Raw genomic sequence first — 144,179 nt, 5'->3', positions numbered from 1 at the left:
TTTATTGAACAACATATTTACCACTTTGTTCCACTGCCTTCTGCCATTTTTCAGGCAACTTCATAATTACATCTTCCCAAAACTTTTGACCTTTCTGAACAAAGACGTGTTCCAAGTGCCTATTACAGTCTTCCAGGAAATTGAAATTTTTTCCATTAAGAAATTTTGTAAAGACTGAAATAAATGGACATCCAAAGGTGCAATGTCTGGTGAATAAAGAGCTTCCCAGTCAGAAGCATGTGCTCTTGCATTACCCTAATGGAAGATTATGCTTTTTATGTTTAATTCTGGATGCTTTTTGTCAAGTGCTGCTTTCAGTTGGTTTAATTGGGAGCAGTACTTGCTGGAATGAATCACTTGGTTTTCTGAAAGGAGCTCATATAATAGAGAACTCCCTTCCAATCCTACCATAAACACAGCATCACCTTCTTTGGCTGAGGACTGGTCTTTGGGTGGTTGGTGGTGGTTCATTGCAGGTGCTCCACAATCTCCTCCATTCCACATTAGTGGACAGTATCTTCTTTTCATCACCCATCACAATTTGTTTTAAAGAGGGGATTTTTTTTTTACACTTCTGTAGAGAATTGCATGCAGAAATACAGTCAAGCAGCTTTTGTTTTACTTATGTGGAACCCAAACATCAAAGCAATGAACATAATCAAATTGGTGCAAATGATTAAGCACTTTATTTGGATACTTTGAGTACATTGACTATCTCCTGCATGGTTTGAGATTGATTGTTCTCAATCAATGTCTCGATTTGATCCCTATCAACCTCAACTGGTCTGAGGTTGACCATGGGGTATCATCCAGTGAGAAATCTCCAGCATGAAACTTCACAAACGACTTTTAATCTGTAAGACCAGTCACAGCACCTTCTCCTTACACTGCACAAATCTGTTTCTGCATTTCAGTTGTGTTTTTACCTTTCTTGAAATAGTAAAGCCAAAATATTGATTTTTTCTTCTATCTTTACTATTACAGTGGCCATACAAAAATTCACCAATATTAAGCTTTTTTTTTAAATGCATGCTGAGATGACAGCTCTCCCAATACAGTCTAACAAAATTATTTCAAATGAAGTTAAGGACAACTAAGCACTGCTAGGGCCGTTTTACAGAAAAAATCAAATGAACATTTTGACCAACACAGTATTTGGGGAAGGAGGCAAATGGGGTAGGGATAGCAGCTGGGATGTTGCCTTTCATTAAAGAGTGGGCTGCTGCTGCTGCTGCTGCTGCTAAGTCGCTTCAATCGTGTCCTACTCTCTGCGACCCCATAGACGGCAGCCCACCAGGCTCCCCTGTCCCTGGGATTCTCCAGGCAAGAACACTGGAGTGGGTTGCCATTTCCTTCTCCGATGCATGAAAGTGAAAAGTGAAAGTGAAGTCGCTCAGTCGTGTCGGACTCTTCACGACCCCATGGACTGCAGCCTACCAGGCTCCTCCATCCATGGGATTTTCCAGGCAAGAGTACTGGAGTGGGGTGCCATTGCCTTCTCCAAAGAGTGGGCACTAACACTTAAATTGTAAAGTGGGGCTTCCTGCAACAAGCAAGAGGCACCCAGTATTTAAAACTTACAATGGCCTGCATGGGGATAAATGTCAAGAAGCAGAGAGTCTCTCCCATTGTTCTGCTTCCTCCTCCACCACATACCCAAAGCACTGCCCAAGAACATGCAGCTGATACATGAGTGCCTCCAGAGCAGAACACTGCTCATGGCCAGTGGAGGAAAGTCTTTGGCCAAGAGGCAGAATTCTGCCCAACAGAAGTGATCTGAAGGAACATCGCAAAAATCTTGTCAAGATAGTTAACATGTCAAGCAAACAAAGAAGCAAAACTATAGAGTAGAAGTAAACTCTCCATTTGCTTGAATTCCCTGCTCTTGTCCCTACTTTTGACCTCATAACACAGTGATGGGGCCCTTAGATGAACTTTCAAGAGAGGTTAGGCAAATGGCTCAGTTAGACAGTCCTGAGATTCTGCTCTCTCCCTCCAATAGGTCTCTCTGTGGATGAATCATCTGAGGCAGGACCACCAAGGGAATAGGTCTGCAAGTCTCCTCTGGAGTTTGGCACTAGATTCACTCTACAGGTGAAGGTAAAAGTAGGGTGGGGTATCATGAAGGATGTGTTTGCTTAGGGGAATCTGTGTAGGAAATGAATCGCACTTTGGGTATGCCATGAACTAGGAATAGCATCTGTGTGTATCTTCTTGCCTGGATAATTTCCCTTTTGTCCTCTGCTTCACTTGCTGTGCCTTCTTCTCCCCTTCTCATTCCTCAGTACCCTTTACTTATTCTTCAAGAAGCCATTTTCTGTTTCCAAGTCACCCTACATCATCTTTTTCCACACCCAAACTGCTTGGACTATGTTGTCTACACTGACCATCTCTTTTTAATATCCAGATTTTCAGACACTCTGCAAGGCAATATCTAGATCACTGCATTTAGTCCTCTCAACAATCCAGCAATACCTCAGTGAGCTAGCTATTATTTACCTCATGTTAGGAAGCTCAGAGTTGTTGAGCTTTCTCATGGTCCAAACAGCAAGGTGGTAATAGCTGGCATTCAAACCTAGGAGTGTCTACTGTTAGCCTCTATTCTTGTGTTTCCTAAAGTATGTCATTTAGAAAATAAGTATCCAGTGACATTTAAATAGGGATGCTACAAAGGCATTTGAAAATTTTGGGCTTTGAAAATGAACATTATGTACTGTGCCTTGTTATCATGAAAAAAAAAAATCTGCCTCTAAAAATGGTGTCATATTTAACACTACTAGTATTTCCTGATGGGGGTGCTTTTGATGTGGAGTTAGAGAGCGTACAATGGCCAGTGGGGTCCTTAGTATGCAACTAAGAGTGCTCCCCTAAGTCCAGGTGTCCCCTGGGGATATGAATGCTACTGCCTCCAGTAGAGGATAACTGATCCTGGGCTATAATTACCAAGAAGGCAGGGTCTGTGTCTTTTTACTCATCACTGCATCCCTAGCATTTGGCTCATTGTAGGCCTTTAGTAGACACCAGGAAGTGGGCTAATACATGAATGAATAATAGATGGGCAGCATTTAGCCATGATGTTGGATGTTATCTAATCTGATCTCGCTGGATATCTGGTTTAAATAACCTGAGTATGCCTATGATATTATTTGATGTTTGTTATGTATGCTATGTATGAATCAAGTCTTAAATTGTTTCTTGCAGCAATTAAATCATATGACTACTCTAATTAAGTGTTGACATTTTCTATCATGTGAGTTTTTGTTGTTGGCCCATCCATATACCTTAAAGAACACTGTTTCATTTTAGCCATTTTTTGTTTTTTAATTATGAAAGTATGACAACACATTTGTGGGAGACTTGGAAAACACAGAACAAAGTTACATATAGTTCTACTCTGCTGTTGTTCAGTTGCTAAATCTTGTCCAACTCTTTGCGACCCATGGACTGCAGCATGCCAGGCTCACCTGTCTTTCACTATCTCCTGGAGTTTTCTCAAATTCATGTCTGTTGATTGGCGATGCTAATCTAACCATCTCATCCTCTGCCACCCCCTTCTTTTGCCTTCAATCTTTCCCAGCACCAGGGTCTTTTCCAATAAGTCAGCTATTCTCATCAGCTGGCCAAAGTATTGGAGCTTCAACAACAGTTCTTCCAATGAATATTCAGGGTTGATTTCCTTTAAGATTGACTGGTATGATCTCCTTGCAGTCCAAAGGACTCTCAAGTTCTACTATATATTACAATTATTTTTTAAGTAGACAAATTAAAATTTTTAGTTGGAGCTTTAATACCAAACTCTAAAAAATTAATAGAATAAATAGGCAGAAAGAAGGATACAGAAGACCTGAAAAGCACTATGAACCAATTCAACATAATTAAGATTTATTTATTTTCATACAACAGCAGGATACAAATTCTATTCAAGTTCCTATAGACTATAAACCTGGAGACACTGGAACATATCCAAGGACATAAAGTGAGATGTAAAAGTTTCATGGACTAAGGGTACTGAAATCAAAAGAATCTGTTCTCTTATCACTGTGGAATTATGTTAAAAATCAATATCAAAAGGTAATTGAAAATATTCCACATATTTTCAAGTGCAATGTGACATTTGCCAAAAGAGATCTTTGATTTAGCCATTGAAAGTCTCAATAAAGTTAAAAGACTGAAAAAACCACAGAGGGTGATCGCAGAGAAGAAAGTAATTAAATGAGAAATTAATATCAAGAATACTTAAAAAAAAACCTATATATTAGAAAGTTAAATGTCCACTTTTAAATGATGGGTGTATCTAAGAAGCCATAGCAAGGAGAATTAGAAAATATTTGTAACAAAACAAAAATGAAAAGTGTATTTATCAGAATTTGTTGCATGCAGCTGAAGCTGCTCAATGCAACTAAATCCAAAGTGGAATCTTGACTAAGGTATGAAAACAAATAATGTACACTAGCATAAATTTTTGTGAAATTTGAGCAAAATCTTACTTTAGTTAATGATACTGTAGCACATATTAATTTCCTGGGGTTGTTGTTATTGTTGTTGTTTATCCCTTATTTGCTGCTTTGTTTTCCAGGTTTCCTGCTTTATTTTCTTACAGTGTATTATTTCTTTATAATCTCAGAATTGGATTAGAAGTTTCAAGACTCATTCAAAAAATTTTTTTAAAAATCACTAAGATAATAAGCTTTTGAGATTTTTAAGTTATACTAGATCCCAGAAAAAAGGGAACTATATCAAAGTTTTGAGTGAATATGAATTAGAAATCTAGTATTTTATTCTACTTAAACAAGTGAAACCAAAATGTCACAGTTTTTAGCTAAGCAAAAATTCATAAGTTTTTGAAAAAAAAATATGTACATATATATGTGTGTGTGTGTGTGTGTGTGTGTATGATAGGCATACAGGCAACTTCACTGTAGCTCAAACGTTAAAGAATCTGCCTGTGATTCTTGACCAGGGTTTGATCCCTGGGTCATAAAGATCTTCTGGAGAAGGGAATGGCAATCCATTCCAGTATTCTTGCCTGGAGAATTCCATGGCCAGAGAAGCCTGGCGGGATACAGTCCGTGGGGTTGCAAAGAGTCGGACAGGACTGAGCGATTAACGCAGTTCAGTTCACTTGCTCAGTCCTGTCCTACTCTTTGTGATCTCATGGACTGTAGCACAGCAGGCCTCCCTGTCCATCACCAGCTCCCAGAGTTTACCCAAACTCATGTCCATTGACTCGGTGATGCTATCCAACCATCTCATCCTTTGTCCCCTTCTTCTCCTGCCTGAGTCCTTCCCAGCATCACGGTCTTTTCCAGTGAATCGGCTCTTCACATCAGGTGGCCAAAGTATTGGAATTTTAGCTTCAACATCAGTCCTTCCAATGAACACCCAGGACTGATCTCCTTTAGGATGGACTGGTTGGATCACCTTGCAGTCCAAGGGACTCTCAAGAGTCTTCTCCAACACCACAGTTCAAAAGCATCAATTTTTCGGTGCTCAGCTTTCTTCACAGTCCAACTCTCACATCCATACATGACTACTGGAAAAACCATAGCTTTGACTATATAGACCTTTGTTGGCAAAATAATGTCTCTGCTTTTTAATAGGTTGTCTAGATTGTACTTATCTCACATGCTAGTAAATTAATGCTCAAAATTCTCCAAGTCAGGCTTCAGCAATACATGAACCGTGAACTTCCAGATGTTCAAGCTGGTTTTAGAAAAGGCAGAGGAACCAGAGATCAAATTGCCAACATTCACTGGATAATTGAAAAAGCAAGAGAGTTCCAGAAAAACATCTATTTCCACTTTATTGACTATGCCAAAGCCTTTGATTGTGTGGATCACAATAAACTGTGGAAAATTCTGAAAGAGATGGGAATGCCAGACCATCTGACCTGCCTCTTGAGAAACCTGCATACAGATCAGGAAGCAACAGCTAGAACTGGACATGGAACAACAGACTGGTTCCAAATAGGGAAAGGAGTATGTCAAGGCTGTATATTGTCACCCTGCTTATTTAACTTCTATGCAGAGTACATCATGAGAAACGCTGGGCTGGAAGAAGCACAAGCTGGAATCAAGATTACCAGGAGAAATATCAATAACCTCAGATATGCAGATGATACCACCCTTATGGCAGAAAGTGAAGAGGAACTAAAGAGCCCCTTGATGAAAGTGAAAGAGGAGAGTGGAAAAGTTGGCCTAAAGCTCAACATTCAGAAAACGAAGATCATGGCATGCAGTCCCATCACTTCCTGGAAAATAGATGGGGAAACAATGGAAAGTGTCAGGCTTTATTTTTGTGGGCTCCAAAATCACTGCAGATGGTGATTGCAGCCCTGAAATTAAAAGACGCTTATTCCTTGGAAGGAAAGTTATGACCAACCTAGACAGCATATTAAAAAGCAGAGACTATTTTGTCAACAAAGGTCCGCCTAGTCAAGGCTATGGTTTTTCCAGTAGTCATGTATGGAAGTGAGAGTTGGACTATAAAGAGGGCTGAGCGCAGAAGAATTGATGCTTTTGAATTGTGGTGTTGGAGAAGACTCTTGAGAGTTCCTTGGACTGCAAGGAGATCCAACCAGTCCATCCTAAGGGAAATCAGTCCTGGGTGTTCATTGGAAGGACTGATGTTAAAGCTGAAACTCCAGTATTTTGGCGACCTGATGTGAAGGGCTGATTCACTGTAAAAGAGCCTGATGTTGGGAAAGATTGAAGGCAGGAGGAGAAGGGGACGACAGAGGATGAGATAGTTAGACGGCATCACCGAGTAAATGGACATGAGTTTGGGTATACTCTGGGAGTTGGTGATGGACAAGGAGGCCTGGCATACTGCAGTTCATGAGGTCACAATGAGTTGGACATGACTGAGCAACTGAACTGAACTGAACTGAACTAGGTTGGTCATGACTTTCCCTTCAAGCAGTAAACGTCTTTTAATTTCATAGCTGCAGTCACCATCTGCAGTGATTTTGGAGCCCAAAGAAATAAAGTCTGCCACTGTTTCCACTGTTTTCCCATCTATTTGCTATGAAGTGATGGGACCAGATGCCATGATCTTTGTTTTCTGAATGTTGAGCTTTAAGCCAACTTTTCCACTCTCCTCTTTCACTTTCATCAAGAGGCTCTTTAGTTCTTCTTCATTTTCTGCCATAAGGGTGGTATCATCTGCATATCTGAGGTTATTGATATTTCTTCTTGCAATCTTGATTCCAGTTTGTGCTTCTTCCAGCCCAGCGTTTCTCATGATGTACTCTGCATAGAAGTTAAATAAGCAGGGTGACAATATACAGCCTTGACATACTCCTTTTCCTATCTGCAACCAGTCTGTTGTTCCATGTCCAGTTCTAACTGTTGCTTCCTGACCTGCATACAGATTTCTCAAGAGGCAGGTCAGGTGGTCTGGTATTCCCATCTCTTTCAGAATTTTCCACAGTTTGTTGTGATCCACACGGTCAAAAATATATATTTTTCTGGAACTCTCTTGCTTTTTCGATGATCCAGCAGATGTTGCAATTTGATTTCTGATTCCTCTGCCTTTTCTAAAACCAGCTTGAACAACAGGAAGTTCATGGTTCACATACTGTTGAAGCGTGGCTTGGAGAATTTTGAGCATTACTTTGCTAGCGTGCAAGATGAGTGCAATTGTGAGGTAGTTTGAGCATTCTTTGGCATTGCCTTTCTTTGCGATTGGGATGAACACTGACCTTTCCCAGTCCTGTGGCCACTGCTGCCTTTTCTAAATTTGCTGGCATATTGAGTGCAGCACTTTCACAGCATCATCTTTTAGGATTTGAAATAGTTCAACTGGAATTCCATCACCTTCACCAGCTTTGTTCATAGTGAGGTTTCCTAAGGACCACTTGACTTCACTTTCCAGGATGTCTGGCTCTAGGTGAGTGATCACACTATTATGAATATCTGGGTCGTGAAGATCTTTTTTGTACAGTTCTGTGTATTCTTGCCACCTCTTCTTAATATCTTCTGCTTCTGTTAGGTCCATACGATTTCTGTCCTTTATTGAGCCCATGTTTGCATGAAATATTCCCTTGATATCTCTAATTTTCTTGAAGAGATCTCTAGTCTTTCCCATTCTGTTGTTTTCCTCTATTTCTTTGCATTGATCACTTAGGAAGGCTTTCTTATCTCTCCTTGCTATTCTTTGGAACTCTGCATTCAAATGGGTATATCTTTCCTCTTCTCCTTTGCTTTTCACTTCTCTTCTTTTCACAGCTATTTGTAAGACCTCCCCAGACAGCCATTTTGCTTTTTTGCATTTCTTTTTCTTGGAGATGGTCTTGATCCTTGCCCCCTGTACAATGTCATGAACCTCCGTCCATAGTTCATCAGGCACTCTGTTTATCAGATCTAGTCCCTTAAATCTATTTCTCACTTCCACAGTAGAGCATTCAGGTACGACCTAAATCAAATCCCTTACAATTATAGATTGAAAGTGAGAAATTTCTCACTTTCAATGTATAATTGTAAGGGATTTGATTTAGGTCATGCCTTAATGGTCTAGTGGTTTTCCCTACTTTCTTCAATGTAAGCCTGAATTTGGCAATAAGGAGTCCATGATCTGAGCCACAGTCAGCTCCCGGTCTTGTTTTTGCTGACTGTATAGAGCTTCTTCTTCTTTCACTGCAAAGAGTATAATCAATCTGATTTTGGTATTGACCACCTGGTGATGTTCATGTGTAGAGTCTTCTCTTGTGTTGTTGGAAGAGGGTGTTTGCTATGACCAGTGCATTTTCTTGGCAAAACTCTATTAGCCTTTGCCCTGCTTCATTCTGTACTCCAAGGTCAAATTTGCCTGTTACCCCAGGTGTTTTCTTGACTTCCTACTTTTGCATTTCAGTCCCCTATAATGAAAAGGATGTTTTTTTGGGGGTGTTACCTCTAGAAGATCTTGTAGCTCTTCACAGAGCCATTCAATTTCAGCTTCTTCAGCATTACTGGTCAGGGCATAGACTTGGATTACTGTAGTATTGAATGGTTTGCCTTGGAAACGAACAGAGATCATTCTGTCATTTTTGAGATTGCATCCAAGTACTGCATTTTGGACTGTTTCATTGACTATGATGTCTACTCCATTTGTTCTAAGGGATTCTTGCCCGCAGAAGTAGATGCAATGGCCATCTGAATTAAATTCACCCTATCCAGTCCATTTTAGTTCGCTGATTCCTATAATGTCAATGCTTATTCTTGCCATCTCCTGTTTGACCACTTCCAATTTGCCTTGATTCATGGATCCCACATTCCAGATTCCTATGCAATATTGCTCTTTAATGCATTGAACTTTACTTCCATCTCCAGTCACATCCACAACTGGGTGTTGTTTTTGCTTTGGCTCCATCTCTTTATTGTTTCTAGAGTTATTTCTCCACTGATCTCCAGTAGCATACTGGGCACCTACTGACCTGGGGAGTTCATTTTTCAGTGTATCTTTTTGCCTTTTCATGATGTTCATGGGGTTCTCAAGGCAAGAATACTGAAGTGGTTTGCCATTCCCTTCTCTAGTGGACCACATTTTGTCAGAACTCCCCACCATGACCTGTCTTGGGTGACCTATGTGTCTACACGGCATTGCTCATAGTTTCATTGAGTTAGACAAGGCTGTGGTCCATGTGATCAGATTGGTTAGTTTTCTGTGATTGTGGTTATCATTCTGTCTGCCCTCTGATGGAGAAGGATAAGAGGCTTATGGAAGCTTCCTGATGGCACAGACTGACTCAGGGGGAAACTGGGTCTTGTTCTGATGGGCGGGGCCATGCTCAGTAAATCTTTAATCCAATTTTCTGTTGATGGGTGGAGCTGTGTTCCCTCCCTGCTGTTTACCTGGGGCCAAACTGTGGTGGAGGTAATGAAGATAATGGTGACCTCCTTCAGAAGGTCCCATGCATGCACTGCTACGCTCAGTGCCCCCAACCCTGCAGCAGGCCACCACTGACCCACGCCTTCGCTGGAGACTCCTGGACACTCACAGGCAAGTCCGGGTCAGTCTCTTGTGGGGTCACTGCTCCTTTTTCCTGGGTCCTTGTGCACAACGATTAACACACACATAGGCATATATATGTATATAGGCTTCCCTGGTGACTCATATGGTAAAGAATTCTGCCTGCAATGTGGGAGACCTTTGTTCAATCCCTGGGTTGGGACGTTACCCTGGGCAAGGCCACCCACTCCAGTATTCTTGGTTGGAGAATCCCCATGGAGAGGAGCCTGGTGGGCTACAGTCCATGGGGTCACAGAGAGTCAGACAGGACTGAGGAACTTTCACTTTCACTTTCAAGGGACAAAAGAACACAGAAATTGTTATGGCAAGCAAGAGAACTAAAGATAGCAAAGATAACATATCAGTTCTAAAGACTCCCAGTTCTGTTTCAATGATAAAGATTAGCCTAAAGTTCTCAACCACCAGAGCAACTGGAACCCAAGGAATAATGATGTTGACCTTCTCTGACCCAGTGGCTTCCATCAACTAAAGCTTAGACTGTCCTGCCCAAGTCCCTTCATGACTATGCATGTCTCCATAAACTTTCCTCAAAGGGAAAAAAATAAATTAAAAAACAAGCAAGAAAACTTCCTCAATTTGCTGTGCAGGTAGACACTGCTTTGGGAAAGATCCATGGTGTTCTCCTTATTTGCTGCAACTAATAAATCCTTCTCCTGATATTAGGCTTGGTTGTATCTTTTGCTCTGACATCCATTAAGAGGCAAATCCAGTTTTTAGGTAACATAACCCTGGCTAATATGTTGGTGTATTTTTTTCTCTACTTAATGTATACTGATTTTTATCTGGTTAAGTTAACTTTATATTCTCTTTTCACTGAAACTGAACTCTTTAAGTCTGACTTTTAATGATTAGGGATTCCCTGGTGGCTCAGACAGAAAAAGTGTCTGCCCATAATGCAGGAGACCTGGGTTCAATCCCTGGGTCGGGAAGATCCCCTGGAGAAGGGAATGGCAACCCACTCCAGTACTCTTGCCTGGAAAATCCCATGGACGGAGGAGCCTGGTAGGCTGCAGTCCATGGGGTCGCAAAGAGTCGGACACGACTGAGCGACGTCACTGTCACTTTGTAATGATTATGCAACATTACATAATATCTGTGTTGGCCCTGCATGTGTTCATTTGTTGAACTGAAACAAATAATAACAGTGTTAACAGTGCCCTAGCAGAACTTCTCTGGTGGTTCAGTAACTAAGATTCCCTGTTTCCAATACACAGAGCCTGGAATCAATTCCTATTAAGAGTTCATGTGCTGCAACTAAGAGTCTGTATCTCACAACTAAAGATCCCATGTGCTGTAACTAAGTCTGGGTGCAGCCAAATAAATATATAAACATTTTTTTTAAAAAAGTTTTTAAAAGTGGCATATTGATATGGTAGTTTACTAAGGCCTAGATATTTTTCTAAGTGCTTTAAATTTATGAACTTTTGAAATCCTCAAAGCAACTCTATTATTATTATCCCCATTTTATAGCTGAAGAAAATGAGGCAGAGAGCATTTCATTTGCCCCAAATCACCCAAATATTAATTGGTGGGAGCAGGAATTTCTCTCTTTTTTGAAGTCAGTTTTGATAGTTCATATTTATTAAATGGTATTGGAATAACTGAATAATCATTTGGAAAAAATGAGGTTGGCTTTCACATCAAACTTCACCTTAAAATTATGTATAAACCAAAGGCGTAAACATAGAAGATGAAATTGTAAACATGCAAAAACAGTAGTTCTCAATCTTGGCTGAGCTTTAGAATCACGTTATTGGAAAAGACCCTGATACTGGGAAAGATTAAGGGCAGGAGGAGAAGAGGGGCTATAGGGGATGAGATGGTTGGATGGCATCACCAACTCAATGGACATGAGTTTGAGCAAACTCTGGGAGATAGTGAAGGACAGGGAAGCAGTTCATGAAGTCACAAACAATTGGCCACAACTTAGCAAATGAATAACAACAACTGGAATTTAAGAAAAACCATAAAGAGAATACAATTTTGCCATTTTCAAAATGAATAGATTTGGAGGGCATTATGTAAATGAGGGCTTCCCTGGTAGTTTAGCTGGTAAAGAATCCGCCTGCAATTCAATTCTTGGGTCAGGAAGATCCCCTGGAGAAGGGATAGGCTACCCACTTCAGTATTCGTGAGCTTCCTTGGTGGCTCATATGGTAAAGAATCCGCCTGCAATGTGGGAGACCTGGGTTTGATCCTTGAGTTGGGAAGATCCCCTGGAGGAGGACTTGGCAACCCACTCCAGTATCCTTGCCTGGAGAATCCCCATGGACAAAGGAGCCTGGTGGGCTACAGTCCATGGGGTTGAAAAGAGTCAGACACGACTGAGTGACTAAGCACAGCACAGCATGCCAAATGAAATTAGTCAAAGAAAGACAAATACTGTATGATATCACTTATATGTGGAATTTAAAAATACAACAAACTAGTGAATCTAACCAAAAAAGAAGCAGACTCACAGATATGGAGAACCTATAGTAGTTACCAGTGGAGAGAGGGAAGGGGGAAAGGCAGAAAAGGGGCAGGGGACTAAGAGGGACAAGCCAGTAGTATAAAATACGTTACAAGGCCAGGCTTTATTGTACAATATGGGAATATAGCCAGTATTTTATAATAACTATAAATGAAGTATAACCTTGAAAAATTGTGAATCACTGTATTGTACATCTGTAACTTACACAACATTTTACATTAACTATACTTAAAACAAACAAAAAAAAGAATTATAACTGTTTGGGTCTCATCCCAAGCTATTTAAATCAAAATCTCTAGAGGTGAAGCCTAGGCACTTGTATTTTTCAAAAGTTCCCCTGGTAATTGGAATGCAGTCAGGACTAAGAAGCACTGACCAAGAGAAAAAAATATGTAGATTAAAACATATATATCTGGGAAAAGAGAAATCTTTTCTATGTGTTATATAAAATTCAAAAGTTCAAAAGCAAAGGTGATCAGCACAGTAGAGGGGAGTTACTGTTTAATGGATGCGGAGTTTCAGGTTGGGGAGATGCGAAGTTTTGGAGATGGATGGTGACGATGGTCACACAACAACGTGAACGCATCTAATGCCATTGAATTGTGCACTTAAACGTAGTTAAAATGACAAACTGCATGTTGTATATACATTTCCACAATAAAAATTGCATTACAAAACATCATAGGCACAGTCAAGATACAAACAACAAATTGGAAAAAATAAGGTAACTCATGCTAAAAAGGGACTTACAAAGAACTTCCACAAACCAATAAGAGCAACCCAATGTAAAAACTGGTAAAAGAGATGAACAGGCAATTTACAGAAAAGGAAATACAAAATATTCTTAAACACATGAAAAAAAAAGATTATTTTCACTAATTGTAAGAGAAAATAAAATTAATCCTACACTGAAATATCATTTTCACTTAGACTGAGAAAGGTAAAAAAATGTTGGGCAACTCGTTTGTTGGTAAGGACCTTAGGAAACAGTCATTCTTATTCCTTGCTGGGAATACTCCTTGGTGGGAGTGTAAATTGGTATATTTTCTAGAGTGGGCTTATTTGGCAACATCTATTGAAATCCCCAATGTGCCTACAATTTGATCCCATAATTTCACTTCTAGGAATTTATGCTATAGAAACATTCATATTCAAAATAACATACATAAAACTGCAATATTATTTGAAATAGCAAAAGACACATCCAAACATCTAGCGATGGAAGACATGTCAAATAAACGTTGATACGTCTGTTTTGTGTACTTTGAAGTACTCCGTGGGATGTTAGGAAAAATAAGACAGCTCTATACACACTAATACGGAATGACTGTCATGTGAAAACAGCAAGAAAAAAGGTAAAGATAGATGTAAATCTATGCTTGTAGGGCAATGGTTTAAAAAAAAAATAGCCTCTGGGAAGAGGACTGGGATATAAAGAAGACATTTTGTACTTTAAAAAAAATTGATTTAAATTTTATTTTATTTTTAAACTTTACATAATTGTATTAGTTTTGCCAAATATCAAAAAAAATAAAAATAAAAAAAAAAGAAAAAGAAAACCAAAACAAACAAAAAAAATAAAAGCATTCTAAGTCAAAACAAATAAATAAAATAAAAAAAATTTTTAAAATTGATTAAAAAAATGCTTATAAATATTTAATCTTTTTTCTTTAAAATTTTTTTAAAATTTAATTATTTATTATTTTTGGCTGTGGTGGATCTTTGTTGCTGTGAGGGCTTTTCTCTAGTTGCGGCGTGTGGAGGCTGCTCTCCAGTTGCAGCATGCAGCCTCCCGCTGCGTGGCTTCTCTTGCTGCGGCGCTCAGGCTCCAGGGCGTGCGGGCTTCTGCAGCTGTGGCACGTGGCCTCAGTAGCGCAGCTCCTGGTCTCTAAGGCACAGGCTCAATAGTTGTGGCACACGGACTTAGTTGCTCCCCAGCATGTGGGATCTTCCAGACCAGGGATCAAACCCACGTCTCTTGCGTGGGCAGGCAGATTCTTTAACACTGAGCCACCAGGGAGGCCCCTAACTTTTTTTTCTTTAAATAAAACTTCACTGGGGAGCGAAAGTGCAATATACAACAGCATCTAGAAATGACAAAGGGTCAGGGGTCTGTCTTTGCCCATTGTTTTTAAACAGCTGGGAAGACGGCGGCGTGTTCATGTGATGCAGGGATAACACCAATCAACAGGAAAAGTCTCCTGGAGCCAGTTATTGGAGGAGTGAAATTAAGATCAGGCAGGAGGCCTTAGCTTTGGGCAGGAGCAGACACACCTCCTTCCCTGGGCCAAGTGAGATAGGGAAGGACTGGTACTTAAAAAGATGAAACTGGGTGCATGGAGTGGGGTTGAAGGAGCTCCAGCCTCAAGGTCTCTATTTTCTCTGAAAAATATAAGATATGTGTTGCTAGTGAGGGAGGAGATGGTGGCCCCAAGGGGCATGAGGAGAGTGGAGAAACTTTACAGCAGTTTGTGAAAGCTAGCAAGCATTGAGGAGGCTCAGAAGGTAGCAGTGGGCATAGTGGACCGCTTTGAGGGCCTCATAAACCGTCAGTGATGGCAGTCTGAGTGGCTAAGTTTCCTCTAGCAGTTTTGAACAGCCTGGGACACCGGGCAGAGGGCCAGCAGAGTGAAGAGCAAAGGAGATGGTAGTTTTGGGGTGTCAGAATGGATGAGGTCTGAGGCCAAGGAGGGGAGCCGATGAGTTAGGTGCTTCTCGTCTGTTCTGTGGACTGGGACCCCATTTATCCTCAGGGCAGTGAGCCTCATCCTATCCCAGGCCTATTTTTCATTGTCCCCAGGGTCTGATAGGGTGCCGGATCACGGGACACATCTACAGAATGTTTCCTGCATTATTCATTGACTTTGCAAAAATAAAAACAAACAAAATCCAAGGCTCACTTTATTAAACCTGTAAAGAGGCTTTTATCCCAAATGGCATTATCCCATTTATTCACCTACTTTATGCACCAGAGTTTGCTGTCTTCAAATATGAAAACCACTCTCAAAGATATTGAAGATCTATGTTTTTACATATGCTCCACTGAACAACAGGCTACAATAATGATGACAAATAATGTGTGGGATTCCAAACGTCCCCTCGCCTTTGCTAAAAACATTTTCATCATTGAGTTTAATATTTCACTCTGATGATTCATTGCTGCCTACCTCTCTCCCAAAGTGTGTGTGTATGATTTTAGGGGGCAGAAGGGGCTGGTATGGAAGGAGGGTTCTGCAGAGGGAGGGGAGCCCATACCCCTGGGAGGGGGAACACTTTGGTACTGACTCTGTATTGGTGGGTTGCAGCTCATAGGGGTCAACAGGCACTCGATTTGTGAGAACTGAAGCGGGGAGGTCCTTAGAGATAATTTGGAGACCAAAATGTGTCTTCTGTAATTGGAGAGGGCCAAGCTTCCTCTCCTCCTGCCTTTGGTTTTCTCTCACTTCTATAAGCAGAAGAGCTTAGACTCAGAGAAACTGATTTGTTCAGCCCTTCATTCAACAGTTTTTTTTTTTTTTAATGGAATCTTGTTTATTAAAAATTGAAATTGCCTTGTATAAACAGTTCTACATCCTGCCTTTTCCACTTAACATTATATCATGGACATTTAAAAATACAGTAATATGCTTCAATACTATGATTCTTAAAATAAAATGAGTCATGGTATTTTGTTACTGGATACATTGTAATTTATTTAACCATTCTTCTCCAGTTGGTTATTTAGATGTTTTCTGGATTCATATTAAATGTAGCAGGGCCATAAAAATTTTTGTACATTAATCTTGGGTGCATCTCTGATTATTTCTCTGTGTACATTCCTAGAAGTGGAGTCTCAGGTCACATTTTTAAAGCTTTTGTTTTGTACTGTGATATAACACCCCAAAGAGTGATTTATATGTTGCATTATATCAAATAATACTTATTTTGCTGATCTTTTGTCAACATTGGACAAGAGTAACACAAATCCCAAACTGAAAAGTAAAATAACCTCATAGAAATGGAGCAAGACCTCTGGGGCCAGGGTGCAAAACCTTTCCATGTTCCCCATTTCTTGTTTGTAGGAAATAGGCTTCCTTCAGCTTCCTTGGCCTTCCCTGAGTACAAAAGAAAGTGAAAGTGAAAGTGAAGTCTCTCAGTCATGTTCAACTCTTTGTGACCCCATGGACTGTAGCCTACCAAGCTCCTCTGTCCATGGGATTTTCCAGGCAATAGTACTGGAGTGGATTGCCATTTCCTTCTCCCATTCAACAGTTTTTAAGCAGCTGCTACATGCCAGCTCTGTGGTAGGAGTAGAAAGGGAGAGGTGCCCACGTCCTGGACACTACAGAGATGGCCTGCAGACACATGCGTCCAGCTCCAGATGGTTCAAGGGCCCACAAATACCTTTAGAATACCAGTATTAGAAACTCACTGCTGAACCGTGAGCAAGTGAGAGGCAGCAGTGCCCTCCAGGGGCCGGCAAAGTGCACGTGCCAGGCAGCACGTAGCTGCTAGGGCACAATGGAGGCGTTGCTACGGAAACGGCCCTGGCAGCCTTTCCTTTCCAGCACCTCTAGGTTCAGTTCTTCGAAACCCTTTATTCCAAAGAGATACTTGCACAGCTGTCTCTCCTCCTTTTTCTCATCTCTGGGAAGCAACAAAGTTGAGGAGGAGTTGTTGGCAAGAGGCCTGGGGAGAGGTTGAACACAGCCTGGGTAGGAAAACAGCTGTGGGGCGGGGGCGGGGACCGGGGCGGTGCTCCCAGCAGCCCAGTGGGATGGTGGCTGGCTCCAGGTTTACAGCTCTGCCACAGAGGCTGGAGAAGCCCCTCAGAGCTGATCACATTACATCACACCCACTGCCCGCCCCTCTCCTTGCCCCCACAGGCTGCACGGCGTTTGGGAACAAGGCCAGGCAAAGCAGGACTGCTGTGATTAAGCCTCGCGCAGCTTCCCACAAGCCAAGCACAAGGGTCCGGGAGCCTCTGAGGCAGAGCACTATAGTTGAGAGAACACTGGGATTGGAGTCGGGAGGCCTGTATTCTGGCCCTAATCCTGGCACAGTGTGACAATGTCTTAACTTTTCCACCCTCCCTGGCTGTTTGCTCATTTGGAAAATGAGAGGACTGGAGTACAGCAATGATTCTGGAGTGTGATACCAGATCCCTCCAAGAATCTTTATGAAGAAATGCTTATTTCTAGGCTCCAGGAATTCGTATTAAATACGTCTGGGGGTGGGCCCTGGGAATCTGTCTTAAGATAAACATAAATTCAAATCATTTGGAGAATCTGTTAATATACTTAAGACACGACATCTTGAGAGCAATCATATCAGGACTGTGAGTCAGATAGATGTCAAGGATACTCAGATAACTGCAGAGAGTATATACACTAAGAGTATGTTATTTGATTAGTCCCAGGCTTTTATGGCAGTGATTCCACCTACCTCATTATGTAGTATCTTTTGGTACAAGAGAAAAAGACCAAACCTGAAACCCTCTTAGGCAGGAGGAACTTCAAGGGTGTACTTTGCCTCAGGAATGATGACCTTCACTCACCAACTGGCACACCAGAGCTTCAAGAAGGGAGGGGCAAAGAATAGAATTACTAATAATTTCTTGAAACTTTCCTTATTTCACTTTAGTAAGTCAGTTTCCTCTGAGTCTTTCCTGAGGAAAGGACTTTTTCATTTATTTATTCAACAAATATTGATTGAATGCCTATATGCAGTTAGACTCTGTGCTGAGAACTGGAGAGACAAAGAAAGACAGGGCTATAGGTCAAATATGATGTCATGAGTGCTATGAAGGTACCTACAGGGGTTCTCAACCCAGGCGGACCCCAAATATCTTTTTGCCCTTCTCCTGCCTCTGAGTATGAACATTCTCCAAAGCTCAGCTTTACTCAGACATTATGGCATTTATTGGCAGAGAGATGGAGCAGAACAAGGATGGCCATGACCAGTACACTGGATAGACTGAGGAAAAGAAGGTGGCCCTGGCAGGAAAAATCTCAGAGTTGGTGGCAAGAAGTTCAGATTGGAGGGCAATCAGCATCCAGATACTCCAAAGAGCTTGAAACAGATGGATTATCCTGATATGCAGATAAAAACTAGAGAGGTAGGTATGTATTCCATGAATCCAGTAGTGGTCATGTGGATAGTATCAGGGTCCTAGGGCATAAACTAGAATGGTGTCTTGGGCAGGGAAACTGGGAGACTGAATAGGACATCAGGCACGAACAGAGACATGGATTGTCAACAAAAGAAGTAGCACAGACTTTCCTAGCCCCAAGGCCTAAGAGAAATACCTCCTGGGGTGCTCAGAAATAGTTTTGTAGAATGACTTAAAACTGCTCAGTGAAAGCTGTAATAGAAGCGGTTAAAACAATGTACTTACCTTGAACTCCAGGATCTCTTGGTAATTTCCAAACTCTCCTGCCAGAGTACCATTATATCTAGATGAATTGGTGATTTGCATACCTTCAAGCCAGGGTCTGACAAACTTCTGTAAAGGGCAAGATAGTAAATATTTTAGACTTTAGGGCCATTAGGTCTCTATTGTGTGTTAGTCACTTTGCAACCCCATGGACTGTAGCCCGCCAGTCTCCCCTGTCCATGGGATTCTCCAGACAAGAATACTGGAGTGGGTAGCCATCCCCTTCTCCAGTGGATCTTCCCGACCCAGGGATGGAACCCGGGTCTCCTGCATTTCAGGCAGATTCTTTACTGTCTGAGCCACCAGGGAAGCCCTAGATCTCTATTACAACTACTCAATACTGTCATAGGGTAAAAGCAGCCGTAGAGAATCTGTGAACAAATGAGTGTGGTTGGATTGTAATAAGACTTTATTATGTTATGGAACATTGAAATTTGCATTTCTTATAATTTCCATATGTCACAAAATATTATTTGGAAGTTTTTAATTTTTTTCCACAGCCATTTAAATGTGTAAAAGCCATTCTTAGCTTGTGGACTGTAGGTATACAAAAACAGGCAGAAGGCTGATTCGGTTCATGTGCTGTTGTTTGCTGACCTTTGCTTCAGGTGTTCTTCCATAAAGAGTATTTTTTTTAATTAAAAAATGTTAATTAATTATTTTTGGCTGTGCTGGGTCTTTGTTGCTGTGTGAGGGCTTTCTCTCATTTCACTGAGCAAGGGCTACTCTTTGTTGTGGAGAATGGGCTTCTCATTGTGGTGGCTTCTCTTGTTGCAGAGCACTGGTTCTAGGTGCTGGCTTAAGTAGTTGTGGCCCACAGGTTTAGTCGTCCCTCAGCATGTAGGATTTTCCTGGACCAGGAATCAAACCCAGGTCCCCTGAATTGGTAGGTAGATTCTTTACCACTGGACCACCAGTGAAGGCCAAAGAGTAATTCTTATATCTGATTAAGAAATCAGGTGGTGAAGAGTTTGGATAACATTAGCTACTGTTACAGACAAACTTCAGAATCTCAGTGGCTTACCATGAGTGTATTTCTGCTTACGTAGAGTCCAAACAGGTATTCCTAAAGGGTAGGCAGCTTTCCTCCAAAGGGTGACTCAGAGACTTGGGCTCCATACACTTTCTGGCTCTCCTCCCAGTCAGCAGATGGGGAAAAACAAGTTGAAGATGGGGCTGCTTCTCAATCATTTCAGCCCAGAAGTGGCACACACAACCAGGCCATGTGTAGGTGCAAAAGGGTGGATGGTGGAAATGCTGAGAAAGACAGTCGCTGGCCATGTCTGGTAATGATGCTCCCCTATGGAAGACAGTGTAAATTTGTTGGGTTACTAGCTGCCCTACCACAGTGACGTTCTTGGGTAAGAACTTGAGTGTTGATTGTGATGCTGATTAAAGTTGGTTCTGTGTCCAGCAGACGAATGGGTAAGAAAGCTGTGGTACATATACACAATGGAGTATTAGCCATTAAAAAGAATACATTTGAATCAGTTCTAATGAGGTGGATGAAACTGGAGCCTATTATACAGAGTGAAGTAAGCCAGAAAGAAAAACACCAATACAGTATAATAACACATATATATGGAATTTAGAAAGATGGTAACGATGATCCTACCTGTGAGACAGCAAAAGAGACACAGATGTATAGAACAGTCTTTTGGACTCTGTGGGAGAGGGCAAGGGTGGGATGATTTGGGTGAATGGCATTGAAACATGTATATTATCATATGTGAAACGAATTGCCAGTCCAGGTTTGATGCATGATACAGGATGCTCGGGGCTGGTGCACTGGGATGACCCAGAGGGATGGTATGGGGAGGGAGGTGGGAGAGGGGTTCAGGATGGGGAACACATGTACACCCATGGAGGATTCATGTCAATGCATGGCAAAACCAATACAACATTGTAAAGTAATTAGCATCCAATTAAAATAAATAAATTTATATTAAAAAAATAAAGGTGGTTCTGTGAACCAAGTTGAGTATAAAGAGCACATTCTTTTATGAAAGTTAAAGCTATTGACCAGGCCACAGCGTGCCTGAAGTACATGGAGGGCCAAGATTTTTCTCTGAAAACCACTCTGGGTGTGCCCAATACAAATTCTAACATGCAGATGGTGGAAGTCTCAACATTCTTCACACAGAATCATGACTATAACATATTTTGTCTGGAAAAGCTTCAAAGAGTGGTAACCTATTATCAAATATGGCCATAAAAAATCATCAACAAAGAATTCAGAGAACCTATAATATTAAGCAATATAACCTCCTGTTGAACCTTCCAAAATGCAGTCATCTTAAAATGCATTTCCAGGTAACTCAAGGATTCTCAGCTTTGGTATTCTTTACCTTTTGGACTAGATAATTCTTTGTTGTGGGCTTACCTGTGCAGTATAGGATATTAACTAGATGCCAATGGCATCCTCTGCCACCCTTCCTCAGTTGTGAGAACCAAAAATGTCCTTGGACATTGCCAAGTGTCCCTGAAGGCAAAACTGTCCTGAGTTGAGAACCACTGTGTAACTAAATGATAGAACTTATTGAATGAAATTATTTAAAATGAGCCAACTAAATATCAGAGGTGTAAATATAAATAAAAATGTTAATTCTAGAATGGTTGGTCTTGTGTCATGCTTTCTGACAATGATTAGGACTTAGGCTAAGACCTCTCTTGGTAAGAGATGGCACTCCATCAGCAGCATAGACAAGAATAGCTGCCTTCAATATGTCACGCGAGTGTATGTTCCTCGGTTCTTTGTCTCGTCACAACAAAGATTTGGAGCAACGGACATTAAAGCCTTCGGCGCGTCACGGCTCTTGGGTCTTGGACAAACTGTGCTACAGCTCTTAGGCAAATCAGTGTTACAGCTCTATTTTATTTAGAAGATAGCAGGAGAGAGAGAGAAAGAAAAGAGCGCACACACGCGGGAGAGAGAGTCCGAGAGAAAGCGCTTTGGCTCCTCCTTTTATATGTTTTTTCCTCCACCTGGGCCTGCCCTATGCAAATTGGGCTTAGCCAGGAGTGCTGTTTGTTCTGCCTGAAATCTTCACTCTAGTCCTCGGACCTTCCTTTGACCTTCCTTGTCTTTTAGCCACTGCCATTTTGGACTCCTTTTCCCTATTCTACCTACCTAACAAATACATTCCTTATTCTCAGTAGCAAGAGGGTATTTAGCTACACTTCTCAAAATGGTTTCATGTCAAGGATATGGACTGGGGCTAAAACGTGCCAGAATTAACTTATTTAACTTAAGAGTTTTAAACTATTCTCTGATCTTCCAGGTTGTTCCTACCAACTCTGACCCTGGAGATGGTTCTAAATCACAGATTTCAAATACATGAAAATTGCTCAGAGCCCTGAGCTTTACTATTTTCTGGCTGCAGTATCCAAGGTCAAGATATAATCAATAAAGGCTGAAAACTGAATCCATTTCTGAGCATGTGCTCCACAGTGTGATGGAGAATGCATTTAGCCTTAAGGCTGAAACAAAACAAACGACAAATTGTTAGTTCTGTCATTATTAATGGTAGGCACTGGGGTGGTGGCTGTGTGGTGCTGGAGCAGCGGCTGCATGGCGCTGGAGCAACTTTGAGGTGATAGCCCATGTCCAAGGGCAAAGGGGAAGCCCCAATAAGATGGTAGGAGAGGTGAAATTATGTTTAGAATCAAACCCCATATCTGCCAGAGACGCTCAGAGGGCTCAAACAAACCCTGTGTGCACCAAGACCCAAAGATCCCATAGAGACTGAGCTAGAACTGTGTTTGAGTGTCTCCTATGGAGGTATGAGTCAGCAGTGGAGTGCTGCAGGGACAGGGCTCTGGGTACAGGACACTTGCGTATGGCATAAGCCCTCTTGGAGGAGGTTGCCATTAACCCCAACATAGAGCTACCAGAACTTACACAGGACTGGGAAACAGACACATGAAGGGCACAAACAAAACTTTGTATACACCAGGACCCAGGAGAAAGGAGCAGTGACCCCACAAGAGCCTGACCCAGAATTGCCTGTGAGTGTCCTGTGTCTCTGGTGGAGGCGTGGGTCGATGGTGGCCTGCTGCAGGGTGGGGGGCACTGAGAGCAGCAGTGCCTGCATGGGACCTTCTGAAGGAGGTCACCATTATCTTCATTACCTCCACCATAGTTTGGCCTCAGGTCAAATAACAGGGAGGGAACACAGCCCCATCCATCAACATAACATTCCATTAAAGATTTACTGAGCACGGCCCCGCCTATCAGAACAAGACCTAGTTTTCCCCTGAGTCAGTCTGTCCCATTAGGAAGCTTCCATAAGCCTCTTATCCTTTTCCATCAGTGGGCAGACAGAATGAAAACCACAATCACAGAAAATTATCCAATCTGATCACATGGACCACAGCCTTGTCTAACTCAATGAAACTATGAGCCATGCCATGTAGGGGCACTCAAGACAAGTGGGTCATGGTGGAGAGTTCTGACAAAACGTGGTCCACTGGAGAAGGGAATGGCAAACCACTTCACTATTCTTGCCTCGAGACCCCATGAACAGTATGAAAAGGCAAAAAGATAGGAAACTGAAAGATGAACTCCCCAGGTCGGTAGGTGCCCAATATGCTACTGGGGATTAGTGGAGAAATAACTCCAGAAAGAATGAAGAGATGGAGCCAAAACAAAAACAACACCTAGTTGTGGATGTGACTGGTGATGGAAGTAAAGTTCGACACTGTAAAGAGTGATATTGCATAGGAATCTGGAATGTTAGTTCCATGAATCAAGGCAATTTGGAAGTGGTCAAACAGAAGATGGCAAGAGTGAACATCAACGTTCTAGGAATCAGTGAACTAAGATGGACTGGAATGGGTGAATTTAATTCAGATGACCATTGCATCTACTTCTGTGGGCAAGAAGCCCTTAGAAGAAATGGAGGAGCCATCATAGTCAACGAGAGTCTGAAATGCAGTACTTGGATGCAATCTCAAAAATGACAAAATGATCTCTGTTCATTTCCAAGGCAAACCATTCAATATCATGGTAATCCAAGTCTATGCCCTGACCAGTAATGCTGAAGAAGCTGAAGTTGAATGGTTCTATGAAGACATAGGAGACCTTCTAGAGGTAACAGCCCCAAAAAGATGTCCTTTTCATTATAGGGGACTGGAATGCAAAAGTAGGAAGTCAGGAAACACCTGGAGTAATAGGCAAATTTGGAGTACAGAATGAAGCAGGGCAAACGCTAATAGAGTTTTGCTAAGAGAACGCATTGGTCATAGCAAACATCCTCTTCCAACAACACAAGAGAAGACTCTACACATGGACATCACCAGATGGTCAACACCGAAATCAGATTGATTATATTCTTTACAGCCAAAGATGGAGAAGCTCTATACAGTCAGCAAAAACAAGACCAGGAGATGACTGTGGCTCAGATCATGAACTCTTTATTGCCAAATTCAGGCTTAAATTGAAGAAAGTAGGGAAAACCAGTAGACCATTCAGGTATGACCTAAATCAAATCCCTTACAATTATACATTGAAAGTGAGAAATAAATTTAAGGGACTATATCTGATAGAGTGCCTGATGGACTATGGATGGAGGTTCATGACATTGTACAGGGGGCGGTCATCAAGACCACCCCCAAGAAAAAGAAATGCAAAAAAGCAAAATGGCTGTCTGAGGAGATCTTACAAATAGCTGTGAAAAGAAGAGAAGCAAAAAGCAAAGGAGAAAAGGAAAGATATAAGCATCTGAATGCAGAGTTCCAAAGAATAGCAAGGAGAGATAAGAAAGCCTTCCCGAGTGATCAATGCAAAGAAATAGAGGAAAACAATAGAATGGGAAAGACTAGAGATCTTTTCAAGAAAATTAGCGATACGAAGGGAACATTTCATGCAAAGACGGGCTCAATAAAGGACAGAATGGTATGGACCTAACAGAAGCAGAAGATATTAAGAAAAGGTGGCAAGAATACACAGAAGAACTGTAGAAAAAGATCATCACAATCCAGATAATCATGATGGTGTGATCACTCACCTAGAGCCAGACATCCTGGAATGTGAAGTCAAGTGGGCCTTAGGAAGCATCACTATGAACAAAGCTAGTGGAGGTGATGGAATGCCAGTTGAGCTATTTCAAATCCTAACAGATGATGCTGTGAAAGTGCTGCACTCAGTATGTCAACAAATTTGGAAAACTCAGCAGTGACCACAGGAAAAAGTTGGTTTTCATCCCAAAGAAAGGCAATGCCAAAGAATGCTCAAACTACTGCACAATTGCACTCATCTCACACGCTAGAAAAGTAATGCTCAAAATTCTCCAAGACACGCTTCAACAGTACTTGAACTGTGAATTTCCAGATGTTCAAGTTGGATTTAGAAAAGGCAGAGGAACCAGAGATCAAATTGCCAACATCCTCTGGATCATGGAAAAAGTAAGAGAGTTCCAGAAAAACATCTACTTTTGCTTTATTGACTATACCAAAGCCTTTGACTGTGTGGATCACAATAAACTACAAAATTCTGAAAGAGATTGGAATACCAGGCCACCTTACCCACCTCTTGAGAAATCTGTGTGCAGCTCAAGAAGCAACTGTTAGAAGTGGACATGGAACAATAGACTGGTTCCAAATCAGGAAAGGAGTGAGTCAACGCTGTATTTTGTCACCCTGCTTATTTAACTTCTATGCAGAGTACGTCATGCGAAATGCTTGGCAGGATGAAGCACAAGCTGGAATCAAGATTGCCGGGAGAAATATCAATAACCTCAGATATGCAGATGACACCACCCTTATGGCAGAAAGTGAAGAGGAACTAAAGAGCCTCTTGATGAAAGTGAAAGTGGAGAGTGAAAAAGTTGACTTAAAGCTCAACATTCAGAAAACGAAGATCATGGCATCTGGTCCCATCACTTCCTGGCAAATAGATGGGGAAACAGTGGAAACAGTGGCAGACTTTATTTTTTTGGGGTTCCAAAATCACTGCAGATGGTGACTGCAGCCATCAAATTAAAAGACGCTTGCTCCTTGGAAGAAAAGCTATGACCAACCTAGACGTCTAGCATATTAAAAAAGCAGAGACATTGCTTGGTCAACAAAGGTCCATTCAGTAAAGCTATGGTTTTTCCAGTAGTAATGTATGGATGTGAGAGTTGGACAATAAAGAAAGCTGAGTGCCGAAGAATTGATGCTTTTGAACTGTGGTGTTGGAGAAGTCTCTTGTGAGTCCTTTGGACAGCAAGGAGATCCAACCAGTTCATCCTAAAGGAAATCAATCCTGAATATTCATTGGAAAGACTGATGCTGAAATTGAAACTCCCACACTTTCGCCACCTGATGTGAAGAACTGACTCATTGAAAATTACTCTGATGCTGGGAAAGATTGAAGGCAGAAGGAGAAGGGGATGACAGAGGATGAGATGGTTGGATGGCATCACCAACTCAGTGGACATGAGTTTGAGTAGGCTCTGGGAGTTGGTGATGGACAAGGAAGCCTAGCTTGCTGTAGTCCATGGGGTCGCAAAGAGTTGGACATGACTGAGCAACTGAATTGAACTGCTTATTACTATGTTTTAGTCACTCAGTCATGTCCAACTCTTTGTGACCCCATGGACTGTAGCCCATCAGGCTCCTCTGTTCATGGGGATTTTCCAGGCAAGAATACTGGGGTAGGTTGCCATGCCCTCCTATAACAATGGGCAATGATAGAGTGGTTTGCCTTAAAGATATGCAAGCTGCTAAGTATAGAATATCTTGGTACCTTGTAGTTCATTAAAGAGGAAAGTAGAGCAGAATGCAATCCAGGCTCTTTAATGCTGACTTCAAGACCCTGAGTGATCCAGCCCCTAACTTTCTAAGCTTATCTTGTCCCACCCTTCCCAGGGCTCACCCTCTTGGCTTTTAAAAGTTCCCCTCTACCCTGGCGATTTGGCTTCCGTAGGTCCGGGAAGGGGTACTTTTTTAGAGTCTTCCAGTGGTTCTGACAGACTTGTGGCCTGTCAGTTGTGACAATTGTGGCCATGAGTGGTATGTGGCGCAAACTTGCATCAGCTCCAAAGTAGACAGTTGACCAGTGAAGTGAAAAGCAGGGACTCCGTGAAGTGAGGACTTCCTATCCATGGATGGGAAGGTTGTTGTTTTAGTAGCAATGTAGGCTGAGATTGCCAGATGCCTGTGACTGTTTGAGGGTCTCCTGCAGAGGCACGGGTAAGCAGTGGCCTGCCATGTGGACAGGGGCTCTGGCTGCAGCAGACCTGGGTGGTGCAGCATGTGGCATAAGTCGTCTTGGAGGAGGTTGCCATTAGCTCCACTGTAGAGTCACTGAGCAGGAAACTCACAAACTGGAGAACAATTATACCAAAGAAATTCTCATTGCAAAAGTTCTAGGGCCCACAACAGATTTCCCAACCTGGGGATTTGGCAAAGGGACTGAGAACCCCCAGGGAATTTGACTTTGGCCACCTGATGCAAAGAGCTGACTCATTGTAAAAGACCTTGATGCTGGGAAAGATTGAAGGTGGGAGGAGAAGGGGACGACAGAGGATGAGATGGTTGGATGGCATCACTGACTCAAAGGACATGAGTTTGAGCATACTTTGGGAGATGGTGAAGGACAGGGAAGCCTGGCATGCCACAGTCCATGGGGTTGCAAAGTCGAACATGACTGAGCGACTGAACAACAACAACCTCCCATCAAGAAGCTTACAGAAGCCTCTTAGCCTCATCCACCAGGGGGCAGACAGAAGACTCAGGAAGAACCACAATCCAACAGTGGAGGCTAGAACAAAAATTACATTACAGAAAGTTAGTCAGGATGAAAAAGCAGAGAGTTATGTCCCATACGAAGGGACGAGATAAAACCGCAGGACAACAACTAAATGAAGTAGAGATAGGCAACCTTCCAGAAAAAAGAATTCAGAATAATGATAGTGAAGATCCAGGATCTCTGAAACAGAATGGAGAAGATGCAAGAAATGTTTACCAAAGACCTAGAAGAACTAAAGAACAAACAAAGATGAACAATATACTAGGAGGAATCAGTAGAAAAGAATAACTGAGGCAAAAAAATGGATAAATGACCTGGAGGATAGAATGGTGGCAATCACTGCTGCAAAACAGAATATAGAAAAATGAATGAAAAAAAAAATGCTGCTGCTGCTAAGTTGCTTCAGTCGTGTCCAACTCTGTGTGACCCCATAGATGGCAGCCCACCAGGCGCTCCCATTCCTGGGATTCTCCAGGCAAGAACACTGGAGTGGGTTGCCATTTCCTTCTCCAATGCATGAAAGTGAAAAGTGAAAGTGAGGTCGCTCAGTTGTGTCCGACTCTTCTCGACCCTGTGGACAGCAGCCCACCAGGCTCCTCTGTCCATGGGATTTTCCAGGCAATAGTACAGGAGTGGGGTGTCATCGCCTTCTCCGGAAAAAAAATGAAGACAGCCTAAAAAACCTCTGAGACAACATTAAATTCACCAACATTTGCCTTATAGGGGTCCCAGAAGGAGAAGAGAGAGAGAAAGGACTCGAGAAAATATTTGAAGAGATAGTAGCTGAAAACTCCTCTAACATGGGAAAGAAAATAGTCAACTAAGTCCAGGAAACAGAGAGTCTCAGACAGGATAAACCCAAGGAGGAACACACCAAGACACATGGTAATCAAACTGACAAAAATAAAGACAAATATAAAATATTAAAAGCAATAAGGGAAAAACAACAGATAACATACAAGGGAATACCCATCAGATTATCAGCTGATTTCTCAACAGAAACTCTACAAGCTAGAAGGGAATGGCACAATATATTTAAAGTGATGAAAGAGAAGAACCTATAATCAAGAATATTTTATCCAGTGAGAGAGTCAATTTCTAGGTAGGTTGATAAGATGTACAGGGTGCCCAAGGAGGAGAAAGGGGTCCGGAGCCCTTGAGAAGGAGAAAGGGGTCTGGGGCTCTCAAGGAGAAAAGGACAAACATTTTTTTCTACATTGCTTTGTCTTAGTCAACATAACAAGTTATCTTGCTGGAGGACACGTTTCACCTTAACAAGAACCTTCTGGCTAATCTTGTTATCTTAAGATATATTGTGGGAGTGGGTCTGGTAAGACCTTTATATTGTTAACTCTAATCTTGTTAATTTAAGATGTATGTTGTGGGAATGGGTCTGGTAAAAGTACATAGTCAGTTCAGTCACTCAGTCATGTCTGACTCTTAGCGATCCCATGGACTACAGCACGCCAGGCCTCCTTGTCCATCAACAACTCCTGGAGTTTACTCAAACTCATGTCCATTGAGTCAGTGATGCCATTTAACCATCTCATCCTCTGTTGTCCCCTTCTCCTCCCACCTTCAATCTTTCCCAGCATCAGGGTCTTTTACAATGAGTCAGCTCTTTGCATCAGCTTCAGCTTCAGCATCAGTCCTTCCAATGAATATTCAGGGCTGATTTCCCTTAGGATTGACTAGTTGGATCTCCTTGCAGTTCAAGGGACTCTCAAGAGTCTTCTCCAACACCATAGTTCAAAAGTATCAATTCTTTGGCACTCATTTTCTTTCTTTATAATCCAACTCTCATATCCATACATGACTATTGGGAAACCCATAGCCTTGACTAGATGGACCTTGGTTGGCAAAGTAATGTCTCTGTTTTTCAATATGCTGTCTAGGTTGGTCATAATTTTTCTCCCAAGGGAGTAAGTGTCTTTTAATGTCATGGCTGCAGTCACCATCTGCAGTGATTTTGGAGCCCAAAGAAATAAAGTCTGTCACTGTTTCCACTGTTTTTCCATCTATTTTCCATGAAGTGATGGGACCGGATGCCATGATCTTTGTTTTCTGAATGTTGAGCTTTAAGCCAACTTCTCACTCTCCTCTTTCACTTTCATCAAGAGGCTCTTTAGTTCTTCTTCACTTTCTGCCATAAGAGTGGCGTTATCTGCATATCTGAGGTTATTGATATTTCTCCCAGCAATCTTGATTCCAGCTTGTGCTTCATCGAGCACAGCATTTCACATGAGGTACTCTGCATATAAGTTAAATAAGCAGGGTGACAATATACAGCCTTGACATACTCCTTTCCCGATTTGGAACCGGTCTATTGTTCCATGTCCAGTTCTAACAGTTGCTTCTTGAGCTGCACACAGAGTTCTCAAGAGGTGGGTAAGGTGGTTTGGTATACCCATCTCTTTCAGAATTTTGCAGTTTGTTGTGATCCACACAGTCAAAGGCTTTGGTATAGTCAATAAAGCAAAAGTAGATGTTTTTTTCTGGAACTTTCTTGCTTTTTCGATGACCCAATGGATGTTGCATTGATCACTGAGGAAGGCTTTCTTATCTCTCCTTGCTATTCTTTGGAAGTCTGCATTCAAATGGATATATCTTTCCTCTTCTCCTTTGCTTTTCGCTTCTCTTCTTTTCACAGCTATTTGTAAGGCCACCTCAGACAGCCATTTTGCTTTTTTGCATTTCTTTTTCTTGGGAATGGTCTTGATCCCTGCCTCACGAACTTCCATCCATAGTTCATCAGGCACTCTGCCTATCAGATCTAGTCCCTGAAATCTATTTCTCACTTCCACTGTATAGTCATAAGGGATTTGATTTAGGCTATACCTGAATGGTCTAATGGTTTTCCCCACTTTCTTCAATTTAAGTCTGAATTTGGCAATAAGGAGCTCATGATCTGAGCCACAGTCAGATCCCAGTCTTATTTTTGCTGACTGTATAGAGCTTCTTTATCTTTGGCTGCAAAGAATATAATCAGTCTGATTTTGCTGTTGACCATCTGGTGATGTCCATGTGTAGAGTCTTCTCTTGTGTTGTTGGAAGAGGGTGTTTGCTATGACCAGTGCATTCTCTTGGCAAAACTCTGTTAGCCTTTGCCCTGCTTCATTCTGCACTCCAAGGTCAAATTTGCCTATTACTCCAGGTGTTTCTTGACTTCCTACTTTTTTATTTGCTGTTTTTATTTTTTTTGTTTCTTTTGTTATTTTTTTTGACTTCCTACTTTTGCATTCCAGTCCCCTATAACAAAAAGGACATCTTTTTTGGGTGTTAGTTCTAATAGGTCTTGTAGGTCTTCATAGAACCATTCAACTTCAGTTTCTTCAGTGTTACTGGTCAGGGCATAGACTTGGATTACCGTGATATTGGATGGTTTGCCTTGGAAATGAACAGAGATCATTTTGTCATTTTTGAGATTGCATCCAAGTACGGCATTTCAGACTCTTTTGTTGACTATGATGGCTACTCCATTTCTTCTAAGGGATTCCTGTCCACAGTAGTAGATATCTGAGTTAAATTCACCCATTCCAGTCCATCTTAGTTCGCTGATTCCTAGAACATTGATGTTCACTCTTGTCATCTCCTGTTTGACCACTTCCAATTTGCCTTGATTCATGGACCTGACATTCCAGGTTCCTATGCAATATTGCTCTTTACAGCATCGGACCTTGCTTCTATCACCAGTCCCATCCACAACTGGGTGTTGTTTTCACTTTGACTCCATCCCTTCATTCTTTCTGGAGTTATTTCTCCACTGATCTCCAGTAGCATATTGGGCACCTACAGACTTGGGGAGTTCATCTTTCAGTGTCCTGTCTTTTTGCCTTTTCATACTGTTCATGTGGTTCTCAAGGCAAGAATACTTAAGTGGTTTGCCATTCCTTTCTCCAGCGGACCACCTGTTTGTCTTGGGTGGCCCAGCTGCTGCTGCTGCTAAGTCGCTTCAGTCGTGTCTGACTCTGTGCGACCCCATAGACGGCAGCCCACCAGGCTCCCCCGTCCCTGGGATTCTCCAGGCAAGAACACTGGAGTGGGTTGCCATTTCCTTCTCCAATGCATGAAAGTGAAAAGTGAAAGTGAAGTCGCTCAGTCGTGTCCGACTCCTAGCAACCCCATGGACTGCAGCCCACCAGGCCCCTCGGTCCATGGGATTTTCCAGGCAAGAGTACTGGAGTGGGTTGCCATTGCCTTACACAGCATCAAAAGTATATACAGCCTTGATAAGACTAGTGAGGGGGGCACTCTCCATCCTCCTTTTGATGTCTATGTCAGAATCTTTCTCTGTCCCTTTTTCACTTTAATAAAACTGTGCTACACAACAGTTCTTGAGTGATCCACACTGGTCCCTTGTCCCAAAGCTAAATCTTCTTTGGAGATCATGAATCCGACATCATTCAGTGTAAGCTATCACCAGCAAGACTCTCATTTAGATTTGATGGAGAAATAAAAAACTTTCCAGACAAGTAAAAGTTAAGAGAATTCAGCACCACCAAACAAGCTTTACAACAAATGCTGAAGGAACTTGTCTGGAACTTGTCTTTTACAAGGAAGTAAAAGACTTACAGAAAGTAAACCCAAAACAATTAAGAAAATGGTAATAGGATCATACATATTGATAATTACCTTAAATGTAAGTAGATTTAATGCACCAACAAAAACACATAGACTGGCTCGGCAGATGAAAACATGTGCATGAACACATTTCCACTTACCGCATCACTCCGCTTGACAACCCCCCTCCCCCCCCATATTATGTGTACTTATTCATATTGTAGGAATTGGGAAGGGGTTTTCCCTAGTGGCTCAGTTGGCAAAGAATCCACCTGCAATGCAGGAGACCCAGGTTCAATCCCTTGGAGGAGACGATCCCCTGGAGAAGGAAAATGGCAACCCACTCCAGTATTCTTGCCTGGAAAATTCCATGGACAGAGTAGCCTGGTGGGCTACTGTCCATGGGGTCACAAAGAGTCGGACACAACTTAGTGACTAAACCAGCACCGTTTTGTGCTGTTAGGTTAATCGTGTTCCCATCGTGGCTTGCAACTGTAATTATCCATTTATTTTTTGTCTGGCCATTGACTGTGAAAACTGGTAAACATCTTTTACTTTTTGATTATGTAATTATTACTCATTTAATACCATGTATCATGATTCGTCAGCAGAAAAATAATAGAATTCTATATCACCAAAACTACCATTTAATAGAAAAACCTGTAATCACTTTTTAAAATCCAGATGCATTTCAGAATTATCTTGGAATTTTTGAAAAATACCAATGCTCAGGTATTGCTTTGTTTCTCCAAAGCTCCAGATATGTTTCTAATGATCAGCCATGTTTAAAAACTACTGGGCTATATGGTGATCTTTTACTTTTATCTAGTTTTTTTTCACTTTTTCTATTTCATATTCAGTGCTCCCATTTCATTTAGTTTATGTTTTCCAATTTCTCCATCTCTTTTTTTGTTGTTGTTCTTTCTCAAGACTTTATCAAGTGTAGTGGAAAAGCTTTTGTATACATACATATAAATAGTATCTATAATATGACATTTGATTCCACTTGTTTGACTTAGTATGAATAGAATGCTACACTTCTAATTAAAACAATAGATATGCAACAAGCAACAAAGGTTTACTGTATAGCACAGGGAACTACAGTCAATATCTTGTAATAACATAATGGAAAATAATCTCAAAAATAATATATGGTATGTGTATAACTGAATCACCTTGCTGTGTACCTGAAATATTGTAAGTCAACTGTACTTCAATAAAATATATATACTGAGAAAAAAATTCCTTTCAATGGCTTGGATCTGCCTGTGAAGTCCAACACCCAGGATAGGCATATCTCACTCTGCTTAGGAATTCACTTGTACACTAATGTTTAACACTTAAGAGCCACTAATGATGGTGGTACAATCGTAGAAATGTAATGAATGCCACTGAATAGTACACTTAAAAATGATACATTTTGTGTTATATGTATTTTACCACCTCCTGCTCCTCCCAAAAAGAACCACTCAACTGGACTAGAGTATGTGATAAAAGGCAAATCTATATGTGGATGTGGGACATTTAAATAATTCCCTTTAACCTCCAGAAGGAGGATGGGTGGTCAATTTCAAAGAGTTCTTGGCTTGTCTGCAGGATTTATTACATTGTGATCTTTTTCTTATTGAACTTTTTATTACAAAAATTTTAAAACACATTTAAAAAGTGGAGAGCATTGAACAATGAACCCCCTTTGAATCTGGGTCCCAGCTTAAACAACCATCAACTTTTCCTGTTCTTAATTATGTAGCCCTCTAGCGTTCCTCTCTTTCTCTCTTTCTTTCTTTTGGAGTATTTTAAAGCATTTCACAGGCATATTAATAGTTCATCCATAAACACGTCAATTTTCCTATTCTATTTTACCATTAAGTTTCATAGCTTAAATCTCATTAAAGGATTCACTTGCTGCTGTAAGGATTAAACAAAATAAGATTAGGTTCAAAGTCAGCTCAGTTTCTAAATTAGTATTCGACTTATTCCATGTGATAGGTGGTCCGACCTTGGAAAACTTTACCTTCTACCTGAAAAAATGAACCATGGATATAAAATAAAATTGTGAAAAATTAAAGGCTACAATCATCGAGCCATAAATGTCAAAGGGCAGCCAGCACAAATTCTGTAATAAGACTTGAATCTTTTGCATGTCAGCAGTGCAAGAATTCAGGAGAGTGGGCTGGCTCTCTGAGCCAAGCAGTTGGAGAGGTCAAGATAAGAAGATACCAGGAATGGGTCTGGAATCTGTTGCCTTGGCACTCAACATTTGGTGTTCCTCACAAGGCCATTTGTTAACTGTAAGGTTTACAAATCTAGATTGCTGGTCTTTTGCTTTCAAATCCTTTGCTAAATACATTCTGTTCATTTCTCCTATAAACCTCTCATGCCACTGGTCCCCACAACAAACTCTATTTGGTTCTCTCCTTGCTTCTTCTACCCCAGACCTTTAAGACTCTGCTCACATTGAGCATCAGCTTTTCTCCAGCTTCCTGGTTCTTTAGTGAGGCTGTGGTGGAGCCCACCACTGCTGTTTGAAACCGGTGAACTTTACTTGTGTTTTGGACTTGACCTAGACCATGGACCCAGAGAGAGAACATGATGGGCAAATCCATGAAGGTCAGTTCAGTTCAGTTCAGTCACTCAGTCGTGTTTGACTCTTTGTGACCCCATGAATTGCAGCACGCCAGGCCTCCCTGTCCATCACCAACTCCCTGAGTTCACCCAGACTCATGTCCATCGAGTCAGTGATGCCATCCAGCCATCTCATCCTCTGTCGTCCCCTTCTCCTCCTGCCCCAAATCCCTCCCAGCATCAGAGTCTTTTCCAATGAGTCAACTCTTAGTATGAGGTGGCCAAAGTACTGGAGTTTCAGCTTTAGCATCATTCCTTCCAAAGAAATCCCAGGGCTGATCTCCTTCAGAATGGACTGGTTGGATCTCCTTGCAGTCCAAGGGACTCTCAAGAGTCTTCTCCAACACCACAGTTCAAAAGCATCAATTCTTTGGTGCTCAGCCTCCTTCACAGTCCAACTCTCACATCCATACATGATCACAGGAAAAACCATAGCCTTGACTAGATGGACCTTTGTTGGCAAAGTAATATCTCTGCTTTTGAATATGCTATCTAGGTTGGTCATAACTTTCCTTCCAAGGAGTAAGCGTCTTTTAATTTCATGGCTGAAGTCACCATCTGCAGTGATTTTGGAGCCCACAAAAATAAAGTCTGACACTGTTTCCCCATCTATTTCCCATGAAGTGATGGGACCAGATGCCATGATCTTCATTTTCTGAATGTTGAGCTTTAAGCCAACTTTTTCACTCTCCTCTTTCACTTTCATCAAGAGGCTTTTTAGTTCCTCTTCACTTTCTGCCATAAGGGTGGTGTCATCTGCATATCTGAGGTTACTGACATTTCTCCTGGCAATCTTGATTCCAGCTTGTGCTTCTTCCAGTCCAGCGTTTCTCATGATGTACTCTGCATATAAGTTAAATAAGCAGGGTGACAATATACAGCCTTGACGTACTCCTTTTCCTATTTGGAACCAGTCTGTTGCTCCATGTCCAGTTCTAACTGTTGCTTCCTGACCTGCATACAGATTTCTCAAGAGGCAGGTCAGGTGGTCTGGTATTCCCATCTCTTTCAGAATTTTCCACAGTTTATTGTGATCCACACAGTCAAAGGCTTTGGCATAGTCAATAAAGCAGAAATAGATGTTTTTCTGGAACTCTCTTGCTTTTTCCATGAAGGTGGTGAGGGCTTTTTAGTGACTAAAAAGCAGTGGCAGGGGAAGGGAGAAAAGAAGGACCGGAGGAAAGGATGAATTTGGAGTCTAGCAGAGGGTGTAGAAGAGACTGCTGGCAGGAATCCAGTGCTCTGGGGGCCTGGGGCCCAGCTCAGCTAGAACTAAAGCAGGACCTCATCATTACCACTTGATGGCCTCCTGGTCTGCCCAGGGCCTATCAGGGAACATTCAAGCTGAAATTTAAGGCAAGGCAGGGTGAACCGATTCTGGAGGGAGACTGATGAAAGGTGAACTGAGTTGGCAACAGGCTGATATCAGGTAGGAACTGTGCTGTGGGATTTAGGACCCCAGCACTTTGTAACATCTAGCTTCCTGTTCTAAACACTTGCTATTTACAGTATGATTTGGGGATTGAGAGCATCTGTATCACTCGGAGGTTGTTAGCAGTGCAGAACCTCAGTCCTGCTCAGACATACTGAATCAGACACTTTGGGGTGGGAATTCCCTGGCAGTCCAGTGATTTCACGTTTCTGCTGCAGGGGGGCCTGGTAGAATCCCTAATTGGGTAGCTAAGATACTGCAAGCTGCATAGCATGGCCAGAAGAAAAAAAAAGAAATTCTGGGGGTGGCATTCCTTGGCTTATGGCTACATCACTCTAAACTTTGCTTCTATTGTCATCATATCTTTCTCTGAATCTGACACTCCTGCCTCCTGCCTCTAAGAACACTTGTGATTACACTGGGTCCACCCAGATAATCCAAGATAATTTATCCATCTCAAGATTCTGAACTGCGCACATCTACAACATTCCTTTTACCATGTAGGGTAATTTATTTGCAGGTTCTGGGAATTAGGATGTGACATTTTTGGGGGCCCACTATTCAGCCAACTTCACTTTCACTTTCATGCATTGGAGAAGGAAATGGCAACCCACTCCAGTGTTCTTGTCTGGAGAATCCCAGGGATGGGGGAGCCTGGTGGGCTGCCGTCTATGGGGTCGCACAGAGTCGGACACGACTGAAGTGACTTAGCAGCAGCAGCATTCAGCCAACTATAGGAAGCCATTAGAGCTTTTGACACCCATTTGACACCCATTGGTGTCACAATTGACACCCATTAAAAAAATAATTTTATTTGTTTATTTTTGGCTATGCTGGGCCTTCGTTGCTGCTCAGGCTTTTCTCTAGTTGGGGCAAGTGCTGGCTTCTCTTGCTGTGAAACATGGGTTTCAGGGCACATGGACTTCAGTAGTTGTGGCATGCGGGCTCTAGATCACAAGCTCAATAATTGTGGCTCACGGGCTTAGCTGCTCCTTGGTATGTGGGATCTTCCCAGATCAGGGATTGAACCCATGTTTCTTGCATTGGCAGACAGATTCTTTATTGCTGAGCCACCAGGGAAGCTCTTGACAAACATTTTAAGGGTAATTATGGCTGCTGCTTTAAAAAAATGTTTGTAATTTTTGGCTGTTCTGGGTCGTCATTGCTGTGTTTAGGCTTTCCCTAGTTACAGAGGAGAGGAGCTGCTCTCTACTGGAGGCGTGCAGGCTTCCCATTACCGTGGCTTCTCTTGTGAAGCACAGGCTGCGGGCACACAGGCTTCCGCAGTTGTGGTGCCCGGGCTTTGGTGCTCTGCAGCATGTGGAACCTTTCTGAACAGGGATCAAACCCATGTCTAATGCATTGGCGGATGGATTCTTAACCACGGGATCACCAGGGAAATCCTGGCTGCTGTTTTGAAAACAGTTTTGTGGTGGCAAGAATGGGAACAGGAAAATTAGTTATTGTGTCAGAGTCAATGTTTAACTTCTAAGGACCTTGTTGTCTGTTTCCATGAAAATGAGCATATAATTCTATTATGGGCTGAATTTTGGCCCCTTAAATTTCTATGTTGAAGCCTAATCCCCGATACCTCAGAATGTGGCCATATTTGCATATAGGGCCTTCAAAAACGTGATTAAGTTACAATGAGCCTGTTAGACTGGACCCTAACCCTTGTGACTGGTTTCTTTATGAGAAGTGGAAGCTTGGTTGAATGGAGAGACATCAGGGATGGATATGCACAGAGAAAAGACCCTGTGAGGACACAGTGAGAAGGCGGCCACCCGTAACCCGAGGATAGAGGCCTCAGGAGAAGCCAGCCGTGCCAAAACCAGGATCCTGAATTCCAGCTTCCAGAACTTAAAGAAATACATTGTTAAGCCACCCAGTCTATGGTATTTGGTTGTGGCAGCCCTAGCGAACTGATACAAATCCAAGTTGTCTTCCTGAAACCAAGATACAGACCTCCTCCTAACCCCTCAGTTTATGATTCTTGTCAGAAAAGGAAATCATGTCAGAAAAGTAGTTGGCAGGTCCTTTCTGAAGTAACGCTACCTATATACCAGGGGTGAACATTTAAAACAATCTTTGTTATTTAAAATATGCTGTTCAAAAAAGGAAAAGAAAAGCCAAAGACTTGGAGAAACAGTTTGTAAAACACTTATCTGATAGAGGCTTGTATCCAGAATACATAAACCATCTAAGGAAGACAGAGGCAAACTATTTGAAGAGATACTTCACATTAGACAAGGTACAGATGACAAACAAGCACACAAAAGAATGTTCAACACCATTAGTAACTAAGAACGCAAATTAAAACCATAATGAGCTATCACTGTATACTTACCTACTAGACTGGCTTTTAAAAAACTGACAATACCAAGTGTGTGCAGGAATTCAGAGCAATAGAAATCTCATACATTGCTGGTTGGAATGGCCACCTGGGACAACAGTTTGATAGATATTTATAAGGTTTAAGCATACTCTTATCATATGATCCAGCAATCTTATTCTTAACTATTAAACCAAGAAAAGTAAAAATGCTTTACTGAAGGACCTGGGTAGGGATGTTTATAGAGGCTCTATTCATACTGTCTCAAGCTGGAAACAACCCAGTGTCTCTCAGTTGGTGAGCAGATGAACAAGCTATGGCATATCCACTCAGTGGACTACTACTCAGAAAAGAGAAGGGATTATCATTATATGAAACAAAATGGATGACTCTCAAAAGCATTATGCTAGTGAAAGAAACCAGAAAACAAAAACTACACACTGTATACCCCATGACTTTTTGAAAAAGCAAAACTATAAGGATGTAAATAGATTGGTGGTTGCCAAGGGCAACCCAGATACCTGGGTGAATTTTGGAGGGGTGATATATAATTCCATATGATTGTAGTAGTCCTTACATGACTGTATACTTTTGTCAAAATTCTTTAAATTGTACACTTAAAATTGGTAAATTTAACTTAATAGGAGAATCCCACAGACAGAGGAGACTGGCGGGCTCTGGGCCATAGGGTTGCAAAGAGTCAGACATGACTGAAGTGACTTAGCATGCGCACACACACAGGACTGCTGGATCATATGGTAAGAGACTGTTTAAACCTTAAATCAGTAAAGCTGTTTTGATTTAAACCTTAAATCACTAAAGCTGGACATGGGGAGAGGATAACTAAGCTATGACTTGGGATAGACACGGTCCTTGTGTCTTGAGTTCTCATGGCTACTTCTGTGCAGGTCACTCTACCACAGTGGTGGAGCACTGAGCCCACAGCTGTCCTGGTCAGTGGAGGAGACACTGGGGTCACACACAGGCAGCTGCGACAGTATCTTTTTCCACGAGGTGGCTGAAGAGCAGAGGAGTGATTTTCATGTATAAAAGAGTTTGAGAATCATTGGTTTAAAAGAGGGGTCTTTAGCAGTAATGTATGTGTGCACTCAGGAGGCGCTATCTCTGTGTGTATGTGTGTGTATCTGTCTGTCTCTTCTGTTTGCAGGAAGGAGGCTGAGGGCGAAGGAGTGGGGACAAATGCAAGTAGGGAGGAAATCTATGAGATTTTAATATCCTTAGATAATCTGGGCCCAAACAACTTTGGGAGAATTTAGAATTTGTGGACAACTGTTACCTTCGGCTTCAACTACCTTCTCTATCGTTTTTTCCCCTGTGACTCCAAAGCCTCTCCCCCATTAGAGGCTTATCCTTTCACCTTGGGCTTTAGAGACCTTGCTGTTTTCATCGGCTGTTAATGAGAGTTGCTGAAATCTGCTGCTCAATTTCTCAGTGTTGTACCCTATTATCATCCACCTTGAATGGATACAAGAACCTACGAAGAAATAGGAGTCTTGTCCCAGTTTACCGAGTAAGTGGGTAGCTTTGAGGCCTCCAGCTCCAGCATCTCCTGGGCCAGATGGCTTCCATAATTTCCCACTACCCTTCACCATCCAAGAGTCTATTTCCTTTGTGACCACCATTCAGAATAAGGAGGGAAAAGGGTGGCGGGGTGAGGAGGACTGGGCAACAGGGCACAGAGGTGACCAGGAGAGAGTGACTTGGAGGGGAGGGTTGTGAGCTCCCTGCAGTTTCTGCCTTGGGGTATTTGGCTGGGGACTGTGAGGGGCAGAGCTGGGGAAGTTATACCCATGTAAGAGAAAAAGCTGCTAGAAGTGGCAGACGGGGTGACTGTAATTGTCAGGAGACCACCTCAGGAAATGGACAACACACGGTGGTCACAGATATGAGACCTTGGTAGAAAACCTCTGCATGTGGGAAGAGGAGAGCCCGGAGCTGGGAGACCAGGATTTCTGTCTGGACTTACACTTATTAAACCTTGAACAAGTTACAGACCCCCTTTCAGCAAGCAACACAAATAAAGCAACATATTCCAATGTGTTTTATAAAATGCTACACAGGAATGAGATATGATTCCTAAAATTGGCAAACCTTCATCAGAAGAGCAGTCCTTGTGAAATGAAAGAAATGAATGAAAGAAAGTCTTGTACCACCTTTCCTGAGGCAACGTGCTGCTGCTCTACACCTGAGCATTTAAAAACAGGCACTTGAAAGATTTATTTGTGATCTTTGATCCAAAGTAACTTGCTGCCAACTCAATGATTCTAACCAGGCCACACCCAGATGTCAGTGTCAGTCATCTCTTGGGTAGCAGAATTACAGCAGAATTCTTATTTTACTTTTTATAGTTTTGCGTTTAAGAAAACAAAGACACAGACATGTGAAACAGTGGGGAGGTTTGGGGGAACTACAAGAGGTCAGGTGTGTCTGGAAGTTGGGGTATTTGCAGGAGACAGGGCGGGAGCTTGATGACAGCCCCGCTAGGGACTGTGCTTATGACGGCCTCGTGTCAAAAGCCCTTAGCCTACTGCTCTGGGTTTAAAGCTGTGGCCCTCAAAATGTGATCTCTAGACCAGCAGCATTTGCCTTGCCTGGGAACTTGTTAGAAACGCAAATTCTTAGGCCCCAGCTCAGGTGTATTGCAGCTGAAACACTGGGGCTAGAGCCCAGCTCTGTTTTAATAACCCTGCAAGTTGAAGCCTGAAAACCACTGGTTTAAAGTGAAAAAAGCTGACTTAAACACACCATTCAAAAAACCAAATATTATGGCCTCTGGTCCCATCACCTCATAGCAAATAGATGGGGAAACAATGGAAACAGTGACAGACTTTATTTTCTTGAGCTCCAAAATCACTGCAGATGGTGACTGCAGCCATGCAATTAAAAGACACTTGCTCCTTGGAAGGAAAGCTATGACAAACCTAGACAGCATATTGAAAAGCAGAGACATCACTTTGCTGACAAAGGTCTATACAGTCAAAGCTATAGTTTTTCCAGTAGTCATGTATAGATGTGAGAGTTGGACCATAAAGAAGGTCCAACTGATGCTCTGAACTGATGCTTTCAAATTGTGGTGCTGGAGAAGACTCTTGAGTCTCTTGGACAGTAAAGAGATCAAACCAGTTAATCCTAAAGGAAATCAACCCTGAATATTCATTGGAGGGACTGATGCTTAAAGCTGAAGCTCCAATACTTTGGCTACCTGATGGGAAGAGACAATACATTGGAAAAGACCCTGATGCTTGGAAAGATTGAGGGCAGGATGAAAAGGGGGTGAGAGAGGATGAGATGGTTGGATGGCACCACCGACTCAATGGACATAAGTTTGAGCAAACTCTGGGAGTTAGTGAAAGAAGGGAAGCCAGGCGTGCAGCAGTCCATGGCATCACAAAGGTTCGGACATGACTGAGCGACTGAACAAGAGCAACAAAACTAGGCCAGTGCTCCTTGCTCTTGGTGAACTGGTAAGAAAAAGTCAGTTGCCTCAATCATCTATTAGCCCACCCTATTGTGTGGGGTCCCTTGGATTGTTTTTCCAAGCCCTAGATAGATCCTCTTCTCTGACATAATGGCAGTGTAGGTGAAACCTTGTTGTTGAATAATCAGCCGGGATTTTATTTACAGTCAGAGAAGTGTCTGGGAGGGACAGACTTCACAGTGCTTGCTCAAATTTAGTTGCTTCTCACTCTGGGTTAAGGAAGGTCTGGAAGGAACCCAAAGGAGGTCCTCAGAGGCACTGGGTCAATTAGTTCTAGGGTGTTACAATATGTTCCTTGCTGGTTTTTCAGCTGTTGTTCCCTACTTGTTCTAATTATCCAAGGACAGAGCCTCCCACCTGGGCCTCCTGGTTGAGAACAAAGAGGCCAGGGTGCATTGAATTTGCTATAAATCCCTCAGGGCCAACAGCTCCAACACCTTTGACTCTCAGATCCCTCCGCTGGAAACAATCTATGCTTTACCTGCACTTACTTCACTCTGAAACTCTTACCTAGAAATACAATTATCCCTGTGGATCTTATCTTCCTTACAGTCTAAAGTGCCTAGTATATAGTAAAGAGTTCAGTAAATAATAGCTACAATTATTGTTATTATTTTGTGTTAAACAGGGAGAGAAGAGGTGGAAGGCATCCCAGTCAGAGGAAATAGCAGGGTCGGCTGCATAATTTGTAGGCCTAGTGCAAAGTAGGAAGTCAAGAAACACCTGGAGTAACAGGCAAATTTGGCCTTGGACTACGGAATGAAGCAGGGCAAAGGCTAATAGAGTTTTGCCAAGAAAATGCACTGGTCATAACAAACACCCTCTTCCAACAACACAAGAGAAGACTCTACACATGGACATCACCAGATGGTCAACACCGAAATAAGATTGATTATAATCTTTGCAGCCAAAGATGGAGAAGCTCTATACAGTCACCAAAAACAAGACCGGGAGCTGACTGTGGCTCAGATCATGAACTCCTTATTACCAAATTCAGACTTAAATTGAAGAAAGTAGGGAAAACCACTAGACCATTCAGGTATGACCTAAATCAAATCCCTTATAATTATACAGTGTAAGTGAGAAATAGATTTCAGGGCCTAGATCTGATAGATAGAATGCCTGATGAACTATGGAATGAGGTTCGTGACATTGTACAGGAGACAGGGATCAAGACCATCCCTGTGGAAAAGAAATGCAAAAAAGAAAAATGACTGTCTGGGGAGGCCTTACAAATAGCTGTGAAAAGAAGAGAAGCAAAAAGCAAGGGAGAAAAGGAAAGATATAAGCATCTGAACGCAGAGTTCCAAAGAATAGCAAGAAGAGATAAGAAAGACTTCCTCAGCAATCAATGCAAAGAAATAGAGAAAAACAATAGAATGGGAAAGACTAGAGATCTCTTCAAGAAAATTAGAGATACCAAGGGAACATTTCATGCAAAGATGGGCTCGATAAAGGACAGAAATGGTATGGACCTAACAGAAGCAGAAGATATTAAGAAGAGGTGGCAAGAATACACAGAAGAACTGTACAAAAAAGATCTTCATGACCCAGATAATCACAATGATGTGATCACTGACCTAGAGCCAGACATCCTGGAATGTGAAGTCAAGTGGGCCTTAGAAAGCATCACTACGAACAAAGCTAGTGGGGGTGATGGAATTCCAGTTGAGCTATTTCAAATCCTAAAAGATGATGCTGTGAAAGTGCTGCACTCAATATGCCAGCAAATTTGGAAAACTCAGCAGTGGCCACAGGACTGGAAAAGGTCAGTTTTCATTCCAATCCCAAAGACAGGCAATGCCAAAGAATGCTCAAACTACCGCACATGTGCACTCATCTCACATGCTAGTAAAGTAATGCTCAAAATTCTCCAAGCCAGGCTTCAGCAATACGTGAACCGTGAACTTCCTGATGTTCAAGCTGGTTTTAGAAAAGGCAGAGGAACCAGAGATCAAATTGCCAACATCCACTAGATCATGGAAAAAGCAAGAGAGTTCCAAAAAAAACATGTATTTCTGCTTTATTGACTATGCCAAAGCCTTTGACTGTGTGGATCACAATAAACTGTGGAAAATTCTGAAGGAGATTGGAATACCAGACCACCTGATCTGCCTCTTGAGAAATCTGTATGCAGGTCAGGAAGCAACAGTTAGAACTGGACATGGAATAACAGACTGGTTCCAAATAGGAAAAGGAGTACGTCAAGGCAGTATATTGTCACCCTGCTTATTTAACTCATATGCAGAGTACATCATGAGAAACGCTGGACTGGAAGAAACACAAGCTGGAATCAAGATTGCCAGGGGAAATATCAATAACCTCAGATATGCAGATGACACCACCCTTGTGGCAGAAAGTGAAGAGCGACTAAAAAGCCTCTTGATGAAAGTGAAAGAGAAGAGTGAAAAAGTTGGCTTAAAGCTCAACATTCAGAAAACAAAGATCATGGCATCCGGTCCAATCACTTCATGGGAAATAGATGGGGAAACAGTGGAAACAGTGTCAGACTTTATTTTTGTGGGCTCCAAAATCACTGCAAATGGTGACTGCAGCCATGAAATTAAAAGACACTTACTTCTTGGAAGGAAAGTTATGACTTTGTCAACAAAGGTCCGTCTAGTCAAGGCTATGGTTTTTCCTGTGGTCGTGTATGGATGTGAGAGTTGGACTGTGAAGAAGGCTGAGCGCCGAAGAATTGATGCTTTTGAACTGTGGTGTTGGAGAAGACTCTTGAGAGTCCCTTGGACTGCAAGGAGATCCAACCAGTCCATTCTGAAGGAGATCAGCCCTGGGATTTCTTTGGAAGGAATGATGCTGAATCTGAAACTCCAGTACTTTGGCCACCTCATGCGAAGAGTTGACTCACTGGAAAAGACTCTGATGCTGGGAGGGATTGGGGGCAGGAGGAGAAGGGAACGACAGAGGATGAGATGGCTGGATGGCATCACTGACTTGATGGACGTGAGTCTGAGTGAACTCCGGGAGTTGGTGATGGACAGAGAGGCCTGGCGTGCTGTGATTCATGGGGTCGCAAAGAGTCGGACATGACTGAGGGACTGAACTGAACTGAGTGCAAAGTGAAAATGTAAGCCCTAGCCAGAGCTGAGAAATCATCCTACAGGAGGAGTAGGGGATGACAGAGGATGAGGTGGTTGGGTGGCATCACCGACTCAGTGGACATGAATTTTTAGAAAACTCCAGGAGACAATGAAGGACAGAGGAGCCTGGTGTGCTGCAGTCCATGAGGTCACAAAGAGTCAGACACAACTTAGCCACTGAACAAGAACAATTGAGAGGAGCATTGTGAGCCAGGCAAAAGTATTGGCAGTTGAATTTTAGAAAGATAATAACTTTAGAAATATAAGACTTCCTTTTGGACCCAAGCCTAGCTAGTCGGTACAAGCTTCAGATGTCTTTCACGCTCAGAATTCAAGACCCATTCCAACATGTCTTTGAAACCACTGGTTGTGGTAAACAAACCTCCTTATAGCCTGGTTTTCTTTAAAAATTAACAAAGAACAAACAACAAAACCTTCCCCCGCCTTTTGGAAATCTGATTCTCTCCGGAGAGCACTGGACTGTTCATTCACCAGCTGCCATCTGAGGAGCAGGGGCACCTTGTCAAAAGTCTTCTGGCATTATGTTGCTCCCCAGCCCCCCAGTTTTTCATCTTCTTCTAAAACCCTTTCTCCTTAGGAACAGTACCTGCCTGTCTTAGCAGTGTGCTCCGTGGTTCCTATTCCTAGCCCTTGAGGTTCTAGAGACCCAGATCATTGTGTTCCTGCCGAGCTCAAGTTCTGTGCCATCTTGCACTGCCCTAACTGTAAAGTCGACAGAACTATATCTGGATTCAAAGTTTCCTGATCTAATGATAGAGTCAATAGATATATTAATGTGTTAAATTTTGTACCCTATAAACAGAGAATACACTCTGTTTTCCAGAATTGCTGTTTTTTAAAAAAAATTATACAGGAAGCAAAACTTACCATTGTTCTCCAAAGTTTTTCCTAGTATCTTACTCCTCTGCCATCTTCTTTGTTGTTCAGAAACCAGCTCTTTTGAGAACCATGTCTTTTTGTCCCTTCGCTGACACCGATGGTTTGGACACTGGACCCGGATGGCCCCAACAGGGTGCCTTGCTCAGAGAGGCCCCATACTTGGCTTAATGATCTGCTGTTGCCATCTTGAGATTCCTAATAATTTTATCTTTGAACTTGTGTTTAGTAAGTGATGGCCAATGAGACGATGGAGCAGGAACATGAACAGAGAAGATACTCACAACGTGTGTCCACCATTCCTTGCTGCCCATTCATATGGCATTCATGATGCACGATGGGCACATAATTTTATTTTATAGCCCCAGAGGCCATATTTTCCATTTCAACTAGAACTTGCTTCAAATGCAGAAAAGAAGGCATTTTAAGAAACAGAAACACCTGAGGAAACCTTTCATATCCTTTCTTACTGCCCGCCACTTACTCTGAAAATGATGACATAGAAAGCAAAGATTGGTCAACCCATAGTTCCCTCTTCCAGTCCTCTTTTACTCATCAGAAAGCCTAAGGTAAGTGGAATTTTATACATTAAGAAGTGAAGTTAAAACAGGTGAGTTAGTTTTGTTCTGATAAGATGAGATATACATTCTGTAGCATGTACCAACTACAAAATACAGATTCTGTCATTTTAGTGATTCTGCATATGACTTACATGAATTAAATGCTCTTTTGTTCACATTTAAATTGGCATTGCACGTAAAGATGAACAGTAAAATTCATACTAATAAGTTAAATTTTTTATTTTTTATTTAGAGTGACATTAAATAGCAAATGAAAAACATCATGGCAAGTCAAGAGAGAACGTAGGGGGAAAGATAGCTTTATCAATTTAGGATCATGGCCCATATGATTCCTCTTCACCTAGCATCAAGCTCTGCAATTTCAACATTCATTTGGTTGAGTCACAGTCCAGAGATATATGTTTTAGAAAAAGACAGTGTGTTGTCTTAAGATATAAAGTTGTTTATTCATGAAAGAGTTAGAAAAATTGACCTATTTTAGATAAGAATGTTTATTCCAATACTTCTTACTATAGTAAACATTTGAAACAATGTATATGGAATATAATATATATGGAATGGAACATCAACTCTTCCCTGGGTCTCTGTCCTACAGATCTCAAATTTGCCAGTCCTAACAACCACATGAGCTGATTCCTTAAAATAAATCCTTCTTTTTATCCACAGACATCCTTTTGGTTCTGCTTCCCTGGAGAACCCTTACTAACAGAAGTTTCTATGCTTTTATTTGCTTGTGCATGTCTGTGACTAAATCTAGACCATGCCATGATCAGCAGCAGCATGCTTGCCCCCTACCCATTCAGCACCTCGGGTGCCGCTCTTCTCTTACTCATAGACCTGCGTCTGCACACCTGCTTCTTCAGTCGCATTGACATCTCTAGTCCTGTCATCCTTGCATTTTCTCACCATCCATCTACCCCATTCTGATTGACTCCTTTGTCCTTCCCACCTAGCTTGAGCTTCCACAGCCCATTATTTCAGTCACTCTCATGCCCCAAATTTCAATTCCCTTACCATTGCCCTTTTGCTCCAACTGCCCTTGCTGTTGTTGTTGTTCAGTCACTCAGTTGTGTCTGACTCTTTGTGACCCCATGGACTGCAGCACTCCAGGTTTCCCTGTCCTTCACTATCTCCTGGGGTTTGCTCAAAATCATGTTGGTGATGGACAGGGAGGCCTGGCGTGGTGCAGTTCATGGAGTCGCAAAGGGTTGGAGACTGAGCGACTGAACTGAACTGAACGAAAGTATATGTCTTCTGAGGGTGGATTAGGAGACAAGGGCTTTGAATGAAAAGCTAAAGGTTTGAAGTTTATCTTTCAGGCTAGCGCTTTTCAAGAATTTTGAAGCAGTGAAACTCTTTCATTTTTTCCCCTGAAAATAATCTTAGCAGAGGTCCAATATATCAAATGGATACAATATATCAAATATATCAGGTTTGCCTGGTTTGAAAGCCCCTGATGAAGGTGATGAAGATCTGAGGAGTTGTAAACTCTGATGTCCATATAGAACCATGTTGGAAGGGAAGAGGGTGAAAGCTGAGAGGAAGGTTAGAAAGAGGGGAGAGTGTGGACTATGGAGGAGGCAATAGAGATGAAAGGAGCAGGCAGATTTGAAGCATGTCAGAGGAATAAGCAATGAGTGGTTGAGGAGAGAGTCCAGTTTCATTCAGGAGGGGGGAAATAGAGCCTTAGTGTGGTGGTGGGCTGAGGTTCTTGGCTGCCATCAGGGAGGAGAACTTAAAAACATCTGGTCCAGCTGTATGGCCACTGTTCCACGTGGTCATTATTTCTTGTCCCCCAAACTTTGTTCAGTGGTGGGACGTTTTGGAAGAACTTTTGAAAGAAGTTTTTGAATTTAGTCTCATGAAAAGTGCAGGACTATGTATTTGTTCATGGAGTTTGACAACCTGAAGAAGTAAAAGAACTACATCTGGGCTGTCAGGAAAGTTTTATTTGAAAGACCCAATGTAGTTCATGATATCGCTAACACTGCTGTTAAGTCCTGTGCTAAAATTGCCCTTACAGGTGCCCAATAGGCAAGAATACTTAAGGGTTTGAGATTTTACCTGACTTGAAAGCTATAAGACTTCCTCATGGATGCTGGCAGAAGACACAAGATTCCTGGGTCAGAGACAAAGGACAGCTTATTACTCACAGCAACAGTAGTAGCTACAATTATATCCTTTTTGGGTTGGTTAATCAAAACTCAATTTCCACAGGATGACATGAAAAAGCCAAGCAATGTCTGCAAAGCAATGCCTGCACATGTAGTGGGTACATTTTAACAGAGGAACCCCGAGTTTGGGGAACTTGGATCTCTTATTGGGCTTTCCCGGTGGTTCAGCAGTAAAGCACCTGCCTACAATGCAAGAGATGTGGGTTCAATCCATGGGTGAGGAGATCCCCTGGAAGAGAAAATGGCAACCCACTTCAGTGTTCTTGCCAAGAGAATTGCATGGAAAGAGGAGCTTGGCAGGATATAGTCCATGAGGTTACAAATAGTCAGACACAATGATCTTTTGTAATGAATAGCAAGCCTACCTGAACTTTGTCCTGAAGGGAGACAATATCTTTTTTATTTTTTAAATAAAAAAAAAATGTATCTGAAGTTGTCTCCTAAAGGGACGTTCAAATGATCCTTCACTGTTCAGTTTCTCAAGCCCCTTTGCTTCGTCTTACTTCAAAGCTCTCAGGTCCTTTGCTAGCCTGAAATATGGTAAAACTTGATCAGTTTTATTTGCTTAGACTCAAATCCTGAGCTTATAATTAAGAGATGTATACAGACTGTTCAAAAACACTTATAAAGGTTTTTTTCAAGTTGGAGAGAAATAAAATGCATATAGAACTTGGCAGAAGAAGAGTTGTAAAACAGAGCAATACACCCTGATGAAAGATTTTATGAGGTAGTTGGAGAGAGTAAGCTTCACACCCAGAATGTCTTTCTAAGTCACTGGTCTGGACACTTTACAATCTCACTGGAATGGAGGTTCTCACTCTGTCACCTTCAGATGAGGGTGAGTTACAGCAACAGCCCAGACCAGTGCTCCAAAGGAAGGTATATCTTCAGCCTCTTTTGAGGCTAGAGGGCTAAAGCGGAGGCTGCATCCAGAATTGGTCAACAGCAAATGCACAATCTTCCATCAGGATAATGCAGGACTACATATTTGTTTGATGACCACGCAAAAGCTGTTACAGCTTGGCTGGGGAGTTCTGATTCCTCTGCCATTGCACCTTCAGGTTTCCCTTTGTTTCTGTCTTTACAAATTTCTCTTGATGGAAAAAATTTCAATTCCCTGGAAGACTAAAAGATACCTGGAATAGTTCTTTGCTCAAAAAGAAAAAGTTATGGGAAGATGGAATTATGAAGTTGCTTGAAGATGGCAGAAGGTAGTGGAACAAAATAGTGAACTTGTTGTTTAATAAAGTTCCTAGTGAAAATGAAAAATTTGTCTTTCATTATTACTTAAAAACTGAAGAAACCTTTTGGCCAACCCCATATGTTGAATCATGTTACTCACTTGCTTAGTACCCTGTAGAACTCGGACAAAATTTCCTCTGTAGCCCTCCAGAGCCTCATCTCACACTCCGTCCTTCATGCTGCCCCTACTTTGTACTTCCCACAGGGACTTGTCATTGCCAAACTGTTTCCTATTCTGTTGCCTTTGAGCACACTGTTCCCTCTCCTGGAAGGCTCTTTGGCTCCACTCTGCCTGGTGGCATCTGAGATGCCATGCACGTTATGCAATGTCTGCTGAGGCTGTGCACCCAGGCAGCCCTCTTTCATTATCACACAATTCAGAATGGGCTGTCGGCTTCTCAGTCCCAGAGCACCACACTCTTCCCTCATAGCATGTATCATCATTTGAATTATATACATATTTCAGTTTTTACTTTTTCTCTGTCTGGAGAAGGGGGTAAGTTCCATGAAGGTAGAAATCATATTTGACATGTTAACCACTGTCTCTGTGGGCTTAATACAGTGCTTGGTATAGCAGGTACTCAATAAATTCCTGTCGAAGGGATGGATGAAAGCCGGCAGGGTAAGGGGAACAGGGTCTTACAGTCTGGGTAATGAAGAATTCAGTGGCAGCATGGAACCAATACTGAGAGAACCTGAAGCATGAGGATGTGACATACTGGGTCCTTCTCTGAGAGTCCCATCTGTCAAAGCTCTTAGAATGTGTACTGATCATTCTCTAAATGGGGATAAGCATTAACACACCATTATTACGCTGAATGTGAACTCAACCTGCACAATACTAGGCCTTGTCTCTTGAGATGATCACCAGATACAAATGAAGAGAGATGGGTATATCCCTGTTCTCTGTTTTTTAGCTGAGACAGTTATTTATCCAGTATCTCTTTGGCCTGAAAACAAAACCATTAATTACAAAGACTAACCTTTTAGGACACAGAGCAGGGTTGATATACCATCCTGGAAACTGTGTGTGTCTGTGTAGATTTCTAATTACTAAACCTCTGGAAATATATTGAGAACTAGCTCATGCCTCCAGAATGGGCACAAGCTTCCGGTGTCATCAGGACTCAGCCACCACCAGTGGATGGAGGCTGTTTTGCATGGCAACACGACTCTCTCCCAGAGCTCTGTTCTATAACTTACTTTTATTAAACCTAAAACTTCATCCACCTCATGGCTCACATCCCCACAAATTATAGTCACTCTCTGTGGCAGTCATTAGTTCTAGTCACAAAATAGTTCTAGTTCTCCAAGTTCATGGTAGGATTGCATAACCTCATCTCTTTAAATTTAGATGTGATCATGTGACTTGCTTTGGTCAATGAAAAAATTCAGCAAGTGTACACCAAAAATTGAACATTGGCTATATCATGGAAACACAGAGACAGCTTCTGTCAACCTGGATGCCTAAGTGAAGATGACATGAAACAGAGGTAATGTCAACCTGTAATGTAGGAATTAAACACAAAGATAAAATTATTAAGAATTTCAAGATGACAATAGCCGATCATTCAGCCATGCAGAATCTGCCTTTTCTCTTCCTCTTACACCTCCATTCTGTACCCTGATATCTTTGTCCCTTCAAGCTGCTGTGTTCTGCCTTTACTATTTATTTATCTTTTTGGTATGCTCCATACCCAGAAGGCTGCCCTCTCTTTTAGGGCCCTGCATTGCAGGAACATTTTGGCCCTTTCCTTGAGGATGACTGCTGAGTCAGCTCTGTGCTGAGACCTTCCCTCAGGGCTTGCTGACAGTCTTGGCTGGAGAGCCCCCACCTCTTGCCTGCCCTCACTGGCCAACACTACTCTCACCAACAGTATGTCAGCTTTGTGACCTGACACCCACTCTCTAAGGCTACATTGTAGCTGTCTCTGATCAGGGAGAGAGCTATTCCTTATGCTCTTGTGGATTAAAAAAAGCAGGTATTACTTTATCACTAAATGCCTAGAGAAACCAAATCCCAGAATAAAAACAGAACCCTCTCTATAGTCTCTTTCTACTTTCTTAAAAAAAAATTTTTTTTTTAAATTTCTATTTCTTTTTTCCTACTTCCTTTTTAAACTTCCTTTTCTGTTTCTTTGTATCTACAGTCAGTGGACATCAAAGTTTCTGCTGAAAAAACTGATAGCATTTGATAATTTATCATCATTTAAAATTTTAATTACATTTTATAATGATGTGCATGATATAAAATTCAGTGGGTGTGAAAAGGTAAACACAAAATGTTAAGTCTCCCTCTCCTGCTCACACTGCCCCCACTTCCTCTCTGTGAGGTTCTGGCATAACCTTCTGCAGATCTCTGCTGCTGCTAAGTCACTTCAGTCGTGTCCGACTCTGTGAGACCCCATAGACGGCAGCCCACCAGGCTCCCCTGTCCCTGGGATTCTCAAGACAAGAACACTGGAGTGGGTTGCCATTTCCTTCTCCAATGCATGAAAGTGAAAAGTGAAAGTGAAGTTGCTCAGTCGTATCCGACTCTTAGCGACCCCATGGACTGCAGCCCTCCAGGCTCCTCCATCCATGGGATTTTCCAGGCAAGAGTACTGGAGTGGGGTGCCATTGCAGATCCTCTATGTGCTTACAAATATACATGTATTTTCACTCTCCTTCCCCTCCCTCCACTCTTGCATTGTTCTGCAGCTTTTTCTTTACTCTGAACATGTTCTGTAAATAATCCAAAATCTTTACAACTTTATAGTATTCCCTTATTTAGGCAAATCATAATTTGCACTAATAAAATGATGTATAATTTCATACATATTCAAACATATTAGTGAATACTTTCCTAGAAGTCAAAGGGTATGTTCATTTTTAATTTGATATAATGTCAAATTGCTATCTGCAGTAATTTACAAGAGTGCCTGTCCCCATACGTCTTTGTTAGTATAGTCTCTTAAATCTTTCAAAGTTGTCAATTGATGTGAGCTGAAAAATGTATCATCATTGTAACTCTAATTTGCATTTTTTATTATAAGTGATCTCAACTATGTTTCCATATATTTAGAGCGTTTATGTTTTCTTTTCTATGAACTCTTTGTATTCTTTCCCATTTTTCAAATAGGATAATGCTCTTCTTACTGATTTTTAAAGAAGTTTGTTTATAGAAGGTTTGACTTGAGGAATTAAAAAATTTTTAATGTAGCTAAGTTCATCTTTCTTTTAAGGTATCTGGGTTTTGTGTGATGCTTAGAAAAGTTTTAATTGGAGGTTACTGCAAAATTTTTCCCACAATTTTTTCTAATAATTTTTTTAAATATAAATCTGTGTTTTATCTGGAATTAATTTTGTTGTAAGCACTAAGCTAAGAATCCAAATTAATTTTTCTACACTGATCATCACCCTGATGTTCCAACACCATTTATATATTAGTTAATCCACTTTTTCCTCACCGACTTGAAAAACCACCTTTAACATATTAGTCTGTGGATCTGTTTCTGGATCTATCTCTGGTCTGTCTAATCATGATTTAAACTCTATAACTTCTATTATTGTGTCAAAGGGGTTAAACAGTATTTTAGGCTAGTGTTAGGGGTGCTGCTAGTATATAGCAAAGCTAACTAGGCCATATGGAGACAATTCTTAATCCTGGCCTAAATCATTCATCATTTAGCTCTTTGCCAACTACAACAAGAGAGGGTCTGACACTTAAGGAGCAATGGGTTAGGGATGTCTAGACCCCACATCCTGCTTTCCGTTAAGCTCACAACCACCCTGTGAGGTAGGGTGCTCCTTGAGTTATTTTGGTCACAAGAAATAGAGATTCTCTGGAGCTGATTCAAATAATAAGGGGGTCATTCTTTTCCTATATAAATAAGGGGGACATGACTCTCAGCCACCTCATCAGGAAAAGCCCACAACAAGATTTCCCAGGAAGATCTCGAACTTTTTTCTTTGTAAAGTGCACATCGTTTATGTAGTTTAAAAACATAAGCATGCACAACACACCTTCCAAGGTTGAATGCATGCATACGTAATGACCTACAGCAAACATACTAGAGTGCTGGCCTATGACAAAAGCTGGGGAGGAAAAAGGTGCAAGTATCAAGATGGAAGGGTTAAAAAAATGAAAATGAAAAGAAATAAACTGCAAGTAATGGGACTTTTATGAGCTGATGTGAGTATGCTACGCATTGAAGAATTGTGAATCAATTGAGATTTAAAAAAAAATTACAAGTCATAAGTCTGTTCTCTATATCTGCATCTCCATTGCTGCTCTGCACATAAATTCATCAGTATCATCCTTCTAGATTCACATATATGAGTTAATATATGATATCTCTTTTTCTCTTTCTGACTTACTTCACTCTGTATAATAGGCTCCAGGTTCATCCACCCCACTAGAACTGACTCAAATGCATTCCTTTTCCCTTATGATTATACAGTGGAAGTGAGAAATAGATTTAAGGGCCTAGATCTGATAGATAGAGCGCCTGATGAACTATGGAATGAGATTCGTGGCATTGTACAGGAGACAGGGATCAAGACCATCCCCATGGAAAAGAAATGCAAAAAAGCAAGATGGCTGTCTGGGGAGGCCTTACAAATAGCTGTGAAAAGAAGAGAAGCAAAAAGCAAAGGAGAAAAGGAAAGATATAAGCATCTGAATGCAGAGTTCCAAAGAATAGCAAGAAGAGATAAAGCCTTCTTCAGTGATCAATGCAAAGAAATAGAGGAAAACAACAGAATGGGAAAGACTAGAGATCTCTTCAAGAAAATTAGAGATACCAAGGGAACATTTCATGCAAAGATGGGCTCGATAAAGGACAGAAATTGTATGGACCTAACAGAAGCAGAAGATACTAAGAAGAGGTGGCAAGAATACACAGAAGAACTGTACAAAAAAGATCCACATGACCCAGATAATCACGATGGTGTGATCACTGACCTAGAGCCAGACATCCTGGAATGTGAAGTCAAGTGGGCCTTAGAAAGCATCACTACGAACAAAGCTAGTGGAGGTGATGGAAGTCCTGTTGAGCTATTTCAAATCCTGAAAGATGATGCTGTGAAAGTGCTGCACTCAATATGCCAGCACATTTGGAAAACTCAGCAGTGGCCACAGGACTGGAAAAGGTCAGTTTTCATTCCAATCCCAAAGAAAGGCAATGCCAAAGAATGCTCAAACTACTGCACAATTGCACTCATCTCACATGCTAGTAAAGTAATACTCAAAATTCTCCAAGCCAGGCTTCAGCAATATGTGAACCGTGAACTTCCTGATGTTCAAGCTGGTTTTAGAAAAGGCAGAGGAACCAGAGATCAAATTGCCAACATCAACTGGATCATCAAAAAAGCAAGAGAGTTCCAGAAAAACATCTATTTCTGCCTTCTTGACTATGCCAAAGCCTTTGACTGTGTGGATCACAATAAACTGTGGAGAATTCTGAAAGAGATGGGAATACCAGACCACCTGATCTGCCTCTTGAGAAATTTGTATGGAGGTCAGGAGGCAACAGTTAGAACTGGACATGGAACAACAGACTGGTTCCAAATAGGAAAAGGAGTACGTCAAGGCTGTATATTGTCACCCTGCTTATTTAACTTATGTGCAGAGTACATCATGAGAAAGGCTGGACTGGAAGAAGCACAGGCTGGAATCAAGATTGCTGGGAGAAATATCAAAAACCTTAGATATGCAGATGACACCACCCTTATGGCAGAAAGTGAAGAGGAACTCAAAAGCCTCTTGATGAAAGTGAAAGAGGAGAGTGAAAAAGTTGGCTTAAAGCTCAACATTCAGAAAACGAAGATCATGGCATCCAGTCCCATCACTTCATGGGAAATAGATGGGGAAACAGTGGAAACAGTGTCAGACTTTATTTTTTTGGGCTTCAAAATCACTGCAGATGGTGACTGCAGCCATGAAATTAAAAGACGCTTACTCCTTGGAAGGAAAGTTATGACCAACCTAGATAGCATATTCAAAAGCAGAGGCATTACTTTGCCAACAAAGGTCCGTCTAGTCAAGGCTATGGTTTTTCCAGTGGTCATGTATGGATGTGAGAGTTGGACTGTGAAGAAGGCTGAGCACCGAAGAATTGATGCTTTTGAACTGTGGTGTTGGAGAAGACTCTTGAGAGTCCCTTGGACTGCAAGGAGATCCAACCAGTCCATTCTGAAGGAGATCAGCCCTGGGATTTCTTTGGAAAGAATGATGCTAAAGCTGAAACTCCAGTACTTTGGCCACCTCATGTGAAGAGTTGACTCATTGGAAAAGACTCTGATACTGGGAGGGATTGGGGGCAGGAGGAGAAGGGGATGACAGAGGATGAGATGGCTGGATGGCACCACTGACTCTATGGACGTGAGTCTGAGTGAACTCCTGGAGTTGGTGATGGACAGGGAGGCTTGGCGTGCTGCGATTCATGGGGTCGCAAAGAGTCGGACACGACTGAGTGACTGAACTGAACTGAGTATTCCATTGTATATATGTACCACAGCTTCTTTATCCATTCATCAGTTGATGGACATCTAGTTTGGCTCCATGTCTTGCTGCAATGAACATTGGGGTAAGAGTTGGGGAGAAGAAGGATAGGGTGAGATAAATGGAGAGAGTAGCATGGATGCATATACACTAACATATGTAAATAGATAGCCAGTGGGAATTTGCTGTATGACTCAGGGAACTCAAACCCAGGCTCTATAATAACCTAGGGGTAGGGGAAAGGGTGGAAGATAGGAGGGAGATTCAAGAGGGAAGGGACATATGTACACCTATGATTAATCTATGCTGATGTATGACAGAAATCAAACCAACATTGTAAACCAATCAGCAATTAAAAATAAATAAATATTAAAACAACAACAACAAATTAAAAGTCAAAATGTGAAACTCCAGGCAGTTCACTGGAGCGCTTAAGACAGGGCTGCATTCTGGGGGGCAGGTTATACAGGGATTGATTAGAACTCAAAGAAGCAGTGGTAAGCTCTTCTCATAGGAAGAATAGAAAGAACAGGGCAACCAGGTCTCATGGACACTTAGCTCCTTGTGACTCAAAATAAGGTCCATGAACCAGAGGCATGGCTATCACCTGGGAGCTTGTTAGAAATGCAGAATCTCAGGTCTCATGCCAGACCTGCTTAATCAGAGTCTGCCTTTTAACAAGATATACAGGTAATGGGAAGAAATCACTAAAATTTGAGAACCTCTGCTCTAGGATATAGTTTGGGAAGAGGAATGTTGCTTAGGATCCAGTACAACTCAACCTACTGAGCCATTGCCTTGTCCATCTGTGGTGGTCCTCACAGCTTTTACTGCAGAAGGGAAATAAGTTTGAGAGGGTTCAGGATGTGGCCTCAGAGAAAGTGATCAGAATACAAAGAAGATAGAGATCACTGGATTTGGTAAGGACTGGAAACTATGAGGCCTGGAAGCTATGAGGCCAGGGTGTTTGGTAGTTGTCCTTAGGGCCGTTGAAGTCTCTCAGGAATTTGCAGGACTTGGAGAAGATAAGACTATATTCTAGGAGCCTAAAAGGGAAGGATGTCAATAAAATGAGACCGGGGGTGACCCAGCAGGAGGCCATGACTCTTAATGGTGTGGGACTTCTACTCAAGGATAGAGCCATCACCGGCCATGGGAATTCCAATGTCACTTACCCACCCTCAGGTCTGAAGTGTGTGGGAAGAGAAGCCTCTAGAGGAGAGCTAGGATTCAGGTAAGGTCCAGCGGTAAAGGACACATTCTGTGGGGAAGTTGAGGATGCAGGAGAATCTCCTGGTACAAAATGGGGCTCCACAAGGCACACTGTAGATACTGAGATATGAAAAGAGAGGTGGAAAATTAGATGGAGGACAGCAAACTGGGAGTAATCCATGGAAAAGATGTAGGAGGAAACGGCTGGAGGGAACCCAATATTTGGGGAACAGTGTCAGTCAGGATAAAGTGGGCTACACTCCTTAACCCCAACGTTACAGCCTGACATTACCTTTGTTTCATGTCATCTTCACTTAGGGATCCGGGTTGACAGAAGCTGTCTCTGTGTTTCCATGATAAAGCCAAAGTTCAATTTTTGGTGTACACTTGCTGAATTTTTCATTGACCAAAGCAAGTCACATGATCACATCTAAATTTAAAGGGATGAGGTTATGCAATCCTACCATGAACTTGGAGAACTAGAACTATTTTGTGACTAGAACTAATGACTGCCACAGAGAGTGACTATAATTTGTGGGGGTGTGAGCCATGGGGTGGATGAAGTTTTAGGTTTAATAAAAGTAAGTTATAGAACAGAGCTCTGGGAGAGAGTCGTGTTGCCATGGAAAACAGCCGCCATCCACTGGTGGTGGCTGAGTCCTGATGACACCGGAAGCTTGTGCCCATTCTGGAGGCATGAGCTAGTTCTCAATATATTTCCAGAGGTTTAGTAATTAGAAATCTACACAGACACACACAGTTTCCAGGATGGTATATCAACCCTGCTCTGTGTCCTAAAAAGTTGGTCTTTGTAATTAATGGTTTTGTTTTCAGGCCAAAGAGATACTGGATAAATAACTGTCTCAGAGAAAAAACAAAGAACAGTGATGTATTGTTCTGGATGTTTTAGCTGATACTTTAATCTCGACTCCCTGAACTCCCGTGTCTTCTTGAGACACCAACCAGTGTTGCAAGTGGGAGCAGCCAGCCACACATGTTCTCTAATGGCTAAAATCCTATCGAGTGATGTCACACTGACTTCTTTCATATGATTTCGAGAAGCAAAGTTTTAATGTTCTTGGATTGACCAATGAGCAAGGGTCCTGTGGCTATTTTGAGTGCCAGCCTACTAGTTCTGCAAAAATATAAATATTAAATCACAAATGTTATCCTTTCTGGGTTCTGGGACCACAGATCTATATAATCTGTTGTGATTAGGCCATCAGTTTATAAATTTCCTGTTTGGATTACTTTGAAGGAAGCAGATGCTGGACCCCAAGACCTTTGAAGCAGTCACATAGGGGACATTGTTGTCTGCCTATCCCTAAAAAACCTGATATTGTTGGGATCCACCAAATGACTAGGGCGAGGTAACCCTGTCATCAGCTCCAGGGACGGGCCCTGATTGATCTAAGCCAGGTGTCTCAGTCTTGGTACTCTTGACGTATTGGATTGGATAATTCTTTGTTGTGGGGACTTTTGTGTGATTACAGGATGTGGGCAGCATCTTTGCTAGTAGTATTTCCAATCCTAGTTGAAACAACCCAAAATGTCTTCTGCCGCTGCTGCTGCTGCTAAGTCGCTTCAGTCGTGTCTGACTCTTCATGACCCCATGGACTACATACAGCCTACCAGGCTCGTCCATCCATGGGATTCTCCAGGCAAGAGTACTGGAGTGGGCTGCCATTGCCTTCTCCGAAATGTCTTCAGATGTTGTCAAATGTCTGGTAGGAGGCAAAATCACCCCCCTAGTAGAGAACCACTATGTAAATCAGCCATGATAATCTTACTCTTCTTTCAAGATAACTGAGTTTAGAATGGGCATATGGCAATTTGACTAATAAAATTAAGGGAAAAGAAGGCTACTGGGGAGTTTCAGGATATGTTTTATTCCCTTATAAGAAAGAGACCCAGGAGGAGACAAGTCCTTTCTCTTCCTCTGGATTTTATAGTTTGTGGATGAAATCTGGATACATTGCATCATGAAGATGAAACAAACTCAGAGAGAAAGATAAACCAAGAAATTCTCCAAGAAGTGGGGCAAGAGCCTGATACACCCAGCCTGGAGCCCAGCCCACCACCAGGCAGATTTTTATTAGAAACAAGTATTTTTATTGTTTGAGCCAGAGCGTTTTGTTCCTTGCACCTGAAATCATCTGAACTGAAGTCATCAGGGGAGAGTGGCACAGAGAGAGGTAGGGCCCTCTCTCATTCCTGCTGGGACAGTTGCCTTCTTAATTAAAAGTAATAGATTTCCCATAATGGCAACCCACTTCAGTATTCTTGCCTGGGAAATCCCGTGGACAGAGGAGCCTGGCAAGCTACAGTCCATGGGGTGGCAAAGAATCAGACACGACTTAGTGACTAAACCACCACCACATTTCCCATCATTGAAGCGATAGGATGTTAGGAAGTTTACTTGGATTTTTGGCAAGTTTATAAATAAACTGAGCTTCTGCTGTCTAGAGGACAGGGATAAGGCAGCTACAAAGATAAGGACTAGATGACGCTGGACCAGGAACAGATACAAAGATCAGAGAAGCGCAAACGGGTCAAGCTGTGCTTAGTGGGTGGAGGAGTCAGATTTCAATGCCAAGACTGACGCAGGCTCAGCGGATCCTGCAGCACTGAAGCCAAAACACCCAGGTTTGCTTATACCGTGCTTTTTTTTTTTTTTTTTTTTTTTTTTTTTTTACCATTGGCTGCACATTGGAATCACACATGGAACTTTAAAAAATGTTGATGCCTGGGTTCCCTCCACCGTCCCTGCAAGCTTCTTATATAATTGGACAGCTGTGTGGGCTGAGCATCATTTTTTTAAAACCTGAAACTTCACAGTTGGTGGATTCAGGTGTCTAACCCCGAGTGCTTTCCATTCTATTGTGTTGCCTTTGCACTCGTAGGTACGTTTCTTATTTCTATCTTTGTGTGTTTGTGTGAATAGATAATTTTTGCACCTGGTGCAAAAGAATACACAAACACACACAAAAAGACTACACAATATAGTTTCTCTCCCATGCCTGTCTCCCAATTACCTAGGTCCTCTACCTAGAGGAAAGTTTATGACTGTTCTACACAGGTATATGTTTATTTTTGGTTCTTTTTTATACACTAATGATAATTTTGCATGTATACTGCTCTATATCTTGAGTTTTTGACTTAACTGTATCTCATAGATTCGATATTAATACCTAACCTCTTTGTTTTTTATTATGTGATGACTAAGTAGTTCCATTGTATGGATGTGCTTTAATTTACCTAGTGAAAGTGAAAGTGAAGTTGCTCAGTCGTGTCCGACTCTTTGTGACCCCATGGACTATAGCCTACCAGGCTCCTCAGTCCATGGAATTTTCCAGGCAAGAGTCCTGGAGTGGGGTGCCATTTCCTTCTCCATTAATTTACCTAACCAGTCCACAACTGATAGGGCTCGGTTGGTCCCGGCCTTACTATGATAAATTATGCCCGAGTGTATAAACTTATATGCATATGTAGGTATGTCTGTAAGAAAAATGGGATCTCAAGATCAATGGGTAGGAGTGCTTGTAATTGAGGGACTGTGTTAAACTGACCTCATGGAGGCTGTGTTCCCCTGTCAGCAAATGTGCTGGAAGAAAGAGCACCTCCTAGACTTCCCTGCTGCTCCACATGCTTCGGTCCATGCCACTCACTCCCCCCAAAAAAGAAAGAGTACCTCTGTCCCTGTGGTAAGGGGTGTTATCATTATTTGATTTCTACTGAACTGATGGGTGAAAAAATGGTATAACGATATATTTAAAATTTGCATTTCACTACTCTGAGTGATGTTAATCATCTTTTCATATGCCAAATAGTCATTTGTTCCTTTCCTATGAACTTCTGTTTGTATCCTTTACCTAAGAGTTCTTGATTTCATTTTCTTATTAATTTGAAGAAGCTCTTTACATAGTCACCACTGTTTCCAAGAGCAGTCCAAGGGTGAGAATCACTGTCTTAAGAGTTTTTCCTGTCTCCATCCCTCACATTCAATCACTGATCATGTCCTGTTTGGGCTACTTCATGCTTTTCTCACTAATTTCACATCTTCGTCTTCTGTCCTAAGCCTAGTAGTGGCAGTCAGCATCTTTCCCCAGGACTCTGGTCTTACTTCCCACCAATCTGTCCTCCACATTGCTTCTAGCCTTGGCGCTATGCTTTTGAGTGCTGACGGGATTCTATTCCTTCCCTTTTGTCTGAGCCTTCCTTGCCTACCTGCCCAGCTTCCCTCCTGCCAATCCCCACTGAAATCTGCCCTCTAGACCAGAGTACTGCATGCCATTCTGAACAAACCAGTCCTTTCCATGACTCCAAGACTTGCCATTTGCTGTTTCTGACATGTCAAATTTTCTTTAATCACTGAGTTCTTATTAGATAGAAAACTTGATATTATGAGTGATGTGCTTAGGTAACTGGTATTCAAGATCCACCACGAATGAGGCTCTGAACTAAAGTCTTTGCATATTGTGTCTCATGATCTCTACTTTGCAGATAAGAAAAGCAGAGCTCAGAAAGGCTTGAGACCACACAGTGTTCCCATGTCAGTTTCAGCATGCTGCCATGCTCTTCTCAGGCAAACTGTTTGGGGGATAAAAGCCCTGTGGCCTTCAGGATAAAAGGATTAAGACACAATAGCCCTCACATTTAGAATGGCACTGCAGGAGGGCTTTCTGGCAATATTTTATAGTGGCCTTTTCCCCATTTACTGTTGACATGGACTATATCTGTGGACCTTGGATGAAGGGTATCTCCTCATGGCCGCCCCTTCTGACCTTGAACGTGGAGTAGATCCTCTCGGCCGCCGCCCCTGACCTCGGGCGTGCGGTAGCTCCTCTAGGCCGCTCCTGTGCCGTCGCAGCCTGGCACTCTTGGTTGCTGCCCCTGACCTTGGGTGAGGGGTAGCTCCTCTCGGCCACGCTTCTGCTCGGTTTGTTGCAGCTGGCGCGCCAGCAAATTTGGAAAACTCAGCAGAGGCCACAGGACTGGAAAAGGTCAGTTTTCATTCCAATCCCAAAGAAAGACAATGCCAAAGAATGCTCAAACTACCACACAATTGCACTCATCTCACAGGCTAGTAATGCTCAAAATTCTCCAAGCCAGACTCCAGCAATACGTGAACCGTGAACTTCCTGATGTTCAAGCTGGTTTTAGAAAAGGCAGAGGAACCAGAGATCAAATTGCCAACATCAACTGGATCATCAAAAAAGCAAGAGAGTTCCAGAAAAACATCTATTTCTGCCTTCTTGACTATGCCAAAGCCTTTGACTATGTGGATCACAATAAACTGTGGAGAATTCTGAAAGAGATGGGAATACCAGACCACCTGACCTGCCTCTTGAGAAACCTATATGCAGGTCAGGAAGCAACAGTTAGAATTGGACATGGAACAGCAGACTGGTTCCAAATAGGAAAAGGAATACGTCAAGGCTGTATATTGTCACCCTGCTTATTTAACTTATATGCAAAGTACATCATGCGAAACGCTGGGCTGGAAGAAGCACAAGCTGGAATCAAGATTGCTGGGAGAAATATCAAGAACCTCAGATATGCAGATGACACCACCCTTGTGGCAGAAAGTGAAGAGCAACCTAAAAGCCTCTTGATGAAAGTGAAAGAGGAGAGTGAAAAAGTTGGCTTAAAGCTCAACATTCAGAAAACGAAGATCATGGCATCTGGTCCCATCACTTCATGGGAAATAGATGGGGAAACAGTGGAAACAGTGTCAGACTTTATTTTTCTGGGCTTCAAAATCACTGCAGATGGTGACTGCAGCCATGAAATTAAAAGACGCTTACTCCTTGGAAGGAAAGTTATGACCAACCTAGACAGCATATTAAAAAGCAGAGACATTACTTTGCCAACAAATGTCCATCTAGTCAAGGCTATGGTTTTTCCTGTGGTCATGTATGGATGTGAGAGTTGGATTATAAAGAAGGCTTAGTGCCAAAGAATTGATGCTTTTGAACTGTGGTGCTAGAGAAGACTCTTAAGAGTCCCTTGGATTGCAAGGAGATCCAACCAGTCCATCCTAAAGGAGATCAGTCCTGGGTGTTCACTGGAAGGACTGATGCTAAAGCTGAAACTCCAATATTTTGGCCACCTCATGAATTTATGTCTGGGCTCTCTATTCTATTCCATTGATCTGTGTTGTATTTCTGTTCCAGTACCATACTATTTTGAGGACTGATGTAGCTTGTGGTACAGTTTGAAATCAGGGAGTGTGATATCTCCAGTTTTGTTCTTTCTCAGGATCACTTTGGTTACTTAAGGTCTTTTGCGTTTCCATAGTTTTAGAATTTTAGAAAATTTTAGAATTTTTCATTCTATTTCTGTGAAAAATGCCATTGGTGTTTGATAGGGATTGCACTGAATCTGTAGATTGCTTTAAACTTTGGAATGCTGCACATTTAGTGGCTATTGGGTGTGGTGAATGTGTTGCCAAGCTTTGGGCCTGCCCAGCCCCTTTGAACACCCTTCTTAATTTAGGACTTCTCCAAGTTGTGACTCCTGACCCTGTGGGCCTGTTTCCCCAGCTTCCCTTGAATCTAGGGCATTAGTATGTGGCTCAGGTTCTGGCAATCAGTTGTAAGATGTCAGTTCAGAGGCAAATACCATAAAGAAAGCGGTGCCATGCAGAATTCCTTCTAGCAAGGATGCTGACAGATAGATAGCTAATCATCAAACGTGGCTGTGGCATATACCAGCTATAAAACCCTATGCTTAACATCAGGTGTTGGGCAAAGAGGCCTGAGCCCGGTAGCCACAGTAATAGCATATTCACCAGCAGAGTTTGATGGTGTAATTTGCACATTATGCTTAGCTGGCTAGTCTCTGAATTTGATTCTCTGGTCCTCCTGAAGATCCTGAAAGGGACCACAGATTCTTCAATAAACTCTTTTTCTGCTTAAGTTAGCTTGATCGTGTTCAGTTTGCAACTGTGACAGATAAAATTAGATTATTGTGTACCCTGTGACTTTAATTTTTAAATTGTAACTGCTTTTAAATGACTCTTTTCCTCGATCTCTCAAATTCATATGTTACAATTGAACTATGAAACATAAGACATTTATGCATATCACTAGGGCCCAACATTAAAGACAACACAATGCAAGTGGTCCTAAACATTTACATTCAGGGCAGGCCCGCTCTCAGTCTTAAAATTCTCTAAGTAATCCCATCACTTTGTTGCAAACTTGATAAATCCCAACTAGTAAAAGGAATATTTGGCAAATAGAGTAGCCTCTTGCCAAAGTGGCCTCTTCCCAGGGCAGCTCCCTGAAGCCTAATGGTCAGGCTCAGGTCAGCCCTGTGTGAGGCAAGAGGCAGCCTTGTGTAAAAGCTGGCATTGAATCTATCAGATATGCCTTGGCTGACTTTGGCCTGTGGCTTTGTCTCTTCCTCCTCCAAAACTCCATCACATATAAACACACACATGTTTTGCTCTTGAAAGTGAAAGTGAAGGTCACTCAGTCATGTCCGACTCTTTGCGACCCCATGTACCATACAGTCCATTAAATTCTCCAAGCCAGAATACTGGAGTGGGTAGCCTTTCCCTTCTCCAGGGTAATCTTCCCGAAACAGGGATTGAATCCAGGTCTCCTGCATTGCAGGCAGATTCTTTACCAGCTGAGCCACAAGGGAAGCCCAAGAATACTGGAGTAGGTAGCCTATCCCTTCTCCAGGGGATCTTCCCAATCCAGGAATCAAACCGGGGTCTCCTGCATTGCAGGTGTATTCTTTACCAACTGAGCTATGAGGGAAGCCCATTTTGCTCTTAGTGATAGACTTTTCCATTCTGTAATAATGCTTTTATATCTTTGATTGAACAGTTAATCCCTCAGAGGTAAGAAACACATTTTGTGTTTCTTTTGTATTTCTCACAGCACTGAACAGACTGTCCTGAACAAAGCAAGAAAGTGAAAGTGAAGTCGCTCAGTCATGTCCGACTCTTTGCCATCCCATGGACTGTTGTCTACCAGGCTTCTCTGTCCATGGGATTTTCCATGGGAACAAAGCAAGGCTTTGTTTACAATGTATTTGCTGATTGATTTCTCTTTGGGTTATGGAATGTAAATTACATGGATGTGTCATGACTCCTCAACGTTTGTGTGTGTTTGTGTGTGTGTGTGTGGGATCTGAGGATCAATAAATAATAAATCCCAGGTGTAGAGTTTGGAGCCAGAAAAGTTGAAGATGTAAGTCCTGGCCTTGAGTGAGCAATACTCTTTATTTTGTCATGTACGTGTGGGGGCTTGTACCAATACCCACTTCAACCACCTCCCAGGATTGGGAGCTTTGTGAGATAACAGGCACTTGAAGTACCTTGTGACTGTTATCTGGTCCACATAAAATGGGACCAAAGAGGGGAGTGGGGAAGAGGCTCTACAATTACCATGTGGAGAAAGAATCATAGATGACATGACCTACTGGGCAGACGGTGACTGCAGCCATGAAATTAAAGACGCTTGCTCCTTGGAAGAAAAGCTATGACCAACCTAGACAGCATATTAAAAAGCAGAGACATTACTTTGTCAACAAAGGTCTGTCTAGTCAAAGTGATGGTTTTTCCAGTGGTTATGTATGGATGTGAGAGTTGGACTATAAAGAAAGCTGAGTGCCAAAGAATTGATGCTTTTGAACTGTGGTGTTGGAGAAGACTCTTGAGAGTCCCTTGGACAGCAAGGAGATCCAACCAGTCCATCATAAAGGAAATCAGCCCTAATATTCTTTGGAAGGACTTATACTGAAGCTGAAACTCCAATACTTTGGCCACCCGATGGGAAGAACTGACTCACTGGAAAAGACCCTGATGCTGGGAAAGATTGAAGGCAGGAGGAGAAGGGGACGACAGAAGATGAGATGGTTGGATGGCATCACCGACTCGATGGACATGAGTTTGAGCAAGCTCCGGGAGTTGTTGATGGACAGGGAAGCCTGGCGTGCTGCAGTCCATGGGGTTGCAAAGAGTCGGACAGGACTGAGCAACTGAACTGACTGACTGACTGACTGACTGGGTGTGGTCCCACCTGCCTGGGGCCAAAAGGTTTTGTAACACTGTACTACTGGACAGTATTTCTAGACAGTATTTCTAGGCAGCAGGCATCCTACTCTTCATCTCCCACTCCTAGCCAAAGCCATCAATACCACCTCAGACTTTAAAACACCTAACCGTATTGCCTGACTCCCTAACCTAACTTTACCTTGGTTCAGGTCCTGATGCTATCTTATAGCTTCAGCCTCTTTCTGCCTCTGGTCTCTGACCTCCTTCCCCTGTATCCACATGGAGGGCAATTATTGCTCTAAAAAAGCAAATAAGATCACATCACGTCTCTAAGAATCTCTGTTGGATAGCTAAACCTATTTATCTGTGGCGTTTCTATATCTAAAGAGGGAAACCCAGTTATGAGACTATTGCAGTCTGGTGAGAGATGTTTGGTGTGTGAATTGTTATACAAAATGTGGACAATGGTTATCTCTAAATTTTGTGTATTCATCTATCAAACAAATATTTATTACATGCCTACCATGTGACAGGCACCATTCTAGGCCCTGTGGACATGAGGAAACAACACAGGTACAGATCTTGCCTTCTTGTGGTTCACAGTACATAGAATGGTTTGTATTTTATAGGTCACTTTGGCCCCTGAGTGAAGAACTGACTATAGGGGTTGGGTGGAGATAGGCATGAATGGGAGCAGGGAGCAAGGCAGGAAAGCGTGATATTGGCTCTGGCTGAGTTGTTGGTGGCTTGGCTCTGGGTCAGATTGACTGCTCGCTGACAGACTGGCTGGAGATGAAGGTGAGTAGTAGGAAGGAATCAAGGGTGGATGATGATGCAATATGCTGAGACAACTGGGAAAGGAAGAGATTTGAAAAGACAAGTTGAGTTTGGCTTTGGACATGTTAGATGAGAGATGCTAGTCACTTCAGTGAGAGATGACAAATGGCAGTTGGAGAAATTAGTCTGGAACTCCGGGAGAGGTCCTTGCTGCGGATCTACATTTGTGAGTCATCAGCACGTAAATGATATAATAGTCATGGGGCTGGCAGGGAACACCAGGGAGAGAGTGTAACTAGATCAGAGAAGAGGGTGAAGGACAGCCCTTGAATATGCCAGCATTTACCAGTAGAGAAAACAGGGGCTAAGGAACCTGGAGTGAGGTTTGAGGGAAACCAGAAAGGTAGAGCTTCCCTGGCTCAGCAGAAGAAGGTGTGTCCAGATGAGGGATTTGGTCAGTTGTGCCCAACATCCCTGAGAGATGGAGTAAGACAAGGGTATAAAAGAGATAGGAATGGATAACCAACAAGGACCTACTGTATGGCACAGTATTCCAAATACTCCATATTTTGGGATAACCTATCAAAGAATCTGAAAAATATACATATATATATATAGAATTGAATATATACACAGTTTTATAGATATATATGTATATCTATATACATATAGGGAGAAGGCAATGGCAACCCACTCCAGTACTCTTGCCTGGAAAATCTCATGGACGGAGGAGTCTGGTAGGCTGCAGTCCATGGGGTTGCTAAGAGTCGGACACAACTGAGCGACTTCACTTTCACTTTTCACTTTCATGCATTGGAGAAGGAAATGGCAACCCACTCCAGTGTTCTTGCCCGGAGAATCCCAGGAACGGGGGAGCCTAGTGGGCTGCTGTCTGCAGGGTCGCACAGAGTCGGACATGACTGAAGCGACTTAGCAGCAGCAGCAGCAGCAGCATATACATATACATATAGAGCCACTGTGCTGTACATTGGAAACGAACATGACACTGTAAATCTATTGTGCTGTTGTTGTTTAGTTGCTAAGTCATAGCCAGCTCTTTGTGACCCCATGGACCCACCAGGCTCAACTGTCCATGGGACTTCCCAGGCAAGAATACTGGAGAGGGTTGCCATTTCCTTCTCCAGAGGATCTTCCTGACCCAGGGATTGAACCCATGTCTCCTGCATTGGCAGGCAGATTCTTTACCATAGAGCCACCAGGGAAGCCCATAAATCACATACATGTCAATAAAACATTTTAAATGATAAAAAAAGAGATAGGAACAGAGGATTTGACAATATGTACATCATTGTGGTGACTATGACCAAAACAGTTTTGGACCTAAGCCTGACTGGAGTATAGGGAGGGAAGGTGAGAATGTGTAGTTGGCAAGAGTACATAGCTTCTGAGAAGTTTTGCTGAGGGGCTAGATCATCGATGGTTTTTTTTTTTTTTCCTGTATATTTGCATACAGAAATTTGTATATTTGTATATAAGTTTGTTTATTTCCCAAGAATGAGCATTTAATACTTCTGTTTTATTATTATTATAGATTGCAGATAGTACTCCCCTGTTTATAAGAGAAGGACAAACGCCTTAGCAGAACACTGCAAACCCTCATCTTCCCTCCTCTGTGATCTTTCCAACCTCAGGCTTGCTGTTCTCCACAATCACGGATCTCCCATAGGCTGCAGTCACTCTTGCCGGCTTCCATCGTGAATCAAAGTCTGGTGCCAGCATATGAGCCAGCAGTCCCACTCCTGGGCACATACCCAGACAAAACTGTGGTTCGAAAAGATACAAGCACCCCTATTTACAATAGCCCAAACATGGAAACAATTTAAACACACATCTACAAATGAATGGGTAAAGAGGACATGGTATGTATATATAATGGATTACTCAGCCATAAAAAGAATGAAATAATGCCATTTGCAGTAACATGAATAGACCTAGAGATTATCATACTAAGTGAAATAAGTCAGAAAGAGAAAGAGAGAGAGAGAGGGAAAGATCAGTACCATATAATATCACAAATACCATATAATATCACTTATATGTGGAAGCTAAAATATGACACAAATAAAACAGAGACAGACTCACAGATACAAAGAATAGACTTGTGATTGCTAAGCAGGAGGGCAAGGGGAGGGAAGTATTGGGAGTTCAGGATTAGCAGATGCAGACTGTTATATATAGTATGGATAAACAATGAAGTCCAACTGTATAACACAGGGAACTGTATTCACTATCTTGTGATAAAGCATAATGGAAAAGAACAGGAAAAAGAATATACATGTATAACAGCATCACTGCCATACAGCAGAAATCTACACAACATGGTAAATCAAATATATTTCAATAAAATTTCCAGAAAAAGGAAAAAAAAAGGTTGATGCTGGACATTAGCTGTGGCTCCTATTTGTCTCAGAATCCCTAAGCCACCCCACTCCACACATGGCCAGGGTCATTTGGTTACACACTTACCACCCGCCCAGTTTCACTCACGCGTCAGTCCCACAGTTGCAGACAAAAGTTCTTTTCTGCTTTCCACTTCCCGGCTGTTAGAATGGCAGGATGGGATAACTAATAGGGAAAAGAATAGGGCCTCAAAGTCAGAGAGGGAAGTGGGTTCCTTCCCTTATCTGCCACTCACTAACTGTGTGATCTTGGGCAAGTTTCTTAAGGGCTCTGTATCCTCATCTGTAAAACCAAGTTAGTAAAACTCACATTCATTCAGTTTTCTGAAGCTTGGCATAAAGTAAAGCAGTTGTGGCGGCTAACTTTGCGTCAGCACTGCGCGGACGCCTGGAGCCACAATAGGTGAGAACTAAGATGCTTCAGAAATGTGACCCTGTAGCAGGGGCCCCTCACATGACCCCGAGATGCCAGACAATGTCTCTCTCCCCGCCCAGGGCGTGTGCAGGTCCGCTGACCCGTCTTTCCAGTCACCCCACACTCCGGGTCTGTGATCATGCACACACCCCCACACCCCACTCCCCCCCCCCCCCCCCCCCCCCCATAGCTGAGCCTGACGCGGCGTTGGCTCATGCGCCTTTCCGCCGCAGCCTCTTGCCACGGACCACACGTCTCATCCTCGGCTCCTGGCCCCGCCCCCCGCCCCAGGCGCGCCCCTTCAGCTTGCCCACTCCGTGTCTGAGCGGCCGCGCCCGCGGGCCGTAAGCTCCGACTGGCTGCGCCGCGGCGGCGGGCGGCCGGTAGGCGCACACACCCTCCTCGCGCAGCCAATGGGCGTGCGCGCGTCACTGACCCGGCGGCCCGCGAGCCGGCAATCCCTCAATAAGCCACATTGTTGCACGAACTCCAGCACAGGAGTCCCAGGCCGCCGCTAGCACCGCCGTGACACCTAGCCGAGAAGATCCGCGGGCGAGCGCAGCCCACGTATGAGCCGGAGAGGTCGGGTCGCCCTAGTGAAGTCGGACTTCGATTCTTTCTCAAGTTGAGCCTTAGTGATCTTGTGGCTGAAGTTAGTACTTTGACAGTGGGACATCCCAACACGTCGCCGGGAGTGACTCTTGGTCTCCGTTCAGCAGTTGCGACTACCAAAACCTGTTTTTAGAGACCGAAACCCTCCAGCCGGGCGCGCCATCGTGTGCTTTCTTTGTGTGCCTCCCGGACTCACCAATCCCGGCCGGGCCGCCAAGCCCAGGTACAAAGCGGTCCGACCGCGCGGCTCTCCTAACCCCGCACGCGCTCCGGCCTCGGTTTCCCAACTCTGTTCCGTCGGGAGTTGGCAGGATGATTGCCTCACATCTGCTCGCCTACTTCTTTACGGAGCTCAACCACGACCAAGTGCAGAAGGTAAGTAAGCGCGGGAGGGGCGGCTGGCTCGCCTCTGAGAACCTTACTTTGTCCGCGGCTCTCTCTCCGGGGTCCCGGCCGACTAGGAATCCTTCTCTTAGACCGTACGGGGACCCGCTTTCTCCCCATTCTGGGCCGCGGACGCGGAAAATATCAGGACCGCGGGGAAAAACCCTGGGCTGGAGGAGCCACGTCCGCTAGGCACCGGCAGGCGTGTGCGCGCCTGCGAGGCTCCGGGGCTCGTGCACCGCGCGCCTCTCCCTCTCTGCTATCCCGAGCGCACTCGCGCTCCCGCTTCCCCCCAACCCCCGCCCCTGGAGGGGCGGGCCACCCTGCACGTAGTCTGTGACTGCTGGTTCCACGTGGGAGGAACCCCCCTTTCGCAGTCTGTGTTCCGGCCGGAGCACGTGGGGAGAATCGTGGCGGGGTTGGGGGAGAAGACTCGGCTGCCTGGGCTCCTCCAGCGCTAAAGATGGCATTTCGGGGACCTACGATTCCCTCTAGCGTTCCTCACGGCCTCGTGGGAAAAGACCACACGGGAAAAAGCTGGGAAACGGGCAGAGGAACTTCGCCCGCTGCGCCCCTTTTCCGGAACTGAGGCGCCCGGAACCGAGGCTCCGCTAGGGACGTACGCCCCCTCCTCCCCTCATACCCAGCATCGGGCTCCGGACTGCCCCTCCTAGAGTACCCCACCCCCGGTCCCGCCTCGAAATGGGGGGTGGACTTTGGATATTACTTTTGGTGTTCCCAAAAGTTTCTCCAAGAGGACCAACTCCACAACCCCCTCGTTCCTTTGCTGTCTTCCTGGGGATTTTTGTCGTTCTGGAAACGAGCCTGTTTCAGTTGTAGGCCTCGACCAGTCTGCCCACTTTCTCTCCCAGCAGTGCCCCCAAATCCGAGCTCTTTTTCGGGCCAGGTCTTTTACGTAAGACAAGCCTCCTGCCTCGTCGGGGAGCCTCGCTCTCTGTGCCTCTGGGTATGGAGTTGGGGTGGGGCTAGCCAGGGCCCCAGGCGCTCTCTGGGGGAGAATTGAGTTTCTGAAATGCTCGAGATTGCGGGATTGGCTCCTGCCCTGGGCCTCAGCTAGGATTTGAGACGAAGGGGTGGGCGGGGGTGGAGGGTGTCCAGATCTGTGAGTCAAAGACGGAACGTTGCTCAATTACATACTTGAAATTTCTGTCTTAGTGGGAACACATTTTGGGGAAAATGTTTTGACATTATCTTTCTGCGGGACGACCTGCTCATACTCTCTTTCTGGTTGATCCTGAGAGCGAAGGAGAGGATGGTGGGTTGCCATCACAGTGTTTTCAGAGCCGTGGCAGATGAATTTCAATATAACATGAAGTTTCCTAGCCTCACTGGAATAGGGAGCAGACGGCAACTGGTTTAGTTGAGTACCTGTCTGTCAGAGGCAGGAGCTTAGCTTTGGGCTTATTTGCACAAGAAGTGAGTTAACCCTTGTGGAAGACTGTCATTTCTTGGCAAGTCCTAGAATTCAAAGCTTGCTGTTGTTCAGTTACCCAAGTCATGTCCAACTCTGCAACTGCAGGATGCCAGGCTCCTCTGTCCTTCACTGTCTCCCGGAGTTTGCTGAAATTCATGTCCATTAAGTTGGTGATGCTGGGGCTTCCCAGGTGGCTCAGTGGTAAAGAATCTGCCTGCCAATGTGGGAGATGCAGAAGATGTGTGATTTCTCTAAATTTAGGTAATTCCTCTAAATTACCTGAGTCAGGAAGACACCCTGGAGGAGGAAATGGTAACCTGCTCCAGTATTCTTGCCTGGAAAATTCCATGGACAGAGGAGCCTTGTTGTAACCTCATGGGCTACAGTCCATGGGGTAGCAGAGTTGGACACGACTGAACAACTAAGTATGTATGAATTGGTGATGCTATCTTACCGTCTCATTCTCTGCCACCGCTTCTTTTGCCTTTAGACTTTCCCAGCATCAGGGTCTTTCTGATGAGTTGACTCTGCATCAGGTGGCCAAAGGTGTTGGAACTTCAGGTTCAGCAGCCCGCCTTTTGATGAATATTCAGGGTTGATTTCCTTTAAGCTGGAGGGTTATTAATTCAGGGGTGGTCTTCTCAGTTGGGTGAAGTATTGCCCCAGGACTTCTAAATTTACTCACTTCTTGTTCAGAGGATGGAACCTAGGTCCACAAATTTACCCTCCCCCAAGCCACAGGATGAAAGCTAGGACTGGAAACTTAGTGGCCTGGAATGGGGAGTGTCCCTTTAGTCCCAGATTGTAAAGAGAATTACCTAGGATATGTAGAAATGAGTTCTAATCTCTGTTTTGTGGTTTATTAACCACAGGACCCTGAGCAAGTCACTGTGTTTCTTTGGACCGCCAACCTTTTTTTTTACTTGTAAAACAAGAATGATAAACCTCAAATTTCTCCACTTTAGGAAGTTGTGATGATTAAGCACAACAATGTAAAACGTTCTTTATTGTGAGATTCTCTGCACTTTGCAGCTACCTTTCAGCGAGTGAAGTGCCTCAGGGACACTTGGGTGTATTTCCTCTAAATTACCAGTGGGGGCAGAATTGAGTCAGGCCTTAACCCAGCAGTTGCGGAAGCTGGAATTTCAGTTCAGTTCAGTTCAGTCGCTCAGTTGTGTCCAACTCTTGGCGATCCCGTGAATCGCAGCACGCCAGGCCTCCCTGACCATCACCAACTCCCGGAGTTTACCCAAACTCATGTCCATCGAGTCGGTGATGCCATCCAGTCATCTCATCCTCTGTCGTCCCCTTCTCCTCCTGTCCCCAATCCCTCCCAGCATCAGGGTCTTTTCCAATGAGTCAACTCTTCGCATGAGATGGCCAAAGTACTGGAGTTTCAGCTTTAGCATCAGTCCTTCCAAAGAACACCCAGGACTGATCTCCTTTAGAATGGACTGGTTGGATCTCCTTGCAGTCCAAGGGACTCTCAAGAGTCTTCTCCAACACCACAGTTCAAAAGCATCAGTTCTTCGGCGCTCAGCTTTCTTCACAGTCCAACTCTCACATCCATACATGACCACAGGAAAAACCATAGCCTTGACTAGACGGACCTTTGTTGGCAAAGTAATGTCTCTGCTTTTGAATATGCTATCTAGGTTGGTCATAACTTTCCTTCCAAGGAGTAAGTGTCTTTTAATTTCATGGCTGCAGTCACCATCTGCAGTGATTTTGGAGCCCAGAAAAATAAAGTCTGACACTGTTTCCACTGTTTCCCCATCTATCTCCCATGAAGTGATGGGACCAGATGCCATGGTCTTCGTTTTCTGAATGTTGAGCTTTAAGCCAACTTTTTCTCTCTCCACTTTCACTTTCATCAAGAGGCTTTTTAGTTCTTCTTCACTTTCTGCCATAAGGGTGGTGTCATCTGTATATCTGAGGTTATTGATATTTCTCCTGGCAATCTTGATTCCAGCTTGTGTTTCTTCCAGTCCAGCGTTTCTCATGATGTACTCTGCATATAAGTTAAATAAGCAGGGTGACAATATACAGCCTTGACGTACTTGTTTTCCTGTTTGGAACCAGTCTGTTGTTCAGTCTCCCAGTTTAGGTGAGCAGTAAAAAAGTTGGAGAAAAAAGATGAGAGTGAAAAAGTTGGCTTAAAACTCAACATTCAGAAAACTAAGATCATGGCATCCAGTCCCATCACTTCATGGCAAATAGATGGGGAAACGATGGAAACAGTGAGAAACTTTATTTTCTTGGGTTCCAAAATCACTGCAGATGGTGACTGCAGCCATCAAATTAAAAGATGCTTGCTCCTTGGAAAAAAAGCTATGACCAACCTAGACAGCATATTAAAAAGCAGAGACATTACTTTGCCAACAAAGGTCTGTCTAGTCAAAGCTATGATTTTTCCAGTAGTCGTGTATGGATGTGAGAGTTGGGCTATAAAGAAAGCTGAGCGCTGAAGAATTGATGCTTTTGAATTGTGGTGTTGGAGAAGACTCTTGCGAGTCCCTTGGACTGCAAGGAGATCCAACCAGTCAATCCTAAAGGAAATCAGTCCTGAATATTCATTGGAAGAACTGATGCTGAAGCTGAAACTGCAATACTTTGGCCACCTGATTCAAAGAACTGACTCATTGGAAAAGACCCTGATGCTGGGAAAGATTGAAGGCAGGAGGAGAAGGGGATGACAGAGGATGAGATAGTTGGATGGCATCACCAACTCGATGGACATGAGTTTGAGAGAGCTCTGGAAGTTGGTGATGGACAGGGAAGCCTAGCATGCTATAGTTCATGGCATCGCAAAGAGTTGAACACGACTGAGCAACCTAACTGAACTGAACTTAGGTGAGCAAAGCTGTTTGATTCGAGCTGCATTTGGGAAATAGGAAGAGAATCAGAAAGAATATTTTGGAAACATCTTATAAACCATGTCTCTTACATCTCCAGTATTGGCAGGACGGTTCTTTATCACTAGTGCCACCTGGGAACATAGAACAGTGACTCTTAAACTCTTAAAAATTGATCCTTGAAGGAAGAATTAGGAGAGAAGGTTGAAGCTTGAATTTTAGAGTTTTTTGAAAAGCCCTTGATTTGAACTCTTCTGAAATCTCTATCATTTTATATATTCTGGGTTGTAGTCTGAGGCAGGGGAAGTTTAGGTTCATATGCCCAAAACTAGTTCCATTGGAATCACTTGTCTCCTGATAGACAAGTCCAGTGTTTTGTGCTGTTAGGAGAGTAAGGGTTATTTGCTCACTTTTGCTAATTTGACAGTTTGAAACTCAAGAGCAAACACATATAGCATCTACTGTGTACCACGCAGTTTTAAGCTCTTTACACCTGTTATTAGCATTTACTGTTTACAGCTGCTCATTAACATTCACAGCAACACCATGAAGTAGATACTATTATCAGCATCACTGTTTTACTGGTAAGCAATTGAGGCACAGATGACTTGTCACTAACTTTTTTGTGAGAGCAGGGAATTGAAGCCAAGCCAGTTGGGTTCCAGAGGCCCTTGCTCATGACCACACTCCCTGCCTCTGGGACCATTAGAAGACTCCATCCTGGTCTATGTCTGTGTTCACTTTTGGATGCTGGCGGCATCTGCATCCAGCATGTCCAGGAATGTAGCTAACTCTCCTCTTGGTCAGATTAATGGCAGCAGTACTCTCTGACTTTTCTGGTTGGGATCCCTGGACTCATTTAATTGAATTTCCTTTCTTATTGCTATACCTTTGTCAGCTGGTCTCTGGGTTACTTCAGAGGCCTCGTGGGGTTTGTTTCAAGTCTCTTTCTAGAGTTGGACTAGATCATTTCAGAAGCCTTTTAAGCTCTTGTACTATCACTTTATATGTGGAATCTAAAATATGACACAAATGGACTTATGAAACAGACTCACAAACAGAAAACAAACTTATGGTTACCAAAGGGGAAAAGGGGTGAGGAAGAGTAAATTAGGAGTTTGTGGTTAGCAAATACAAACTATATATAAAATAGATAAGGTCCCATTGCATAGCACAGGAACTATATTCAATATTCTATAATAGGGCTTCTCTGGTGGCTCAGTGGTAAAGAATCCACCTGCCAATGTAGAGGACATGGGTTTGATCCTTGATCCCCGAAGACCCCACATGTGGCGGAGCAACTAGGCTCATTCACTACAACTATAGAGCCTGTGCTCTAGAGCCTGGGAGCCGCTACTGCGGAGCCCCTGTACTGCAGCTACTGAAGCCTGCATGCCCTAGAGCCTGTGCTCCGCCACAGGAGAGGCCACAGCGATGAGAAGTCCGCATGCTGCATCTAGAGAGTAACCCCTGCTCCCTGAACCTGGAGAAAAACCTGTGCAGTATCAAACAGCCAGCATGACCAAAAATAAATAAATGAATACATTTTTTAAAATGCTTTAAACAATATCCTATAATAAACCATAAAGGAAGATGAAAAAGCATATATATTTATCTGAATTACTTTGCTGTATACCAGAAACTAACACAACATTGTAAATCAGTTATACTTAAAAAAAGACTGCACACTGATTGCCCTCTGACCCCAGCTCCCACATCAGCCTCATCTTCTCTATCTTCTATTCCCCAGAGACTTGCATCGCCATTCCTCCTAAGTGTCACACCTGTTCAAACTAGGTGCTTTTGTGTGGCGTTTGTGTCATCCCATTGTACACTGGAGTTGGTAGTTTCAGAGAATGGAGAATCCTAGCTGTCCACCTTTATAGCCTGTTTGTAGCCACAGGTGAGGTACTCAGTGAATGCAAGAATGAAGGAGTAGACCTTTCTGGGAAAAGAACCTGAGTAACTGCTGCAGGAAGCGGAGGAGGGTGAGAGGCAGCTGGGGGAAGTGCTGGCACTGGACTGAAGGGGTGAGTGGATGGGCGGACCATTGGATTGTGAGCTATTCCCTCATCAAGGCCTGAGGCATGGTGTGAGGCTGATCCTGAGAAAGCGTGGCCCAGAGAGATGGAAGGAGAAAGAGGGTGTTTCCTGTCTTCTACCAGTCAAAGGTTTTTTTCATGTCTGGAGACTTAGAGGATTCTTTTAATTAATTGAACTATAATTAATATACAAGGTACAGGGTTTTTTTGTCTCCTAAGGATGAGAATCAGGATTTACCATGGAAGTGAAATGAAGAATGCATACCTTCATTTAGTCATTAACCAGTTGTTTTAATACGCATAGACTGGTGATGCACAGTCTTGGAATACAGATAGTTAATGTAGGCTCTTCACTAGATTAATGAGGGTAGCTTTAAATTCTGAACTTTCTGAGAGGGGGAAATATCTTGGAAGCAGAAAGGTTTAACAGAACCCCCAAGAGATAAGAGTTTAATGTTTTTTGAGAACCTGCTGTGTGTACAAGGCCCTCTAGATAGTATGTCGAAAATTGAGATTAAGACACCTTTCAGCTCTCTGGTGAGATAAGGCTCCAGGAATAGATACTTTACATCTGCTGAAGGGTTGTGGCAGTTATTCCCATGGGATGGGGAGTTGACTGGTAGTTTTTGAGCACCTACTCTGTGTCATTAATCTTCAGATAGGGGATGAAAGTGTGGGAGTAAAAGGATTGATTAAACTTTAATGGCTCAGCAGTAAAGAATCTGCTTGCAAAGCAGGAGACACAGGAGATGTGAGTTTGACCCCTGGGTCGGGAAGATCCCCTGGAGAAGGGAATGGCAACCCACTCCAGTATTCTTGCCTGGAGAATCCTGTGGACAGAGGAGCCTGGCGAGCTATATAGTCCATGGAATCTTGGAGTCGGACACGACTGAGACAACTTAGCACAGGCGCACACAAGATTATTTTTGGCTGAGTTAATTGACATTGACAGGTAGGGACAATTCGGCCCATTCAATTTTAACTTAGTTCTTAGTATCTTAATACTAAGCCCCTTTCCTGCTCAGAAGACAATTGATGCTAACAGGAATGTTTTGTAGCTTTTTTAATATGCTTTTTAAATTTATTTAAATATTTTTGGAAAAAATTTTTACAATGTTGTAGCTTTTACTCATCATCCATTTGTTTTGTATTGTCAAATTTATATTTCAGAGAGCGGCCAAGAAGCACTTTTTTCTTTACCCCTGAATGAATTAATATTCTCTCTGAGCCTCCTTAGACAAAGCCAATATATATTTTTATGTATCACTTTTCAAAGTTGAACTTTTCTATCACCCCAAAGAGTTTGAAGTCAGACAGGGGCCATTTTCCAGGGGGCCTCAAAACAGCACAAGCCCTAACAGTTTTCTCAAAAACTAGCAGCCTTAGTAAGGAGATCTGGTATATTAAAAGAACTCAGGAACCCCAGAAAACTGGCTTCCTCTGTTCAGATACTTCCGGTTTAAAAGATGACTGTTGATAACTGGTTCCTCTTTATCATTGTTAAGTTTTGAAATCAGCAAGTTTCGTTTGTTTTCCAACGCTGCATGTTATCTGTCTTTGACTTTCCAAAGCAGTTGGGTTGGAGACCTGGCAAAGCAAATCAGAGTTCATTGGCTGTGAGTTAATATCGCACACCATAGATCACAGGTGGCTATTTCTGCTTACTTTTAAAGCAATTCTCTCAGCCTCAGTGCTGTTGACATTTTGGGCTGGATAATCTTGTGAGGGGCTACCTAGTCTATCATAAAGAGCAAGAATTTTTCTCCTAGTCCAATTTACAGGGGCAAAGACTGTGTTTTTTGTTTATTTGTTTTTAAAGTACTCCTTTAGAGCAATGGTTTTCAACGATTAGTGATTTTGTCCCCCAGGTGTACTTTGGTGGTGTCTGGAGACATTTTTGGTTGTCATAAGCAGGTGGATGAAGATGTGCTATTGCATCTGGTAAGCAGAGGCAAAGGATGATGCTAAACATTCTACAATGCCCAGGACAGGTTCCCCTCCCCCCCCCCCAAAAAAAAGACTTTTCTGACCTCAAATATCTATGGATTGAGAAGCTACATCAATAGAAGCTGCATCAAATGGAATAGTCTGTCCCCCATTCTAGTATTATAGTGCATCACTAACTGGTCATAAAGCTACTTAGTAGTAGCTGTGATGAGGACCGTAGTTCTTCGCTCTCAGTGTCCCATGTCGTGGGATAGTCATGGGGGGAAGTGGCCTTTTACAAAAGGTGAATTTACAGTGAGGTCTGCAGACCACAATAATTAACAGATGTCCATGGCCCCTGGCTGAAGTGTGGGTTACCTGAGTTACTGTTTTTCTGTCTTCAGAAAAATGTGGGCAAGGTAAGCACTCCAGAAAGCCATGGGAGAGAAGTTTGCTCAGCTGACCCCAGGAGAATCTCACCCTGACTTTTGTTGGGGTTTCCCTGAGGGCCAGGCATTGCCAGGCTTCTGAGCAAGGCAGGCATGTGAGGCGCTGGAACTTCTATTGCTAGGGACAGAGGAAAGGGGCTGTTGGTGCCCACTGAGGGACAGTCCAGCAGCCTCTGGGAGGGTCTCCATGGTGACAAGTAGAGCCAGGCTTCCTGGGGTTGAATCCTGGCTCCTCACAAACCAGCGGTGTGAACTTGGGCCAGTTATTTAACTTCACTAGACCTCAGTTTCTTCTACTTGTGAAATGGAGAGTGGATAACACCTTAATAGGTTCTTTGTAAGGATTTAAGAGAGTGAATATATATGGAGTTCTTAGAGCTGTACCTGCCAGAGTCAACACTCAATGTGTCAGATATTGATGGTGGTGGTTTAGTGACTAAGTTGTGTCCTACTTATTGCTACCCCATGGACTGTAGCCCCCGCCAGGTTCCTCTGTCTGTGGGATTTCCTAGACAGTTGTCAAATATGCGTACATGAAGACATTCTCAGATATCCAACTGTGCTGCCCATCTGGGTGGGAGCAAAAGAGGCCCTGTTTCTAAGAGCTTTCAGGGCAGGTGGGTTCTGGCCCATTTATGTTTTCTGTCTGATGTCAGATTAGCGCAGAGGACAGGGAGGATAGAAGGATGGAAAGTTCCTTAGCTGAGGAATAAGGAAGCGTCTTCACTGCTCCCTCCAACTCCTAAAACCTTCTCTTTCCCAGGCAGAGGAGACCCACTTTTGAACTCTTCTTCTAACTTGCTTTCCTCCTGACCCTCTGGGGAGGAGGTAGCAACCCCATTGGGTGGGTGGGTCTTTGGGATGTCTGGGCTGTTTTGGTGTGCCTTAGTTGAAGCGTCCTCCTTGGGAAGTCATGAGAGACACAGTTGCACTGAATAGTCATAGCATTAGTTCAAACCTCTTTTCGTTGTAGAAGCCTGGTCCTCTCTCCATTGGTACCTCCCCTGGAGGGCAGAATTGCAGAGGCTCCAAGGGCAGTTGCTGAGGCCACTTATGCTGAAGTTGGCTTGTGAGACGCTTGCTCACACTTCCTCACATCTGCCGCAGTCTCTGGCTTCCCACTGGGGGAACCACTTGAGGTGCCTTGTGCTATTGAGTCATAGGGCTATGTCATAGTAGGTTTCAGCCCCACTGACCCTGGAGTTTCGATGAAGTGAATGGTCATTCTCCCATTTTTTTTTTTTTTTTTTGGCACATTGAGTGTAGAGTCCCTGGCCATCTTGGTTCTCAGCAGAGAGCTCTTTGCCCTTCATATACAGACTCTGGGCTGTCCAGTTTGGCCTCTTCTGACATTAGGGTGCCTGGGGTTCTTGACAAAGCCAGAGAGGACTCTCTGTGTGGGACCCATGCTCTACTTCTCTCGTTCCTGTACAGCCTTTGTCTTGTCTAGATTGTCATGGCTAGAAAATCTCCTTTTCCTAGGAAGTGTCATGCTTTTTGCATTTTTGTCTGTGGATCTCTAAGCACTGCCTTAATAGTCCTTCCCTGGAGTGCATTGTTGTTGTCGTTCAGTCGCCCAGTCATGTGTGACTCTTTGGGACCCCATGGACTGTAGCACGCCAGGCCTCCCTTTCCTCACCATCTCCCTAAGTTTGCCCAAGTTCATGTCCATTGCATCAGTGACGCCATCCAGCCATCTCATTCTCTGATGTGTCTTCTTCTGTTGTCAATCTTTCCCAGCATCAGGGACTTTTCCAATGAGTTGGCTATTTGCCTCAGGTGACCAAAATACTGGAGCTTCAGCTTTAGCATCAGTCCTTCCAATGAGTATTCAGGGTTGATTTCCTTTTAAAATCAAAGATTTTGTTTGACTGGTTTGATCTTCTTGCTGTCCTAGGGACTCTCAAGTGTCTTCTCCAGCACCACAGTTCGAAGGCATCAATTCTTTGGCACTCTGCCTTCTTTATGGTCCAGCTCTCACAACCGTACCTGACCACTGGGAAGACTAAAGCCTTGACTATATGGACCTTTGTTGGCAGAGTAATCTTGGAGTTAATGAAGAGAGTGAGTTGGGTCTGAGGACCTGGCTCTGGGAAACCTTGGTACCTACCCACCCAGCCTACTTCCCTCTCCTCAGCTTAGCAGCACTGTCCTGGAGGCTTGGATATGGTCTATGTTCTTGGAAGGCTTTATTCCCAACTTTTTCTTTCTGGCATCTCCATATTGTCTGATAAAGGAATGAAGCCAGATGAGCTATTGAACAGCTTTAATTTAGGCTAAATAAGGGAATTTGAAGCTGTCACTTTTCCTTTTTCCCATTTGAAGGACTTTTTCCTCCCAAATTTTCCTGTTTCAACCCCTTCTAATGAAGTCTTCCAGCCATTTCTCATCAGTTTGCTTTCCCCCTCAATTCCCAAAGGCCTTAAAATAGCAAACGTGCACCACTTACTAAGTGCTGGCCTCTGTCTAGGAACTTGACCACAACTCAGGCCACCTCAGGCAGCCCTCCAGGATAGCCATTATTGCTGCCTATTAGTCAGAGGAAGACACCAAGACACAGAAAGGGCAGTACCTTGCTCAAGGACAAGCCAGCATTCAAACCCAAGCGGTCTGATTCCAGAGCCCTGGCCTCTGGCCCCAGCATGGGGCTGCCTGGGACAACTGGGGACGGCCAATTGTCTTTCAGTTTCGTGGGGTTATGAGGCTGGTGTCCATTGAAAGAGACCTTTGAGCTCATTTGTCCAAACCCTTCATTTTACAGTTGAGGAAAGCAGGTGTCTTGTCCTAAGGGACCAGCCAGGAAGCCAGTTCCACGCCCTGCTCCATCCTGTTTCCTTTCGGCGCCGTTGGTGTAGCGTGAGCTCTTCCCGTCATTCAGATGTGGGCTCCCCAAGGACCACAAGCAGAATTTGCTCTGCGGCCTATTCCTTTCATCACCCTGTAATTTTTTTGTCCAAACTGGATCACTTGAGAGTAAAAGGGGACATTGTTAACAGTTATGCTACTGTCACACTGGGCAGATTATCCTGGGCAAACTGGAATATATTATATGGTTGCCCTGCTTATGGTGGGTGTGACAAGGGTGGGTGGGAAGGTCTGGGGCTGGACATGGTACAAAGGGACAGACCCAGAGGGGTTTGATCCAGCAGGTGACAGTGGGCAGCACACAGGAGTGGGAAGTTTAGATGCCCCTGTGGGAATCTGGGCTCAGGCGCAGAGTCTGGTCCCTGGTATAGGGCTGTCCAGAGGAGGCAGAGTAAGGGATCTGGGGGACAGGCCAGGGCAGCCAGGTAGACGGAGAGGAAGCTCTGCTGCCAGGATCACATGCAGTGCAGGCCCAGGCCTGAAGAGCAAGACCAGGCTCTGAGCACCTGGGCAGTCTGCGGTGGCCAGCGCTTGTTAACTCTCTCACTCTTTCCTCGGTGTTCCCTTTGCCCCTTTATGTCCCCATAACAGATGTGTCTGGAGTGCCTGCTGTATCTCAATACTGCAATAACGCTGGTATCACAGACATGAGTTTGGGAACAGTGCCTTCAGTCCTCTGGGACCAGTGAGAGCAAGAGACGCTTTTTAGTCAAAAGTGTGTTAATGTAACCAGCTGGGAACTTGGGGAAGATATTTGTGGAGAGGCCATTTGTATTGGGTCCCTGAAGAACAACTGGCAATTTGTTAGGCCAGAGTAGGAGAACATTCTAGGTATGGGTTCAACACACATCTCTAACCTTTTCAAGAAAAAAAAAAACAAAAAACAAAACTCAGAATTGTATTGATGTGTGCGATTTAAGTGATTGTGAATCTATATCTTATTGTAGTGAAAGAAACTGCTTACTATCTGTCCTTACTGCTTCAGTTGGTAATTAGTAATATATTTGCCTCCTACTGATAGTCTGAGCATTTGCAGGCAGAAGGATCCCCTTTATCCCAGTATCCTAAGTGCCTGGCACACTCAATGTAGCAGCCAGTATGTGTGGGAAAAAGAACTGTTGCAGGGTCATGCACACCTGGGACATATTATTCCTTTGAACTGATGTCCTATAGTCTGAGGATAGGAGGGTCCCAGGACAGGGGTCCCAAAGGCCTGTCTCCTGACCCCCTGACAGGTGCTGTTGCCTACAGTCTGTCTGGCTGTAACTTGGTGCAGCTGAGAGCAAGAACTGGAAGAACAGGAAACGCTGTGGCTCCCACGCAGCAGGATCCTGGAGGAGTGGCCTGTGAGCCTGGCTCCACACTCACCCTACCCTCCAGGCTGTGAGTGTGAGTTGCCATCTCCCTGAGGTGGCATGATGACCCTAGCGGGGGTCTGCTTTGTCCCATCTGAAAAAAGTGTCAAGGTAGATCTGTAGCTTTTGGTTAACTGCATTTCAGAGGACAGGAGCCTTAAAGAATCCAAAATCTACTGTGTCTTTTCCTCCCCAACTCATCCTTTTTTTTTCTTATCTTATCGGGAACCTCTGGCCTTGGCTTGGCAACTTTACAGGATAAACCTGCTGCTGTTTGTACAAACTTGGTCTATCCCAGGAGGAGTCTGTGGAGACATTAGTATTAACGAGGTCACAGATAGCAGTTACCTAGCTTTCCCTGGATGAGCGCACACCTGTGCCCCAGGTCAGGGCATTCATCTGGCCTGGATGTTATGGGACCTGTTAGGAACTTGGCCTGTGGTTTGCAGAAGCTTCTTCAGACTTTGGTTTCCTTGTCAAAGATTTGCAGTAAAACACTGGCAAAGGAATAATGTGAAAACATGAAATTCTTTTGAAACTAAGTTGCAAGCATATATTAGCACATAGAGTCACCAGAAGGCTTTGTGTGGCTGCATTTAGGTTATGGCTTTCCCCTCCGATTTGACCTCTTTGGCCCTACCATGTGCCAAAGACTAGGACCTAGCCAGTACCTTGTCATTTTTCCTTCCTTTATTTTTAAAGTGAAGTATAATTTGCATAGAGAACTGAGAACACTAAGTAACCACCACCTAGATCCAGTAACAAATTATTACCAGCAATAGCAAGCATGTGTGTATGTGTGTGTGTGTGTGTGTGCACGCTAAGTCGCTTCAGTCATGTTGGGCTCTTTGCGACCCTATGGACTGTACCAGGCTGCTCTGCCCATGGGATTCTCCAGGCAAGAATACTGGAATGGGTTGCCATTTCCTTCTCCAGGGATATTCCCGACCCAGGGATTGAACCCGCATCTCGTGTGTCTTCTGCATTGGCAGACAGGCTCTTTACCACTAGCGGCAGCTGGGAAGTCCCAACAGCAAGTATATCCCCCATTAAATGTAATTACTATCTTGACTTCTACTGGCGTAGATCTGTTTCTGTACTTACAGACTCATATGATCTGTTCCCTTCTGTATCTGGCTTCTTTTACTCAACTTTATGTTGTGAGATTCATCTACACAGGTGTGTAGTGACAAGTGGTACATTCTCATTGCTGTAGAGTACCCTGCCCCTGCCCCTCCAACCCTGTTTTAACTGTAGTTGAGTTAAAGCGGATGAAACTAGCCAAAGTCCTTCACTTCAAGGGGGTGTGGTCCTTCCTAACTTTCTTCCTAGGAGACTAGGTTATAGAGCCCTGGAGTCTGCCCTTACATATTATTTAATGTATATACACCTGATTGTATCTTTGGGACAAATATAAAAGTGCCAGGAAAGTTGAAATTCAGTCAGTTGGTTTGCTTGGGGGCTAGAAGAATCTAAAACATAGGAATTAGCTAGTGTTCATTCAGCAGCTCTTGGAGAGAAGTTTCTAGGTACTAAATCAGAAATACCCAAAGACTGGAGAAAGCAGTTTGGCATTACAGCAGTATCTCAGGGTGTCCCTGTGTCCTCTGGCCAACTGTGCTTATGGAGCTGTTTTCTTATCCAATTTGGTCACTTGAATTTGCCCTTCTACCAGGAGGGTGTATCCTGTAGGAATGACTGATGAGCATTTGCTTGTTCTTGTATTATTTATTTTCTGCCTGCTTACTAAAAGGATTAGATGATATGGTTTAACTTTCATTGAAAAGACTTCTAGAATAAGAGTCATGGAACAGGCAGGAATGATTAAAACTTAGTTAATTAAAGTTGAGTACAGAGCCCTGAGCTTCCTAATAGCCAAAGCAAAAACAAAACAAAACAAAACAAAAAAAAACCCATGACAACAACAACCAAAACTGACTCTTCTTGAGTCAGTTGTTTTAATTTCATTGGCCTGTATCAGGAAGTACAGTGACTCTGGGCAGCAAGACTTCCTCCTGGCACTAAATTCCCTGTAAATTCTCTGTAGGGAATTGACTGGCCAGGGAACAACACAGCAATTTCATGCAATGGGGTGATCTTTATGATTCTCCCTTCCTGTGACTCCTTGATTAAAGGTAACCAGGATTAAGTCATACTGATACGGAGGCATTGCAATAGGCAGCCTGTGCACGGTAGTGAGGTAGTGAGCTAACGCAGGGTAGAGAATGGCTTTCTGCTCCTAAAGTTCATAACCTCCTTCCAGTATCCTGGGCTTGCCCACACCTTCTGGGCATTTTCACATGATCTCTCTTCTGTCTCCATGTCAACACACATCCATTGACATGTATGTTGGATATGTATGTTCTTAGCCCAGAAGCAATCTCCTCTGAATGCTAGTCTCACAGGCCACTCACTCATACCTGTGACAGTTCCCATGGGCCATTTTACATTAACACCATCTTCCATTCATTTCAGAAACACCGGGTCTACAATGAGTTGAGTTCTGTGCTATATCTTATAAAGTCCTAGAGAACAGGAATCTTGATTTCTTAAAAAAAATTTAAAAAATATTTGTGTGTGTGCGTGCATCAGTTGACCCTTGAACAATATGGGTTTGAACTGTATGGGTCCACTTATGTGTGGATTTTTTCAATAATAATCTGCTACAGTACTATATCACTGCATTATTCACAGTTGGTTGAATCTGTGGATGAGAACTATATATAAGGAGTGCCAACTGTGCAGGATCAGCACCCCAGCCTGCGTGTAGTTTAAAGACTCACTGTATATATATTTAGAGTGTACAATTCAGTGGCATTAAGTACATCACATTGTTGTACAAGTATCACCACTATCTCTGCAATTGATTTCTTTTAAAATTATATTCTTGTATGCTATCATGCTTTGCATGTAATTGATTTTCTTTTTTTTTTTATCCCATTTTATTTTTAAACTCTACATAATTGTATTAGTTTTGCCAAACATCAAAATGAATCCGCCACAGGCACACATGTGCTCCCCATCCTGAACCCTCCTCCCTCCTCCCTCCTCACACCATCCCCCTGGGTCGTCCCAGTGCACCAGCCCCAAGTATCCAGCATTGCGCATCGAACCTGGACTGGCAACCCGCCTCACACATGACACTCTTCATGCCCCAATGCCATTCTCCCAAATCTTCCCACCCTCTCCCTCTCCCACAGAGTCCATAAGACTGTTCTATACATCAGTGTCTCTTTTGCTGTCTTGTACACAGGGTTATTGTTACCATCTTTCTAAATTCCATATATATGCGTTAGTATACTGTATTGGTGTTTTTCTTTCTGGCTTACTTCACTCTGTATAATAGGCTCCAGTTTCATCCACCTCATTAGAACTGATTCAAATGTATTCTTTTTAATGGCTGAGTAATACTCCATTGTGTATATGTACCACAGCTTTCTTATCCATTCATCTGCTGATGGACATCTAGGTTGCTTCCATGTCCTGGCTATTATAAACAGTGCTGCGATGAACATTGGGGTACACGTGTCTCTTTCCCTTCTGGTTTCCTCAGTGTGTATGCCCAGCAGTGGGATTGCTGGATCATAAGGCAGTTCTATTTCCAGTTTTTTAAGGAATCTCCACACTGTTCTCCATAGTGTAATTGATTTTCAACAAAGGCTTAAAATGGGAGAAGCTTGGGTCAGGGATTCAGCAATTGAATGATAGAAAAGAATCTTACAGATTTAGATGTTGAAATTTAAGGTTTCTTTTATACTTTCTTTTGAGACCTTTTAAGGTATTCAAGGTAGGGTTTATGGCACTTTATGTAACAAACTGTCAAAGTTGGAATATTGTTCTTTTCTGGATGTAAGTAGTTTGATGAGGACCATTTCTTCCCTGGGACCTGTTAGGTTGGCCTCGGGGAAGGTCACTAGTCATTCAATTGAAATTGGCCTGCAAGATGACAGTGGGTTCCTGAGGACGCTTGGGGGTAGGATTGTCATTTACTATTTCTGACACTGTAGTAAGAGATCTGGGTGATCCAGATTCTAGTTTCAACTCTGTGACCTTGGTCAAGGCTGTTCCCTTGACCTCAGTTCCTGTGAGTTTCCTTTCTGGCTCTCACCTCCAGACCTTGCCTTTCTGGGCTTCCTCATACCTAACTGGGGCTCTGTCTGCCACACCTGAGCTACTTCACACTTTGAAGTGGAGCCTCTCCAACAGTGATCTGCTCCCTCCATTCCTTGCATTGTTGCTATGGCACAGTTTCTCCTTTTAGTGCCAGTCTAGAGGAAACTGTGGGCGCTTAAGGAGATGAGCTTTCCATTTGGCTGTGTTGTTCAGTTGCTCAGTCATCTCCGACTCTGTGACCCCATGGACTGCAGCATACCAGGTTTCCCTGTCGTTCACCATCTCCTGGAACTTACTCAGACTCATGTCCATTGAGTTGGTGATGCCATCCAACCATCTCATCCTCTGTGGTCCCCTTCTCCTCCTGCCTTCATTCTTTCTCAGCATCAGGGTCTTTTCTAATGAGTCAGTCCTTTGCATCAGGTGGCCAAAGTATTGGAGCTTCAGTTTCAGCATCAGTCCTTCCAGTGAATATTCAGGACTCATTTTCTTTAGGATTGCCTGGTTTGATCTCCTTTCAGTCCAAGAGACTCTCAAGAGTCTTCTCCAACACCACAGTTCAAAAGCACCAGTTCTTTGGGATTCAGCCTTCTTTATGGTCCAACTCTCACATCCATACATGACCACTGGAAAAACCATAGCTTTGACTAGATGGACCTTTGTTGGCAAAGTAATTTCTCTGCTTTTTAATATGCTGTCTAGGTTTGTCATAGCTTTTCTTCCAAGGAGCAAGCGTCTTTTAATTTCATGGCTGTGGTCACCATCTGCAGTGATTTTGGAGCCCAAGAAAATAGTCTGTCACAGTTTCCACTGTTTCCCCATCTATTTGCCATGAAGTGATGGGACCAGATGCCAATATTTTAGTTTTTTGAATGTTGAGTTTTAAGCCAACTTTTTCACTCTCTCTTTTACTTATCTTTAGCTAAGCCTGAAGTTACTATTCTCCACCTAGATGGGAACCTTAGCTCTTGCAGAAAAACTCAGGAGAACTCAAGAGATAATTGTTATGTGTATCCCTTGAGGAGGAACCAGGACCCTGCTTTATTGCTGCACTGTTATTTCTTGGCTGCTCCTCCTTCGTTTCCAAATTCCCTCCCTTCCCTAGTTAGTAACTGTTTGACTCTGTTCTTTAGAACTCTGGGGAAGTCTAGGAGGTCGATGCCTTTTTTCTGCAAACATGAACGGGGAAAGGCTTTTGTACCCGGCAAGGCCCCACAGGGTCCTGCTTGTTTTCAGCTTCTCTTTAGAGAAGAGAAGTTCTCTTTAGAACTTCTCTTGCCTGAACCCACAGTTCTAGAGAGGAGGCAGGCATAGACTAGTGTGTTATGCGAAGAAAGAAATTGACCAAAATTGCCCAATGAGGAATTTCTTTCTTTTTTTTTTTTTTTTGAGTACTAGGTCATTGCTATTTATTTTAAAAATCAAGTGTGTACATGCCAATCCCAAACTCCCAGTGTATCCCTACCCTCATCTTCCATGCCTGGTCACCATAAGTTCATTCTCTAAGTCTGTGAGTCTGTTTCTGTTTTGTAAATGAATTCCTTTATATAATTTTTTTTTTAGATTCCACATACACATGATATCATATGACATTTGTCTTCCTCTGTCTGATTTAATTCACTTATTTTTTTTTTTTGAAAGCCACCTCACCAACATACACAGTCAATTTATTCTAATCTTGAGATTGCTAAACAGATGTGTCTAAAACTACTATCTCTCTTTAATACACACCCTTGCCTCTGGTTAGGCAAGTGACCTTCTCATACTGCAACCAAGCTTTGCTCTGGCCTGCCTCTTTATCCCCAGCCTGGAATGCCCCCTCCTTTCCATCTTTTTTCCTAATAGAGATTTAAAGAGAAGTAATCCAGGGTGTTAGGCCACACACACTCCAAAGAAAGAGAAGGAAGAATCTGGGGAAACAGCTCCTGTTTTGCTAACCCCAGGGTGACTAAGTAGGGTTAAGAAATGTCTTTGATCCTCTGAAGGTGCCACTTGGCACAGGGGAGTCTGGGAGAAAAAGAGGAAAGGGGATAGACAAAAAGGTTAGATATTAATAGATAGCTTTACATTTGCCACCTCATTTATGCTAGTGACTCTGTTTGAGTGTTAGTCCTCCCATTTTATAAGGAGGAAACTGGGACTCAGATGCCTGTTTTGAACACTGATTTTTCTGATGCCACAGCCTACAGTTCCCCACCACCAGCTACTAAATAAGGGATAACCTGAATGATTCTAATTTGATAACTTCCAATATCTGAAACTTTTCCCCAACAACTTCAGATTTGTCTTTGCAACTCTCAACTTGACCCAGGATTGATGAAGAATTATTTCACAGTTTAGCCTAATGTCTTAAGTACCAACTTTCAAAGATCCCAGGCAGAAAGTGGTAACCAATGACCTTGAGCAGTGTTGACTAGAACACTGTCCATTATTATCACATTATTGTTAAGGTAGATACCAGCCCAAGGAGAGGGGAAGATGTTTGAGCACCCAGACAGTAATAAAGGTGTCAATTTGATTAGTCTGGAATGGGTCTTTGGGATTCTTAGCCAAGTTCTGAAACTCTTATCCCAAGTGGCAGAACATAGACAGAAGTTATCAGAAAGTAGATTTATCTCAGAGAAAAAACTTTCTAACAACTAGAACTGACCAACATAGAAGCTAACAAATTTTGAGAAGTGAGGAGCCTGTCATGCTTGGAAGCATTCAGATCTAGGCCTGATGCCTATTGGGGTAAGAGGGACAAAGGAGATAAACTCAAATGCTGCCTGCTTTCAATGGGATTTTGAATTGTCATTACCCCAAGGTTCTTTCTAAGAGTTAGTATATTTTAGCCATAGTGTTACTGTGTTGTGTACATTTGGTAACTCCTAAATGACATTCTCCTATGACTTTGGGCCTGCTTGTGTTCCCTCCCTCTGGTTGCCCTGAGTGAAACTTGGCAGGATTCTGCATTTACTTCCTTCCTGATCCAGGAGAAAGGTCTTCGTATGGAGGCTGCTTCTTGTTTCCGACTCCTGCTTCCCTTTGCGACCCTGGACTCAACGCAGCAGTGCTGGCCAAGGCTGGGTGGGCCTCAGTGGTGTGTTTAGGAAGTGATAGCATCAGGTGGTTAATCATTCCTTCCTGGGTGGCCCTGAGAAACTCAGGGTGGGTACATCATCATGTCCATCACTGTGGCCCAAAGACAGGAGGTTTGGGCCAAGGTGCTCTAGTTGTATTTTTCATAGCTGTCCTGTATCCTTTTCCTTGGTCTCATCTGATGGAGATGTAAATCAAAGTACTTTGATGATAAACCAAAGTACTGAGGTCATCCAAGAAGCTGCAGAGCAGAGAGTCCCACCCAGATGAGGAGGGTCCACAGGAAAAGTGAGGGTGATAGGCCTAAGGGCCTAGCTTTAGAGCCAGATGCCTGTGCTCCTCACCAAGTGACCTATAAAACAGGGATATAGAAGTTCTACAAAAGAACAATGGACGTCATTGTCAGTAAACTTGTAGGATGGGTTTTGGGAGGTAAGAAATGCTTGGTAAATGTTTAGCTACTGTAATGGTGATCATCATGACCATTTTCATCTGTTACTGAACACTGAAGAATGGTTATAATCTCTTGGGTAAAGGGCAACATGATTTGAGTAAAGGCTGACCCTTTAACTTGTTAGGTCCTTTTGAGAGTTAAGGATGAGGAGTGTTGACTAGATTTCCAACAAGCCTTGTAGCAGCTTAAACATCAAAGTTAAATTAAACATGACCACAGTAGAATTACGGCCATCCTAACTTGGTCTTTTGTGTACATGACCTCACACTCCAAGAAGTGATAGGGCAGCTCTTTAACAGGGCAGCACCACAGGCTCAGCTTGCCCACAAAGGAACATCTGGAGCCTTTGCAACATATGGAGCCATCTATGGAGGCAGGAGTGGGTGGCAGTGAGGCTTCTGGGCCTCTCTTCTTTTTGGGAAAGTAGTAATGCAGGAGCTTCAACTTAGTCACGTGTCAAACTCATGATAATGTCCAGAGATATATGTCTGCTGCCCTCTGACCTGCCAGGGCAGCCCTGTGCATGTCTATGTGGTGGGATGACTGGTTCAGAAGATGGTCTTTTAGTGGATGTGGCCAGCCTGCATGCACTGTCCTGCCATTTGAGCTGTACAGACTTTGCTGTTCAGCAGAGAGGGACATCCACCTAGTAGAGTGGACAAAAGCACAGTGGGCTGCCCCGTCCAGTCCTGGCTTAATCTTTTGCATCTGTGTTATTTGGGACATGTTGCCTTCCCCTTTCAGTTGAATGGAGAAAATAACACCTCAAAGAGTTGTTATGAGGATTCAATGAGTTAATGGGTATAAGACCTTGAGAACAGGTTTTGCCGAAGGGTTTGCTGTTATTACTATTGCCTATGAGGCTGTACTTGGATGTGGCTTGGCTTTAGCCTTTGTTTGGTCTGGTGGCTGGGACTTGTATGTTAGCACTGAGATGCATTAAGCCCTAATGTGTTCCTTGGCCAAGCCAGGCATCACTGAGTCTGAAGCAGGAGGCCTCTGTGGTGATTATAGTTGCTCTGGGCCCAGAGTCTCCTGCGTTTTGTCTCCCACTGAGCCAATAGGGAGAGAGAGGACTTGTCTGAGACCAAATGCTTTTTCCTCCTGGGAGCCTCATGTGTTGTAGGGGAGGCCAACCTCCTCAGGAACACCCTGGCTCCCCAGTATTGTAGGAAGCCCAGATCAGTGACCCTGCTCAGGGAAGGGAGCTAGTGCCCCACAGACCTGGGAGGCTAAGGCAAACAGGGGGTTTGCCATGAACCTGAGGTGCCATGAACCTGAAATTAGGAAATAGAGTGGATGATTGAAGTCTTTCTGATTTCGACCGAAGGAGTTGGATGTCTACGGTAGCTCTCTAATAAATGCTGGCAGCAAGGGAACTTGGGGAAATCCTCATTTCTGCAAATTTCAAACTATGACAAGCCTAGTCCCTCTGCTGGCTGGGGAGGGAGTGGAAAAGTGGCTGAGGGGCTTTCACCATTCTAGCCCTGCTTCATCCTTTTCCATCCCACGTGAGGATTGTGTCTGTCAATTTTGTTCTATTTTAACCACATGCAGTTACGAAGACGGGTGGGCTGATTAACCACAGTCTCTTCTTTGTCTTGCTTACAGCTTCTTTCAGCATTTTATCCAGTCTCTGATCTTTCAACTTGTGGTATTTTAGAAGAATGATGAAAGATGAGTAGTGATCAGGATGCTTGAAATGATCTGAGAAGGGCCAATCTCATAATTCCTCAGGAGAGAGGGATGGACCCCAAACCCCACAGGGAGTTAGGATGTGGCTGCAAGAGAGAACCTGTGAGTAAGAGGACTGTCTCTCTTGCTCTCTAATTCTCCCCACCCCCCAGCCCAAAAGAGGGCAATGGGTCTGTTCTTTCCTTAAAGTATTAAACAACTTTTGCTGTTCCTCTGGGAATCTCAAGCTTCAAAATTTGTTTAAAACCTTTGGTTTTAATTTAGAACCAAAAAAGTTTGGTTCTAAGAAGATCTGACAAGAAAAGTGCTGGAAAATAGAACAGTCTGTTAATACTAATGAGCACATTTGTCAGGGAAAGCTCATTATAAATGTTTATGCTTCTTGGTCAGAGTTGGGCAAAGGACTGCTGCTGCTGCTGCTGCTAAGTCACTTCAGTCGTGTCCGACTCTGTGCGACCCCATAGACAGCAGCCCACCAGGCTCCCCCGTCCCTGGGATTCTCCAGGCAAGAACACTGGAGTGGGTTGCCATGTCCTTCTCCAATGCATGAAAGGGAAAAGTGAAAGTGAAGTCACTCAGTTGTGTTCGACCCTCAGCGACCCCATGGACTGCAGCCTTCCAGTCTCCTCCGTCCATGGGGTTTTCCAGGCAAGAGTACTGGAGTGGGGTGCCCAAAGGACAGGTGGGCGTTTACTTGTGATTCCCACAGGAGTAAGAGTGATGGTGGCCATCAGCCCAGCCAAGCCCATCAGGATTCCCTTGGGAATTCTGAAGTTTGGGAGCTGGAAAGAACAGGGTCTCTTCACCCCCCAGTTTGCTGATGAGGCTGGGAGTACCAGGCCCACCACCCTCATACCTTGAGGGCACAGCTGTAGCCTGGCCCAAGGGTCCTGATTCTACCCCCATCTCCATGGCCAGCAACCCCACCTGGCCTGGACGTTGCTGCTGCGAACAGGGATATTGTGGAAACTTGAGCGCCTCCTTGGATGGATTTCTATCAGATCTTTTTCTGATAGAAGAAAACTGGGAATATCCACAGCCAGAGCAGACGAGAGCCTTCAAGAAGCAGGCTGTCTGAAGGGGATTCCTGTTGTTTCTCCTTCTCTCAGTGTTAAATCTGGGAAAAGTTCACAGAAATTTATGTTGAAAACAATATAAATGAAATGACTAGGGAGAGCCGCCTCTGCCTCTGCGGATGGGGGAGGACTTTGGCTTTACCATGTGTATCAAGCCTCTGTCAATATATCACACACTGTGCTGGGCTTCAGGGATGCAAGCATGAACAAATAGTCATGGTTCTTGCCCTTGGTGCTTATGATTTGGGCACTAATATATGTTTCCAAATTGAGGTTGGTGATGTGAAGGGAAAAGTCAGAGTTCACGGAAAAAACAGGGAGGCCTGATTGTTTTATTAGGAAGATCAGAGAAGGCTTCTGTGCAGAGAGACCTGAAGGATTGGTAAGGGATCTGTAGATGAAGAGCAGAGTGAGGTGCTGTGTGGCCCGTGTGAACAGTCTTGCAGGCAGGGAAGGGCATGGTTGGTGTGTTGGGGGGCTGAGCCAAGGCTGGTCTGCACAAGGAGTGCAGAGGCACCTGGTAAGATGAGCAGTGGGCGAGGCTAGGCTGTATGGTAGGGCCTTGGAAGGGTTTCAGATTTGGTGCCAATGGGAGGCCGCAGAAAGGTTTTAAGCATGGGAATAGTATAGACTCTGTCTGGGGATGGAAAATGGATGGCAGAAGTAAAAGTAGAATCAGAGACTCTTATTAGTCTAGGAAGGAGGCAATGGCTGAGGGGCAATAGGGTTGGCACAACTGGCCTTGAGTGCAGAGGTAAAGAGATGAGCCTCCCCCCTAGCTGGCCTTTCCCCTGGTCTTCATCATTCTCCAGAAATAAAATTAGACCATTTTTCTAATTTGAATTTATAGTTAATTTTTTTTTTTAAGACAAAGTCCTGTCACAGATTCTGGTTTAATGGTCTTAATAACCTTCTGTACCTAATAGATTTTACCCTTTTGAGAAGCTGAATGATGTTCCATGACATAAATGAATACCATAATTCATTTAGTATATATGTCACTATGCACTTTCCCCTCTTTCAGGTTGACCAGTATCTCTACCACATGCGTCTTTCTGATGAAACTCTTCTGGAGATTGCTAAGCGTTTTCGCAAGGAGATGGAGAAAGGGCTTGGAGCCACCACTCACCCTACGGCTTCAGTAAAAATGCTGCCTACTTTTGTGAGGTCTACTCCAGACGGAACAGGTACTGTACCCACCGGGAGGGGTCTGGAAGCTCCTTTGCCTGGGGGAGACTTGGATGACTTTGCTCAGGGACCCAAAGAACTATGTACACCAGTGATGGTACTTTGGTTTTAAGCCTCAGAAGCCAACGCTGGCTAATTTAAGCATGTAGGGATTTGAATGGAAGTCTGTGGCATGGGATAGAGGGGAAGACTGGAAAGGAGGTAGCCCTGGCAGTCAAGGGAGAAGTAAATCTTTGTCATTCCTGCTGGGGTAACTACTATAGGCCATTTAATTCCATCCATGGCTCAGTAATGGCAACCCACACCAGTACTCTTGCCTGGAAAATCCCATGGACAGAAGAGCCTGGTAGGTTATGGTCCATGGGATTGCAAAGATTCGGACGCGACTGAGTGACTTCACTTTCACTTTATACCTTCACAGAGACTGCATACAGTGAGGGTCATAAACAACAAATATGCCTAAGATGCTTATGGCCATACACCATGGCAGTCACTCTTGAGCCCACCTACCTGGTACATTCCACAGGCTTGCTGGAGAATCACTGTGGTACAGATTGTTCTAGATTGTTTCTTGAACTCCATGAATAAAGACTACTAGAAATCCAAATAAACTTGGGATAATGTAAAAGAGACATGGTACATATTAAGGTATGAAAGTCTCTAAAATTGTGCAATTAGAACTTGTCGAGCTTTGTTTTATCCCCTTATTTGGATACAGTCTGTATTTCACGATGCACCTCCCCAAAAGTGATTTAACTAAACTGGAGAAAAGTGTCATGGGGAGACTGAAGTTGGAAGGTGGGTTCGGGCTAGATTCAGAAACCTTGTATGCATACCTGAAACACTGAGTCTTTCTTCAGTAATGCGCATTGGGGAATAGCTGAAAGTTTTTGAGAGGTGTGAGCAGAGCTGTCTTGGTAACACACATTGTCAGCAGTTTATGTAGAGTGTGTGTGCGTGTGGGGTGATGGGTGGTTAGTAGAGCACGGGGCATGGCCCTGGTGGAATGTAGTGGGCAGAGACCAGAGAGAATTCAAAGATCATACCAGGGTGTGGAGCACTGCTGCCCCAGGGTGGGACATCTCAGAGAAGGGAATGGAGCTAAGTTGTGCCGGCGCTTTCTGCAGACAAACTTGCCACACAGTTTGTTTCATTTAATCTTCATGACAACCCTCCATTTTAGAGATAAAGTATCTCTGGGGCCATGAGGAGTGAAGGATGTGTGATGACTGCCTGCATGTAGAGGGTGAGAGAAAGAGCCTGGAGGCAGCTGCCAGGGTAGTGGAGGAACTAGGAAGTACAGAGGCTGAGCCACCCGAGAGGAGATGAGGCCGGAAGGCGATGGTTGGTGAAGACCCGTACTTGCAGAGAAGCTCCGGGGGTGGGGAAGGGCACAGGGCAGGGCTTGTCCATGCACACGTGCTTTCAGTGTTTCCCTCATGCCTGGGTCCCTGAGGCTTACCTTTCTACAGTCCCTAAAAGAAGTACGTGTCTGCTAAAGCCTTGGGTCCCGGCGCTGAGAGTGTGGCCTTGTTCAGGAGTGTTCTGAGCGAGCGTGTCTCAGCCTTTCAGAGAGCTCCTTGAGTTCAGGAACCTCCTCCAGTTCTCCTGTGTCTCTTGTGTGCTCTCTGGAATGGCACATTTACTCTACCTGCCACTTCCTCTGACTGGCAGCCACACCCGCTTTTATTGTTTTTATTGGACATTCTGATAAATTTACTAGCTCTTTTAGTCCAGGGACCTTGTCTTTGTTTCAGGCACTAGCACTAAGCAAGTATCCTAAATATTTTCTAAATATATATTATGGGCTAAAGGATTTTTCTGAGCACTTAATGTAGTAATTTATTTACTTTCCACAAAACCCTATAAGATATGTACAAATTTTACCTAGTTTTTTTTTTTTTTTTTTTTTTAAGATGAGGAATTGGGAGCCTGAATGGTCAGATAATTTGTCTACGGTCACACAGCTAATGAGAAGCTGAGTCAGGATTCAAACTCGTAAATGCCAAAGGCTAGGCATCAGGGCTGCTGCCCTTGATCCATTATGTCGTACGTGCACACATGAGCCTGTCCACTCAGCAACAGAGCACACCGCACATGCTCAGTTAAAATTTTTTGAAATGGAGTTGGGGGTGGATGTCTGGCCTGGATTATAGGCAGGTGAATAAGCTTATTGGGGAGAACTAGGTATACAGCCAGCTTTTTCTGTTCTTGTTGCTTTCCTGAGATTGGAGCATGGAGATCTCCCCTTGCCTCTTAGAGTTTGAACCCATCGCTGTACTGTGTGGTCACAGATTCTGCCGTGCTAATGGAGACAGCACCTAACATGTAAAAGGAACACTGTGTATTATGTTAGTCGCTCAGTCATGTCCAGCTCTTTGTGACCCAGTGGACTGTAACTCGGCAGGCTCCTCTGTCCATGGAATTCTCCAGGCAAGAATACTGGAGTGGGTTGCCATTCCCTACTCCAGGGAATCTTCCCAACCCAGGGTTTGAACCTGCATCTCCTGCATTGTAGGCAGATTCTTTACAGTCTGAGCCACAAGGGAAGCCCCAACTGTGTATTGGAATGTTTTATTCACTTAAGCAGAGTAGGTGACCCCTAGAGTACTGGAGACCAGACTGTAGGAAATGGGGTCTCCAGCCCCATCATTTCTCATTTCCTGAGGTGTCCATGGGTCAGCTCCTCACCCCAGCTATCTGAGACTCAGCCTTTTTTCCTTCGTAAAAATAAGAGGTAGATCCAACAGTTCCAGTCTGTTCTACACGTCCTGGAACTAGTGTGTCACTGTGCAAAGTTCCTTGAATTACTGTAATGAAGGAAAGACCCATAATGTCCATCAGTTGGGCACTGGTCAATTAATGCAGAAAACAGTCCTCTGTAACCCAGCATAAACCATGAGACAGTTTTATCTAAATTCATGTTAAGATCATATATATATATATATATATATATATACACACACACAGGTGTGTAAAGTCTCAAGGACATGTATTAAGTTATTGGTAGGGTTTGCCTGGACTGTGAGGTTGGCAGTGACTACATATACATGTATATGACAACTCAGCAATTCTACTTCCAGCTATACCTTAAACAAATTTCCATATGAACTCAAGGAGACATGTCTAAGAATGTTCATGGCAGTGCTGCTTATAATAACAGTGTATTGGGAACCGTTTATAGACTGTGCGTGATGGGATGCTATGCAGCATATTACCAGAAAAAAAGTGTATAAATATGGATACATCTGAAAAAAAAAGAATGAAAACAGCAAGACATGTACCTCACAGTAGTTGAATGTAATTAAAAAAAAATCCCTCCAAGCAATGCTATATGTTGCTCATGCACACATCCTAAAATTGTTAGGGTATAAACTGGAAAATGTGCACCAGATAAATGTTAGGGTTGCTTCTGGAGGGAAAGAAAATTGAACTGGGGAGGGGAGCATGAGGGAATATAACTGAACATGGTCAACATCAGGGCTTTGAGTTTTATGTTTTGTTAATTGGGGGCTGTGAGTTCTGGAAGGTGGCAGAGAGGACCGCTAACTCTTTAGTCAATAAAACTTGCCAAAATGAAGATTCTTCTTTGTAAAGTGCTGAGAGAAGAAACGAGGGAGAGCTGTGTGCAGGGCCGCTGCCTTTCTCCGGACATGTCATGCAGCTGGTGAGGCTTGGCTGGCGCACCTGAGGGAGAGCTGTGTGCAGGGCCGCTGCCTTTCTCCGGACGTGTCACGCAGCCGGTGAGGCTTGGCTGGCGCACCTGCTTGCTGGTCAAGGCTGCGATCCAGACACTGAAGCTGCTGGTGGTGACTGCCCTTCTCTGCTGCAGAGGGCTAGAGGCCTTGCGCAAATGGTGCCTGATCCAGGCCAGCCTTCTTCAGCACCCTGATCAGCCCTTTCCAGTGTTACTTTTCTAATCTGGGAAATTAAACCTCAGATCTAAAGCTGTGATCTAGAAGGACATAGTCAGTGGCTGTCCAGCTCTTCTGGACTACATATTCATAGCAAGAAACTCATCCATAGGAATGTTGATAGACAACTGAAACGAGTTTCGGGAATTAATGTTTATTCTTAAATGTGACACAGATCTATTATCTTCTCTACTTTAGAACTGTCTGTAGTCAGGACTTAACTAATTTTTTTTTTCAGCTTGCAGTGTGAAAGCCACTATCTTAAATGCTCCTCACCCAGTTTTGTCCTGGTCAGGCCTTTGTAAAATTGGCTATTTCTTGCCAGGGGTGAGAGGTGCTTTCAGGGCAGTGTGTGGTAAGGGGCAAAGATTAGAATTCTAGGTTTAAAAGACTGTGAAAGTTGTATGCTTTCGAGTAGTTCATTTATGCCCCAATCCTCCATTTTCTCATTGTAAAAAGAAGAAGCATCAGAGGGTTGGCTCTCAGAATTAAGGGGGAGTCAGTCACGTAACTTTCTCAGTGTGTTGTAAGCTCAGTCATATGTAGCCACGACAGCAAGGTGCACACCCAGCACTGATTTTTTTTGCTCAGGGAGCAAGTGTGAGGGTTCATCCCTATCATTGGTGGTCCTGCATTTTGAAGCATGGCCCGAGTTCCAGCTTTCATAAGTCAGGTCTCAGCTATCTAATGGTAATCAGAGACCTGGTAAGAGAATGTGGCAGAGACTTCAGGAAGTTTCAGGCCATTCATTTATGATGGAGGCCTCCATTACACACAAGAAAAAAGAACCTCTAAATTATGGTTTGAGTTCTCTGTGAGAAGGAAGGGAATGTCAACAGCCAGAACCCCATGGCAGCTGACTTAAAAATATCTGTGCTTCATAGCTTGTGTAGACCATGCAGTACAAAGAAACATAGTTGGGACAGATAAAAATGAAATATTTATAAATGATCCAAGGATATCTTTGTTGTTGTTTTAATTGCTAAGTTGTGTCTGACTCTTTTGGAACCCTGTGGATTGTAGTCTGCCCCTGGTGACTCAGTAGTAAAGAATCTGTCTGCCAATGCAGGAGATGAGGGTTTGATTCCTGGGTTGGGAAGATCTCCTGATGGAAGAAATGGCAACACACTCCAGTATTCTTGCCTGGGAAATCCCATGGACAGAGGAGCCTGTCGCGCTGCAGTCCATGAGGTCACAAAAGAGTCGGACACAACTTAGCAAATAAACAATAACAAAAATATCTTGCTTGGTGACTGAATTTGGTGTCAGCAGGGTATGTATATGAAAAATGCTCCTGATTTGTTTTTTTTTCTCTAAGACAGTTTTAGGAAGTTGAAAGAACAATATAATGAACACCCATATACAGACTACCTAGAGGCTACATTTATATTTTAACCAAATCTATTTTATCACATTCCTCTATCCTTTTGTCTCTCAGTCTAGCTTGTTTTACTTGAGGCATTGCAAAGTACATTGTAGAAATCAGTTCATTTCAACCCTAAAACTTCAGCGTGCTCATTATTAACTAGAAGTCAATGTTATTCTTTTATCTTTTGATGTAAAATTTCGTACGAGATGCAAACCTTAAATATCATATGATGGACTGACAAATACATACACCTATTTAATACAACATCTATCAGGATAGAAAACATTACCATCAGTCCAGAACTTCGCTGGTGCACTTTCCCAGACAGCTCCTGTCCCCAACCCCCAGAAACAGTCCCTGTTTTAAATCCACATGTATTACTAGTTTTTCTTGTTTTAGAACTTCCGTTATATATAATCATACAGTAGTTACTCTTTACAAAAGGCTTCATTTACCCATCATAATGCAGGCTTTATCCATGTTGTGTATATCAGTAGTTCCTTTTTGCTTGCTGATTCTCTAGTGTGATTGGAATCCTATATGACATGAATTCTATGGACACCTGGGCTGTTTCCAATTTTCCCCTAAGGTGATGAAAGCTACTATAAACATTGTTGCACAAGCCTCTATATGGAAATGTTTCCATTTTCTTCCTTTTCTGGAGTAAACAACTAAGAGTGGAATTTCTGGGTCATAGGGTTTGGGATGTGTTTAATTCATAAGAAACTCCTGGACCAAAATGGTTTGAATTTTGGTTTCCAAAGTGGTTAAGCTATTTTATACTCCCACCAATGCTGTATGAGAGTTCCACTTGCCCCAATAATTACTGTCTGTAACTCCCCCTGCCTGTTTTGCTTTTGGCAGTGCAGAGTTGAATAGAGAAAGTGTTTATTCGTATCTGCCAGGAATCTCACCATCTTGAGCTCGCAGTAGGCAGCCCTAACCTAAGCTTGGCTGTGCATGTGATTGAGGTAATAGCCCCAAATACAGCCCGATTGGGACCTACTACGTGCCTCACAGGGATATGGCTTTCAGGAGCAGTTTCATCTTGAGAGGAAATGCAAGAATAATTGATATCATGTAATGATCACCCATGATGTCTGTTTATGTAAACAATCTATTCTATGCTCCATGCAAAGTCTACAAGAGAGATATTCCCAATGTAAAAATAAGACAGCTAAGGCTAAAAGAGATTGCCAAAGTCACCTGAGTCCAGTTAGTGACAGAATTGGACTTTAAGCATAGGTAGTCTTGACTCCAAGGCCATAAGATTCATGTTTACATTGGCTCATGTTGCTGAACAGAAGTTTCTAAAGCAAATCAAATTATTAGCTTTTAAAATTGACCATAAACATGGATTTGCTTTGTACCATTATAATCAGAAGCTGAAGTAGAACCCAACTAAAAATCTACAAATATTCCAGCATTCCAATTAATTATTTGTTAAATAATTTACATTTTTAGCAAGTTCTTTTTACCCCAGCATTCCAACTTAGAAACAAGCAGTCTTTGTAGCGTGTCTTTATTGCCCTTGTTGTCTTGGCAAGTTTGTTTAGATACAAGCATGTCTTAAGGCAGAGTTGATGAGATGGTTGGATAGCATCACTGACTCAATGGACATGAACTTGGGCAAACTCTGGGAGATAGAGGGGGCAGGGAGGCCTGAGGTGCTGCCGTCCATGGAGTTGCAGAGTCGAACATGACTTAGCAACTGAACAACAGCAAGGCAGGGTAAGATGAAGGTTTTGCTGTTTTGATTGTTTGATACTTCCCCACTTACCTGAATTGTGAATTGTTTATTTGAGTATATCTCAGTGGCAACCCACTCCAGTGCTCTTGCTTGGAAAACCCCATGGACGGAGGAGGCTGGTGGGCTGCCGTCTATGGGGTCGCAGAGTCGGACACAACGGAGGTGACTTAGCAGCAGCTTAGCAGCTACCCTCTGAAAAAGTGAAAGTGTTAGTCGCTCAGTTGTATCTGAATCTTTGCACACCCATGGATTGTAACCTGCCAGATTCCTCTGTACATACAGTCCTTCTCTAGGGGATCTTCCCAACCCAGGGATCAAACCTGGGTCTCCCGCAATGCAGGCAGATTCTTTACCATCTGAGCCACCAGGGAAGCTTCAAGAATACTGGAGTGCGTAGCCATTCCCTTTTCCACGGGGTCTTCCTGACCCAGGGATCGGACTCATGGCAGGCCAATTCTTTACTGTCTAAGCCATCCTCTGCTGCTAAGTCGCTTCAGTCGTGTCCGACTCTGTGCGACCCCACAGATGGCAACCCACCAGTCTCCCCCGTCCCTGGGATTCTCCAGGCAAGAACACTGGAGTGGGTTGCCATTGCCTTCTCCAATGCATGAAAGTGAAAAGGGAAAGTGAAGTCGCTCAGTCGTGTCCGACTCCTAGCGACCCCATGGACTGCAGCCTACCAGTCTCCTCCGTCCACGGGATTTTCCAGGCAAGAGTACTGGAGTGGGGTGCCATATTCCCTCCAGAGCAGGGAATGATGATGATGATGAAGAAACTAGACTTAGATTAGGCAACTAGTCTAAGTTGCATAGTGAGCAGATTGAAGCACTGGGGTTTGAGCCCAGCCAGCTGTGTTTCAATGCCTGGGCCATTAGGCATATCGCTAGTGCTGCATTTGTACTTATCTGCCCCCAACGCTGCTAGCACAATGCATTCATTCTTTGTTAGTAACTTAGGCCTAGCTATTCAGTTCATTTAATAGAGTCCCCACTGAGTCTGGTCCTCTATGGGGCAGCAGTGTGCTGAACTGCCTTGTGTCCCATCTTTGAAGAGTGAAAATTATCCTGGGGACATAAGGCTTGAACAGATGAAATGATTACTCAATGATATGGGGTCATATAATGCAAGCACACAATGTGATAAAGAGAGACTAGACGTGATAGGGTGCATGGAAGCTGGCATGGAACCCTGTAAGGAGCTCTTATCTTGGTTACTCAGCATTGTAGCAACAGCTGCGTAGTGAAGACATAGATCAATAGCTTTCATACATGCAGCTTAATAAGTGCATTTATATGGTACCTACAATATAAAATGAAGATTGTGTTGATTAGCCTCCATATCATCATATAATCATATAACTGGAGTTTATTAAATATTTACATGTGCCAGGCATTATGCCAAACACCTTATGCCTTCATTGCATTGATCTTGACCAAAAACTATATGTGCCTATGTGCCTTAGTCCCTGTGTCCTAGGGAGAGATGGGGAGGTCCTGGCTAGATAGGATATTATGACTATCCCTTTTTAACAGATGATGAAATCCCAATGTCAGATTTCTAATAATTTGCCCAATTATATGGCTAATATTATGGCTGAATGTTAAAATGGGATTTGAACCCAGGTTGGCCTGCCTGAAAACCTTTACACACTCAATGCCTACACAGTATTGCAGCAATCATATTTTAATCCTCTGAAGAGTGGTTTCATATCTATGGAACTAGTATAACAGCTCTGAGTTCCTTAAGAAACATTTCCTGAGGATAAAAGTACCAGAGTGGTGCTTCCTGATGGTGTTTTGGGAGTTCTGGGGGGCACTTAAGAAGTGTTATGTGCTCCAGGCCCCTTTAATTGGAGCAGGTTTATATTTCTTTATTAGATCCTGTTGGTGTGCTCTAATGGAGTATCTGAAATCTTGCAACTTAACAAGAGACTGCCGGATATGGTAATGACTGTGGTGTTCCCAGGTATGTAGGAAATACGTGCCTTGAAACATTTGTCTGGCAAAGTTAGTTTTGCTGGCTTACATACCCAAGACCTGGAGATTTTTAGTTGTCATCTCAATTGGAGTCCATGCCGTATATTCTTAGAGTAGACCGTCATGGCACCATGCCACCTTCCAGGATCCTCAGAGCTCTGGGAACGCTGCATCGGAGCTACTTATTTAAAGAAGGCTTCTGGAGCTTGTGGTTCTGAAGAAGTCCATTTAGTCATCTGAGGAAGCCCCAGGGTCGCGAGGTGGGCCCAGTTTTCAGCCTTAACAAGGCAGGGCATTGCCACTTTTGAACACAGTTGCCTTTGAGAAAAGGGTACTACTGCTACTTAAAAATTCAGAACAAAACCAGACCTGTTCTATTTGCAAGTCACCCTTTATGCACTGGTTGGCAAACTGCTCTGAGCTCCCTATGGGAGGGGCAGGTGGTGATCTATTTTAATCAGTGGCAAGTACCTAGTGATTGAAAATAAACTGTTGGGAAATTCAGCTGGCTCTCACCCCTCACAAATTACGTGGACATTGGGAGTGGGTGACTTGAACAATGCAGGAGATATGGCCTGCTCAAACACATTACTGATGTCCCATCAGCCAAGATGATGGTGAGTATCACATTCAGGCCGTTAGTTACTCAGATGCCGTTTTAGTCCTCCTCAGCCTTTCCCTGGGATGGGTGAGTTCCCAGGAGAAATTGAAATCCCTTTATCTTGCTGACCTTAGGTGTTTGATAAGAACCTCAGTGAAAGTGCGGCTTCCCTGGTGGCTCAGACGGTAAAGACTCCATCTGCAATGCAGGAGACCTGGGTTTGACCCCTGAGTCAGGAAGAGCCCCTCCAGAAGGAAATGGTAACCCACTCCAGTATTCTTGTCTAGGAAATCCAATGGACAGAAGAGCCTAGTGGGCCACAGTCTGTGGGGTCACGAAGAGTCGGACACGACTGAGTGACTACCCCTCACTGAAAGTGGGCACAGTGGTAGTCCAGGATGGGGAATGAGTCAGCAAACAAACTCTGCCGGAGGGAACAACTTGAATCTTAAACCACTGGGCAGTTTGATGGAGGGTGGCAGGACCTAATACTCTATTGCTAGTTCCTTTTTTTTTTTAAATTTATTGATTTGTCCATATCAGGTCTCAATTGTGTCATGCAGGACCTTTCACTAGTTGTGGCCCTTGGACTTCAGTAATTGTGGCATGCAGGCTCCCCAGCTGCAGTGCTCGGGCTCTGGAGCGTGCGGGCTTAGTTGCCTCATGGCATGTGGGATCTTAGTTCCCTAACTAGGGATTGAACCTGCATCCCCTGTGTTGCAGGACAGACTCTTAACCACTGGACCAGGGCTCAGGAGCAGGGAAGCCTGGCCTGTTCCTCTTCACTGTGAGTTATTTGCTTCTGATAGAGGGTTGTTACCCCTTCTTTTGTCTGTTTTTGGAGGGGCATGTTCTTAATTAGGAGGTCCTTCATCGAAGAGGGCTTGGGGAGTGTCCAGGAAGTTGGGAACAGGCGTTTCTGTAATGGTATGAGACAGCACCAATTTGCAGCTAGCGGAAACACCTGCCTCAGAAAGCTTTATTAGGTCCTGGGTTCCTGTGAGGACAGGGCTGTGTCACCAGTGGGTGTCTGTCCACCACCTCCCACTCAGTTTTGAAATCATTAGGCCCAGAGGGGTGGGGCAAGTTACTGATAGAGATAAGGGTGTTTTTGCTTTCTTTTTCAACACTTTATGGCTTATTGCTTCCATCCTAGACTCTGCGTCAGGTAATCCTCAGCTTCAAGGAAGCAGTGCCATGAGAAATATGGGTGAGGTGCATAGGGAACGTAGGTATTGAAGTCAGATGAACTTGGGGTCACATCCAGCAGGCCTTTACCCCTGAATGATCTTAACCAAGTGACTCAACTTCTGAGCCACACTCTCACTTCCTTTGAAACCCAGGCCAGCTTAGAGCCTGTGGCAACCTCTGGGTTTTATGCTTTTGGCATTGATAATGAAGAATCCCACCCTCCCACACCTTCCCACCCCCCACTTTTTTGGCCGTGCCTAATTTGGCCTAATTAAGAACAAAGCTGGTGGGATCTTAGTTCTCCAACCAGGGACTGAACCCAGGCCCTCAGCAGCAAAAACTCAGAGCCCTAACTACTGGACCGCCAGGGGAGCCCCAGAAATGAATAATTCCTTATTTGAGAATTTATAATTTTCTCATGAGCAGCCTCCTTGCTCACTACAATAGAAAACTTTGCTGGAAAACTAGACCTGAATTTAAATATTGGTTTTAGTTTTTCTTGACTTGAGCCTTGGCTTTCTTATCTGGAAATGGGGGTCATTGATGATTAATTCGGAGAAGGCAATGGCACACTCCAGTACTCTTGCCTGGAAAATCCCATGGATGGAGGAACCTGGTGGGCTGCAGTCCATGGGGTCGCTAAGAGTTGGACACGACTGAACAACTTCACTTTCACTTTTCACTTTCATGCATTGGAGAAGGAAATGGCAACCCACTCCAGTGTTCTTGCCTGGAGAATCCCAGGGCTGGGGAAGCCTGGTGGGCTGCTGTCCATTGGGTCGCACAGAGTCGGACACGACTGAAGCAACTTAGCAGCAGCAGCAGATGATTAATGAGATTATGTTTATAAACATCATTTAACAAATTTCTCTTCTATTAAAAATATCTACATATTGGGCCTTAAATTAACTGAATCTCCTCCATACCTGCCTCTGTCTTTTCATTGTTTTATTACCACAATAATTCAGATGCACGTAGGGAAGTCCGAGCTGTGTCCCGGAGACCAGAGGTGAAGGCAAGGTTCTGGGCTTCAGTTTTTCAAAAAAGTCACATAAGAAAGTATAAGATAAATTTGATCTTTCAAATAAACCTATAGTAAAACCTTGCTTCTTTGATTTTTTTGTAGTGGTGGTAACACCATTTAGAAGTAACTGGAGAGAGAGACTTATAAAGGAGAGTGAATGCAAATATCCAACTGGAAAAAAAATTGCAGATATACAACCAATGAAACTATTCTTTTTAATATACAAAGAGCTCTTTTAAGTTATTAATAAAATAAAAAATATATGTGTTTAAAAGGCAAGACATGTGAGTAGAAAATTCACAGAAAAAAGAATTTACACTGCCAGTCAGTAATTCAAAATGTCTAACCTACACAAAGGAAAGGAGTGATTAATTGTACGTGACATAGACACGCTGGTGACAGTGAAACCCATTTGTTGGTTTATCTGGAAAGGATTTTTAGGAAGATAATATGGTGATATCTTTGGTTTTCCTGGTGGCTCAGATAGTAAAGAATCTGCCTGCAATTCAGGAGACCCAGGTTCGATCCCTGGGTTGGGAAGATCCTCTGGAAAAGGAAATGGCTACCCACGCTATTATTCTTGCCTGGGAAATCCCACAGACAGAAAGCCTGATGGGCTACTGTCCATGGGGTCACAAAGAGTGGGACATGTCTGAGTGACTAACACACTTGGTAGTTAAAGACATAAATCCGTAGAACCAGCAATTCAAATCCTTTTCACAGAATGTGTCAGCTAACGGTCTTCCCTGTGTTTTTTTGAATAATTTTCTTTATTTCTTTATTTTTGCCTGTGCTGGGTCTTATTGCTGTGAGAGCTTTTCACTCGTTGTGGCGAGCGGGGGCTACTCTCTAGCTGGGGTGTGGGGGCTTCTCTTGTTGCGAAGCCCGGGCTCTAGGGCACGCAGGCTTCAGCAATTGCAACACGTGGGCTCGGTGGTTGTGGTTCCCAGGCTTGAGAGCACAGGCTCCGTAGTTGTGGTGCAGGCACTTAGTTGCTCCGTGGCATGTGGGATCTTCCTGGACCAGGGATCAAACCTGTGTCTGCTGCATTGGTGGTCAGATTCTTTACCACTGAGCCACCAGGGAAACCCTGTTTGGGTTTTTTTTGTTGTTGTTTGTTATTTTTAGTATTTATGTATTTATTTGGCTGTGCCGACTCTTACCTGTGGCACATGGGATCTTTCAGTTGTGGCATGTGGGATCTTTAACTGCAACATGTGGGATCTAGTTCCCTGACCAAGGATGGACCCTGGGCCCCCTGCCCTGGGAGCATGAAGTCTTAGCCACTGGACCACCAGGGAAGTCCCTAGTCTTCCCTGTTTTTGTAGTGTCTAAGGACACTCAGGACTTCCCAGGTGACTCAGTGGATAAAGAATCCACCTGCAATGCAGGAGTCATAAGAGATGCGGGTTCAGTCCTTGGGAAGATCCCCTGGAGGAGGGCTTGGCAACCCACTCCAGTGTTCTTGCCTGGAAAATCCCACGGACAGAGGAGCCCGGTGGGCTCCAGTCCATAGGGTCTCAAAGAGTCAGACATGACTGAAATGAGCACACACAAGAACACTCAAGAACATTAATAATGGTTGCTTTGGGGATGTGGAGAAGAAAAGAGATATCTGCTTTTCATTTTTTCCCACTTTTGTACTGTTTGAACATTTTAAAAATCAGATGTTAAAATTGTTTTCTAGACGTAACAACTTGCTTAACAATAAAATAAATCTTACCTCTGATCTTAGGATCTTCTTAAATATTTTGTTTAACAAATGAACCGTCAATGAGCAAATGAAATATGAGATGTTTTCTTAATCCATTGCCTCATACACCAAATATAATCATTCAGCAGAATAATCTTGCTGGGCCTCTCTGGGTCCTATGCCCTGTGGCTGTGTACTTAAGAAACCAGCTATAGGTTTCTCCTGTAGATTCTCCTGCCCCAGAGCCTTGCTCCTGCCCAGCCAGTCTGACTGTCCCAGACCCACAGATACCATCCCCTATCATACCAAATCACACAGCCTCTGCTCTGGACTTCTAGGATGTCCTGGAAGGTAAACAGTGGTGGTAGGACTTGGGCCAGGAATAGGATAGGAGTAGGCAAGAATTAGAGGGGCTGAGAACTAGGAGAGAGGAGCTACATAATCAAAGAAGCCATGCAGTGACAGCAGTAACTGCCGACTGACGTCTTACTGTGGACATGTATACTCAGTTACAATGTGTTCTGTATTTTGTGTCAGCTCATGAGCCCTGGGAAAGTCAGCATTATGAGCCCTGTTTTGTAGGTGAGGTGACATGCTCAGAGAGTCCATACAGGTACTGAAGCAGCTGAGCTGGAATTCAAAACAAAGCCTGCTGCTGCTCTGTGTGAGCAGCTCATGCATGGTGGGCACTAGGGAAGGGGTCCATTCACTGTCTCAAGGGGTCACCTTACAATTTAGCTCCAGGCGTCATGATGCTGGGCCTGTCTCAGAGATATTGGACTCTGGAAGGACTAAAGTCTTTGGCTGTGTTAGTTGTGATTATGAGTGTTTGTGGAGGGGCATCAGGCAGCAGAGATGAAGAGGAATGTCTGAACTGGCGGAGTCTGAAAAGAATGACATTCCTTCTTGGGAATGGATTTATCAGCAGTACTTTATTATTTGTGATTTCCCTACAGTCCATCAGCAAATACTGCAAAACCACCATTCTTGATGGAGCTGTCCCCTCCAGTGAATCCAGCTGGGCTAGCCTTGAATCGTGACCAACCAGGGGTAGCCTCGGCTGCCTCAATCCCCCGCGGTCGCCGATTCAGCAGATTCACGTATCCTGGGCTGCAGAATGCTGAGGCAGGCGATTCATCTTTGATTTTCCTTTTCATCCCCCATGAGAGCCTCACATAGTTTTCTGTACAAACTGGCTGACGTCCCACTGCCAGGGGAGGCTCAGAACTGGTATGCCTGGAAAAGTCACCCATGGCCACAAGGGGAGCAGTCTCTCTAGATGGGGTTGAGGTTGCCCTAGCTATCTAGCAACAGTGGCTAAAGGGCTGGGGGACCGCTAGATGCCATGGAAGGGACAGAAAATTAGTACTTCCTGAAGAGGAGTGCTGAAGTCTCTGGCAAAGATTCTGGTGGCTTTTCTTAGACAGATTTCTTCAGTCTTGCCTCAGGATGTTTCCTTTACTTTTTTTCAGTCTGAGAAGCAGCCCTGACGCTGGGCCTGGGAGACTCAAGTGTGAGTATCAGGCTGTGTTTGCCAAGAGCCTGGATGGAAGGTTTCTAGTCCTTATTGAGTGTGTTCTGAGTTCTTGGTGTTGTGCTGGGTACTTGAGGCTGTTACTTGGTTTTCCCCTCACCTTAGCCACATCAGGTAGGAAGCTCCTGCTCTGGAGATGAGGCAGCTGAAGCTCAGAGGCTCAGGAATCTGCCATGTCCCCAGAGTGGCTGGAGTTCTGGTATGGGTAATGTGGGAGCCAGAGCCAGTCTCTCTTATGTATTGTTACCAGCAGACCAGGGTTGTGTGGAGGTAAGGCCCATGTAATCTCGGGGGCATGATGTCCACTTCAGGCTGCCCCTCTGGATGGTAGGGGCTGTGTTGGTGAGTGCCCTCAAGGAGCTGGACAGAGGTTGGCTTTTCTCAGGACCAAACACTCCTTGCTGCTGAGAGCATGTGCGTCAGAATAACCCCTTGTTTCTCTTAGTCAGAGTGCATCCCAGATCCCCTTGATCCATTCTCCCTTACTTCAGTGGCAAGTCTTCCATCAGGAGAAGGGCTGAGTATTGACAAACATGCCAATAAGTGAATCCCCCACCTCCAACCCCCGAAACAATCATGTATCCTTTCAGAAGGCGTGTGGCAGGGCACTAGAAGACTGGTGGAGCAGGCCTGGTTGAGGAGACTGCTCAGGGGACAAGTCCACCTTGTCCCAGTCCTGGCCTGCCCCCTGAGCCCCAGCCCCGGCTCTGGCCTCCATGCCTCTTCAGCACTTCCATTCTGCACCACACAATGGTGTGTGTCCCCGCAGCCCCTATTATCGTCGGGAATCTCTGGATGTTTCCTGTTCTGCTCTGCTTATTTCCTGGAGGGACTGTGCCTTCCCGTGGCACCTGGAGCTCTTGACACACTTGTGTCTGAGGAGTCTCCCTCTCTCCCCTCTCGTCCCCGCCCCGTGGCTTGTCTGAGTGGCCGGACTCTTGTCTCATATACTCTTAGGTCAGCATTCTCTCACACTTGAGTAAGCCTGGGATTTTTTTTGGCAGGGGGCACCTGCTAGACTTATTTACGAGGCCTCTTAACTTACAATTGGCTGGATCCCATTCCACTCCCTCGTGTGACTCTCATTCCTGCCGAGGCATTTTGCCCTCACTGTGTACAAACTTAAAGACTACATGTTCAGAGATCACAATTTGGCAAAAGGCCCAGGGGGGCCACAAGCTTGTAGCAGTGTATTGGGTGTCCTGGGGGCATGAAGAACAAAACCGAGGCCTGGTCTCTTGATGCAGGGCTTGATGGGCCCTGTGAGTTCAATGGGGACTTGGGTGAAAACCCTTGGGAAATAGTCAGCTTTTGTGAGGGGGGTGGGCACCCCATCATTGGATAGGAAACTGATTCTTCATGTGTATCCTAAAAGTAATATACAAGTGCTTAGCATTAAGAAAAAGAATGAGGCAATACATAAAAGTGTGTAGAAAAAACTAAGACCCACTTTTTTCACCCACATCTCATCACCCAGAGATGACCAGTCCAGTGTTTATGGCAGGATTATTGGGTTTTATGTTTTGGTCTCTGTGAAACAGTTACGCTTTGTCTCCTGAACTAATAGTGGCCCTTCTCTCTGCAGAACATGGAGAGTTCCTGGCTCTGGACCTTGGAGGGACCAACTTCCGTGTGCTTTGGGTAAGAGTAACAGACAATGGACTCCAGAAGGTTGAGATGGAGAACCAGATCTATGCCATCCCCGAGGACATCATGCGAGGCAGTGGCACCCAGGTATGACGGCCACTGGGGCTCTGGGCCCTACAGGAGCAGATGATGCTCCTTCTCTGTGGTCTTGGAGGGAGGAGACCTTGACTCCCCTGTTTGCCAGGTGATGCCCCTCAATGCCTGGAGGTTAGGTGGGGGCCTCCATCAGGAGAGGTACATGTGGCCAGAGAGCATATGCACGAGACCCCAGGGTCTGGATGTGCTTTAGTGGGAGGGATTTTGACTTTCTGTCTCATCTGAGCTCTGCTTGCATGCACTGGTGATTGAGGAATCTGATGTCAGGAGGCTGGACCAGTACACCTGGATACCTATGGTTAGTGGTGTCATTGAATAGCAAGTCAGGAGAAGACATAATTGTGGCTTTACACTGCCACCTGTCACGGTGATTGTTCTGACTCACCATTGTTAGCATAGCAAAACATGGAATGGAACCTGCTTCTTAACCTTTTTGGTTATTTGCTCTCCCTCTTTTTGACATTCTAAAACAGGAGAGGTTTTACACACAGGGATAGGAGCCTGTTGAAAAAAATCCAGCTTTGGGGTGTCTCTTCTACCTGGCGCTGCAGTGGGCTCTGTGTACTTCCACACTGGCCCCAAGTCATGCTAAGTCATCCCCACATCTCTGTGACCCCAAGTCACGTTCTGTACTCAGCACATACGATAGAAAGAGTGGATGGAGAAGAAATGTGAAATCCAAGTAAGAGCCATCTCAGTGATAGCTAGAAGAGAACAAGCAAGGATGGACTTGCCATCAGGATAGTGTCTGAACGTGTGTTAAGCACTTACTGTGTACTGGCTCATGGATCCTCACTGGGAATCAGAGTCCTGGTCTACCCTTTCAGTTCTTCAGATCCAGCGGGGCCACCGAGACACACACATCGGCCCAGCAGAAGTCACACACATTTGTGTGGATTTCCTCCTTTCGTCCTCACACTAGCCCTAAGGCTGGGTGCTTCTATTCTGTCCACTTTTAGATGTGGAACTGGGCTTTGAAGGATTGAGTGACTTGGCCTTAGATTACAGGGGAGGGAGGGGCCAGAGGCAAGGCACAAAGCCAGATCCAAATGACCAGAGCCTGTGTTTGTCCGGCCCTAGGAGGCTCCATCCGCTTTTCAGGCCCCGTGATGTGGTCTGTGGGAATGGTGCTTCCTGGAATTAGGCAGTATGGTGGTCTAGGGTCCCTACTACCTGCCCCTGCTTCCAAAGTAGAAAGCAGTCCCCAGAGGGGCTAGTGCTGACTCTTGGGGGCTCTCCCTCTCAACAGTTCCCCCAGGAGAGCCTTCCTACAGAGGGCGCTCATTGCCACCACAGCAGAAGTATCTGGTCGGTGGGTGGGTGATGGCCACAGGCTCAGCCATTGTTCTCTGTTCTTCGGTATCCAAGGACAGTGGTGACCCTTTCACCTGCTCTGCACAAGCTTCCTCGGGATGCTCTTTCTGCTCCTACTCTAGCTGCTCTCAGTTCATGGAGAGGAATCACCTAAGACATTCCTGGATACTCACACAGCTATAGGGATCACTCTTGAGCGCTGGCTATTCCTGCTGTGTTTATTATACCTAATATGTACTCAATAAAAGTGTGAATGGAGGAGGTGATATCTAAGTAAGGGGCTCATCTTGCATGGTCATCTCTTGAGCCTTAGAGCTTGGAAGAGGTAGGAACTTCTCCCTTCTAATGCACTGTTCTTCCCGCCACAGCAGACCACCTCCTAGAAAGGGAATTTCGGACCATGAGCAGGACACGTAGGGGAGAGAGTTTTAGATATTTTGTGCGTCCTTGGGGACGGCCCTGAGGGAAAACCTGCTTTCCTAGTTTTAATGCTGGGGTTGGGCTACAGTCTCTGGGACTGTAGGATTTGAGCTCCACTGAGGTTGTCACCTGGCTCCAAAATACAGAAACAAAATGTGTTAGTCCAACAAATCTATGAAACCCATCTGAAAGAAATTATGACTCGATTGCAATACAAAGGCTTCCAGTAGATTAAAAAAATGCTATATAAAAATGAAACAAAGAAAACTAGAAAATACAGGTGCTCATTTCATCCCAAGGAAGGGAAAGAATGCTATCATCGTAAAAACTGCAGAAAACTGGGATGACCCAGAGGGATGGGATGGGGAGGGAGGTGGGAGGGGAGTTCAGGATGGGGAACACGTGTACACCTGTGGCAGATTCATGTTGATCTATGGCAAAACCACTACAATATTGTAAAGTAATTAGCCTCCAATTAAAATAAATAAATTTATATTAAAAAAAACTGCAGAAAACACTTGGTAAAAAGATTGGAAGGAAAGTCATAGTGGCTATTTTAGTGATAGAATTATTGATGCTTTTTCCCCTATCTTTTCCTTTTTCTTTCTTTCTTTTTAAAATATTATCCATCAACCTTTAATTATAGGAAAACAAATAAAATTTAGTTAAAACCATGACCAAATCACCATACTCAAAACTTGCAAAGGTTTTTGAAGATCTGTGAACCTGGGTAGTATGAGTCCTGGACAAAGTCTGTCTCATGGCCCATGAACTTCCACTTGGGAACAGTGAATTACAAATTGTAATAGCAGCCAGTTTAGATTTTTTAGTGTTTCCTGTGAGAAGGGGAGTGAGCAGATTCTCAGATCAATAATGGAAAGGAAGTCTTTTTCCCTTCATAAAATAATGCCCTTTGAGCCTTTTTATGGCAGGAAAGTGTTAGCTCCTTCTCCCAGTATCTTATCCTTAGATCATCAGCTAACAGAAAAGGAGATAGTCTTCCTTTAAAGGAAGCAGATGGTCTCCTCCTCCCCTCTTTTAAAGAGCTGCAGGTTCTTCTAACCCAACACTGTCCCATAGAACTTTCAGAGTGGTAGAACTGTTCAGTATCTGCCCTGTACTGCGAGGCAGCCACTAGCTACTTGCAGTATTGAGCACTTGCATATGACTAGTGTGATTGAGGAAGTGACTTTTTAAAAATTCCAATTAATTGAAATAGCTACAGATGGCTAGTGGCTACTGTATTGGGTAACACATTATCTAATGCCTCTTCACTGCCTCTCTTTTTTTCTCCTGCCTACCCCTGTTGGTAGTGCAATTGGAAAGAGCAATGATCGGGGCTGGGAGAGGGGAAACCATTGCTCGTTCTTCAAACCCTCCCCCTATCTCTGATGATTGGCCTTATCTCTTTGCACAGCTTCTGTAACTTCCTTTTTTTGGGTCAAACTATTGTACTAAAGATAATTTTGATTAGAGTACCAGGAAGAAGGTTCTGGGAATTTGTTTAACCCTATTGTAAATTGTGTCACCGATCAACTTGCCAACAGAACAGAACTTGCTGAATATCTATGCAGAAACCCTCTTTCCACATTAAAATCCTTGATCTCTGCTCAAAGGAGTTGGCACTTAGGCACTGGGGATACTCTTAGTGAGAGAGCCCTGTCATTACCCAGCATGTACTCTTGAGAAAGTTTTGGCTTGGAAATTGAGTGTTTCAGCATTACCTGAGGTTAGTTTTACACATGACCAGACAGAGACAGGATCCACTGGGAAGTTCAGTTAGAGCCAGTCCCCTTCTAGAAGGGGCTGGCCTTGTCTTCCTAGATTCTTCCCACTGACTGAGCATACCCCAGACATCTGGGGGGCCAGTGCACCTCTTAACCTACCCTGTCACCCCAAGCCTCTCAGTCCCTTTGTAAATGCAAATACTTTTGGTGGTTTAGTGCAGTGGTTCTCAAACCACTGCTTCAGGATTACTTCGAAGGCTCTACCACCACCTTCTGATTCAGGAGGTTTAAGTTTGGACATGATGATGATGCTGTGGACTACACTTTGGGAGTCCCTGGACTAGTGGAATCTTCCTTGCTTCTGCCCAGAAAAGAAAAGAAACATTATCTCCTTTCACCTCTTTTGGCTTTTAGATTTTGCCATCTAGTCAACCTGGCTCTTTGAATCTGCTCAGTCTTTTGGACCCTTGCTTACTTTTTACACCAGAACATTCCTAGCCTCAGCCTCTGTGTTGAAGGGGTCACCAATTTCTCTTTGAGGATTTTGAATGGGGAAAAAGGAAGCCAAGGGGCTATGGGCTTTGAGACAAATTGAAAGTGGATGATTTCTTAGGCTTACAAGTTTTCTTGGGAGCTTCGGATCCTGCTTACAATAGTTATATTGTGAGTGAGGCTGCCCATCCACAAACCCTGTTTCTTTTTCAGTGCTCTTTGTGAACTCACTTAGGTTCTCATATTGAAGTTAGAAAACAAAGATAACTTCTTGGAATTGCCCCCAGAAGGCTGGTTTTTAGAATGGAGGAAAGATCTAAAAGTTACTTTTGTTAAGTTCATTTATAGAATGCCAACAGAGAATGTCCCATCCCTTCCCCCAGTCACAAGAGACCGGATTGCTAAAATACTTGTTGGCAGTCAGATGGGTTGCCCTTTCTGGTAAGATAATCAGCTGTGCCTCCTTGTCAGGGGAGGTTCTGACAGAGCCACTAAAGGGTACTCTGTTCCTAGGGCCTGTGATGACTTTCTGATTAGCTTTGGCTGTGATTTTTTCCCCTGCCTAATGTGGTTATTTTGATAACCCCATTGTGGTTTGGATAAATGGTCTAAGTGGAAGACAGAATTTAATAATCACTAACTAGTGTTAAGTCCTTATATGTGTTGACTTATTTAATCCTTTTGGTAACTTGTGAGCAGGTCCAGTTATCACCCCTATTTTATAGCTGAACAAACTAAAACTTCAGAAGGGATACATATCTTGCATGTACTCAGCCAAGCTAGTTCCTTACTGAGCCCAAAGTCCTTGCTCTTAATCTCTATGCCTTTCTGCCTCCCTGCTCATCTTCCTGTGTTGTGTGCCCTTAGCTGTTTGATCACATTGCTGAATGCCTGGCCAACTTCATGGATAAGCTACAAATCAAAGATAAGAAGCTCCCTTTGGGTTTTACCTTCTCGTTTCCCTGCCTCCAAACAAAACTAGACGAGGTAAGACGAATCCTTCAGACCTTTTTGTTGCTTCATTCTTTGGACTGGGGGGACTGGAAAGAACTCTGAGCCTCTTGCTACTATGGTGATGGGCTTGCTCTGATGGGTTGCATGGACAATGTTTGCGTATTGGGAGATCTGTCCTTCTAGGAGAGTGTGTGTAGGTGTATGTGAGAGGGATGGTAAAGAGGTGTTGGAGAAGCAGGGAGTCTCAATCACTGTCCCCTCAGGTGACTAAAAGCAGGCCGACATACATTGCACATTATCCTTATCCCTCTTAGGGAAACAGGAGTGAGAAATTAGTCAGGGACTCCTTTGTTCCAAAGTGTCATGATAAACATCCTTGAAAGTTTACAATGTTAGGATACAAGAATCTTATTTTGGCAGTTCTACAGCCTGCTTCTTGGGGACAGTAAATCATTCATTTAACCTCCTTACTTGGTCTCTAACATAGTTTCTCCTTCACAGGCTAATAAGGAAGTCCTGTATAAATTCAGTCATGACTTTAGTTTTAGTTTAGCCCCATGGCAGAGGTCTCCTAATGATGAGGAGTACAGACTGAGTTTTGTGGGAGATCAATATTTCTTGGTCCTTTTCCAGAGTTTCCTGGTCTCGTGGACCAAGGGGTTCAAGTCCAGTGGTGTGGAAGGGAAAGATGTGGTTACTCTGATCCGGAAGGCCATCCAGAGGAGAGGGGTGAGTAGGGGCAGCAGAGAGAGATGCAGGGGCTTGGGGTCTGGAGGCCCTTTGCATTCTTTTGAGTCCACTTTGAAGTCTTGCCTTGTCGGGTCCTCAAATTGGCATGAGAATTTTTTGTGGGTCTTAAGGAGAGGTTTTCTTTTCTTCTTCTCTGTTATGTCACCCAAAAATCTTCGTTTTTTTTCCCCCCCAATTTTATTGAGAGTTAGCTCCCAATAAAGTATAAGTTTAAGGTGTGCTGCATAATGACACACCTATATATTGAGAGACAATTAGCACAGCAGTGATCTTATATATGATCAGATGCCTTTGGGGTCTTTAGATTAGCATGATGGAGAACTCTTCATAGCCTTGGTGAAAGAAAAACCCTCATTTTCAAATGAGAAGTTTGGGATTTATGTTGGTATCAGGGTGGAATGGGGCAAAGAAAGGACATGATAAAGGTCTAGTCACAGAAGGGCAAGACCTACTGGGAGGGAGGGAGAGATAAAGAAAAGAAGAAAGAGAATGAGAAGACAATGATAACAAGATAGGCTCTTCTTAGCGTAGTAACAGCTGTGAACTAGACTGCAGGCCTGCTGTGAGGGAAGCCCTCTGTGATGAAGACCAGTGGGGTGGGCAGTGAGATGCTGTCGTTAGACTGGATCTGGACCCAACGTCCAGCTCTAGCCCTGCTCTTGAGCTGTGTGTCTTATTACTCTTCGTCTTCACATCTGTAGTCTTTCTGTGACAGTGAAAGTTGCTGCTAAGTCACTTCAGTCGTGTCCGATTCTGTGCGACCCCATAGACGGCAGCCCACCAGGCTCCCCTGTCCCTGGGATTCTCCAGGCAAGAACACTGGAATGGGTTGCCATTTCCTTCACCAGTGAAAGTTAGGGTCCCCCTTTTATCCCTGCAGGACTTTGATATTGATATTGTGGCTGTAGTGAATGATACCGTTGGGACCATGATGACCTGTGGCTATGATGACCAGAACTGTGAGATTGGTCTCATCGTGGGTACGTGAACACTGCGTGTGAGCATTGTGGGTGTGTGAACAGTGCTGGCCAATGGAGTGCGGGCATGGGCTGCAAAGAGAGGAGGAGTCCATGGCCTGGATCTTCCTTTGTACTTCCTGTTAGAAGATAATGGTGTGGTCACTTTTGAGGGCCGAGCCAGGACTTGAGGAGTTGTGGGTAGTAGTGGGTTGGACCATGTTGAGATGCCCCAGGAGCCTCTAGGGAGGAATCCCAGTCACACTGAGCAGTCTGAGGACAGAGTTTTAAGAGGGAGATGGGGGCCGGGGGCTGGGGGAGGACACTGTGAGTGGGTGCTGAGCATTCTCTTGTTTTGTCCAGGCACGGGCAGCAACGCTTGCTACATGGAAGAGATGCGCCATATCGACACGGTGGAGGGCGACGAGGGCCGGATGTGTATCAATATGGAGTGGGGGGCCTTTGGGGATGATGGCGCGCTTGATGACATCCGTACGGAGTTTGATCAGGAGATCGACATGGGCTCTCTGAACCCTGGGAAGCAACTGTGAGCGGCCCCCTGTGTGCAGTGGGCTCAAGGGCTGGGCTCAGGAGCTGAGGTGGGGGCTGGCCAGGGCTAGGGGGTGGTTCCTATTTTTACTTTACAGCTTTATATATAGCCCCTAAAGTTACCAAGGCACCCACTGCTTATGGAAATGTGCTCATTACATATATTGTGACTATCAGTTGCTGAGAGCTGTCTACAAAAGATAGAGCAAGTGGACAAACCAGAGTATGGCTAATAATTTGACCCTCAAGAGTGGTCATTTTAGAAGATCGTATTCTAAGTGTGCTGCCCTGCTCTTTCTCTCTGCCTTCAGGCTGTATACTGTCCATAGAAACAATTTGTGCACCACATAAGAAAAGCCATGATGAGATAGCAAAGATAAGGGATCTGAAAGCTCATTTCATAGCTTCCACCTCTGTCACTGGCCAGGGCAAGAGGCTGAGAGTTGGCTCCTAATTGCTGCCTATTATGAGCTAGGCTGAGTTGCAAGAGTCCCAGGGCCTCTTGCTATAGCTGTAGGCAGGCTCAAGGCCTATAGAAAAGTTGGTTAAGGAGCCCCTTTGGCCGCCTTCTCTGGACCTGTGGTCCAATCAGGGTCCTTGAGTGGACTGGAGGAGGGGCTCTAACTTTTTTTTTGGTCCCTGGATGTTATATTCTCCAATCTGGTCAGACTTAGTTTTGGGTTACTTCTGACTCTTATAAAACATTATTTCAATCTCACAAACATTTGCCTAATGTCCTTATTAAAGATCTTGAAACAGGGATTGCCGCAAGCTCTAAAGGCAATTACAAAACATTTTGAGCAATCAAGTCCTCTCTGGCCTTTTTTTTTTGAGCCTTGAGGGATCTTAGTTCCCTGTCCAGGGACTGAACCAGGGCCCTCAGCCCAGAAAGCTCGGAGTCCCAACAACTGTACCGCCAGGGAATTCCTAGGCCCTCTATGGTCTTATTAGTGCTGTGACTGTTGTAGGAAATCTAGTACTTATCCCTGCTAGAAAGAGATAAAATCCAACCTTATAAACCAGCTTTATAAGAGAGTCTTTTGCTCTACGGGAGGGGGTGTCCTTGCTTCCTCAAAGCACAGCTTATTTAAGTCACAAGCTTCTCTCACATGTTGAAAAGTGAGTCCATTCATAGAATACTGGCTGTGTCTACCACGGCTGGTGAGAAATTCATGGACTGAAAAAACTGCTCAACAAACAAAAACAAAAAAGGCTGGGAGGACATATTGCCAATGGATCAACTATCCCTGAAGTTATTGCTGGGCTTGAATACGAACTTTTTTCTCACTCGTTATATTTCTAAATAAATGCGTCCCAAACACCGACTGAAACAAAGTGTTTTTAAAACCTGAGATAAAAACTTTTACCACTCACACTTCAGAGCCCCACTGGCGCCCTCCGTTATCTCTCACAGCACCAGCTGTTTTGGAGAAGGTACGGAAGTAGACATGTGAGTTCCTTACTGCAGAAGCTGGGCTGCCTCTTAGGCAGCGTGCCTGTGTGGTGCTTAAACATTTTAAACATACCTCCTGCTCAAGCAGCTTTGCCAGCTCTCCACTTAGCTCTAGTTCTGCCATACCTGTGTCTGGGTCTTGGGCAAGTCACTTCCTGAGGGCCCGGCTTCTTCTCTTGTAGTGTGCACCAGGTGACTTCGGAATTTCTTCCACACCCTGCTCTGGGCCTTCTCTGAAGGCCCTGTGTGGGACCTAGATCCTTTCTAAGATACCAGGAAAGGGCCTTTTTTTTTTTTGGCTAGAAAGAATTGCAAGGGCTTGGTTTCGCCTGTCGTATATCTAAGCCAGGAAGACTGTCTTATAAAGAAAACAGTGTCACCTAGTGTTGAAAAAATAAATTACCCAACTTCCCTCTCAGCTATCTTGTCGCCTTCCTGCTCAGAAACTGCCAACATGTCTCACTTTCAGATTCCCCAAACCGTGTGACACTTAGAGCTCCTTCTCACCGGTCCCTATTCTTGCCCAATCCCCCTCCTAGCCCACATTGTTCTGTTTTCTCAGGAAGCCACAAATAGCCTGCAAGGGGAAGGAAGTTTGAGGTGACGAGTTGCTAGCCCTGTGCTCCCAAGTTTAATTAGACTGACCTGTGTGTGTGTGTGTGTTTTTTTTTTTTTTCTGCTTGAGATAAATACTGAGGTTTTGCATAAGAATTCATTTTAAAAGAGCATTTCCTTGCTAGAGAAAAAGTTTATTAAAAATTGCTACCCTACCACATAACCCACTTCACCTCAAATTCAAGCTTTGGTGGAGTGTCCCACACTCCCTTGGTGTTTGGTTTGGCTGCTAAAGGACCCTCCTTCTCCATAGTTCGAGGCCCACCTGCCTGCAGAGGCAGCCTAAGCTCCCAGTGCCTCCAACCCCGTTTGTGCCCAGCTGTCACTTCTCTACACATCTCACTCTAGTCAGTGCTGCACACGTTTGCCCTTTGTTCTGCATAGGCGGCATGCGTGCGGGCTGCTTCCACAAGGACGGGTCAAGTTTACTGGCAGCAGAGACTTATGTTTTTTTGCTGTATCTCTCTCTGCAGATTTGAAAAGATGATCAGTGGAATGTACATGGGGGAACTGGTGAGGCTTATCCTGGTGAAGATGGCCAAGGAGGAGCTGCTTTTTGGGGGGAAGCTCAGCCCTGAACTTCTTGCCACAGGCCATTTTGAGACCAAAGATGTTTCAGATATTGAAGGGTAAGCTTCGGGTCCTTCTCTGTTTGCTGGGACCTCAGAAGGGTGGACAGATGGCTGGGGAATGAGGAAGAAGCTCAGGCTGTTGACTCTTCACATGTGGACAGCAGGAAGGTCTCACCCAGCGTGAGGCCTTGGCCTCACGTGGCAGGCCTATGGCTTGATGTCACTTGCCACATATTTTCCACTTGTGTCTGTTTTGAATGTGCCGACTACCAGAGTGACTCATGGTGCTGGGGAAAGCTGGCCCCCATGCAAGGATTTTCACTTTTGTACTCGAGTTCCTGCCTGGCACAGGGATCTCAGCTTTATGCTAGAGGTTCCCTGTGGTCCCTTCAATGATTCATTTTCATCTACTTCTCTTTCCTGAAGCCCTGGCATTTCATTCTCTTTTGTTGTTTTGTTGCTAAGTGGTGTCTGACCCTTTGCGATTCCATGGACTGCAGCACGCAGACTTCCCTGTCCTTTACTATCTCCTGGAGTTTGCTCAAACTCATGTCCATTGGTTCAGTGATGCCATCCAACCATCTCATCGCTGATGCCCCCTTCCTCTCCTGCCCTCAGTCTTTCTCAGAATCAGGGGCTTTTCCAATGAATTGACTCTTCACATCAGGTGGCCAAGGTATTGGAGCTTCAGCTTCAGCATCAGTCCTTCCAATGAATATTCAGGACTGATTTCCTCTAGGATTGACTGGTTTGATCTCCTTGCAATCCAAGGAACTCTCAAGAGTCTTCTCCAGCACCACAATTTGAAAGCATCAGTTCTTTAGCCCTCAGCCTTCTTAACTCTCACATCTGTACATGACTACTGGAAAAACCATAGGTTTGATTATATGGACCTTTGTCTGCAAAGTGATATTTCTGCTTTTAATATGCTGTCTGGGTTTGTCATAGCTTTTCTACCAAAGAGCAAGTGTCTTTTAATTTCATGGCTGCAGTCACCATCTGCAGTGATTTTGGAGCCTGAGAAAATAAAATCTGCCACTGTTTTCATTTCTTTGCCCATCTATTTGCCATGAAATGATGGGACTGGATGTTATGATCTTTGTTTTTTGAACGCTGAGTTTTACGCCAGCTTTTCCACTCTCCTCTTTCACCTTCATCAAGAGGCTCTTTAGTTCCTCTTTGCTCTCTGCCATTACGATGGGACCATCTGCATATCTGAGGTTATTGACATTTCTCCTGGCAATCTTGACTCCAGCTTGTGATTCATCCAGCCCGGCATTTCACATAATGTACTCTGCATAGAAGTAAAATAAACAGGGTGACAATATATAGTCTTGACATACTCTTTTCCCAGTTTTGAACCAGTTCATTGTTTTATGTCCAGTTCTAACTGTTGCTTCTTGACCTGCATACAGATTTCTCAGGAGGCAGGTAGGTGGTCTGATATTCCCATCTCTGTAAGAATTTCCACAGTTCGTTGTGATCCACACAAAGGCTTTAGCATAGTCAGTGAAGCAAAAGTACATATTTTTCTGGAATTTCCTTGCGTTTTCTATGATTCAACAGATGTTGGCAACTTGATCTCTGATTCCCCTGCCTTTCCTAAATCCAGATTGTACATCTGAAAGTTCTTGGCTCACATACTGTTGAACCTAGTTTGAAGGATTTTAAGCATTATCTTGCTAGCATGTGAAATGAACAAAATTGTATGATAGTTTCAACATTCTTTGGCATTGCCCTTCTTTGGGATTGGAATGAAAACTGACCTTTTCCAGTCCTGTGGCCATTGCTGAGTTTTCCAGGTTTGCTGGCATATTGAGCCCAGCACTTTAACAGCATCATCTTTTAGGATTTGAAATAGCTCAGCTGGAATTCCATCACCACCACTAACTTTGTAGTGATGCTTCCTAAGACCTACTTGACTTCACCTCTAGGATGTCTGGCTGTAGGTGAGTGACCACATCATTGTGGTTATCTGGATCATTAAGGCATTTGTACAACTCTTCAGTGAATTCTTGCCATTTTAAAAAAAATCTCTGCTGCTTCTTTTAGGTCCTTGCCATCTGTGTCCTTTACTGTGCCCATCTTTGCATGAAATGTTCCCTTGGTATCTCCAGTTTTCTTGAGTTGATTTCTAGTCTTTCCCAGTCTATTGTTTTTCTCTATTTCTTTGCATTGGTCACTTAGAAGGCTTTCTTCTCTCTCCTTGGTATTCTCTGGAACTCATTTAGTTGGGTGTATCTTTCTCTTTCTCCTTTGTCTTTCACTTCTCAGCTATCTGTAAGACCTCCTCAGACAATCATTCCCTACTGGCGATTTTCAGAAAGGGCTCTATCCTGACTCCTGCTTCATAACAGAAAAAGAGGTCCTTGGATGGCCCATTAGTTCCAAAAGTTAGAGTTGAGGCCTGTATTTTCACTGAGCAGCGGGAATGGGAGTGAGCATGGCCTGATTTTTGTTTTTCAATCAGCGATATCCAAAAAGTTGGACTTGGTTTCCTGTTTTTTTTTTTTTTTAAACCGCAGCTTTATTTATTTATTTGTTTTTGACTGTGCTGTATCTGCATTGCTGTGCAGACTTTCCTCTAGTTTCAGTGAGTAGGGGTGGCTTTTCATTGCTGTGCATGGGCTTTTCATTGTGGTTGTTTCTCTCGTTGTGGAGCATGGACTCATTGGCTTCAGTAGCACGTGGGCAAAGTAGTTGTGGTTCCCGGGCTCTAGAGCCCAGGTTCAATAGTGTGGCACATGGGCTTAGAATCTCTGTGGCATGTGGAATCTACCCAGACGAGGGATCGAACCCGTGTCTCCTGCATTGGCAGGTGGATTCTTTACCACTGAGCCACCAGGGAAGGCCTGGTTTCCTCTTCTTGGACTTCCACTTGTCACTTGAGGAGGCCTTGTTTCAGGCACCAGATGGTGGAGAGGAGATGATTCTGGTGCTAACAGGAGCAGTGAGACAGTCCAAATGACTTTGTTATTAGTGGGATACTTGAATGAACTGTACCTCCTTGTTAAACTTGGAGGAAATGACAGTGCTCGATATTTGTGGACACTTAGTTCCCCCTAAAAAGAGGGCTAATCCCAAAGCATCAACCCTTGACCAACATCTTTAGATGCAAGTTAAAGCACTGCCAACTGCATTGTGAAGTGCAACAGACTGACTGCTTGATAGAGAGAAAGTAGGGTGGGCTCCACAGCTGGTTCCTGTGGTCAGAGAGTTGGTGGCAGGGACAACATTCCCACTATCCTGAGATAAGCAAACTGATACACACACAACTTGGTGTGTAAAGCCCCAGGAACAGGGCCTTGTCCTCCCATAGTGTGTGCATAAGGAAACTTGGTTGTTCTCACTGGGGAACCAGGGGCACCTGAAGTACTGTGTGTGTGTTGGGGGCAGTGGAGGGGGAAAGAAGACCTCAGCTTGTGCTTTCTTCGCCTCCTTGTTCCATAGGTGGGCAGAGCAGCGAGGCGGGTGTCTGCCTTCCCTGGGACGTGGCATTTGCTGGGGCCGAGGGCTTTCTCTGTGGGCACACATCTTCCCTCCCACCGGCCATGGTGAGTAGATGCCTGCTCACATGCTGTTTCTGTTCCCCAGGGAGAAGGATGGCATCCGGAAGGCCCGTGAGATCCTGGTGCGCCTGGGCCTGGACCCGACACATGAGGACTGCGTGGCCACTCATCGGGTCTGCCAGATCGTGTCCACACGCTCGGCCAGCCTGTGCGCGGCCACACTGGCGGCCGTGCTGCGGCGCATCAAGGAGAACAAAGGCGTGGACCGGCTGCGCTCCACTGTCGGGGTCGATGGCTCGGTCTACAAGAAGCACCCCCAGTGAGTCAGCACGCGGGCCCTCTGAGAGGCCTGACTCCCCAGGAACTCAGGGTTGCACTGTGGGGATGGTGGAGATGGGCCATGGCATCCAGGTTCTTTGTGGAATGTAAGCTCCCCACTGGGCAAGTGGGAGCTGGAAGTGTACTGACCTTGGCATGGGTGGAAGCTTTCCTCGGAGCTCTCCTGGCTTCTGGGGACTCTTTTTTTGTACTTTCTTAGTTCCAGCTTCTCTGGCTCACCTAGGTATTGAATTAATCCTGTCCTGCCATCTATGTTTTGATCCCTTGGTCATAAGTGCTTAAATATTCAAAATTCAGTTGGGACTTGAAAGATATTTTTTTCTATGGTACCCACTTAGCTCATCATTTTCACCTAATAAGAACGCCAGGTCAATGGCCCTTCATTAACTGAAGGGGAATGCGGAGGGTCTCAGCCCTTCCATGCCCTAGGCTCCTGGTCCAGTGTTTCAGAAACTTTAAAGTGCACACAGATGACTAGAGGATCTAGTTAAGAGGCAGATTCTGGTTCGGAAGATCTGGGTTCAGCCTGAGATCCTGTGTCTCTAATAGCACCCAGGGATGCTGCTGGCCCGTGGGCCACACTTGGAGTAGTAAGGCCTTGGAGACCGTGGCTCCAAGCAGCCACCACACAAATCCTTAGCTGTTCAGACACCTCTGGTGTTCTTGGCAGAAAGCAGCCAAAGAGAGGCCGAAGTCTAGAAGAGCATTTTGACGTTTCTGTGTTTGGGTCTTTCCTAGGCAGCATCTGCTGAGTTGATGAATAGTAGTTGGTGTCAGAGTCCCCTGAGGCTGATAAGTTGGGCAGAGGAGCTGGGGCCTGTGAGGAGGGGGTCTTCTGTGAACGTGTGCAGGAGATGGTGGCTTCCCAGAAGGGTGCTTTTCTTTTCACAGGGTGGTTGCAGTTAAATATTTTGAGCTTTTATGCAGTGACCCCTAACCTGGGAAAGAGTAGGGAGAGAGTGTTTAGGGTGTCATTTGGGCTGAGGTGGTGAGCTACTGCCCCAAACATTTGTACCACTGACCCTGCCTGTGGGCACCCAACTCTTACCCCGTCTTTGTGACTGCAGCTTTGCCAAGCGTCTTCACAAGACCGTGCGGCGCCTGGTGCCTGACTGTGACGTCCGCTTCCTCCGCTCTGAGGATGGCAGTGGCAAGGGGGCAGCCATGGTGACGGCAGTGGCCTATCGGCTGGCCGATCAGCACCGAGCCCGCCAGAAGACCCTGGAGTCTCTGAAGCTGAGCTGTGAGCAGCTGCTGGAGGTCAAGAGGAGGATGAAGATAGAAATGGAGCGAGGTCTGCGCAAGGAGACTCACGCCATTGCTCCCGTCAAGATGCTGCCCACCTACGTGTGTGCCACCCCTGATGGCACAGGTATGCAGAAGGGCTGCCACCCAGCTCACCGCAGGGCTCAGTCACTCCAAGGGGACTCCCTTAGCCTTAGCATTAGGTGTTCAGGTCAGATTGTTGAATATGTTTCTTCAGCTGTAGTACTGGGAAATTCTGGTGTTCAGTGAGCTCAACCAAGGTACTCCTTTGCTAAAACTGAACAGTAATCATAGTAAATACTTGCTTACTATGTGTCAAACGCTTCTCTAAGCATTCCACACGTATTAATTCATTTAATATTCAACTGTTAACAGACACTAGTAGTTAATTTTGTTTGTTAATAAGCTATTATGTTTTACACAAAACCTAGGCACAGGGAAATTAAGAAACCTACCCAACTAGAAGATGATAGAGCTGGATTCAAATCTAGGAATTTTGGTTCCAGGGTTAGCTCATATAAGGTCAGGGGTTGGCAAACTAAAATCCATGGTCTAAATCTAGCCCACTGCCCATTTTTACAAATAAAGTTTTATTAGTACACAACCATGCCCATTTGCTTACATATTGTTTATGGCTGCTTTGTGCTACCAGGGACAGGTGTATTGTTGCACCCTAGTTCAGCCAGGTCTCGCTCCTCTATAGAGGGGAACGCAGTGCCTCCCTCTTGCAGCTGCCTGAGGGTTGCATGGAAACTGTGATTGAGGCATGCAGTGCATTGTGACTGTCCTACAAAGGAGGGTTTTCTCATTTAGAAAGATTTCCCTTCAGTTTTCTTTAAAGAGTTGGACTCTGTTGTTCCTTCTCTCTTCTCTATTCTGGAACCTTAGGTAAGGTGGTCTTTGATTTTGTACAGGTGGCATGTCTGGATATTTTGGAGTGTACCATATCACCGTTTTCTTTCCTGTATTCTGGAGATCATTATAATTCCTGGGATCCTGCAACTTGAATTCATTTGAGAACCACTAAGGAGCCAGGAAATCTCTAATCCCAGGGTTGTTATTTTCTTTATCATTAGGTAGAGCTTACTGTCTATCATGGAGAAGGAAATGGCAACCTACTCCAGTATTCTTGCCTGGGAAATCTCATGGACAGAGGAGCCTGGCGGGCTACAGTTCATGGGGTTGCAAGAATCGGACACAACTTAGTGACTAAACCACTGTCTATTATGCTGAGGTTGTCCAAGGCCTCCTGGGAGAGCTCCCCATTAGACGGAGGTGACTGTCAGTCTCTTTAGCCCCAGTGAATTATCTTCCTGGGCTTATTTTCCAGAGAAAGGCGACTTCCTGGCCTTGGACCTTGGGGGTACCAATTTCCGGGTCCTGCTGGTGCGTGTACGGAACGGGAAGCGACGTGGGGTGGAGATGCACAACAAGATCTACTCTATCCCACAGGAGGTCATGCATGGCACAGGGGACGAGGTAAGACAAGGGATCCTCTGGGAGGGGACTCCGGGAGATACCTGCTTCTCACCCGGGAGGACAGTGCTTTCTCTGCTTTCACCCGTGGTCCTGGGGAGGAGTAGGTGGGCTAGGGCTCTGGCTGGCCTTTACTTAAGTATGTGCCCGAGCTGGCTTTTCTCTTGGGTAAAGGCCCAGAGTCAGTGTTCAGGCCCTGCTGGGTACAGCCTGCCCTGGCCCACCCACCACCCTGCTCAGAGCCCAACTTCTCCTTACAGCTCTTCGACCACATCGTCCAGTGCATTGCAGACTTCCTGGAGTACATGGGCATGAAGGGTGTGTCCCTGCCTCTAGGTTTCACTTTCTCCTTCCCCTGCCAGCAGAACAGCCTGGACGAGGTAACAGTGCTTTCCTGGAGGGCTCTCCCATGGGCTTTACTAACTCTGAACCAGCCAGAGTTTTGAGCAAGGGAGAAAGCTGACCCAAGAGGAAGAAAAGACAGGCATTAGGGATCAGTCATGGGGAAGGGCTTGTTGATGGGAATGAGCAAGTCAGAGCTGGTGAGAGTGAAGTAGGTAACAATCTTTGGGATGACGATGATGCTGCTGATAATATCAACAACTGACTTTTTTTAAGTATTTTGTGCAAGGTACTCTGCTAGGTTTCCTCATTTAATCCTCATAGCAACCACATAAGGTAGGTGTTTGTGTGCCCATTTTGCAGAAAGGAAAACCAGGTCTACAGAGAGGCCAAGTATCTTGCAGGTCATGTAGCCTGCGAGTGGCTAAGCCGTGATTTGATTCCAGTTTCTGGACACATGAGTCCATGCTGTCAGTTATGCTCAGCTGAGGCCCCTGTTCTGGGCTCGGGACATTTCACTCCATCTCCTGTTTGGATGTCGTGATATTTCCCTAGTGTCGCCTTTGCTTTTTATTCCCTGCCAACTTGCCTTGGTGAATGAAGCAGGGGATAAAGATCCGGTGCGCTCACAGCAGCCCTTATGTCACGCAGCTGAGTTTTGTAAATGCCTCCTAGTCCTCCCTCTGCGAGTTAGATTTACCACGTGCACTGCTACCACAGGTCAGGTGTCAGGAAGTCCTGGTGAAAACCCTGCCGAACCCAGTGTTTCCCAACATCTGTTAACATTTGTCCAGTGTTAGTCTAGGATTGCTTTTCATTTTTCCAGCTTCTTTGTCTCAACATATTATTTTTTTCAGTATTAATGCATTGGTTTTCAAAGCCTTCTCATTTGCATCAGTTTACCAAAAGTACTTACTCAAACATGTATATAAGCATTTATGTGATATTTAATGAAACATTGCTTATTATAACAGTCATTAGAAACAAATTAAGTTATTCAACAGTTGGGAAACAGTTAAGTCATGAGTCATTCACTGCCTCATATTAGCGACTAGTTTTTTGGAAGGAATCTCAATGATTTGGGAAAAATCTGGTGGTAAGACCAGAAAAATATTTTTAAGAAAAGTATAAACTCTATAATACAGAAATGTACAAAATGTGATTAATAGGAAGATAAAAAAAAATTCCAGTTTATATGCTTCTAGACTTCTTCTACTGAAATATTTTTAACAGACTTTTCAAGTATACTTCTACTGAAATATTTTTAACATACTTTTCAAGTGTAGCATGTATATATATGCTTATAGACATATATATGTTTATTATCTGGTGGCTCCCAAGACATGCCAACTGTTTCTTTTTGTGCCTGAATAGTAAAATTCCAGGTCATTGTATTGCATTTATGCCATATGTTCTAAGTTTCTGTAAGCATCAGATATTCAGTCTAGAACTGTGAAAGCTAAGAACAAGAGAAGCAGAAGCTGGGTTCTATCTGTTGTTCTGTCTATAAGTTGGGTTCTGCTCTGCTGAGATCAGTCTGTTGATGGGGAAATCAGCAGGTTCTGAAGCCTAGAGGCCTCAAGCTGCCTGGCTTAGCTGGTGGCCACGGGCAGCTCTCCCCAGCTGTTGGGGCCTCTGCATGCCGTATTATTTAAGGACCACTTACAGTAATGTTATTTCAACATTCCGAATTCTTGAAAGTACCGAATACAAAATTTCATCAGAGATGTCGAGCTAATTTATAAATAAGAAAATCAGAGTGGTTTGGATATAGGTGTGTAAACTAGGTCACTACTGAGATTGAACTTTGTTTTTCTGAGTTTCCTGGGATCCGAACACAGTGGGACTCGTGATATTAAACCCCTGGGCCGTGAGAAACCAAGCAAGTCCTGGAGAAACCATGCAGTGGGTAGATAGTAAGCATGTGGTCCTTGTTTGGGTTCCGGCCTCTCAAGAGTGGTGTGGGGATCCTGGATGCCTATTCCCTGATGGACTGAAGCAGCACAGAGGGAACCAGGGAGCAGTATATGAAACAGCCCCCCATATTCAAAGCCATCATATATCTGCTCCTGAAAGGCCCTGTAACTCAGCAGAGGGTAGTCGTTCACTTCATAGTGGAGTCTGAAAATTCAGACACAAACCGACCCCTCTGTGTGATGTTCAGGCAAACTGTTTTTCCTGGTGAGGGCAACGAGCGTATAGAGCTTAGCTCCTTGGCAGGGGCAGTTGTGTGGTGCTTATGAGCCCGTGCATTGGAGTTGGTGAGCCTGGGGGTGAGGGCCTCCTCTGTTCCAAGCTGCAGGCCTTGGGCGGTTTACTCCAAGGCCAGAGTTACCTGTAAAATGGGCACGATAATGACAGGCTTTTCACAGAGTTGCTGTGAGGATTAAATGGTGTAGCACATGTGCTGTGCTTAGCCCAATGCCTGGAGCACAGTAGGCCCTTCTAGTAGGTGAGATAGGTTTAGAAGAACTTGTGGGTGAGATGATCAGTTTTCAAAGGGCCTCTGATAACCTGTGAGGTTGACAACTAGAGAATGAGCCAAGAGTCCTTCTCTGATATCCACCTCCCTGCCCATGTGTGATTTTTAGAGCATCCTCCTGAAGTGGACTAAAGGCTTCAAGGCGTCTGGCTGCGAGGGTGAGGACGTAGTTATGCTGCTGAAGGAAGCCATCCACCGGCGAGAGGTAGGGGAGGCACAGCACGAGGCCTGAAGGGGTCTCTGTGTACAAAGCGGGGGGACTGTTAAGTGCAGTTGTGCTGGTCACAGGGATAATCATTGTAGTCCTTCAGCAGTTAGTGAGTGTCCATGGTCTGTCAAGCCTTCCTCTAGGCAACTGGGGATTCAGGAATGGCCACAAGCTCTCATTCTATAGACAAACCGTGAGCTAACGTCAGGTGCTTTTGTGCTATGAAGGAAATGAAGTTGGGTGAGGACAGGGTGAGTGGCGCTGGGGAAGCACCTTCTTTTAAATACTATAACCAGGGAAGGTCTCTGAGGAGGTGACATTTAAGCAGAGCAAATAAGCCCTGCTATATAAACTGTTGGTTCAGTTCAGTTCAGTTCAGTCGCTCAGTCGTGTCCGACTCTTTGTGACCCCATGAACTGCAGCATGCCAGGCCTCCCTGTCCATCACCAACTCCCGGAGTTTACCCAAACCCATGTCCATCGAGTTGATAATGCCATCCAGCCATCCCATCCTCTGTCGTCACCTCCTGCCCCCAATCCCACCCAGCATCAGGGTCTTTTCCAATGAGTCAGCTCTTCGCATGAGGTAGCTGAAGTATTGGAGTTTCGGCTTTAGCATCAGTCCTTCCAATGAACACTCAGGACTGATCTCCTTTAGGATTGACTGGTTGGATCTCCTTGCAGTCCAAGGGACTCTGAAGAGTCTTCTCCAACACCACAGTTCAAAAGCATCAATTCCTCGGCACTCAGCTTTCTTTATATAAGCTTTGAGAGTGAAGTCACTCAGTCGTGTCCAACTCTTTGTGACTCCATGGACTGTAGCCCACCAGGCTCCTCCGTCCATGGGATTCTCCAGGCAAGAATACTGGAGTGGGTTGCCATTTCCTTCTCCAGGGGATCTTCCCAACCCAGGGATCGAACCCAGGTCTCCTGCATTGCAGGCAGGAGCTTTAACCTCTGAGCCACCAATAAGTTTTATACACATCTAAATCTCCCCTGCAAGTGTCTGAGGGAGAATATTGTGGCTCATTTGGGGATTGGGATCTGCTGTTGTTCTCAGGAGTTTGACCTGGACGTGGTTGCCGTGGTGAATGATACAGTTGGGACTATGATGACCTGTGGCTATGAAGACCCTCACTGTGAAGTCGGCCTCATTGTTGGTGAGGACTTGGACTGTCTTTCCCCTGCAGGGTCACAGAGCCTGGGGGGTGGGGGATGGTGCCGAGGGAGGCCCTAACTGACCTCTCTTGATTGGCAGGCACAGGCAGCAATGCCTGCTACATGGAGGAGATGCGGAATGTTGAGCTGGTGGAAGGGGAAGAGGGGCGGATGTGTGTCAACATGGAGTGGGGGGCCTTCGGGGACAACGGATGCCTCGATGACTTGCGCACAGAATTTGATGCAGCTGTGGATGAACTTTCCCTCAACCCTGGCAGACAGAGGTAGGCGCCCAGCTGCGTGTGGGCTCTGGTATGTTTATCTCAGAACTGAACAGTGATGAGTCACCCACAACAGCAAATCCCAGGATGCTCATTCTCTTGAGATGTTAACAGAAGAGATTTCTTTGGAAAGGGCTTCTTCTCAGATACATCTGGGAAGTTCTGGGTTAAGTCCTTTTTGCCCTGTTGAACTGTGATGGTCTCGAAGTCCATTTGGGAAAACAAAACCACAACAGTTATGTTGCAAGGAGAATTGGAGTTGGTCACCCAGGTTTTAGAGGGATGAAAAGATCAAAGGGGGTTGCTGAGTAGCACAGAAGTTAGTATACATGTAGGAAGCAGCTCCTACTGTGAGGACTGGACAGGTGAGAGAAAGTGTTAAAACCTAGGTGTGGGACTTGAGGGAAAACAGACAGTTGAACCACTTGTTGCCATCAGGGTGAAGAAGCATTGCTGGGGCGAGGCAGGTAGAATCAGGAAGCGAATAGGAGCAAGCCTTTCTCCATCCATCCAGTGTATAGCATCCTCTATTGTCATACTGGACAAGGGGGCGGCCCCAGCATCACCAAGCCCTTGTTATGGTGGGGTCCCATTAGGAAGAGGTTGAATGTAGTGTTTCCTAATTGGATTAACCAGGGACTGTACTTCTGCAGAATATCCCTTGCAAACATTTGTCTATAGTAGAGGCCACAGACTAAAGTGCCTCCAGGAACCAGCCAGAAAGCATTAATGAAAGAAAACAGGCTGGAGTAAGATAAGATTAAACGATGATGGAGTCTTGGTTGAAATCGAGAATGCTGATATTTTTAAAGGCACTAGGCAGAGCCAGAAGACCCTCAAACTATTGAGCAGTCATGTTCAGTTCTCTTGGCCATTTTAGTTCTCAGCTGGCACTAGTTATTTAAGCAATAAATGATTAGGTTGAAGGGAAAGCATGCTAAATTCTCAGCAACATCAGGGATTAAGATTCAGTATCCTGCTCTTCTGGAAGTGGGGTGGGGTCTGGTGTGAGTTCCTTCTTGAGAAGTCAGGAATAAGCCTTGGAAGGAAAATGAACCCATTAAATGGAGTCAATTCAGGGACTCCCTTAGGCCTCAGGACACATTTTACTGAATGCTATGAGTCAGTACGTGTGGATGCCAGGAATCCTGCCTAAGAGAGTCAAATAGCATTTCCTGTTCTACCAGTGGGAATCTGTATGCTCTCTACCTTCTAATGTAGTGAAGGCTGGTCTGTATCAGCACATCCTACACTTCTTTTTTAACCTCCATGAACATTACTTGCATTGCAGGTTTGAGAAAATGATCAGCGGCATGTACTTGGGCGAGATTGTTCGTAACATCCTCATCGATTTCACCAAGCGTGGGCTGCTCTTCCGTGGCCGCATCTCAGAGCGGCTCAAGACAAGGGGAATCTTTGAAACCAAGTTTCTGTCTCAGATTGAGAGGTGAGAATTTAGGGCCTGGAGTAGGATGGGCCATGTGTCCTTTTCATGGACAGACAAGCTGGGATTTTCACAGTTCAGGTCCGATCAGGGTGTGGCTTACATAAAGGTCAGTTTAGTAGCTAACGTGTTTGTCTCTATATAGTGTTGTTTTAAAGTACTTTATGAACAATTGGCATTTTAAGGGAAAATATATGATATTCTTGTGAAAAATCATGCTAAGCTGGATGAACCTGTTCAAAGCAGTATTGCTGGTTCTAGACCAATTTCAAAGGTAGAAAGAAAGATAGCTGCTCACAGAATGTAAGTGGGAATGCACGGCAGAAGATAACTCACTGAAGCCCCTGTACTTGGCAAGAAGGACCTTCGTAACCGCTGGCTGCAGTAATAGGCAACCAGGATCAAGTGGCATCCTGTGGTGGCTCATTAAAGCAAGGCCTTCTTCCTCCAGTTTAATGGTGGAGACGAGAAGTCTGCTCTAAATTAGAATGCTGAGTTTCAGAGCCTTCTGGGAATTAATGCTGTCATTAATATTACTCTCAGGCATATTGAAAAACAGGACCTAGACAGCCTACATGAGAGGGGCCCTAAGTTATCTGCACCAGTAAACAGAATACTGTTCCAGTTTACAGGTCTATTTTCTTCTTCTATAAATAGAGCACAGGTAGATTCAGACCACCCAGAGTAGGGGAGGAGAAGTAGAAGAGGCATCTAATGTTGTTGTTGAGGCCCGTCCTGCTGGCCTGTGAACAATGAGAGATCGGACAGGAAAGGGCTTTGCAACTGAAAACTGTCATGTATTAGCATCATCACTGTCTTTGCTATTTCCAAATAAGTGGAATCATGGCCAGTGAATTTCCTTTTGAGTATCAGTTTTGTAGCAGCAGCGTGCACCTTGCCTGGATAAAGTGGCGTGGGGAGCTGTTTCTTTGTGTTCCTGTCCATGTGGGCCGGTGTGATAAGCACTAGTTCCTGAACTGAGTTTAAAAATGGAACCACCTCTCACGGACGGTAGCTTTTACCCCCAGCCCTTGGAAGTCCAGGTCCCCCAGAACTGCTTCTGATGAAGGAGCCAGGCTCTGGAGTGCAAGCCATCAGGCCCTCTTGGGACGTCACTGACCACCGGCTGTCTCCTCTTGCCCCAGTGACTGCCTGGCCCTGCTGCAGGTCCGGGCCATCCTCCACCACTTAGGGCTCGAGAGCACGTGCGATGACAGCATCATCGTCAAGGAGGTGTGCACCGTGGTGGCTCGCCGGGCAGCCCAGCTCTGCGGTGCGGGCATGGCCGCCGTAGTGGACAAAATACGAGAAAACCGTGGGCTGGACACCCTCAAAGTGACCGTGGGTGTGGACGGGACCCTCTACAAGCTACATCCTCAGTGAGTGCCGATCGCCACTCTTCCTGCCCACCTTTTTCCCCACATCTCTTCATTCTTTCCCTGCTTTCCTTTCTCTCTTTATTTTATGGCAAATTATCAAACATTCCAAAGAGTATATATAGTGCATGCTTTATAGTTTAAAGATTAATAACTAGAAGTAGGTCTGTGTTTTACCATCCAGCTTGGAAGCCCCCTGGGAGCTCCTCCCAGTTGCACCCTTCATTTTCCCCACCATGAGTAAGTGCTGAGGTGATTAAGTTTATCACTTTTTTCCTCCCATATTTTATATATGCATCTATAGTGTTTATTTTTACTTAATTTTTTTTGGCTGCACTGAGCAGCATATGGGATCTTAGTTCCTGGACCAGGAATCGAACCTGAGCCCCCTGCATCGGAAGTGCAGTCTTAGCCACAGGACCACCAGGGAAGTCCCAGCTTTACTTAATGTTGAATTTACCATGAGGGGAATCACATGGCATCTTTTCTTTTGTGACTGGTTTTTCTCACACTGCATGCATGGTTTTTAGAGGCATCAACACTGAAGTCTGCAATCATAGTTCATTAATTTTCAGGGCTGTAACCTTTGAGTGACTAAGCTATAATTTATCCTAATGATGAATATTTGGGTTATTTCTAGATTTTGACTATTTCAAACAGTGCTTCTGCCAATGTTCTAGTAAATGTATGCGGGAAATCTGGAGCATTTTTTTCTATCGTCTAGGGTAGGAGTTGGCAGATTATAGCCACAACTGTTTTTGTAAATAAACTTTTATTGAAACTCAGCCATGCCCACTTGTTTATGTGTTGTCTATGGCTGCTTTTAGCTATTAACAGCAGACTATATGACCACAATGGAGAAGGCAATGGCAACCCACTCCAGTACTCTTGCCTGGAAAATCCCATGGACAGAGGAGCCTGGTAGGCTGCCGTCTATGGGGTCGCTAAGAGTCAGATATGACTGAGCAACTTCACTTTCACTTTTCACTTTCATGCATTGGAGAAGGAAATGGCAACCCACTCCAGTGTTCTTGCCTGGAGAATCCCAGGGACGGGGGAGCCTGGTGGGCTGCCATCTATGGGGTCGCACAGAGTCAGACACGACTGAAGCGACTTAGCAGCAGCAGCATATGACCACAATGGGCTTCCCTGGTGGCTCAGAGGTTAAAGCATCTGCCTGCAATGCGGGAGACCTGGGTTCGATCCCTGGGTCAGGAAGAACCCCTGGAGAAGGAGATGGCAACCCGCTCCAATATTCTTGCCTGGAGAATCCCATGGACTGAGGAGCCTGGTGGGCTACAGTCCACAGGGTCGCAGAGTCGGACATGACTGAGCGCCTCCACTTTCATATGACCCACAAAGCTCAAAGTGTCAATTGCCTGCCCCTCTATAGAAGCGGTTTACCACCCTCATCTCTAGTATGAGTGAGTGAGTGAAGTTGCTCAGTTGTGTCCGATTCTTTGCGACCCCATAGACTGTAGCATACCAGGCTCCTCTGTCCATAGGATTTTCCAGGCAAGAGTACTGGAGTGGGTTGCCATTTCCTTCTCCAGAGGATCTTCCCGACCCAGGGATCGAACCTGGGTCTCCCACATTGTAGGCAGATGCTTTTCTGTCTGAGCCACCAGGGAAGACTCATCTCTAGCATGAAAATACTGAATTCCTTTTTCTTTTTACTCTTTTTTCTGTCTTTGTCCATCTCTTCCCCCTTTTGTCCTCTCATCACTATTTCTCTTCTCCTTTCTTCTCTCACTTGCATATATTCTGAATAAATTGTTTTAAAATCAGGATATACCTCAGTCCCATTCCCGTAGAAGCTCTTCAACTAAAAGAACAGAGCTGTGCCCCTTGCTCAGCAGAAGGTAGGATGGAGAGACTCATTGATTGAATTGTCACCTGTGTCACCATGATTGTTTCAAGAAGTTGAGAAGCTTGCCCAGAGTCTACAGTTACTGCAAAGAGCAGACCCTGAGAAGTTCTAAATTTCTATTATTGATATTCAGTGTCATTGTGAAAATAGGAACCTCAGTCCCAAGTGAGGGTTGGGAGTGGGACAGAAGTCCAGCCACTAGCCCTGGGGCTTGATATTAAGACCTCCATCCTCAGCTCTGCCAATGGGGAGGAGCAACCTGACCCTGCTCTAGTGGGTAGATAATGACAAATGGTCTCTTTCTCTAGTCCCATATCAGGAAGAATCTTTGATTTTTGTCATCTCCCAACAACACCCTCCTAAGTCTGCTCCTTTTGCCTTTAATGAAATTTTGGGTGAGACATATCTGATATGAGTTAATATCTCTGGAAAATGGAATATCACATGTATGGGACTTGGTCCTCCCCTCTAGAGCTGATGAACAGGCACTTCTGCAAGCCATGCATAAATGACTGCTCTTTTAAGAACACAGCTGGCCATAATCTCAGGCTTTTGTCCTACAGTTGAATCTTAGCTTCTCTTGCCCACTGTGACATAGAACTTGGGCATGTTGCTAGTCTCTCCAAACCTCAGTTTTTCTGAAACACAATACATAGTGTTTAATACTATGGTATTTAATACTATGGTATTAAACTAGGATGGTAGCTATCATCCTCTTCTCCATCTCAATTATTCCTAGGTTTCCAGCATCACTTCTTAGGGCACTATCTTTCAGGACACAAATCTGTTGTAACTAAGATATTTTATTCTGTCTTCCTCCCAACTTTTTCAGCTTTGCCAAAGTCATGCATGAGACGGTGAAGGACTTGGCTCCAAAATGCGATGTGTCCTTCCTGGAGTCAGAAGACGGCAGTGGGAAGGGGGCAGCTCTCATCACTGCTGTGGCCTGCCGCATCCGAGAGGCTGGACAACGGTAGAGCCCCTGCAATTGGAAGGACTTTCTCTGGCTTTCCTCCTTTCCTGCTTTAAATTATAAGATGCCATTCCCCTTGTGTCAGAAACAGACCCCTAGGCTTTTCCTTGGCAGAGAGGACCTCATTGGACTAGGTTTTGTCTCTGTCTACTCAATGTAGAGTTTGGTACCCAAGCCTTGGCTCTCCTGAGATAAATACAATTTGTTCACACTTTTCACAACCGTTACCATTGATTTTCTTAAAACTCGAAAAAAAGATTTAATCTTTAGTAATCCCCCTGGCCAAATTCCATGCCCCTGTATAATCCTACAGGATGGGAACAATAATAAAAAAATATGTTTGCTTCACCTTGAAGCCTGACCATGACATTTCTATATGGAAAGCATCCCCCAGCTTGAAGGTTGGTGCTATTTCTCCTCTCAGAGAGCTGAGAGGTCTCCACTGACTTGAGCCTGATTCTCCCATAGGCAGGGAGGAGGGGCGGCAATGGAGGGGAAGTCCATGGATAGCCACCCTCGTCAACCTCATCTATAATCATTTGCCTAGTGGGTTCCAGTGGATGCTGTCCCTGGAATCAAAGCATCCTGAGTCTGATCAAGCAAAACCAAAGCCTAGAGTCCTGGGAGTAGGTTCACAGGTCATCAATAAGCAGTGGACCTTTGGGGGCGGGAAGACTTTTTGGTCTGTTTTAAAATTTTTTCCTGCAGAAGTGGAAACACTGTATTTTCATTTTAATTTATATTTGAAATGTATTTAGTTCATGAAGTACATCTGCTCCTTCATCTTGACACTGTATGATCCTTTATATGTAATGTATTTATATGTTCATTTGTTATGTCTATAAATAGACAGGGTCTCAATAGATCAATGTAGTTAAAGGATGGAAGATGAAGATATAGTTACTAGAAATACCTCATTCATATGCAGGAAGAGAAGGAAAACATCATTAAAGTGAGTGAACGGTCAAGCAGCTCCTCCTTTCCCTGCAGACTCAGAAACTTGGAAGGTGTCTAGGGATAGTGTGAAGAGGGTTGGGACTGTGGACTGAAGAAACCACACCAACTAATTGCTCAGTCTAGAAACTTTTCTGGCACAATATTACATGAGATGTTAACAAAGGAAACAGGAATCATTTCAAATAAACTGCTTAGCAATCTTCAGTCTTAGGGCAGTTGGTAGTATTTTAAACCTCTCTAACAAGATAAAGGAAGTCACCAAAAATATTTGCAAAATGGTCTAATTTTTGATAGCAAACCAAAACCAAACTGTTAATTAAACATACAAAACTTCAGGGACAACATGTTTGGCAGATTTGTACCCTTCTAGCAAATTTCACCTTGGGTTTGTTTTGTAAATGTTCTACAAGAGGTATTGTCCACAGACTTCTAGGCTAAGCTGTTTTTACAAGAAGTATTTATTTCAAACTGCTTGGGTAGAGAGGGAAAGGGACCTAAAACCTTCCTTACCCTACTTTTTATAGTGCAGTTAATCCTGAATCTGAGAGCCCACTTCTGCCCTAAAATATTAAATCATTTTAATATTTTTATTAAACCCATATACTTCATAATAAAGAGGGGAAGGCCTTTTAACAATGTTGAGTAGGATACAAGGATCAAACAAAAATGGAACGACACAACTCAAAGCACCCAAATTTTGCACATTTATCAAACTTGTAGTGAGAACAGTGTCTAGATTTGTGTATCACTAAGGGATGCCCAAGAAATAGAAGTGAACTTTAACTTTTAAACTTGAAAAATTAGGCACCATCTATGAAATTGCACATTTTTAAAAGGTAGAGCTGTGTGTGTGGCTTCTAAAATGGAACGCTGGAAAATGTGTTTTGAATGGTTGTGTTCCCAGTTAGGTAATAGTTCCTTGCTGACGCTGCTTTGCCTGTGTAAGTATATTGACTCAATCTATGACTGCGATGTACTCAGTAGCAGATCATCTCAAACCCTTGAGCACTCAGTCTAGTGAAGATGTTGTCATGTACAATAAAGAACTAGTCGGATTAACTGTGTGATGTTAACTATTATTAATAAATTTTAACATTTTTCAAATATTTCACGTGTGGTTCATGAGACTTTTCAAGAGTTCAGTCATCTTTCAGGCATATTAGTATTTCCTAACCTGTCTGAGGGGCTTCCCTAGTGGCTCAGAGGGTAAAGCGTCTGTCTGCAATGCAGGAGACCCGGGTTCGATCCCTGGGTTGGGAAGATCCCCTGGAGAAGGAAATGGCAGCACACTCCAGTATTCTTGCCTGGAAAATCCCATGGACCGCAGAGCCTGGTGGGCTACAGTAATTGCTGAGTGTTTTGATTTTGACTATACATGCTTGACAGGCATGTGGCTAACACTTGGCCTTGACCCCAGATATTTCTCACTCCGGAAACACAGCGCCAATGGAATGGGAAGCTAGATGATTTTTCCTAGGCTGTGTTTGAGCCCTTGGATTTCAAGCACCGCTGAAACCATGGCTGGTGCAGCAGTCTGCTGTTTTAAGCAGTTTGGCTGAGATGAGGCAGAACCCTCAGGGACTCTAGCTAGACTCTGTAGGTGTATATGATTCACATTCAAGATATAAAGCCCTTACTTATATGAACTCTAAAAAGAACTTACCTCTATCCTCTCCTTACCATCTTTTAAAACCCTTTCCTTAATAAGCAAAATACAAACCTGGTGAATAAACTTCTTACAAGTTCTTAAATTTCTTACAAGTTCTTAGTGATACCCACTGATGATATTGACATGGCCCTGCTTGACAGTAGCTGAAGAAGGAGCAGATAAAGGCTGACAGAATGATAGAGATAGGCAGAACACAAAATTCAAACTTGCCAGTGGTGAAGGAAAAGAATTAAAATAGATGCTATTTTTCTGACTTCAAATTGGTGAGCTTATAGGAGCATACTTATATACTATTGATAGAAGTACAAAGTGCAGTCATTTAGGAGAGGAATAGGCAATGTCCATTAAAAAAACAATGTTCTGTACACTTTTCTAGAAATTTGTGAGAGGAAATAGACATAGTTGGAGACCAAGATTTATCTTTAAGGGTATTTGTGATTGCATGACTTAAAATAACAAAATAGGGGTCCACCTAACTTGTACCAGGATCTGGTCAGGAAGACAATCTACTACAGTTAATTCAAACAGATTTTAACACAGGGACTTGGTTACAGAGGTAATAGTAGAGCTGAGAAGTTCCACAGTGTAGAGGAGCAACCCAGAGATTAGCAACATTAAACGACTCCACTTCTATCCTAATGGCTGGGTCAGAAGCTAGAACCATAGAGCTGGGGTGGAAGGTGGTTAGAAGCACCTGACTTCTTTCTAATTTTATGCAGTGTCTCCCATTGACCCTACTTGTGAGGCAAATAGATTCAGGAGATTAGATCTGATAGAGTGTCTGAAGATCTATGAACACAGGTTCATAACATTGCACAGGAGGCAGTGATCGAAACCGTCCCCAAGAAAAAGAAATACAAAAAGGCGAAGTGGTTGTCTGAGGAGGCCTCACAATTAGGGGAGAAAAGAAGAGAAGTGAATGGCAAAGGAGAAAAGGAAAGATATACCCATCTGAATGCAGAGTTCCAAAGAATAGCAAGGAGAGATAAGAAAGCCTTCTTAAGTGAGCAATGCAAAGAAATAGAGGAAAATAATAGAATGGAAAGACTAGAGAGCTCTTCAAGAAAATTAGAGATACCAAGGGAACATTTCATGCAAAAATGGGTACAATAAATGGCAGAAACAGTATGGACCTAACAGAAGCAGAAAATATTAAGAGGTGGCAAGAATACACAGAAGAACTGTACAAAAAAGATCTTCATGACCCAGATAATCACAATGGTGTGAGCCCTCACCTAGAGCCAGATATCCTGGAATGTGAAGTCAAGCGGGCGGGCCTTAGGAAGCATTACTATGAACAAAGCTAGTGGAGGTGATGGAATGCCAGTTGAGCTATTTCAAATCCTAAAAGATGATGCTGTTTAAGTGCTTCTCTCAATATGCCAGCAAATTTAGCAAACTCAGCAGTGGCCACAGGACTGGAAAAGTTCAGTTTTCATTCCAATCCCAAAGAAGGGCAATGCCAAAGAATGTTCAAACTACCACACAATTGCACCCATTTCACATACTAACAAGGTCATGCTCAAAATTCTCCAAGCTAGGCTTCAACAGTACATGAACTGAGAACTTTCAGATGGACAAGCTGGATTTAGAAAGGGCAGAGGAATCAGAGATCAAATTGCCAACATCCATTTGATCATAGAAAAAGCAAGAGAATTCCAGGAAAACATTTACTTCTGCTTCATTGACTATACTAAAGCCTTTGACTGGATTACAACAAACTGGAAAATTCTTCAAGAGATGGGAATACCAGACCATCTTATCTGCCTCCTGAGAAACCTGTATGCAGGTCAAGAAGCAACAGTTAGAACCAGACATGGAACAATGGACCTGTTCAAAATCAGGAAAGAAGTACTTCAAAGCTGTGTATATTGTTACCCTGTTTGTTTAACTAATATGCAGAGTACATCATGTGAAACACCGGGCTGGATACAGCATAAGCTGGAATCAAGATTGCCAGGAGAAATATCAATAACCTTAGATATGCAGATGACACCATACTTATGGCAGAAAGCAAAGAGGAACTGAAGAGCTTCTTGATGAAGGTGAAAGAGGAGAGTGAAAAAGTTGGCTTAAAGCTCAACATTCAAAAACTAAGGTCATGGCATGTGGTTCCATCACTTCATGTCAAATAGATGGGGAAACAATGGAAACAGTAACAGACTTTATTTTCTTGGGCTCCAAAATCACTGCAGATAGTGACTACAGCCATCAAATTAAAAGATGCTTGCTCCTTGGAAGAAAAGCTATAGCCAACCTAAACAGCATAGTAAAAGGCAGAGATATCACTTTGCCGAAAAAGGTCT

General features: G+C 44.0%; 1 protein-coding gene across 2 annotated transcripts; it reads left to right on the top strand.

The window, feature by feature from the left end:
* The first annotated feature begins 70,858 nt into the window (after positions 1–70,858).
* HK2 (hexokinase 2) lies at positions 70,859–139,600 on the top strand. 2 transcript variants are annotated; one of them, XM_055539541.1, is made up of 18 exons: positions 70,859–71,384; positions 95,764–95,926; positions 112,565–112,713; positions 117,543–117,662; positions 118,263–118,358; positions 119,260–119,359; positions 119,699–119,882; positions 122,426–122,581; positions 126,119–126,352; positions 127,440–127,744; positions 128,969–129,117; positions 129,375–129,494; positions 132,048–132,143; positions 133,206–133,305; positions 133,404–133,587; positions 134,876–135,031; positions 136,174–136,407; positions 139,107–139,600. In XM_055539541.1, exons 1-18 carry the CDS (start codon positions 71,322–71,324, stop codon positions 139,249–139,251), a joined length of 2,754 nt encoding a protein of 917 aa, XP_055395516.1. In that variant the 5' UTR covers positions 70,859–71,321; the 3' UTR covers positions 139,252–139,600. The 2 variants fall into 2 exon arrangements, with proteins under 2 accessions (XP_055395516.1, XP_055395518.1); XM_055539543.1 differs by lacking the exons at positions 70,859–71,384; positions 95,764–95,926 and adding an exon at positions 110,938–110,958.
* The last annotated feature ends 4,579 nt before the right edge of the window (positions 139,601–144,179 follow it).

The sequence above is a fragment of the Bubalus kerabau genome, chromosome 11 (genome assembly GCF_029407905.1).
Source record: "Bubalus kerabau isolate K-KA32 ecotype Philippines breed swamp buffalo chromosome 11, PCC_UOA_SB_1v2, whole genome shotgun sequence".
Lineage (NCBI taxonomy): Eukaryota > Metazoa > Chordata > Mammalia > Artiodactyla > Bovidae > Bubalus > Bubalus kerabau.
The sequence above is the reverse complement of the archived record's forward strand: the minus strand, read 5'-3'. Positions and strand labels throughout refer to the sequence as shown.

Excerpts from the sequence above, each read along its gene's own strand:
- HK2 (XM_055539541.1), top strand. The coding sequence starts at position 71,322 with ATGATTGCCTCACATCTGCTCGCCTACTTCTTTACGGAGCTCAACCAC. Across the intron at positions 117,663-118,262 it reads TCCAAACAAAACTAGACGAG|AGTTTCCTGGTCTCGTGGAC; the intron begins GTAAGACGAATC and ends GTCCTTTTCCAG. Across the intron at positions 132,144-133,205 it reads AAGCCATCCACCGGCGAGAG|GAGTTTGACCTGGACGTGGT; the intron begins GTAGGGGAGGCA and ends TGTTGTTCTCAG.